Here is a 143,467-nt window from a genome sequence, read left to right as displayed (position 1 = left end):
AAAAGTTATCAAAACAAATTCTATGGGACTGAGAAATATTATTTTCTACTTTTTAGTCCATTTATAAAAGCGTTGTATATTAAAAAGTTTTTTTTTATATTATTTATTTTTAAGCTTAATCTGTTTTGTCATCTGAGGGGACTTTTTTTCAAAAAGTTCTTTAAGAAACTACTTTTATTTATAAAAAACTCCATTTTTGAAGGTATTTACAAATCGGTCCAGCTCACGTAAATCTTAATATTTTTACGATATATTTTGGTGGACGTCTTAAAATATAATACATTTTGTAATCCCGGCGGAAAAACCGCAACTTATTTTATGTGATGCAGTCTAATGTACATATGTAGTATTGGTGTATGAATTTGCAAATACGTACATTTAAAGGCTTCAATATACCTACGCCAGTCGACTTGTCACACTTTGTAAATTTGTCCACAGCAAAAAACAGTATTCCACATTTCAAAATCAAATCGTACCAAAAATTAAAACAAACATTTTTGGTCTCGTTTGTCGTTGGCGTGAAAATGAGCGACAAATCGATTTGGTTGTATATACCTTTAAAATGTTATTCGTCGCTGCTTAGAGCTGCTGTAGGTCCATGTGGCTTTGTTTGCTAAAATAAGTTTTAATTTTTGTTTGGTTTACTTCAGCTTTGCACCACCAGATGCCAGGTAGAAATAAAAAATAAAAAAATCGATTTTTGAATCGATTCGAATCGAAATAAAAATAATCGATGCAGGCAGAAATCGTCAAAAAATAAATCGGTCTCCCAAAATCGATTCATATGTATATTTTGTCAAATAACGCATTTTACTTAATTTTTATAAATAAACAAAACTCAGCGATCTGACCAAACTTTTATTGTACATAAGTAACTTTAAAACCTACATGCATACATTGTTAATACCAACATAGTGGTTACAATATTTTCATTTTATGCCTTGTGAAAACTCAAAGTTAGCCCTATTTAAAAAAAAAAATTTAAATTTTTTGAAATATTTTTTTTTAACACAAATGAGAAAAAATGTTACGTTTTACTTCAAAATCAATCACAATTTTAAGAAGTATAATGGAGCTCACGGCACTGTAAAATAATTTTGTTAAATTGTTGTGCTGAGAAAACATCAAAATAAATACAAAACAAATATATTTTTTGCAAATCGGACGTTTTTTAGTTTTTTTTTTTTGTTTTCGCCGACTCTATATTTCACTTCTTATTTTAAAAAATATATAAATAGAGTAATTAAGGGGTGAACATTTTTTATGAAAATTTGCATAAAGTTGGGAATAACAATTTTTGGAGTTTTTGTTGTATTAGTATTAGTCATAATTTTATATAGAGTTATTTTCAACAGGCTTCCCTGAAGAGCACTATAGTCGGAGGAGAAAGGTCATTGAATTCTTTGCTCTCTCATATTATTATTATTTTTTTCTTTTTTTGTATTTAAAAATTTTTTGGAGCAAACCATAATTCAATATGTATCAATTGAGCAAAAATCTAATATCGTTTCCCGATTTTTTTGAATCGATTCACGGATAGAATGGGAACTAAAAAATCAACAAAAAATCGAAAATCAATCTTCGATATAAAAACGCCATCTCTACTTTGCACTGCTTGACGTTGGTCGTACGTACATTGCCTACAGCGAAAAACGAAATTGTATTTGGCATGAATTTTTTTTTAATCGGGTTAATGAACCATTTTGAGCCTTCTGCCATATGGCTTTAGTTAGGCATCGAAATGGGTAGATATGTTAAAAACCTCGAAATTCAGATTTCCATTTTTTAATTACTTATACTTAGCTTGAAAGAATAGAGCGCCGAATATGTAGTGAAATTCAAGACTTTTTTTTTTTTAATGTTTATTTTTTAATAGTTATACATTTGTTTATCAGGGCGGAGTCATTTGTACGGAGCAAAATTTGCCAAGAAAATTTATATCAAATTCAAATTCTATGATTAATTCTAATCAAAAAATGGCGAACAAACCGAAAATGACGTTTCACCCTCCCAATTTTCAAAAGAAAAATCAGCATATTGTATGAAGAAAACACAGACTTTTGTAAAAGAAAAATTAATTTCGTTTAGAAAAAATTATATTACACTGATTTTTCTTTTAAACATTTGGAGGGTCAAACGTCGCTTTTGGTATAATATACCATACTATACATACTATATTATAGTATGTTCTTAATTTTTGCTTAGAATCAAACATAGAATTCGAATATGCCATACACGTTTGTGCAAATTCAATTACTACGCCCTAATGGTTGTATATGCATACATACATACATATTAAATTAAAATAAAATACCTTACCATGCCATACTGTCGTTAGCTGACATAATCTTAAAAATGAACTGTGCCATTTAATTGTTTTTTTTCCCCAGGGATCGTGATAACACAATGCTATAAATTTATTTTTTTCAATCGAAAATTATCATTATTTTATAATGATTTAGTAAAATCTTCTAAATACAGATTTCTTACCCGGACCTAATTATTATCTCGTGTACTTCAAAAAGATTTAAATAATTCGAATGCAGCAACTGCACGAGACTTTCCAAGTCTATTTTTTTTTTAATTTGAAACGGTCGCCATAACGCCATACATACATAAATATAATAAACAAAAAAAAATAAAATTAATTTTGTCGCATATAAATTTAAAAGGTATACACTGTAAGATTTATAAACCAAAAAACGAAAATTTTAAATTATGCAGGAGACCCAAGAGTCAGTCCCTTGAATTGTATAAATACAATAAATAATTTATCAAGTTTATAACTTTTAGCAAAGAAAATCGGCTATTTTTTACTTGGAATTTTGAATAGAAAAAAAAGCTTTTTTTGGAAATTTTTTTCCTAACGGAAATTTTTAAAACTTTTCGAATTTTTTTACAGTATCTTTCGATTTATTTCGGATTTTTTCGGAATCTCGATTTTTTTCAAAAACTCAGATTTTTAAGGAATTTTCCTGTTTTTTCAGACTGTTTTTTTTTTGGGGATCTTTCGGATTTTTTCAGTCTTTGGGAATTTTTCCGAATCTTTCGAAAGTTTTTCCCGGAAATTTTTTGTTGATGTTTTCGTAGCTACTCGAACGTTTTTTGAAGCCTTTCGAATGTTTTCGTGATCTTTTCGGAACGTTAGTATTTTCGGAATCTTTCGGCTTCTATTCGGAATTTATCGTTCTGGGAACCTTTTATATTTATTCAGAATTTTTCGGATTTTCTGAAATCTTTGGTTTTTTTTTGGAATTTCTTGGGTTTTAGGAAATAATCCAATTTTTTTTTTAATTTCTTTGAAACCTTTTTCAAACTTTTCGAAATCTTTCGGTATCTCTTCGGTACTTTTCCGAATTATCAGGCACTTTTCCTTTTTTAATCTTTCGGATTTTCCGTAATCTTTCAAATTTGTTTTCGGAAGCTCTCGTATTTATTTTTTCGGAATCTTTCGTATTTCTGCAAATCTTGCGGAACCTTTCTCCGATTTTTTTTCGGATGCTTTCGGAACTATTCGGAAATTTTTCGGAACCTTTGAAATTGTTTTATTAGGCACTTTTGGTGTTGTGTGCAGAACCACTTGGGAACGGAATAGGGTGGGTTACTACGGGAGCACCGAGAGGGTAATTTAAATTATGGAACTTATTTATATCGAAAGATTTATTTTAGTAGAAATGTGTTTTTTGTTTATATTATTTTATTTTTTTAATATTATTTTATTTTTTTAATGTTATTTTATTTTTTTAATATTATTTTATTTTTTTAATATTATTTTATTTTTTTAATATTATTTTTTTTTGTCTAGTGATGAGCGACCGATCTGTAAAAACTCGTCAAGCCAAACTTTTAGGCAATAGGTGCGTTCTTATTCGGTTTCAATTGATCTTAAGCTCGATTGCAGCCGAGAAATTGAATTTTGTCTTAACACTAAATTCGATCAAAATCATTTGTATTTGAGCTGTGCGCGTATCCTTGAATTAAGTCAGTTTTAACCCTGTTTTTTTTTGTTTACAGATTTATTTCACATTATTCATTCGTCAAATAATTCTATGGTAATTTCGAAATTACCACTCTCTTATTTGAATGACTTCTAATTCATGGTGGTTGGGAAATGGCGCAAAACTATTTTTTTTTTTGCTGCGGATACTAAGCAGCAACACTAGGTGCTGGATTACTGTTTTTTTTTCGCTTTTGAATTCTCTTAAAAGTATTGCGCCGAAGGCGGTGCATTCGCCTTTCATTGCCCATCGTGCCACATACAGTGAAGCTTATACATATGTATGTGCCTATGTATGTACATACATACACAAGTATACTTGTGCGTCTATTGCCATTGCATGTGACCTTAATTGCTGCTTTTATTGTTGCCTGGCGCATAAAACTGAAATACAGAAAATTTAATATAGTAAAATATAAAACGTTTTATTATTGTTGTTCAAATACAATATGCCGCTTACAATGCACACTTTGTATACAAACAGCGTTGCCGTTTTGATACAATTGTATCATTTTTGATACTTTTTTTTCTAAATTTTAAGATTTGGTACTTTAATACGTTTTTGTGATACTTTTAGCTGGCAAAAATGAATTTTTGAAAACTATGAATAATATTACTAGTTTAAAGGCAAATAATTTTTTCTTGTTATTTAAAGTTTTAAAATTTGATATGTAAATATTTTTAAGTTTGATTCGGTAACTCTTAAAAGCGAAATACAACCCGGAATTTCTTCGCACATGCTGCTGTTATAGGGCCCCTAAACCACACTAAAACACTGCGCAATTTTTTGTCTAGTTTTGATTTTGGAGTCCAGATCGTGCTGTAAAATATGGATAAGAGCGTAGAAAAAACATTAATTTATTTTAATAATCTTTTTTGCGTTTTAAAGCTGAAGCTATCAAAATATACGACACACATTCATATTTACTTGAACACCATTTCTCCAAAATAAGGGTTGCGCAATTTTATTGGTAAGTAATTTCCACAATATTACTTTTACAAAGCTTTGGTTGCGCAATGTTTTGCGTGGTTTAGGGGTCCTATAAGTTTGTTTTTCGTTATGCAAATAAGCATACAGATTCCCTGTTTTTTGTTAAAGCAAGTAATAGAATTTTTGTTTATAACTATGGTTTTAATTATAAAATGTAAATTATTATTTTTTTTAATAAAAGTTTAATAAATAACAGTTGTGTCTGCTTTTGATACTTTTTCTGCTTGGCAACTATTACTTTTTTTTAAAGCTCGCGGCAACACTGTATAAAAAATCTTCAAATTTACTTCGCTCTGCGTCTCTAGTCTCTAGTCTCTGGTCTCTATGCTCTTCGGCGCCAGCAATACTCAACGTTATCGTAACACTACTCTTTCAGCGCTTAACCCTCTTCTGTCAGCTTTAGCGACGTTGTTGTTTGTCCTGCTTAGCTTTCTACTTGGGCGCCCCTTTCACTTTAGCTTTTGATAATTTTTTTCTTATTGTTTTTGTTTTTGCATGCATAGTCTAGTTGCAATAATTTGCAAGCGTCTTTCCCTCCACTCTTACCCGTTCTTGCACTTACAGTACAGATGTAGAGTACGTCAACACTTCCCTTCCATTCGTTACAGCCAGCCGAGCTCGAACAATTTGCACATTTCTCTTTTTCTCTAGCGAAATATGTACTAAGAAATGCTGTTAGAATGGTGCTCAGCTCACTTTCTAAGAGTGCAGTACTCGTAGCGTGCAAGCAAGCAAGCAAGGGTAGGGGAAGGGGTGGGGTAGCGCTGCAAGTGGGTGGGTGGCGTGTGACTGCTATCCGCTGCTGCGTTCTGCTTGTATGCATTTCAATGTGCCGTTTAGATTAGACGCCGCCGCCCACGTCCCCGTTGTCACCAGCAGCGTCGCTCATCGGCTCATCTTTGTTATTGTCGGTTGACGTTTCTGGGCCTGTACTAGTTTGTCACACTCCCCTGCCGGTTCTACGCCCTCTGCCCGAGGTGTGAGCTTCTTGGTGACTAGTCTTGCTGTTTACCTAACAAACTGACTGACTGGCTGGCAGTGGCGGTTGGCGGTTGGCGGTTGGGTATGTTGGTTTGCCGGTTCGTTTGTTGCTTGATTGCTTACTACTTAAATATGTACTCGTTGCTTGGGTTGGGTTACATCAGGTCATTTTGATGTCGGTACACTTCTCGAAGGACGCACACGGCTACAAGTACGTTGCTTACGTGCGAGTTTTTTTTGTAGCATTTGCATATGTTCGTATAAAATGCAAGCCCATAAATCTAATTTTTGTAAGAACAAAATCGGTAAACAAATCAATTGTTGACAATTATAAAAAAAATATATACCATTTACGCGAAGGTATACAGCGAAAGAAATTCCAGAGCAGAATTTTAGATACAACATCGGTTTCACAACTTCAGTTCATTGCTTAGCTTTCCACTTTCTAATGAAACGTTTCAACTAAGATATTTTCATGTCCAAAACAAAGTCAATGTAAAAAAAAAATCTTCGTGAACATGCGCGACAATATGCATACATATGTAAGCAACATTTCATGCTTACAAACCACCATTCCTCTGTGGCAGCGTTTCGACTTCAACGTGGATCACTGGAGTAAGAGACTTCAGATACACACATATGTATATAGGGTTCTTGCGCCTAATTTTGAATCACCGTGTTTTCCCCCGCCGTGCTGTCGTTTCAGATCTGCGAGGAAAATAAACCTCGCGAAAAGAGTTATGTTCTTCAGATGGCTTACCCGACCCTAGCATCCAGCCTATCTAAACCGAGCATACGTCTACGATTTGATCACTAGGCCATAGCCACAGCTCATTATTTCTGTAAGTGCTGTAAGGGAGAGTTTTAATAGATTAAGCATTTCCGGTGCGAATGTCCCACACTCTGAGCCATGGCACTGGGAATCATATTTTCGAAGACTCTGACCGGAGGTCATATCTGGTTAAGCCAAAGGATAGCGATTGCTTAAGGAAAAGTATGGTTAGAGGAAAACCTTTCCTCGACAATCGACATTTGTAGTGACAAAAAATAATTTATCGTGCTTACAAATATAAACTTTTACACCTTGGTATTTGATAAAGAAAACTTCAAAACCAAATAACGGTATCATTTGATTTGTAAGTGGTCAAAGTAAAGTGAAATATTGGAATTGATTTTGTGTTCTATTTTGTGGCTATTTTTCAACGACCATATTTAAGTAAATATTTATCTGTTTTTGTTATTTTTAAAATAAATATTTATCTAAAAAAAATAACATAAATATATAAAATAAAGAAAAAAGTAAGTACTTTTAAGCAGGACTGCAAACCGGTTTTGAACCGAACCATTTTTGTTTTGAAATGCCAAAACCGAACCGTAAACCACTCAAAAAGATTGTTCGGTTCGGTTCAAAATCCACTAAAGCATAAAAAATGCTTGAAATGTATCGAATATGTATGAAAGAAAATTCGTGAAATAATTGACAAAAAGCAACTTAAAACCTAATATTCTAGAAACTATTATTAAGAAGTTTATAATGTAGATGACACTGTGAAGAGTTTTCATAATTTTTGCACAAAGTTTTAAACTTGGATTTTTTTCGGTTTTTGTTGGACGTCGAACTACTTATACTTAAAAAAGTAATCATTAAATAACCAACTAAGCAGGCAAAATTGTTAAAATTTTGCATTCCTATTTAATTTTACACCACTATACATGTGGATATTTGAGTTTGATCTAAAAAAGAAAGCATTATTTATGGCATCATACATAGATTCCCTACAGGAAATGGGACTAGTTTATAGCTAACTATTAACTAACTAGCTGTCGTCTAGTGGTAGCTATATATTAACTCTTTCCTTTGGCCATAACTAACTACTTTTGAAGGGCGATGTCAACTAACTTGTAGGCTAACTACTTTTGCACATAAACTATCAATAAAACTTTTTAAATTTTTTATATTTTTATTTATTTAACTATTTTATTTAACATTACATATTTGCTTTTTTGTCTACATGTTTTTTTGTCGATCAGACAAACCATCAAAATGATAATATAACATTTCGACCTTTATTTTATTTGTCCTGGATACGAAAAAGAATCTGCGAAGTGCAGAAAAAAAGTGTATTGAAAGTAATTTTTGTATGAGGATATTTAAATAGAACCTTGTAAAGAAAACAAACTCCCGATAACGTCTGCATGACTCCTGCACGACTTTACAACTAACTTAAAGTTAGTTTTGTCATAGCTAATTAAAGTTAGTTATTTATCGAAATCCCGCAAAAAAGCTAACTAGAAGTTGGTTATTTTAATCAATTGATATTTTTTTTCTGCAGGGTTTGTATATGTTCGTATTATCTGTATCCGTTAGCATTAAAAAAAAATCGAACCATTTGAACCGAACCGAACTGCGGTTCAGGAATACTCATGAACCGGTTCTTCAATCGGTACAAGCTTTTTCTAAGTGCTTCGAACCACTGAACCGAACCGCACCGTTTTTTGGAGTGGTTTGCAGCCCTGCTTTTAAGATCTATATGGTAGTTTTTTTTTCATGAGAAAAATACATACTTCTGACATAACATATTATAATTTTTTGTTCCTTCTTAAAAATGAGATTTGAGCAACCTTTAAAAAGAGGCCATGTTTCGATTATCAAAAACATGTGAAATGAAGTTTTGAGTTTAATTCGTCAATTTCCTGTTGCGATTTCTTAGAAAATTTAGGTATTCTGTAGGTACTCTTGATACTGCCAATAGTGAACTTATTTACCGTTTGGACGGGAGAACTCAATTAAGAGAGGAAACAAAAGGGTGTTTACAATATTGTTGTTGCAAAGTCTGCTCCTTGTAACTATTCAGCAGACAAATTGGGAAATACAGACCTTTCAGGTTCTCAATTGAAATGAATATAATTTGGCAACATTTTTCAAAAATGGCCACTGTATAAATAGTACATAGTTTGTATAACTAAGTGGCATCTTTTTAATATAAATATTTAAAAAAAAACTGCAATCGTTTTCCCAAAAGTCTTAGGAGATTTTGTATGGATACAATTTACATACATACGTACATAAATACTATTGTACATTTTTTTTTCTACTGTCATTTTGTTTAAAATGCGCTTTTAGTATTTCAGTGTCTGTTTTTTTTTTGTTGTTGTCCCATCCATTTTTCAAGCCTTGAATTGCGGCAAAGTCCATCCACCTCTTGCTCTCGAAATTGGCAAACGTAAAATTTTACAACAAAAGTTGCGTAGTTTTTTTGTTTGTTTTAATTTTATTTTATAGTTTTATTGCCAACGAGCGCACCAGCTATTGCAACGTTTGATTGAAGGCGGAGTAGGGAGCGAGTGTGTATGTATGTATGTATGTATGAGTGTGTTTCTATAGATGTAAGATATGAGTTTACCTCTTTTTCCACTTAACAGGGCATTTGTTGGTGATGTGTGTGGTGGGCGGCGGGCGGTGGGTGATGGCTGATGGCTGATAGGCATGACGGGCTGCTCATTGTACATTGACTGACGTGTTGCAATAAGCCAATGCGTATGTATGTATGCCCCGGCATAAGTGTGATTATGCGGGTGTATATACATGTGCATACATATGCATATATGTATGCGTGTGCGCGTTGCATGTGCTCGGTGGCGTGAAACGCACTACCATTGTTATTGCTTTTATTGTCGCTTTACCTAATGCTGTTGTTTTGTTGCGCATTTGTTGCCTTTTAATACAACAAGCCAAAATCATTTTGCCGTAAATCCGCGCCATTTCATTGCATTGCATTGCACTCAATTTCAAAACGACCGACCGTCAACGTTCGTTGATTTGTTGCATTTTTTTTTTTTTGAATTTTCATTTATTCTTTTTTGGCATTTTGGATGTTTTGCTTTTGGGTTAACTAATGCAAGTCATTTAAAAAAATATTAAATTTGAATTATAAAAAAATAAAAATAAAACAGATTATAATTACAAACACAATCGAGTGCATTTGTTGTTACTTTTTCTGAATTTAAATTTTTAATGAGCGCATTAGCATTTGTAATATGCGACTGTATGTATATAAAAAAACACTCGTAAAATATTTGTTGCAGTTTAGTGATCACCCTTTCCACTGTTTTAGCAGTTTGGAACTGCATTTACCCGGTCGGAACTGGTTTTTCAACTACTCATCCATATGTATGCATACTTTGGCTTGCATGCTCGCACAATTTAAATCTTGTTTTGTGTTTTTTTTTTTTTTGCTTTAAAACACTTCGCACCTGAGCCACAACAATATCTATCCCGCAGCGCAATGTTTAACGACTGCAACTAAATGTGAAAGCGTGCTTCAGAATAAAATTTCACCTTTATATGGACTCCTACACATTTTTCTCTTTTTTTTTTTTTGTTTGCTCCATTCACTTTTACACGCTTGTGATTGTGTTGTCCTTTCCACTTTAACGCAACCAACCGAATTGTCAATTGTTTGTCGACGGTTGGCTATTAAGGCAGGTACATACATAAATACAATACATACAAGGGTAGGAATGTTTTCCCGATGCAATAGGGAGCACTACAAAAAAAGTTTCCGCTAACCGAATCGATTCCCGATCTTAAATCGATATCGTGCGAGCTGGGCCGCATTAAAAAAAATATTAATAATTTCAAAAACCGCATTTTTTTTTAAATTTCATATCGATGTTGTGCAAGCTGTTCCGCATTGAAAAAAGAAAATAAACTTTCAAAACGCGCATCTTTTTTTAAATTTCAAAATCATCTCAATCAAAGTTTATGGCAATTTTTCATGCAAATTTGAATAATTCAACGTGTCAGTCGTGGCAATGCAATATATTTCAAAGTTTCAAACTTTCTACAGAGAATGTTTATTAAAATTTAAAACTTTGTTGTCTGAATTTTTAGAAAACTTTCGGATATGCAGTCTTATAACTTATTAAATTCTAGTTTAACTAAAAAATCGCGTTGATTTTTAATATATATTTTTTTTTGCTGACGGTGTCACGCATTTTCTTCTATAAAAAGGTATTTCTTATATGGGAAAAAGTGCATAACACCGTCAGAAAAAAAAAATGTTCAAAATTCGATGCAATTTTTTAGTAACTTCAAACTGTTGTACTAGATTTTAATATAGGCTATAAAACTGCATACCAAAAATTTAGAAATTCTAATTAAAATACTTTGAATTGGTATGAAAAATTTGTGTGATTTTCATTTTTACAAAGTCTGAAATTTGAATTTACATGTGTATATGGTATTTGTTGGATAGATAAAGAGCTATAATTTTAAATAAACTTTAAAAATAATAAACATTAGACAAACACAAATTTTGAAGTGCTATCGTTTTGTTGCGGGCTGTATGTATGTATGTAACGACAATATTGTAAAGACATGCATTCTGCGTGTGGAGGTTCGTTCATCAATGTCTACAACCAAAAGTTGGAATTTTCCACCTTTGACGAACTAATATTTAAATTGCGCATCGAATTCAAGCGATTTACATATACATACACATTAACCCATGTGAATTTATAAATTTTTGCAAAAAAGAAAAGTTCTACATATATACCAGTTCAAAGATATATATAGCACACCTATTTGAATGCCATTATTTACTAAAAATAAAAGACTACTTAGCTTATCAATCATTCAAATTATAATGATATTTTTGTATTTTACAACACCATATACATACGTCTTATTTGTTTTTATTATGGCAAACGCCTTGTGCTTCAACAATTTACATTAACTTGTTTGACACAATGCTGTTCATGAACGTTGTCAAAGTCGTGCCATAGAATTTTACAAGCGATGTATGTATGTATTTATGGCTATTTATAAACTTTTCCAGCCGAGTAGAGATATAAACAATGCCATTTAACATTAACGAATTCTTCGAAACGACTAGCGGTAATTACCGGGTATAATCTATCTATATTGCACAGCAATATAGTATCCACAGATTTTATGTACGTAAATAAATTACATATTTAGAGAAGAATATTCTCTGAAAAATTGCTTATTTTAGTGCAATAGTTCCCAAAGTGATCCACGGGAGACTCGACGGTGGTCTAGGTTGGCGTGGAAAAATGGCGGCTCACAAAGACCTTGGCTTTATCTAACAATGTAGGCAGATAATACACTGCTCAAAAAAATTGAGAAGGCAGGAAACAAATTCCAAAATTTTCGGTGATTTTTGACAGGCTGTATTTCGGCAAAAAATAGTAGTGTTAAGAATTCAAAAAAAAAAAAAAATCATTTTAGGGCAAATTTTGCAATTTTTGCTTTTTTTGTCCATGGGCTTGAAAAAAATTTCTTAAATTAGGAAGTCATACGGATTAGATAGCCTGCTCCTTCAGGTTTAATTTCCGTTTTTAAAACCTCGCTTAATTTTTTTGAGTGGTGTATTTTAGGACAGAGGACACTGTCAAATTTGGTCCACGGTAAGTCCATCTCCAAGTTCTCAAAGAGCAAAGGGTTAGTGATACGCGATGAGGGAGCAAAACAGCTCTGTTTATTGTAGCGTTATAAATGGCGTCAATCATTTCCGCAAAACCATGAATAGACATTCCATCAGTTAAAGTGATTAATTTTTTACTCCACTCGCAAGCTTTTAAAAATTTAATTTGTACAAAATAGGCTCCAGTATATAGGTACATAGAACGTTGTAGAAAAAGGCACATCAGAATGCAGTTACATCCTCCCAGCTAGCCAAGCTTTCACTTGTTGCCATCTTCCGGCTATGTGTTCATCACATACATACATACATATGTTGTATAAAGTCATCGGATATCATCGACTCTTGCAATTTTTAATGCCTCGCTCTTTGTCATTATAAATTTCCCCCTTTTATTAAGTGATTTGTATATCCGCAAGTATAAATAGCTAGAAGTTATTGACTCCTCTACTCATTCTTTATCAACTTCTCCACATTAATATCTCTGAACGCTATCAACATCTCCGCCACTTCAAAGTGTATAGGTACAAAAAATATACTTGCATACATACACATAGGCACATAAGTATGTACATAGGTAGGTAGATATGTAAGTTGGCTTTCCAATCACGCCTCAAACTAACTCACATTTACTATATTTCCTCTTCCGCTTGTTAGCGACCAACCTGCTTGGTCAGCAAGCCAATCAGTTAACCCGAACTGAATGCTACAAATCATCTAGCCCTGATCGTCGCTTAATACCAACAATAGCGGTGTTTCAGTTAAGTGAAGTGGCCCCGATAGGAAATTTTTGCCTACATATAGACATGAGCGCAAAAATTGATAATTAAAAATTACTTGTATTCAATCAACTGAAGTCGTGGCTCTTTCTGAATATTATCTTTGTTTTTTGTCACATTTGATATTTAATGGCGAAATTGCGAGATCTCAATAATGCAAAGTGTGCTGATATCATCTCAGTGAGCCTTTTCAACTTAACCTAACTCTAGGTTCAAGCTTCGATTAGCTTTTAAGTAACAAACTAAAGGTATCATTCGGACCGTAAATTAAATATTCATTTTTAAAAAGAAACTGTTGGTTCATTTGAAGAAAGTTGCTTGACATAACTTCTGTGTAATTTTTGCTTTAAATTGAACTAGTTCATTAGTTCGTTCATTAAAGTAAAGTAAACTTCTCTTTGGCAACACTCTAATAAAAATGGAAAGGTAATTTTACTATACATATGAGGCCATGAGTGCCAGAGGAGCGTATCTACAATTTTTTTTTTTGCTCTAGTAATATGAGAAAGGAGCTAAAAAATAAATGCGGCCTTCTACGGTTGCGTCATTGTCGAAATATTTCGGTCTCCTTTTGATGTTTATCAAGAGTTTTTCGAACATTTTCAGGTGTTTTTCGGAATCTACCTGGAATTTTTTGGAATGTTTCGGAATCATTTCGGCCTTTATTTAGAATGCATCGGGACTTTTTCGAAATCTTTTGGGACTATTTCGGAACCTTTAGGGACTTTCGGAACCTTTTGGGACTTTTTCGGAATCTTTTGGGGCTTTTTCGGAATCTTTTGGGACTTTTTCGGAATCTTTTGGGACTTTTTCGGAATCTTTTGGGACTTTCGGAATCTTGGGACTTTTTCGGAATCTTTTGGGACTTTTTCGGAATCTTTTGGGACTTTTTCGGAATCTTTTCGGCCTTTTTCGGAATCTTTTGGGACTTTTTCGAAATCTTTTGGAACCTTTTCGGAATATTTTGGGACTTTTTCGGAATCTTTTGGGACTTTTTCGGATTTTTTTCGAGAATTTTTCGAAACCTTTCGGAAATTTTTCAATTTCTTTCAGGGGTATCTGTTCGTTATTTCTATGCGTATATGCCTGTATGTACATACACATGTATGTATTTATGTGCGTAATTGTGTTCGCTAACTTCCTTGCAGGCATAACTCGTAACTTTGTTATGTGCACACCACAGTGTTGCCTTGCATTTAATTGAATTTTAAACTTGTGGCGGCGTTTAGTTCACTTATGGTTTAGGTGTTTTTGCCTTGTAAACTTTGTTATTTCGAGACGAACAAGCGCACCTAAATACATATCTACCGCATGGGCATGCGTTGAACTAACCACATTTATAGCTAATGTTGCTGGTGCTTCCGCTACTCTCGCTGCAACAGCTCTGCATAAATAAAAATTTCATCATTTTTCAGTTAAAAGCCAAGCCTCTATAGTCGCTACTCTACAAACTATTTACAAACTGCTAATTCAATGGCATACATACATATTTACATATGTAGGTAGCAGATACATGTTTACATGCATTTGTTTTATGCACGAATCCATTCGATTTAGCTACTCGCATATTACCATTGGAGTGTGGCTATAACCACCCACCTGTTTGGAAATTGTTTTAATTTAACGCTTGCATTTGCTAGTTACAAGACTATTTCCGGTCCAGAAATACTATGTACCAATAAAAAAAAACCAACTTAGCACTTTCCTCTCTTGTTTGAAGTGCTGTGTACTTTTTATAATTTATTTTTTTTTTTTTTGTGAAATTTAAGACTTGTATTATTTGCTGAATAGTATTTACATTGAACTAGATTATGTTGGCTAGTAAAATAAAGTACGATGTTCGTTTTATCGATCTGGAAAATCTTTGGTTTGCTGTGTTGAATTTCAATCTGCTATTTTACCATCGCTTTGGGCGATGATTCATCAGCTGTCATCAGGTCAGTTACGCTTGCGCGGGTTTTTGCTAGGAGTCGGACCAGATGCTTTCACACTTTCACTCAAGTCCATAATACGCTCTTGAAAAGGAAGTTTACTTAAGGTCAGCATGTAAGCTTTTAATTCCATCGACATTGGAATTCGCGAGCCAGATTATTGTCACCGCGAAAAAGATTTTTGTCACCCAAGCCATCAATTCCTTTATCCATTTCCTAATCGCCCCGCACATAACAATTAAAGAAAATACTGCTCAGAATGACACCACCTTAAAAATTCGAATACATATACAACTTTGTTACTCCAAATTAGCTATCTGGCAACCTTGGTTAGGTAGTATCAGCTGATATCACAAGCATTACAACACACGCGTTATTTGGTCCCTTTATAACAGGGTTTGTTTTGTAGAAATGACTGATAATTTATAACAGACTAGCAGGTCCAGCAGACGTTGCCCTGTCTAAAATGAATTACCTACCTGATAACGCATTCGAAAAAATATGAAAAGTTTTAATTGGAGTATAGTCATGTGTCGTTTACAGCTTTTTAAATACTTTATGTGCCGCTTAATTACGTACGTAATGCAGAATATTTTCAATGCTGTTTTATTTGTATATGAAAAACTGCTTTCATATGTTTTTGATGCTTTTAAAATTTTAAGTGATTTAGAACTTAAGTACTATCCACAAACCTTCTTCCCATCATGCCTTAGTTTGTTTTAGGGGTTTTCAGCATTTTTTTCGTTGCTTTTCTGAATATTTTCGGTATTTTGTGAGACTTTTTATTAGTGTTTTTGGGATCGTTTGTGTAATTTTCAGGGACTTTCGATTTTGATTGTCGGGACTTCACCGGTATTTAACGAGATTTTTTCTGGACCGTTTACAATTTTTTGAGGACATTTTGCAATCATATAGGATACGGTTCGGAATTTTTCTTAATTTTTTTTTTTGTTAAATATTTTTTTGGGTTTTTTTCGTGAGCATATAGCATTATTTGAAGAGTTTTTCGGAATGTTTTTTTTTTGTGATTTCTCGGGATTCTATTTATGAACTTTGGAATTTTTTTGGGACTTTTCACATATGTAGTACTTGATTATGTACTACACCATAAATACCTAAATACTTTAGTACTTAGTATTTAGTATACAGCGTGGCGACGAATAACTGTTACCCAGGCTTTTTTGCGAAATAAAAAGGTCCTGTATTGATTTTGTGAAAAAGTTATTTTATTGTTAATTTTCCACAGATTTTACTTTAGTTGTATTAATTAGTTTTTAAATTTTAATCCTTATTTACATTTGCCAGAAGTGTAAACTTTGAGAGAAAAGTTCATTTGGCACGCAGGTCTTCGTCAGTTAAATTATTCCATATCTTCTGTAACCATAGGCAAATTTTTTTCATTTTGAGTCCCTTATACACTCCCCCTTTTGTCCAACATAAGGCCTCATACTCAAAAATCGAATAGACTCGGAACTGGTGACTAGGACGGCCATTCATTCGACCAACCTTAAACTGTTTTTGTTTTCTTTTTTGTATTTTTTTATACAAAACCTAAGAAAAAATACACCTGAAAAAGACTTGCGTGCCAAATGAACTTTTCTCTCAAAGTTTAAAATACTGGCAAATGTAAATAGGGATTAAAATTTAATAACTAATTAATACAACTAAAGTAAAATCTGTGGAAAATTAATAATGAAATACTTTTTTCCCAAAATCTATAAAGGACCCTTTTATTTCTCAAAAAAACTGGGGTAACAGTTATTCGTCGCCACGCTGTATACAGTTTTTGCCCATCATTGGTATATACTATATTTAAAAAATATATATTTTTTTAACTTGTACTAAGTATATATTTTCCAACTCATCACTCATTTACGATGACCACATAATAAAGTACTTATTGCTCTTTTTTCTTTCTCTTCCAGGTAAATATCAATCCACTCCCCCCAAATACATTTTTCGTAATCAAGTGTTTATTAATAACAATTAATTTCAATGGAAAACTCGTCGCCATTGCTTAGGTAAGTAAGCAGGAAATTTGTACTAATTACGCACTTACAAGTTATGTATGTATGTCCTTCAGCGTATACCGTTATATACACATTCTTTCGTCATGTTTACTTAACCAACTTTCATAACAAATTTTGCCCTGTTGCTGCAATAAAATAGAAATTTTTTATGTTATGGGTGGTATGAATTATGGTGGGACCGACCTTAGTTAAAAAGAGAATTTACGTCGTTAAACGTTTGTTGACCGCCACCTCTATGTATTTATGTATTTTTATTTGCGTATTACACAGCCCTCACTGCGGACGCGTAGAACCAAGGTGGGTGGGTCTGAAAGTTGTTAGCTTGTGCGAAATGTCGCAATCAATTTCATTTTTACCTACTACTTCTTTTACGACTTTCGCCTTCATACTTACTTGCTGCTATACTTGCGCCAATCAATAATCTAATGGCGATTTCGTTTCTACAAAAAATGTTACCTTCTCATCGCCCGCTTCTTAGTGTTGGTGCGTAGAGGGCGAGAAAAAGGTTGCATTTTTCGGTAGAAACGAAATCGGCATAAGACTGCCTGCACTTCTCTAATGCCCTTCTACATGTGTATATAGTATGTACACATATGTATTTGTGTGAACCACTTTCTAACAATTTAGTGCTAAAAACCTTCTTAATGTCCTTGCTGGTCTAAATATATGTAGCTATATCACGCATATATATATATATACCGGCAGTGGCGCGCGCCATAACTATAAACATATTTCCTGTTCCACATTGGCTGGCTATCCGGCTGTTTAGCCTCAGCTACCTATTTGACCGAAAATAGAATTTTCATTAAACTGATTACGTGTTGCACCTTCTGTAGTTTTTATTTTTCTTTTGTCATATTTTGCACTTAAACTTTTCACCAACCTCGTTCGGGCGTTAAAAATAGCGAAAGTGTGTTACATTTACTAGTTATTATTGACGAGTGAGTGTGGTAGGTAAGGTAGATGGCTTCTATTGCGAAAAAAATAACCCTAAACTTCGGCCGCAGGAATAGGAGGTGTGTTTTTATTTTTTTGCGCGCGCGCCTGCAATAAAATTCCACTTTCTTTTGCGCATTTCATTTCCAGCTTTCATCCGTTTCCTTTTTTTGATTAGCGGTTCTAGTTTTTATTTAATTTCCTCGTTGTTGACGCAACATTTTTGTGGCTGTGAGGCTAAGTGCGGCCCAACTATCAGTTCTAGGAGTGCAATTTTTATGTGGTTGTAACACGTGATTGCCCATAAGCAATCATCGGTGGGGTTTGGGCTTGACGGCCTAATTTGAAATTACTGACCAAAGTTACCTTGCATGAGTATTAGGGTGGAGCGGAAACAAAAAATTTTGCGTTTCGAATTCCGAATAGCGTGGAATGGTTGTCGTTGGAAGTCAAAATAATACTCGTCCCAGGGATCTAACTCGGAACGTGGGGAGTGGTAGTACGCACCACTAACTACACAGCCACAGCGGCTGGCTCGTTTTTGCCGGCGATCGTTGCGGTCTTTTTCAAGCTAATCGATGTGAATGGCATGTCATGCATCAAAAAAAATATATATATATATATTGGGGCCCGTGATCTTGTTGACGGACGTACTCGTTTTGCCCGTTCGTTTTTTTGGTAAGAACTCACCCGGTTTAATGCAGTGCTTTGACTGTTTATTGGCCTCTAATCTATTGTAATGGGCCCACGTTTCGTCCGTAAGAAACGGCGCAAGCACTCGTCTGGATTGTGGTTGAATATCGCCAAACGCTACCCTGAGACGATTGAGCTTGTGATCGATTGCGAGTAACCGCGGCACCCATTGGTTTCATGGCCAAAAATTCATATAAACTGTAGAATGTATATAGCTCAGTTGAGATACCAACAGCTTCAACCAGCTCACCCGCTGTCATTCTCCAAACACCCTATATAATTCTATCTGCGCTTTCTAGATTGACGACGCACAGTAGGCCGTCCCCATATAACCGGTTGCCAAAAGTAGTAACTGTACTACAAATTCGCTGAAAATTTTCAAGTTTTTAAAAGCGGGAGTTATCCCAAACTGTTCCCGAACTTGTCCCCAACTAGTCCCGAATTTTGGCCGCTGAATTAAAACCAAATCCTATGGTCTGTGGAAATTTTTTGTTTTTGTTGCACCAGTATTGTCTATATATTTGTGAAAAGAATTTATGGTTTACCGCGAGGCTACACTGAGAAAAGAGTCAGATGGAATATATTTCTCTCCACACAAGATTTGATAACTAAGTACATATAAGTAAGAATCATGTGTGGAGAAATTTCAAAATTTTAAGGTGGATTCATCTTTTTAGCTCAGAGCTTTTCTTACATGTGGTTGTTGTTGGGTTTCTCTCCCAGAGAAAAGTCCTCCCAGAGAGAGAAACACAACAACAAGCACATCTACCTTTAAGAGTGCTAAAAATTTGCTGATTTATTAACTACAGCATTTAAATTTTTTCCGCAAACCGCGCGTGACATTTCTCAAATCGTTAAATTAAAATTTTCCGAGGTAGATTCCTAGAATTTTAATCTTGCATAAACGTATGAATATTTCAATCTTTTGCCAATACCACACACTGTTTTTGACAATTTTGTGCTTCATGTTTGCGAGTTTCATAACAAAAAATAAATAAAAATAAAAAGTAAACTAAAATGAATTAAATTATTGCTACCCGTCAGCAACAGAAACCAATAGCAAAACGTGCGAACAATGATTGACGTAAAAGTTAAAGTTTTTTATTGTAAAGGATGTGTTCTTTGTTTTGTTTTTCTTTCGTCGTCTCCACTTTTTCAGTGTCAGTGTAGTTAAATTCGAATTAGCAAAACAAAAGATATGTATGTATGTATGTATGTAGATTGGCATCAATGTTAAATTTTGTTGGTGATGGATGTAACGCGTTCCCGGTGGCAGCTTAGTTTTTTATTGTTTTGTTTTTTATTAATGTTGTTGTCAAACGAGAGGTTTGTGTGCTGCGTGCGTGCGTTGGAACGTGCTGAGTCGATGTGGTTTTGTTATGTAAAATATGATTTTGTGGAAATTGCTAACAACGCTCGACACAACGTGCTTAACGCCCTATTTGCTAACCTAACATCGTTATGCTCGTTTTCTTTTTTTTTTCTCTGCAATTTAACTGCAATGCCGCTAAAAAGTGTAGGTTAAAAATGGAATGAACTGTAAGCTAACTTTGTTGCCAACAACGTTCAGTTTTGCGGGTGAAAATCCACAAAGTTAGTTTATTAAAATTATTTCACTCAATTACTAAGCTTTTCACTTTGCTAATATGCAAAAATTGCTTAATAATATTAAAATGTGAGTACATATCCATGCTATGGTTTAAGAGTGAATTGATAGAAAAAGACTCTGTTTTAGAATGAGTTACTTACTATAGCAAGGATTAGGCATGAATTGGAAGCATGAGCCACTTAACGGTGGTAAGGGATTTTTTCGAGTTTCGGTATGTAGTATCTATATAGATATCTAGTATTATATGAATGTACATATGTAGTTCAATATCAAATATGTAAATGCAGTTGTATGTACCCGAAATCACCCAAAAGTATTTAAAATATATGGTTTTTCTTTCATATTTTCGAACTTCATATAAAATGAGAACTGTAAACTTTGAGGTGGCAAAAAATGAAAAAAAAAAAACTGATATGTGTCAATATTTGGTAAAACTACATGTCTTGTTATTTTCCAGGGATTAAAAATTCTTCTAAGTTTTTGCAATGTGTAATAATTTGTATTATTATGAAAAAAATATTAGACATTAAATAAAAAATAAATAAAAATACTTAGGCAAAATTGGTCAAAATGGCGTGTCCCTACTAAAACGGACGGGGTGGGGTTCACACTTCATGTGTTTGATTTGTTTAAAATTTTTATGTTAGATGGAAAAACATAAATAATAAATAAATCTGAAATTTGAGCTTGATTAATACATTTTTAAAAACCTTACAGCACCAAAAAAAAAACAAATCGATTTAATAATTTTTCACATATCCCGAGAACGGGACGAGGAAAAAATTTGAAACACATCGAAATTCTGTATGAAAAAAAAAATATTTTTAAAATATTTTTCTATTTACATATACACATAATTTGATTTTGATGAAATTGAAAATGTGTTCTGCATATATGAGCAAATCTCACGAGTGTTTTTTTAGTGTCACTGCCTTCTCTCGCCTAAAAAAAAAAATGTAAAGCATTCCTCTTGCATTTATTTGAATCAATGGAGTTCCAGAAACAAGTACAACCAGCAAGTTGAATTAAGATGTGTTGTATTTAAAAAAAAATTGGGACGTGAATGAGTTTTTCTTTGCACAGAAATAAAAAGAGTGGAAAAATACCTTTCTGCTGATACCCAATAAGTCTCAACCAACCAGATTAGTTTAGGCCCACTTATTCAAGTTTTCGTAAATCAATATTTGAAAAAAGTTGAAAAAAAAACAGCATCGAAATCTCATTATAGCGATTCTTTTGAAATGATTTTTAAATATTTTTATGCAGATTTTTAAAGCTTAATCTGTTTTGTCATCTGAGGAGATTTTTTGCAAAAAATCCTTTAAGAAACTATTTTTATTCATAAAAAACTTAATTTTTGGAGATATTTTCAAATCGGTCCAGCTCACGTAAATCTTAATATTTTTCCGAAATATTTTGGTGGACATCTTCAAATATAATAAATTTTGTAATCCCGGCGGAAAAACCGCAACATTTCTTGGTGATGCAGTCTTATGTACATGAGTGGTTATTTTTATTTTTTTTTAGTATATTTTTTTACATTTCATTTAAACACAATTTCGCGATCGAATCTTGCTATTTATGCAAAACTAAAAAAAAAAAATGCATTGTGTAAGGTAAGTGTGCACCGTTTTGGATAAAAAAAAACGTGTTTGCCGAAAAATGATGAGAAATGCACTTACCAAAAATAAATCTATTAGATCACTATGTAGTTGAGAACTCACAAATCGATTAGCAACCCACAAATGTTAATCGAAATTATGCAATTACTAGAAAAACAATAAACAAATTATTAATTGCTTAGTCATATGATCTTTGAAAGAAAATAGATAGTCCATTCACTCACAGTTTAATTCGTGGTTTTTATTTAACACATTTGGCGCACCTAAACTACGACACACTTGAAAAAATCAAACATTACAAAATCGACAACATTTCACCTCGTGTTACAAAAATGTCAACAACATTTAATTGCTTGCAATTTTTTTTTCGTTCGTTCACCTGATTTGGCACACTTGTGCATACACTAAAAACGACTGCATACATACATATGTACGTGCACTGCAAACACACTCACATTGGTAAAAATGCTGCTAGAATTAAACGAAAATTGCAATAAAAGAATATGTTTGTTCACAAGTACGTACATACATACAGTCAGTGTTACATGTACTCGTACACCTTGTTCTAATATAGTATTTACAATTATTTTCATGAAATATTTTTTTCATTAATTATATATTAAAATATTGTTCATTCTATAACATAAACCATATAAATCAAGAAATTTGTATGAAAATCGTTTGAATTTTTGTGAACCTTATAAGAAGTGTGAAACTTGGTTTATGTTATAGATTGAATTATATTTTCATAAATAATTAAATAAAAAAAAATTTTGTTCAAGAAAATAATTGCGAGTATTATATTAGAACAAGGTGTACACTTACATTTGACACTGACTGTAGGTACTATGTAAATGTTTATTTGCTAGCAAAATTAGTGGGTAAAGTTTCGCCTACCTTAGAATTACGTACTTGCCTAACATAAAATTTGCAAAATTTATTACCCTTAAAAGTTGTGACAAAAAAATATTGGCTGTTGTGAAATTTTGTGGCCGATTTCTATTTCTGACGTTGCGTAATTTTTTTTTTTTTTTTTTTTTTTGCAAATTTCTGTATGTTTTCTAACCAAGTTAGTTACATTTAAATTTTTCGAACCTCCTACAAAAAAAAAATTAAAAATTCTTGTTGCGCTACTACCACCTAATTCCAATTGCCATGAAGCAACATAAATATAGCAATTAGCTACAGCGGGGAAAAATAGGACAAACAAATTACGAAGGTATTGAAAAGCTAATAACAATTTCGAAAAAAAAAGAAATTGAAGTCAAGAAAAAAGAAATTGAAGCAACAAATGCAATCAGTTGAGTTGGCGTTCGTGTTGAACCTGAGTTGGGCGCCAGCGTCTGCTCAGCGATATCAGGACAGAGTATTCACTCTACAGACAAGTGAAAAATATTAAAAAAAACAAATGCAATTTCTCATTGGCTTGTGCCACGTTGTGATTTCGCAAAAGTGCCAAATGCCAATACAAGCTTTGTATGTTTGTACCTACCTACATATGTACGTTAATATTCATACATATAACCCGTCAAAAGCCAGACTTTCATAAGCATTTGCCGGTCGTGAAAACCACGTCTTAGATACGTGAACTCAATCTACATACATACATACACACATGTGTACTATATACAAACATACATAGACATCTACATTAGACTGTACCAGAAAAAGAGTTCCCCACACACCTCTGAGTCAAAAATATTGTTGAAAGCAACAGAAACAATAATTTTTTTTTGTCGCCTTAGATTTTTTGTTATATCTTCAGCATCTACATGCAGCCGTATCTGGAAATATGATACATCGATGTTTTTATCTCGAGAAGACAATTTTTTTTGTACCAAAATTCATTAACCAGATCTAAAGTCAGTAAATTAAAGCTTGCCAAAAATCATTAAACTTTTGCTAAGGAAATCTTTCGATTTGAGGATTCGTAGGCAATTTCGATTTTTCTTTTTTTTTCTTTTAACATTTAAGAATATCATACATTGATGCGTTTGGTTTCCCGAAGAATATTTTTTTTTTTGTAATTAAATTCATTGACAATTGAAATCAAGTACCCCGTTCTAGTACTTAGAAATCAGTTTTCAGTTCATACGAAAAATTCATATAAAATGCCACACAAGAAATTAAAAAGAAATTTTCTTCTATCAAATTTTCTTAAAACAGTATGCGACTCTCAAGAAAAAATGTTGGTATATGTACGTATTTATTTCTTCAAGAAAATTTACAGCAACAGCAACCTACTTTTTAAGGCAACAAAAATAATGAAAAATATTTCTTCTGATTTTCCTTGAGAAATTTTCTTGCAAAAAAATTCACGACTCATTGGTGTATGGTGAACTTTTTTTTTGCATGTTAGATGGTACGGTCTAATGTAAATGCATACTGACTGGTATAAAAGAGCACATACAAATATGTATGTATGTATGTAGCTGGTGAATTGATTAGCAATTGCCGGCTGAAATGTTGGCGTGCACTCTCTTGCATTTAGAGAAAAATTAAACGTGTGCACACGTATGTATGTATGTATGTCGTTATGTGCATAGGCCATTTACACCAATTCGAGATCGAATATCTACCTGCATCGCGCCAATTTACGTAGTTTTCTTGATTAACTGATCTTTTGATTTGCACGTACTGGCTGATGTCGACATACCAATTACAAATGTACGTATGTACATATGTACATTCATGCATTCTTATAACTATGCTCATATACATAGATGTGTGTGGACTGGTAACCGTTTCTAATTTCGTATACATATTTTCTTATCTATATATATAATCTATTTATATAATGTGCGAAAGGATTTTTTGTCCAGGATAAAAGATCAGTACCGTTCGCCCGATTTTTAAAAATGAGATGACAAAATTAAAGCGCTTGATCTGTAGATGTACAAACTGGTTTTAGTTTTTCGAAAAGAGTTGCCACCTGTGAAAAAATAAAATGTTCATTATTTATAGTAATCAATGCCATCAAATCCGCGCCGTTCGTTGGATTTCTCAATATGAGGCGTCAAACTAAAAGCTTTGGACTGTTTCACTTTTTTGAAACGAGTTGCCACCTTTTAAAAAAATTTATTTTTATTATTTAAAAAATAAATGAATTACTACAAAGTGGCTAGGTACCAATCGAAATGGCTTTGAAAAGCTTTGGTTTTAGTTGATTTATAGGAGGGTTGCCACCCATTTAAAAAATCATATTAGGTAAGAGAAATATGTATCACCATATGAGTGATAGAAGATATGAGTGCGAAACGAAAGGGATTTCTAGGAGTAGTAGTTTGAAAATATTTTGAAGAGGGTTGTCATCTGCTTGAAATATCGAATTTAGTTTACTTATACACGAATACGAAATATAAAAATATGGATGTCAAACGCAAGATTGTTAGGAAATCTTTACTTTGAACGCTACGAATATTTTTGAGGTGTTGAAACAGGCTTGCAACCTGTTTAAAAAGTTACAATCAAATTATTTTATAAGTTAAATAAATTATTCAAAAAGAAGTAAGTTTGGTAAATTTTTGTTGAATTTGGTAACTTCTTCTCGTGATTTTGGATAAAAAATAAAAAAAATTTGGCAACACTGAACACATGTAAGCAAAATATAAGGTTCTTTCCCTAACAATCCGGAGCGGATCCGGTAATTAGAGAATAAGCGAAAAGTTTGCTCTCAAAAATGGAACAGAATCCAGAAGTACGGGAACGCAAAATCCCACATTTCGTGCCCAGAATTTGAGAAACAGCTTATTCGCGTTGTTTTTGTTTTTGACACCTAAATGCAAACTCTTGGAAATTGAATTTTTGTATTACAAATTTGATTTTAAGAATATAAAGATTGAAAATACATTCACTATTCCTTAAAAGCCCCAAGTAAATGCAGGCAACATGTAAACACAAAACAGCTGATATGCACTTTGACGCTTTATCCATTTTTACCTGGAGAAAAAGTCCGGGCTGTTTCGGACAGGAAGGAGACACTTACGATCCAATACGTTCCAATTTTCGCTCTCTATTGCCCATTTGTTGAGTACGGGAATGATTTCTGGGCTATTTTGGGCACTCGCGGGATCCCGCGTTGCGTACGGGAAAGAACCTATTGCCACCTAAAAGTCTACACTACGTTGCTTATGCATTTGGCAGACTTTTCGTTAATTTTCTGACAGTCAGTTACGGCAGCTTATTCATATTATACTCAGGCCTTTATGGGGCTTTCGCGCGAGGCGATTTTGCAGGCAACTTTTGCATTCAACTCACGCAGGGTTGCACGAAAAAAAAAATTGAATGGCTAAAAATATCAAAATTAAAAAAAAAATCAAAATATTCGACATAAAAAGGCGTTTGCATTGTTCAACTTTGCATTCTAATTTTGGTTGAACGGCCTTTCAACTAATCGCTTTCAACAAAGCTGGTCCATTTAGCCATTCAACTTTTTTTTCGTGCAACCCTGCGTGAGTTGAACGCAAAATCGCCTCGTGCGACACATGTGGGCTCGGCCTCAGGGCTGCCAACTTGGCTCAAACCGTGCCATTTTTAGCCCTATTTTACATAAAATGGCACTTAATTTTTCAATTTGACAGTTAATGCCAAAATGGCACTTTTCAAAAATAGTAATATTTCAATACATTTTTGTGAAATCCTTTGTGTGTACTTCTTTTTCTAAACTAAAATTTTCTAATTTCTAGGGACTATTCAACTGGTTTATCTTATTTTGGCATTGCACTTTTGTTTTAGAAATGTGGTTCTTATTTTATTGCTGAATGGAAAGGATTAAAAAGGATAGCACCATTTGTTGCTCTTTTATTTTTCTATTTGGCACATTTTGGCACTTTTTTATTCTCAATATGGCACCTCATAGCTGAGGTTGGCAGCCCTGCTCGGCACCCTATATTCAGTTTGTCAACCACTTCACAGTTACCTAGAATATCCGTACGACTCGGCAGCCAAATAAATTTCGTTGTGTGCGTCCGTTTTCCTCCAACAAGCTTCCAACATTGTTTAAGTCGTTTTGTACAAGTCCAAATAAAACTTTAGCGTGTTTGCCAATAACAGTTGGAGCTAGGTGATCCGCATACGATGTGGCTTGGCAGTCCGAGGTTTGTAGGCGCAACTGCAAATTATTTGTGGAGTTGGCGAGAAAATCCCGTCTTGCGGTGTGCCTCTTGCCGCTTATCTGGTGACTGATGCTTGTTATATCCTGTTACCAATAAGAAGACTAATGAATGCCGCACGTTGTAATCCAACCCCGGAAGTTTGCATGGTTCGAAAGACTTAACAGCCCATTCCGTTGGATATCACATTCAAAGATTGGATGCAGATTCTACTAAGTTTGGTGGTGTTTTGCACACTGAAAAGTGCGTGGTCGTAAGTACGCAGGGCGACTGGGCTTTTAGACACAATTTTTCTATATATTTGAGACACAACTTATTGCTTCGCCATTTTTATTCGATGACTTTTAATTCGTCGAGATAAGCGATTAGGACATTCGATCATTGGTTGTAGACGGGTAGCACCAGCATTCCGCGAAAAGCGTAATTTGCATTGAGACTCGGCGAGTACCTCGTTTTGTTTAATGAAGTCGACAACCCTTGCGGTGTTGGATATAACATCTTTACCTTACGCCTAGAGATACATATATATGTACTTACGTGGAAAGCGCCGCAGAAAAAGAACGCTGTGAGAATAATGGCGTCTGGCATGATGTGAACAACTGACTGGAGCTATGCTTCCATTTTGGTTAAAGTCGAAATTCCTTTACCGGCAGATGTGACTGGGAACTTCTTTCATTCTAAACGATAATTAGCTGCCCAACTTCACAGATTGCTCCTAACTAGACATACGAAACTGTCTTTGAAAGAGGTCTTTAGACTCCCAGATTGTGCAAGGAAGCTAGTAAAGCTTATCAACTTAGCTCCATCTAAACTGGCCTTCGTTATGGAAAGTGAAGCTGCTCGCCCTTGTGTCGATAACAACTAACTCTATATCCATTTAAGAAGGCCGAAGATTCCTACAATCTCTTCGACAGAAAAACGTCAATTTCTACTAAGTTTCGGACACTTATATTCCGGGAAATGAGGAAGCCGACAAGTGAGCAAGAAATGGATTTGATAGAGTTAGGGGATGTGGCTCCAAATGAGACTGCTATTCTCTCACGAGTCGAGGATTTGGCTTGAGCAGCCGAGGCACTCAAACGGCACGTTCAGGTCCTCAATGGAATGCTAATGGAACACCGAGCCACGTTTAACGAATTTTGTAGATGCCTTAGAGTTGAGTTGCGATAAAATTCTTTCGCCACCTCCTTCCACTGGATTCAAAATTTACCTTCATCTTTTAAAAAGGTTGTTGTTGTTGTAGCGGCTTTTAAAAAGGTATTACCTATCGGTTAGAATGAAACATCAACTTACGTATATATATCTAAAATTTCTTAAATTTTCACCTATTTTTGATGGTCCTCTTCAAGTCAAAACTTCCTTTCGAAGAAGAAATAATTTTTTGAATTTGCCATCTAAAGTTTCTAGGAAATTCCTTTAGGATATTTGCGCAGCAATTTCTGAGCTATTAAACGTTGTATGTATCTATGTATGTATATACATACATACATATGTATGCATCTATTCAAATGCTTTACTATGTTTTATCTGCATTAAGAACTGTTCAGACGCAGATAAGCTGGTCAAGTGATTGGATGAACGCAATACAAAATAAAACAAAGCAGCATCGTACAACAAAGGGGCATTGGCGCTTTTGTGTCAACATAGAAGAGAAATAAATGCAGTATCAACCGCTTTGGGTTAAAATCTACATATCAGCTTCTACTAGGCGACAAATTTATATACATATATCTACATTTTCATGCATTTTACCACAGCAACAGTAATGGTAATTTGTAAGAAGATAAACAATATCTTACAACGAATCGTCGCAATTTTTATTAGTTGAAATATCTTTGTTTTTGCTGACATGTATTGTATTTATTTGTACAGCTATATACAGTGACTCACAGAAGTATTTTGCTTTGATTTTTTTTTACGATGTTCAAAATGTTTTTCATGGTATATTTTTTTCATTCATTTTTTATAAAAATATACGCAACTCAGTCTACAACAAAAACCATTTAAATCAAAATTTCAAACTTTCCGCAAATTTTCTTTAAAATTTTAAACTTGGTTTACACAATTTTTTTTCGTGAAACTTCATATAAGAATATAAGAATATAGCTCGAGTCTACAACAACCATGCAAATAAAAATTTCAAGTTTTAGAGAAAATTCAGCAAATTTTCCTCAAAATTCAGCAAATTTTCCTCAAAATTCAGCAAATTTAAACTTTTTAATCAGATTTTAAAAAAAAATCGAGTTTACATTTTCGTTATGAATTTTTTTATGGAAGAAATTACCTATTATCAAAAGTTAACGTAATTTTTATGCGACCCAATCTTATTAAACTGTTGGATATTTTGATAAAAATTTGCTGAATTTTTCTTAATTTTCACTAAAAAATTAAATTTGGATTTACGTGTTTTTTGTTATAAAAAGTTTAAAATTTTGATGAACATTTGCTGCACTTTTTTTTATAGTTTGCAATTTTTTATTTACGAACGAAAAAGATTTAGTATGAAAAACATTTTGAATTTCGTCAAAAAAAAAAAAAACAGTGCAAAATACTTCTGTGCATCACTGTATGTACTACATATATCGTGAAAATGCTAGCATACAAAAATTTCCACTATTTTCCATATCTACAGTTCTTGTTGTCCGTCCGCCTGCATTTGTCGCTGTTCCTTGCCTCAATTGTTGCCGGAAATTATGTGACGACACTTTTTGTTTTATTCGAATTTCGCACAATTTAATTAATTTTGCATCGGAGTAAGACGTACTTGCATATAAATATGTATACATTTACTTACATAAATACATACATACATATGTACAATATCTACAGTGGTGGGAGAAATATTAAAAACTTTTTATTTTGACCATATTACTTTTGTTTATTTGAAGTTTATTATTTTTTATAAAAGTCTACCGCATTATATAACATGCACTATGTAAATCCAAATTTTGAAACTTTGTATAAAAATTATAAGAACTGCAAACTTTTGAATAAAATATTTTTGAAAAATTTTTGGTATGCAATTTTATATTATAGCCCATTAAATTTTAGTCGGGTAAGTGAAATTTTCAAGCGGCTAGAAAATCGCGTTGATTTTTGATAATTTTTTTGCTGACGCTGCTAGGCATTTTCTGCCATATAAAAGAAATTTTGAGCATGCACAACAGCCGTCAGCCAAACAAATTATTAAAAATTAAAGTGATTTTCTACCGCCTTGAAATTTGCACTTTCACGTACTAAAATTTAATGGGTTATAATANGAACTGGCTGCCGAGATAGGTCGATCTTCCACTCAGCCATCGATATCTACCCAAAATTATTTTAAAAATTCCGAATAAATAGTTTGAAAACGTTTGGGGGATTTTGGTAAAATTTGTTGAATTTTAAAAATTTTTGTACGAAGTTTGAAGTGTGGTTTTATATGGTGCGTGTTATATGTATAACGCGCTACATTTTTATAAAAAAATATGAAGCATCAAATAAACAAGAGAAAAATATCTAAAACTGGTCAAAATAAAAAGTTTCTATTATTTCTCCCAGCACTATATACATATGTATGTGTCTCCTATATACTTGCAAGTCTTGAGTGCAATAGTGCCGCATCTCTAAATGCTCGCGCGTCTAGCATCATATCAGCAGCCGCTGTTGTGCCGTTCGTACGCATAGAGAGCCGGCTGTGCTGGCCGTCCAATCTGCGAGTTGAAAGAAATTTTCTGTTTTCTAGTGCCAGCTAATTTTCAATTTTTCAAAGTAAATTTTTCTGCAAGAAAAGTAATACATTCTTATTAATTGTTTATTTCCATTTCTTTCCTTTCTTTCAGAGTGTAATTGCGGTTGCCTTGATTCATATACATCGTCCTCCTCGTACATTGCCTCAAGCTCTACGACTCGTTGTCAAAGCACTAGTAACGAAGCTGCCGGAGTTGGTGTTATAAGTAGTACAACCGCAGTAGCAGCGTCAGCAGCATCTGCTTCAGCGCAAACGGCATCCACCAATTCGGCAGCGGTGGCGGCGACGGCGACAGCGACGACGACAACGAATAACAACAGCCTCAAGACGGCGCACACTAAAGTCGCCACGTCTGGGGGGCACGCCAATACGCAGCCCCCCAGCAAACGTTCGAGCAGCGGTGCCGATGGCGATTATCAGCTGGTGCAACATGAAGTTCTCTATTCGCTCTCCGCTGAGTATGAGGTGAGTTATTGGCGTTTCTTTTTGAATTCTTGAATTGTTTTAATTGAATACTTTTCCTAGGTACTGGAGTTTCTGGGACGCGGCACGTTCGGTCAAGTGGTTAAGTGCTGGAAGCGTGGCACCTCAGAAATTGTGGCTATTAAGATTTTAAAGAATCATCCGTCATATGCTCGTCAAGGTCAAATTGAAGTGTCGATTTTGTCGCGACTCAGTCAGGAAAATGCAGACGAATTCAATTTTGTACGCGCCTTCGAGTGTTTTCAACATAAAAACCACACATGTTTGGTATTTGAGATGCTTGAGCAGAATCTTTATGATTTCCTGAAGCAAAACAAATTTTCACCTCTACCTTTGAAATATATCCGGCCCATATTGGAGCAGGTTCGTGATATTATTATTTCTTTAACTTTAAATCGATATACATACATATACTTATTTTTGATTTCTATTTCGAAACATTTATTTGGAATGCTCATACATATACATATTTCGATTTTAGAAAAACAAAAATTGGTTTAAAAAAAATTGAACTTGGCCATTGAAAATTATCGGTTTCACTTAACCCTTACAAAAGTTAAAAAAAAAACCTTACAAAAAGCATATGAAACAGAATTGTTTTTTTTTTTTTTCATTGAAATAATGCGACTTAACTAGCTAGGTTGGTTAAATTAAATTTAACACAAACACATTTATGCCTACATCAATCAAATGTGAGGTGAATCCACTGAATTTTCTTCAAAGTCGTTACGAGTATCTCTTCTAAAATAGTTCGTTAAAATACCAGTGAAAAGGATTTTCAAAACTACTACTGTAAAGATTTTGTGTCGAAGTGAATTTTTTCGCCTATCATTTAATGATTCCCTTAAACCTTGAAATATTTCTTACTAATTTTGAGAGTTGAAAAAAAGTTTCGATACTTTCGAATTATTCGACACATATCCCATTTAAGCGAATACCAATATTATGTTTGAATTCTTATATTATTATTGTCAACGATGACTTCTAAAACCCATTTTCCTCGCCAGGTTTTAACGGCGTTGCTGAAGCTAAAGCAACTTGGTTTGATTCATGCTGACTTGAAGCCGGAAAATATAATGTTGGTAGATCCTGTCAGACAGCCCTATAGGTAAGTTATCGTCAAGCCTTTGGTTTATATGTATATGTATAAAAAATTTAACGCAATTTCACTAATTTTTTTTAGGGTGAAGGTGATTGACTTTGGCAGCGCATCGCACGTTAGCAAAACAGTTTGCAACACCTACTTGCAATCGCGCTACTATCGTGCGCCGGAAATAATTTTGGGTCTGCCATTTTGTGAGGCAATCGATATGTGGTCGTTGGGCTGTGTAGTGGCAGAACTGTTCCTGGGTTGGCCCTTATATCCGGGCTCGTCTGAGTTCGATCAAATAAGGTGAGTTTATTCTTTTAATTTCTAGGATATTTGCCTACAGATTATTGTTAATGAACAAATAACCCTATTGCTAAATAATTAACCCACAGGTACATATCACAGACACAGGGTCTGCCCACGGAACATATGTTGAACAGCGCCTCGAAGACATCGAAATTTTTCTATCGCGACGTCGATTCGACCTATCCTTTTTGGCGCTTGAAAACCACAGAAGAACATGAAGCAGAGACGAATACGAAGAGCAAAGAGGCGCGCAAATATATATTTAATTGTTTGGATGACATCGGTCAGGTAAATGTGCCTACCGATTTGGAAGGTGGCCAATTGTTGGCCGAGAAAACCGATCGGCGTGAGTTCATTGACCTGCTAAAGCGTATGCTGACAATTGACCAAGAGCGCCGTCTTACACCTGCTGAGGCGTTGAATCATTCCTTTGTACGCCTCACTCACCTAGTTGACTATGTTTATTGTAACAATGTAAAGGCATCGGTGCAAATGATGGAAGTGTGCCGTCGTGGCGATTTTCATACGTGAGTACCTACACATTATCTTTTATTGCATTAAAAATTATTGCAAAATGTCGCATGTTTTCATTAATAATGTTTCGTGCATTTTTTTATTTGTTTTCATTGCCAATTGCGCAGCGTACAACCAGCCTCTACTTTGGTTACCAATTTTGTACCCAGCACTACCGAGAATATGACGTTTACCATCAACAATCAGCTGACCAGTCAAGTGCAGCGTTTGGTGCGTGAACGTCCGCTAGCCTATGAAGGACTCTACCAAATCTATGGCGGTCGTAATGTCGGACGGCAGTACACTCAACGGCCTGCCGATGCCTTCCAACATCAGCTGAATATATTGTGTCCGCCCTCTTATCAAGCTATGCCCAGTCCCACCAAGCATGTTGTTGTTGGTAGCGCTACAATGCAACCACCATTGCAAGTACGTACATAAGCGGATTTTAATCCTTTTTAAAAGTAACGAAAATAAACATTTCAAAGGTTCCTCCACAGCAGTATGTGAATGTGCCTGTACCAGTGTCAATGGTGGAACCGGCTTCCGGCCAACGTATGTTGCTGACTAATCGTGTGCAAGCAAGCGGTGTGGCATGGCCACAAAATGGACGGCAGATGGCTTTGGTGCCTTCATGGCAGCAAGCACCAGCGCATTCGTTGATTGTTGATTCAGCGCCATTTTTGAACGTTGAGGAAATTTATCCGAAACACCATTTGAATATACCAAGAAATGATCTCAAGAAGGAGTCGCCAGTGCAGCATTTAGTGTAAGTAATCATGTCTCATAAGCACCGAATGGTTTTAAATTATATAATTTTTCATTCAATTCAATTTACAGTACGAAGAGCAACTCGTATCGTGTGCCGCGCCATGACAAAAAGGAGAACAATCAACTGTCGCCTGTTAAGAAGCGTGTAAAGGAGAGCTCTCCACCACATCAGCAGCGTTATAATCGCGCTTCGCATGTTTCTCCGCAATACCATAGCCATCATAATTGCAACTATGGTAGCAGTTATAATAGTAACGCTGGACCGGTTATCACTTCAGCTTCGTCCAGTAGTAAGGAAGAGATCATCTTTCAAATACCAATCTCCCCTTTCTACTTGCATTCTAACTCATCTACCTTACTTCTTTTCCTCAGATATTGTCAGTCAGAGCAACAGCAATGGTGGTGGGCACCATCATCATAGCAGCAACTCGGCCAATCAACAACATGTTATTAGCAGCAGCAGCGGCAGTAATGGCGGGGGTAATGGTGGCGGCTACAGCAATAGCAATCATCACATTATCAACAATTGTAGCAGCAACAATAGCGTTAGTGGTGGCAATTATCATCATCAAACTCACCACTCGCAACAACATCAGCCGGTACAGCCATCGGTGCCACACTCGCATCAGCATCATGGTGCTATTGTAAAGCAACAGACGATTACTATTCACGATACGCCATCGCCCTCGGCTGTCATAACGATTTCCGATAGCGAAGATGAGGGGAATGAGCCACCGGCTCCAGCACCCGTTGCGCCCGTAATGAAGCAACGCGCACATGCTCAGTCGCAGACCAATCCGGCTTTATTGCAACATTCTTCATCGTCTTCGTCTTGCCGCGCCAATGGTCATCAGCACCAGGTGCAATCGCAGCAACAACAGCCGCAGCATGTACACCACCATCACCATCAGCCCCAACCACAACCACAAGCGCAGCAACAGCAACAGCCGCCGCATCCGCATCAGCCACAACAGCCACATCACCAGCACCAGCATCAAGCTGTTAACATCTATGGTAATGCATCAACATCCACTTCAACGTCTACTAGTAGCATCACTAATCATTCAAAGGCAAAGTTGTCGCATGAGTCACAATCACAGTCACAATCGCATACGAATTCGTATTCGCATTCAAATCTAACCCATAGCTCTGATGTCAGCATCAAATGTTCAAGTAGTTCGAACAGTAGCAATAGCCATAGCCATAGCAATATCAATAACAGTAATATTAATAGCAATAGTCAAGGCGGTGGCGTACATAACAATAACAATCATAATAATAATAACAGCAACAACAATAGTAACAATAGCAGTAGTAACAGTAATCAATATGCCACCGCCGCCCGAAGTACGGCATCAAATGCTGTGCAGGGCGGAAGCGGAAGTGGAACTGGATTTGGTGCAGGAGCCGGAGCAGATATTGCCGCTGGCGCCGCCGCGGTCGCCGCATGCTCGGCACAGCAACATGTGGTGCAACACGCACACTCGCTTCCACATACGCACTCGCATTCACATCATCAAAATTCTCACCATCATCACCAGACTCCGACACAGACGCTAATGCAGCCGCAATATATTGCAAGCAATCACCATCATCAACCAATGCAGCCACAACCGCAGCCACAGCAGCAGCAACATGCGGCTAGCAATTGCGGCAGCATCTCTCACAATTCCGCCTCCACTTCCGCAACCAACACCAATTCCAATTCTACTTCTACTTCCACCCACCACCATTACAATAGCAACAATAGCAGCAACAATCATCACCATCATGTTGCTAGCAACACTTCCTCCATATCCTCAAACACCAACAATTCTTCCTCACATTCAACATCTTCCCTATCCACTGTCAATCCCTATCCACCCGTACTATCTTCTTCCTCCTCATCCTCAGCCACCACTAGCATCGCTCATCGTCACAGCAAACACGTTCAGTTAGTAATCCCATGCGTAACCGTAGGTGACAACGATACAGAGGAGGTGCGTCGTCGTAACAGTCATGTACACAGTGGCGGTAATAGTCCCAGGCAACAGCAGCAGCAACAACAACACCAGCATCAGCATCAGCAAATACAAGCTTCATCCTCCTCACATCATCACCACCAACAACAGCAGCAACAACAGCCACATCAGCAACAGCATCAACATCAGCAACAAGTTGTACAGCCGCAGCCACAGCAACAGCAGCAGCAGCAGCAGCATCAATACCAACAGCCTGCTCAACAGCAACAGCCGAACATAAAATATGAACCGGGCCAATCGCAAAAGAAGCGCATTTTGGCCATGGCACAGAATGAGTGTTACAACAATGGCGGTAACGCAGCTGGCTGCAGTGGCAGCGGCAGCAGCTTAGGCAACCAAACAGCTAGTTTGCCACATTTGCCAACCAAGCAGGAGCCAGCCGAATTTTACGAGTATCCGCCACAGCAGGCTCCTACAGTCGTAGTCGATAACAAGCGCTCCTCATGGGCAGCCGCAGCCACACAGGCACAACCGGCACATCACAAGCGCGAGGTCATCTCCACGGCACCATCTGGATCGGCATACGTACAGCATGCACCGTCCTCGTCAGCAGCTGCTGCTGCACCGCCATTGGCGCATTCGAAGAGCTCATCGTCGGCAGTTGGCGGTGTTGTGGCAGTAGGTGCTGTCTCAGGTGCCGCTGCAGGTCCGCCATCGTGGGGTGCACCGCAAGTGTATCATCGCCAACAGCAAACTCATACAGCCGTACAAGTTGTTGCACCATCAGCGCAGCAGCAACAATCACAACCACAGCATCAACATCATCAACATCAAGCGAATACACCGATTGGTGGTTCGCCAGCTGCTGCTACAGCAGTAATGTTGCAGCCGGATATATATGCACAGGGTGACATGTACCGACGTCCAACGGTGTTTGTATCGCAAGCGACTCCAACATATGCGTACAATCGGGCTGCAGTTGCACCGCCGCCAGCACACAACAGTTCGAGTCGTCAGGTGAGTGGGGTACTTTATGATTATAACAGCTGCAGGCTCTGGGGGTCTATTTGCTTGAGCCGCTTTCGATTCGCCTACACCAACAGTTGAGATGAATGCTTAAAATCACTGGATTCTTTCGATGACAATGTGTATGAATGGCGACCGAACAACATATCCTTTTAATGCTCATATCTGCTTAAGCTAACAAAGAGCTTAAGCAAGAAAGATCGAAAGCGGCTTTTCTCAATTTCGGGGAAAATTTGCTAAACCATTTCTAACTGCTGGCTTTCGTTCACAGGTAATACCATCGCATCCACTGCCCGCTCATATACATTTTCCCACACAGTATAGCCAATTTGGTCCTCTGAGCCCAGCACAAGTTGCCGCCAGCAAGCATGCGCATTATGCTCCGGCGAATATATGGTACGGTGGAGAATAAACTGGTTTAAAACACTCGAGTGAGTCCAACGAAACGAATAAATTAATTTATTATCTTTATTGTGCACCGCATTCATATGTATTACATTTGCTAAATAAATATTTTTCTATCTTTCATGCTTGTATCAAACTTTAATATACAATTTACCGCCTGAACGTTTCATGCAGATCTTTTCTAACTGATTGTGTTGGCAGCAACAGCAGATTTAAGAAAACCAAATGCAGTAAAAAGAATTACAACCACAACAACAACAACAATAAAAACTATATTTTAGACGACTTGCAACAAGAGTTGCTGCAAACGTCGCAAGAACAGCAGCAGCAGCAGCACCAACATCAGCAAATGCATAACGATTTAAAAAAATTGCTTACGTCCGCAAATGTGACGATGGCGACTACGGAAGCAGAAACTCAAGCAACAGAAGCCAACACAACAACATCAATTGAGGATAATCAAAATTTATGTTTTACACGATGGTGGTTTATGCTGATGCAACAAACTATAAACTACAATTACAACAATATATTACAACAAACGAACGCTGCAGCAACAACTACGTTACCAGCAGCATTTTTTGACGAGCTTCTAGGAAATGTAACAAATATTTTTCCAAACGAACAATTACAGCCGTAAAAGGGCGGGCCGGTAAGTCTACTATGGTTGGTGTAGTGCTAGTAAGCTGTATTGAATTCAGCAAATGTTTTACGCCCACGTAACGGACTGTAAGAATTGCAAGGAGTGTTGGTGGCAAGTGAAAATGCCTTCAACACGTAATTTGTATTGTATATATGTATGTAAGTAGAATTGAAAACGTATAATCAAACTTTCTTAAATGAAGAAATGATGTGACTATATAATAGTATATGTATATCTACATAAATTGGAAAATATTAACGATTCCTTCAAATGCATAACAACAATTAGACAGTTACTTTAACTTATTAAACACACATCCACGCACTAATACAATTTTATAACAACAATGTACGAATACTTGGTGATAGGTGTTTTATAGATGAACAACAGTGTATAGCAAAAATTTTGCCCAGTAATTTTTGTACACAGCAAATAAGCTGCAATCATTTTGAAATATAGCCGGCGTATGTATGTATTTAGTAGAGCTACCAAAAAAGAAGCTTAACTAATGCATATTCAATTATGGAGATAAGTCAACACTATTGCAACATTATGTTGATTTTTTTTTTAAAGAAGGTAGCAACAGATTCAGCCACATACATATTTATATGTCTCGCTATCACTAGAGCATGTATGTGTGTATAATCAAATGAATAGAAAAAAAGTTGCAAAATTGCTAAAATAAATTTATTCTTATTCTTATGGTTATTATTATAAAAATGTATTATATACTATAATACTTAAATGTATGCATTAAACCTATTGATATTTTGTTATATCTCATAAGTTTACAACGTCATAATTTTGTAAGAAAAAAAAAATCAATACATATTTGTATATGATTATTGAAACCTATGGATGTACTTTAAAGAAATTGTAAAAAACATTCAAACTATGCATTCATAGATATGCTAGTACATATATATGTACAAAAAGCATACAAAAAGGCACATATTGACCAACCCCTGCGATTGATAACACACACACACCCATACTACCTACAAAAATTAGTTTTAAAAAATTAAATTTAGTATACATACCTTAAATAAGAGAGGGTATAATTTGAAATTGCAAGCTCAATGCCTCTAATAAATGTGGCTAAATCATTTAAGTTATTAAATTTAGCTTGTAAATATGTTGAGAGAGAAAGGCGGCACATGTTTTCTGCATATTAAATAGCGCTAAACGCAACGTAGCGAATTTTTCAATTTTAAATACTTAGCTTCAAAATTTTTAAAGTAATGTTTAAAGCACGCGTACAAACTCACCAAGATTTCAAATTTGATATAAAGTTAGTAAGCGATAGTTTTTTTGTAAATAAAATGCATACATTTTTGACTTACATTATTATTCTTTAAAGAGACCGTTTTCACTATGGAATTAACTCACATACAGCACTAGTAACTACCGATTTTCAGTACAATAATATAAAGTTTACCGCTGAACGAAAACGGCGCCAACTTGATCCGAGTGTGCACATAATTTTCTCTTACGAAAACCTAAAATGTTTTATTGTGTTAGTATCATGAAATTTTAATTTTGCAAATATTGCAAAAGGGCGCTATGCCTACTATTCTAGTATGTAGTAGTTTTTAATGAGAAAAAAAAAAAAACTAAATAAGCAGACTTAACTGAATTTTCTTGCAAATCGCGCAGCATTAACAAATTAGGCTTAAAGCGAACGTGTAAATTATTTGATTTTCAAAGTATATTAAAGATATTAAACTTTTTCGTTTTGATTGACTTAGCAAATTTGCATAATTTTAAGATTTAAATAAGTACTACAATTCAAAATGCATTAATTGTCTAATGAACTTTTCAAATAATTAAACACAATTACTTTGTTATAATTACATTTAAACAAGTTCTCATAGTTACTTGATTGATATTGCATGGTAGTCACATAAAAAATTAATGTATTAGTATAAAATAAAATGTTTTAGTCACATTTAATAACTTAAATTGCTTTTGAATATTACAGAAGAAGTTAATTAAAACTATATATGCGATCCAGTTGCTTTTGAAGGGCATGCAAGAATTCGCTCAACTGGATTAATTGCTAGGCATGAACTAGCCAAACTGCTTTGATTAATTTTCAACAAAAAAAAAATATTATTTTGATTTAAGTTAAGCTGTTCCGTAATTATTGTAATTTTTTTTTAACTTTCTACATGCTTTTAATTATTTTTTAGTGTAGTAGAGCGCTTTTAATTAATTTCTGTTGCTTAGAAAAACTATTGCGAATTGCCTTTTAATTGCAAAATTCCTATGCTTAGTGAGGCATTATGCACTTTGAATGAAATGAAAAATACATGATTTTTAGAAGTACAAAATAATGCATTATTCTATTACACCGTGTGAAAGCGTATCAAACACATGAGAAAATCGGAGCGTGCGCGGTATCAAAACTCATTAGGATTAGATTTGCTTTTTAGTTATGCTGGTCGCACGTTAGTATTGTTTTTAAAAAGCACTTCAAAGTTGCAGATAGCACCCAGCACAAAAAGTCGTCATAAATCTATATATATTTATTAGAGGCGAAAGGCCTGCACTTTATGCTTTAGCCATTCAATTTAAAAGCAAACAAAAAAATCGATTAAAAGGATGACATAGACTTATGAGTTTTGTAATGCTGTGACCTAATTAAAACTTAGCAATCCTTTAAAAAAAATCTGAATGAGAAAATATTTGGAATTTCATCGCACTGTTTAATGAGGCCAACAATTTTAAGCATACGTTTTTTGCGCCGTAAAAAGACACCCCTTGAATAGTTTAATACCTTGCGATACCGAAAACAAAACATTACTCTAATTTTGCTAATTATCAACGAATATTTTATTTTTCAAAATAAGTTATACATATACATACATATGTCCATGCGACATACATATGTATGTATGTATTATAAATTAATTTTTGGATATAAAACTTGTACATAAATACATGTACATATGTATAGTTCTTAATTGCATTAATATGCAAGCTTTATCTGCCCGATCGATTTGAAAAAAAAAACTTTATTACTGGCATGGAGTTTGTTTATATGTTTTAGCTCAACTTTTTATGTACATAGATGTGAAGAAATTAGTTTTTAAGAAAAGATGGTATGAAAGACAAGAATAAAAAATACGAGCGATTAATTAATTATAAAATAAAAAATGGTTTAACCTTGAGGATAAAACGTACATCACATTTCTTCTTGTTATTGTAAACAGCGAGTGAGACTTTATATTGTGTAGAGAAGAGAGAGAGAGAGAGTGGCCGTCGAGTCTCCGAGTACCCAGCTTTGGTGACAAATTTAAAAACTTTAACTCTATTTTTTAATTGTTTACCTACGTATTTTGTTCACTAAACCAAATTATCCAAAATAAATGTGAACCTAGTTGTAAGTAGTAACACTTACAATAGCCAACCACATCAATTTAAGACCTTTTAAAATAGACTAACGAGGATGAGTACACTGCAATTGCTACGACAGTCGGGGCTACGCAACCGCAACGACACGGATTTCTATCAGGCCAATAACTGTAACTTCAACAACAGTCGCCAAGAATGTTTGCAAATTTGAATATTAAAAAAAAAAGCGAAAGCTCTTGCTAAAAAATGAAATACACAGAGTTATAATTTTTATGCCTGACATCACAGTTACATATATTTGTATGTTTTGTAATATTTGTGTATGATTGTGCAAGGCACGAAAGAAGGCAACTTATTGTATGTATAAATCAGTTGTCATCTGCATACATATGCATGTACATAAGTATGTCAATAACTGCGTGTGGTAATATAGTTTTTATGTTATTCTAAATAGATATCTGTATGTAAATAGTTCATTTAGATTGTTTCATTCTCGTGTCAACTATAAATTTTGCTTTATTTTTAAGCAAAAAATACTTAAAACTTTAATGTTTTGTGCGCGCGCCAATAGCGGGTGGTTGGTTTTCGCAACTATGCAACTGTATACAATATAAGTCTACATAACTACAAATTATTACATATATTTAGACAAGCGTTTCGGTATGAATGTGCTATATAATTTTATATTAAAGTTTAATTAATATCTAATTGAGTTGGATTTATTCACCACTTAAAGCACATTATCGTATGATATGATGACTAATAATCAGTGTAATTTTTATTTCAATCAAGCCTTTATCATGCACTTTACGCCACGATACGTATACTTGTACGCAATAAATGTAGTATAAAACGAAACAACTTTTATATTAAATAACACGTAAATTAACAGTAAATTTAAATTGTGTTTTAGCTGAAAACTATGATGGAACATAAAAATAGTTTAAGTTTGTAGCATTTGCAAGAAAGAAAACAGAACAGCAAGAGTTATGTATTGCATGCTCTGTGATGATGCAGTAAAAATAGCAGCGTTTTTTCCACGTTAAATTTACTATACTCGTACATACATATGTAGATAATAATAAAGTGTGTGTTAAGGCCACTGGCCTAAACCAAACTTTGAAAGGGTGAAACCACCCTAATGTGTAATGACGCATATATTCAAAAGTTCTTTGGTTTTAATTTGAATGTATATGTAACAATATTGCCTTTACGGTGTTCTGAAGGGTGGTGGTGGCTGATAGGCGTCCGTGCTCGCTCGGTGGAGATCAAAAAGGAATGACCGCGCTATTTTTTAACGGATTTAACCGAACCCTCAAAACAGCGAATTGTATTGAGGGGAAATTCGGCCAATAAGTTATGTATATATTGGCGGGAAAACATATACATATGTAAGTATATGTACATATGTGTGGTTGCGCTTACACATTAGGGTGGTTCACCCTTTCAAAGTTTGGTTTAGGCCAGTATCCTAAACAGTGTGTCTGTACATTTTAGTGTAGATGTATGTAAATGTGCATGTTCAACTAGTGCGTGCGTTTCCTTTCTTAACTTTTTACATTCACATCTGTAGGCTGGTGTGCAAGTGAAGTAAAAGCAAATGTCAGTTTATGCTGTTAACCTAAAAGTGCATTGGGTTGATTGTACATACAAGCGGGTTAAACGTCCCGTTGCTAAGCTGCTAACATCCGATTTTGACAGTCTGATCTGTGTGACTGTAACAGTACTCAGCGCAAGGAAAACGTTATCCGTTCAAAAATAAAGATAAATACCAATTTATTTCAGATTTTTTTTTGTGCTAGTTGTATAGCTATGCTCTCAATTGCAGTATAGGCAAACAAATTAAAAGCTAGAGGAAAAAACTAAAATTTAACTTCTCATTAAATTTTTATTCAATTTAACACTTAATGTGTACAATGTAAATCACTATACTTATATGATTGTGTCAATTTAATGTTTTTTCTGCAATCCGCACTAAATGGTATTGGTTTAAAACACAAAAACCAAAAAAGGTGAAATAGATTTTCTCTTTTCGTATATATTCGCAATTTAAAAAGTATGTAGCACATTATCTAATATATAGTAATTTAAAGCGTGGAAAAGTATCTAAGAACAAATGGGCAAACAAAGTTAAACAATAAATTATATATATAGTGCTAAGGTAGCGTGCTGCGCTTATGCGTCTAAAAGCACGAAAAAAAAACTTCAAAAAAATATGTAAAAAATCCAACTAGTGAAACACTAAAATGTGGTATCTAGAAAAAAACACACACATACACACACATAACACAACAATAATAAAAATGAAAACACACATTTAGCTTATAATTATTGTGATGTAGTTTTTAAATGGTTATACATACAAACAAACAAACAAACATATGCATATAAATACAAATTATGTTAAAATTACAAATAACAAATAAATATTAAATACAATACAAACGAGTAACAAACTTATATATATTAGACATATACTTACATACATAGATAAAGGAAAACAAAAAACAACTTTATATACATTTTTAACGAAAAACAAATAGTATTAGTGCAACTCTTATACAAGAATATAAAATAATAAAAACAAAAAAACAAAAAATTTACACCTAAACCAATGTAACAAAAAAAATATATAGCATATAAAAAATACTTACAAACTCACTACGAAATGAATAAATTAAACTTCGAAAATTAAACATTTACATATGTATGTATAAAAATCAAATATACGAAAACTAATCGTGTTTAAAAATTTAATTGTACTAATTTTTATTTCTATCTATTACTATTAAACTTACGCGCATGTGCAACTCTGTGGGCAGTTCAAATGTGAAATTGAAAGCTGACCAGTGGTAGAGGTAATCGATGCTTGAATCATAAGACTAGTAATGGTGTATTTCTATACATAGATTTGACGTAGTACCCGCAGTTTATATCAATTTACGTATTCAAATATATTTGCCGAGCTACCGTTTTCACCTACTTTTGCGATTTACGATTGGGTTTTATTCCACCGTCCCATCTGCAGCTGATATGAAAATTTTATATTTTATTGAGCACAAAAAATTGTTAGTTGAAAAAGAAATTCAAAACTTTTTTGTACTCCGAAAATGTGAGCTCGCCAGTATCTAAATTACAATTAGAACTCTTCATAGGCAATAGAACCCCTAAGGAACGCGAATTTGAATCGTGATTGCCAAGTTTCAGTAAGCGCATACAAATTCTGGGTCGTTCCGGTTACGTAGACCCGACTGTCGTGGGAACGACAAATACAAATTCACAAATCTTTTAGCCTGACTCCATTTCCACTGTCCACAGTTGCACGCGGTTATAATGAAATCCTTAAAAATCATTCACGTTTATTATGTATAAAAAAAAATATGGACTTACAAAAAAACTAAAACACTAAAATGCAAATTTAATAGGGAATCATTACAAATGTAATAAATTTTGAATTTACTTGTAGCTATAATTATTTAAAAAGTAGACATACACATACATATTGAAAAAACGGAAAATCAAGAAAATAAAACCAAAAAGAGTTTAAATTAAATTTATGTAATTAAGTGTGTTGTGAATGACCTTTAACATAAAATAATGCTCTACTTGTGTAAACCATGTAAATGCGCCATAGCCAATTGGCGGCGACACATACAGTTTTCTAGGCTGTCATAGCGGTATGACTAATAAATGATGGAGCCATTGATCATCCTAAATAGCTAAAAATATATGGGAAAATTATATATGTATAGTTAAAAACAAATGTGTATTTGACTTCACAAAGTCGATTAATTTTGATTTTACACATACTAGTACATGCTAAGTATTTTTAGGCGCCTAGAGTGAGTTATGTGGCAAAAGCCCAGAAAATATATATATATATTTTTTTTTTTAATTTTCAAACTTCGAAAATATCGTAAAACCTAATATAACCTAAATATTTGTTTCTTGCAAGCTGGCGATTAAAAATAGAAAAAAAAACTCATTTTTTTCTACTGAAAATTCCGTTCATTTAATATAATAGAGTTTTCTTGAAATAAAAGTAAAAAGTAATAGACATTTTCAAAAAGCTGTGGGATTTAGTTAAAAGTTTTGATATCTTAGCTTCATTGCAGCTGCTTGCCACACACTAGATTCATAAGCAGAGTACTTCAACTTGCAGCAGTTAGATTTCAAAGATCGTTACCTCAAATTTCTACCCGCGAGTCAGGCATGCAAATTAAGTGGCGAAAAACAATAATGGCTTATTTGATTTTTATTCGCAAAGGTTAAAAAAGCATACAAGATTCAAAAAGTCTTATTTCCCTGCCCTGAGTTGGGTAAAGTATGCAAAATTTAGTGGCATTAGCTGCTTGAACTTTCGGATTCATATCCACACGACATATTCGGGCCCTATGTCGGATTTCCACTGGACGTTAAATGACAATAAAAAAAATATTATGCCGCATTACAGCATTAAAAACCCGGTGTCACATTTCATTTGTTTAATGGTAGAAAATTTTTCGTCGTTTTTGTCATTACAATGAATGGCTAGTGGAAATTCGGCATTACCCTTAAGATCGTTAAACCACCACAAACGCTTATAAAGTCTAAATTCTAAACTGAAGATACACTACACAATACACACCAGCAGACGACACTCGTATGTAAACAATTAAAAACAAAAAAATAAAGTTTTGGTCAACACATTTTAAATATTACTTTTTTATATACATACATACATACATATTGAATAAAAAATATACCATATATATAAATACACTATTATTTTCCAATTATGCTTGCTAGGTTTTAGGTAAAACATTTTTATAGGGTCTAACACAAATACATATGTACGTTTTAAAACAATTTAAATACAATAATGGAATTATTTTCATGATTCGCTAAAAATTTAATTACTACCTATATTCAACAAATTGCAACTAAGCCAATATTAATTATTATTCATTGTATGTAGTATGTAGAGTGCGCTTTTGATATTTAAGTATATGTATACTACTATGTTTATATTATTAATTATATTAATTACCTATTATTGCTTATGTATGTACTATATTCTATAACTACAGCTAAATATTCATGATAACGATATACATACATACATACATACATACATACATATATTACGAATATGTATGTATGTATGCAATTAGTATGTTTTACAAAATATTTTATACTTTTTAATCCAACCACTATCACTCATATATGTTAAATACAAAAACAAAAAATATTATCTTTACACAAGCTATTGGAATATGTTTAATTTATATTAAAGTTTATTGCTTATGCATTCATACATACAAACTATACATACATACATATGTAAACACCTATATAATAAACTAAACACTATTTGTATTGTCCTATTACTGAAAAAAAAAATATATAAAAAACAAACGAAAAAAAAAACAAAACAAAAGATTATTCAACTAAAATATTAAATATACATATGATTTAAATGCAGCAAATTAAAGATTTTGTGTTTCTTTTATTTTCTATAATTTTTATTTGGAGTAGCAGTGTTTTATGATTTGCCTCTTTATTTGTAAACGTCATCCAACAATGAAGACGTTTTTGATTCCCTTGCTGGTACAGTTTTTTTTTGGTTCTACATGTTTTTTACGGTGTTAGGACTGTATATGGTGCCGTTGCGATTCAAATTGACAACATCATTTTGACGAAATCGTTCGAAACTTCTTCGTCTTGTCTAAAATCTCGTTTGGTCTCCAATGGTGCAACGGCGGATTTTTATAATTGCCGTGAGCCCCTGTGGGCTTACAAATTACGAAACTGAGTGTTTCGGTACGCTTAGCCAGAGTCGTTTGCATGGGGGCTGACGACACACTCTCCTGTTAGGACAGTGCGAATCCTATTAGATCCGTCGGATACCACCATAGGCATGAATGTATTTGCCAGGTCTGAAGCTGTTAAGGTCCAATCAGTTCGTTCATGCAGAACAAAATCCTCGATACGATGCGCTTTAAGTATGCAATCGGGGGCCTATTCCGTTGGCATTGTCGTTTGAAAACGAAATAAGGGCCCCTATTATGAGTTGCATTCGATCTTCGACTGTGGTCGAAAGTGCTGATCGAACGAATTTTCATTTGGTATTATGGCGCTTATTCGATGAAGAATTGCGCTATTGTGAATTTCGCTCGTCTAGGTTGTTCACAATAGTATATTTTTCACCGTTGAGAAGCTTTGTTTAGAGATCGAGCAAACTAAATAGTGTGCTTATACATATGTACATATGTAAATTTGTGCCAATTAAAATGAAATAAAAAAGAAAGCGAGTTTATAAAAGCGTGGTAAAAAAAATTTTAATTAGCACAACGGAGTTCTGGTTGAACGATTCGTCAGAGGATGAGGGCTTAAAAAACTGGCCAGGAGCAGAAAACGTGAGAGTTTAAGTGCAGTCCTTCGAATATATTTTGACATACAATATATTTAAGAAATTTTGTGATCCAAATCTATTTAAAATATATTAAAACTGTAAACAGCTCCATGATTTTGTTTTCAGAGATCGTGCCAACGGAGTATAGGGATTTTCATTCATATGTAAAACCAGACTTTCGAGCTTGTGTTTACTATTCACGACGTTAGAACTGCTTGAAATTAATACAAATCGTTTAAAATTAGTGTCCAGCCGCCAAAAAGTAAGAAAACAAATACAAAATCATACATTTTAAAAACTTTCTAGCATTTCGCTACACCAAGGAAAGCAAAATTCTGTTCGACAGAAAATTCGATACTCAACGAAAATTTCGACACGCTTGCATAGCTCATAATACGAATTTCACTTTAGATCTTTGATGTTCGATAGCCAGCGAATATCGAGAATCGAATGCAACTCATAATAGGGGCCAAGAAATACCATTTGGCATTACCGTTGGCGTTATGAACATTTATCGAAAATATACATATCAGTCGGCCCTATGCTGAATATCGTCATCGTTATCGTTATCGTCGACGATCGTCAGCGTATCAGTAACATGGCTAACGATTGCCGTATCGTCACTTTTACTGACGATGACGATATTTATACTAACAACAACAACAGGGGTAAACGCCAACGCCAACGGAAATTGGCGCAAATAGCGGTGATCACAATTGCGGTTAACATCTGATATACATACATATCGACGGTACATTGGCAAAAACTCGTATTTCAAAACACTCTCAAACAAAAAAAAAACTTTATTAATAACATAAAATAATTTTTAATACCTTTTAACTGAATATCGAAGATTAAGTACTTTTTATTTAATTAAGAATAAATAGTATAATGAATCGTAGTATTTTAAGGCCTATTATTTATGCGGCCTCATTGCGAGAGTCGTATCGAATGCAAGTCGTTTTTCGGGAGTCGAATCCTATCGAAAATTTCATGTCATTGCCCAAAATCTCGACTCGACTGGTCTATTAAAATGGAAAAATTTGGCAGCACTGCATAGTTTTCGACGATTTTCGTCGTTTACTTATTTCAGCATGACAGTAGACAAAGGCAATGTTGTCGAGTCGTACAATTTAGCCTAATTTTCAAATTACGCAATGAGGCTGATTAATTAATTTTACGAGATACGAAGTAAATATTCTTTTTTTCTGAGATACATAGTTATGAGGTTTTGTCAAAGTACTGTCGATATATGTATACCTCCATCAGTTTACAACACAGCCGGTATTCTATCGGTGAGCGCATACAACTGGCCAATGTTTAACAGAAGATGCTTTCACTATTCACGTTATCAATTCCTTATTTACGTTATTATCTTAAAATTATCGATATTGCTATTGATGGAAGGAAGCGCACATCGACTTACAACAAAAAGAAATACTTCATAAAAATATAGAGTTAGCTTTTGAAATTAGGAAAGTGTTGCTAACAAAAACCACACAAGTCAAAATTTCAAACTTTGTGCAAGATTTATAAAAATTCAAAGAATTTCAACAAATGTTCATCAAAATTTCAAACTTTTTATTCAGAATTTGTAAGCAAAAATTCTAGGATGCTGTTTTGTAGCCATTTCAAGTTTGAAGTGTCTACAAAATACAGTTAAGTTTTAGTAGTTGTGTTTTTTTTTTTTTGTTGACGGGTTACGCATTTTTTCTCATACTAACCTTCAACAAAAACAATTGCCAAAAATCAACGGTAACTCCACTACTTCAAGCTTACACTTTATTATACTAAAATGTAATGTAAGAAATCTAATTAAAAAATTTCTAAATTTTGGCACAAAGTTTGAAATTCGGACTTAATAGAGATGGGAAGATAACGAGCTATACTTTCAAAAAAAAAAAAACATAATAATAATACTAAACATTAAATAAGCAAAAGAAAATAGCCAAAGGGTGCTAAAATTGGACTCCGCTATTTATATTTTGGCCACGGTATGTTCAACATGGGCGTATGATTAATTTTTTCTGACAGCTAACTATTTTCGGTTTTTAAAGGCTTTCAAGCAGTGTTGCCGTTTTCACTACGATCGAAGTTTTTCACTTCACTTTACTTCGATTTTAAGCGACTAGAATTCACCAACAAATTTTCTGATTTTATTTTTACATATTTTTAAGAGATATGTACATACGTCTCAAGACGGTATCAAACTTTGTGTTGAACAATTAATTTTTTCAGAAATTCTTGCTTTCTCTAGTGGTTTATCGTTTCTCTATTATTGGTTAACAACCCCAATTTAGTACCTAAATTTTTTAAAACCCGTATATGCACAGTGGTGGCTATATAATTAGGGCAACTATTTCTTTATGACTTTTGTTCATTTATTTTTTCTTTATTTATTTTTACAGAAATTACAGAATTTATTTATTTACAGAATTTCTAGAAAAAACTCGAGTATACACTTTTATAACCCATTCAATTTTAGTATCGTGATCGCGTTGATTTTTGAGATGTTTTGTTTAGGAAGTGGTGCTCATTTTCTTCCATATGTGTTAAAAAAAAATTCAAACATACTTTATATGTAAGAAAATGTGTAATATCGTCAGAAATTTAGGCACATTTGACTTCGAATTCGAAGCGGCAACACTGCTTTCAAGCTGTTAAAGCAGTCCAACTAAAAGCTAGAAATAGGATGGTAATTTTGTGTAGCATCGATAGCCAGCAAGTGATATTTGACAAAATACTTCAAAAAATTGCTTACAAACTTAATATTCTAAAAATTTTTTAATACTTACATATGTATATATGTAGTTACATGCATATACATATGTACATAGGTACACTCGTATCACTTTTCATTTTATTAAAAAATTTTCTGCGAATTTTTCCCTTAAAATTTGTTGAATTAAATTTTCCTAACAAATATTAGCTCTTAACGTAGCTTTTTATAAAGCAAAGACTTATTGAAAAAAGTTCGATTTTATATAATTAGAAGAGGTAATGTGTTGCATAAATAGCTTTGTAAGAGAAAAGAACAAAAATCTTATCTATTTAGTGCTTATATGGTCGTACATTCATAAGTGGTAAAAAATCGATATAAATAGCATTTCACTAAGTGTTTATCCCACCAAGCAACAGCAACCAAAATGAACAAATTAAAAAATGATATCACTTAACAAAAAATAAAATAAATAAATAAAAGACCAGTAGGTGAAAAAGTAGCAAAACACCGTTGGAAACCGTTGCAATCCCCAGCTTTACTAAAATTAAAAAATTTAGGAATATGTATGTACATACATACATATAAAAATACGAATACACTACATCAAATTAGTTATTGAACACAAGCCTGAATTATTTTTAGCAAAAGCGTATTGATTTCGAAACGCTAGCAAACAATAATTATAATTAAATACAAACATACAGCCAAACGACACAAATTTATGAGCTTCAAAATGATTAATTTCATAGCTTCGAATGTGTTTCATTGTGCAATTTTCAGCATTTAACGATAAATATTGCAATGTTAAATGTTAAACCAGAAAACTATAAAAACAATAGCTAATGCTGCATATACATACATACATATGCAGTTGTATGTATGTATGTAAATATAAAATGGATATTTGATTAAAATAAAATTTTTTAAAAGAAGCAAACACCAAATATTTTATATAATCGCTTAGAAATTTTGAATACAAAACAGTGACACAAATCAAAAACTTTAGCCGTTTTTAGTAAAGTAAATGCAGTAAAAAAAGGTGGAGTATTAAAGTGAAAAATTTCTACAACATTTAAAACAAAAATAAATAAATAATTAAATGCAAAAAACGGCAATGTAATGTACTACATAGAAATAGCACATAACGCAAGTTAATAAAACTAAAACCAGCAAAAATACACAAAACAATTCTAAAAACAGTAAAATTTAGAAACTTAATTATAAAAAGATTTGAAATTTCAATGGCACTAACGTAATAATTAATTATATGTAGTTAGATACAGTTACAAACAAGATTGATGTAATACCCGTCCAAAAAAAAAATAAAATTTGATTTTAATAAATAAAAATTTCCGCTGGAATAAAAATTAAGAGTAAAAAAAAACACAAATTAACATAGGAAATATTTCAAGTAAAAAATTCAGAATTTAATGCACTGAAATTTCGATGTTTATGGCGACTGCTACTAAGAGCCACATAAAAATGTGGTACATACAAACATACATAACTGAGAATGCTTATACTATAAAACTAGTGCATTACATGAAATCTATTCATGATGAACAATGCAAAAAATAAGAAACTCAATATAGTGTATGGAACATACATACATACATACATATGAGGGTGGCAAAAACTTTACAATATCACTAAAATTTTTAACACTTATTTGATTTCAGTTGCTCTTGCTTAAATGTTGAACCAAAGTCGGGTTTAGTAGTTAAAGTATGTATGTTTTTCTGATTGCTAATAAATAAAATTTTTCAATCAAGTGGCAACCCACTACAAAAATATTTTCGGCAGTAAACTTTCTTAAACCTCTTTAGTTTGATTGCCGTAGGTATTGTAATATTTCATAATATCAATGTGATAATTGAAGCAATTTTTTCAAACAGGTGCAACCCTTCTCAACAATATTTTTTGGCAGTAAACTTTCGCATATTGCAATACTCAATTTATTTTATCATTTAAATCAAATTAATTTTTCAAACAGGTGGCAACCTTTCACAAACATATTTTTGGCTGTATAGGCTGCATTGACTTTTATTTAATGTTATTGTTTTAAGAAAATAAATTCAGAAGGACGAAATTGTAGAATGTGCTCGTGTGTAAGTTAGTCACTAACATATACTTTTTTAAAAAATAAATATTACAAATTTCCAAGTACATAAATTTAAGGATAAAATTTTATAAGGACATTTTCAATATTTAAAATTTTGTATCAGAATTTTCTCTTCCATTTGATACAAAAAAACTAGTTTTACTAGTTCCGCGAATGTATTGAATTTTTTGTGAGTTAAAAAGTTAGTTTAATAAAATTCTATTTAATAGAATGTTGAATGCGATTAATCGCAAAATTTCTTAAAGTTTTATGAGTTCTTATTTTTTCGATGCCCATCCTAATGCTTCTTTTTAACCGACTTCCAAAAAAGGGTTCGTCGGAATATTTTTATTTTAATTTTAAAAAAAAATTTTTTTTCTTTTTTATTTTGTATGGTTACATATACAAACTTATTATATGTTAAATATTTAAATTGTTTAATTATCTTTAACTTGTAGCATAAACACCATCCTTTAAACAATCCACTTAGAATTATAAATTTAAGTATTAAACATAAATACATACATATATACGCATCACTGACTTACATACAAAATACATACATATACTTACATAAATGTTTAACTGCATAATTGACAACTTTTTTTTATTGAAACTTAATAGGTTGATAAGCTTACAAATACTCAGATAATAACACATTTATTACATGCTAGACACTTTGTAGCTGTTAACTAAGTACATATGTATATGTATGTACATAAATAAAGCCTTATAAAAGTTGAACAAAGGCAAACAAATGCATAAAATGTTGATGTGTGAAATTCATAAGACTAGTATCTCTCCTACCTATTAATTAATAAAATCAAACAAAAAATAAAAATAAAAAATTTAGTATATAAAAAAGCAGAAAAATTTAACGTACAATAAATGCATAAACAATATACAAATAGTGTTGAATAAGCGATCGAAAACGTGCATAACAAACAAAAAAAAAACTCAATTATGGTACCTTTTTTCGAAAATAAATATGTATGTATATGTAGATTCCAAAAGCGTCAAAAGGCAAACACCATTAAATGACAAAAAAAAAAAAGCAAAATATTATTGGATGTGGGCTAATGCATTCGTTTGTATTAGAAGTGTGTAAACACATGTGTAGTTACGTACGTACATATTTACATACATGCATAGGCACAAGGATATGTGTTTTATATATAGACATACATACATACATATATATGAACAAATGCATGTAGTGATAGCAAACGTAAATGGTTACAATATTAATGATTTATGAATAAAATAATTACGTGTAATAAATTAGGCACTATTAAGGTAATATTCATTGGCGTCAAATGATACATAAATATATAGACACATACATACATACATACGTATGTAAGTACATACATATATGAATTTTGAATTTAATAAAATTTTATTACAACTTATTGCAAAATTATATAAATAAATAATTTACTTATGAATATAAAGTAAACCATAACTAAGCGCTTGTGTATATAAATCTAATGAGTGTAGCAAAAAAAAAAAAACAAAAAAAAAATTAAATTAAACAAAATTAAAAATGTATATGAAGTCACAAAGAAAGAAAATTATTTTTGTATGTCAACAGATATTTCGATATTTCTTAGGTTATACTTGTACTATATGTAGCAACTTATGTATGTATGTACAAAAAAAAAAAATAAAGATACAACTAATAACACTTAGTATATGTACACTTAGCACTTACATACACACACATACATATATGTATGCAATTAATTGACATAATAAAATATTATTTGTGTTGCTTTACCGAAAAAGTGATGGAATTTCTAAATAAACTTACTTTAAGAATACATTTAGTAAAAACAAAAGAAAATCAATACATACTTAAACGTAATATATTAAATAAATACGTATATAGCTTTAGCGCAAAGTGAGCAAAAATTATATTGAAAAAAAAAATTAAAATAAAATAAATATCGCAACACACAAATTTTCTTAGTAATGCAGTCGATGTTGATGGAATCTGATAAATTAATAGAGGTCTACACTTATAAAAAAAAAAATTAGATAAACATTTTAAAGCGCGTTCGAATCTCGAAAATGGTTCAATATTTGCTTGGAATAATTCAATCTATCCAGTTTGTCTTTTAAGTTCAATTACATGCATGCATACATACATCTATGTAGCCCATTAAACCGATTGCAGCGAGCCCTGCTTCAACAGGTAATTGGGGTTAACACGAACTCATGCCAATGCTGCGATGTAGGGAAAACTGAGAACGTATAGCACTGTCTACGGTATTACGTTGTCACAATGCGCGTTGATGAATTTTAGTATATCACAGAGAGAGCGAGAGACCAAGTGACTTCATTCTCAAATTTGAAAAGGCCGGGGTACTCGCAGATAATTTTTTAAACTGTCTCCCTGAGCCCAGATCATTGCAGCCGGAATGTCAGTCATTTTGACATCCACACATACCAGCCGGTGTGCTGTGCATTCAGCTGTAAGTTAACAGGTAGTTTCCTTGCTCAAGCCTGAGAGTAGAACAAGCTTTTCCGGCGATAAGGCTTTCAGCACTCAAGCTCTAATGTTAAACTTATAGCTGAATAGAGAGCTGAAAGCATGAAAAGCGCTGAACGCCTGAAAAGCTTTTTTATGGAGTTGTACTCTCAGGACTGCATTTCTCTATGTCACATTTTGACAAAAAAAATTGTTGACATACATACATATTTTGACACAACTTTATCGCCATTGTCCATACCTTTACCGATTATACTATGAACCAAATATGGACAGATAGTCGATTTAGCAGCTCATATCTACGACGGAAGACCTATTCTAATCTACATCAATCTACATACCTCTTTTTGTCCCATTTGACAAATGCTACTGAATTTGACATAATGAAAACCAGCCTGGTTTAAAGGTGGTCTTAGGTATTACACATCCATCTGTCTGGTAATCCTATACGATCCTGTACAGCTTCACCTCTGCCTCGCTCGAAATTAGGCGATGGGTAACTTCGTCCATTTTTCCTCATTGAATTAAACTATAAAGGGTTTGTTTTCACATTGACAAATTTAATTTCATCTGCCGTCAAATAAACACATTCCCAAATGGCACTAAATGAATACAAAAAAGGGCAAAACACTATTTTTAAAATTGCAGAAAATAACGCAAATTAAACTGGATAACTTTTTTACGAGCATAATCTGTGCTAACAAAGAGAACTGTTCCATGAATTTTTGTGCAAGATGCGTCATGGGCCGTTGTTTTTTTTTTCACGGCAGATCTCGATAAATATTGTCGTCAATATATGATATAGTTAAAACTAGCCTTATAGATATGAAAAGGCGATTTTGAACATAAAAAATATAACGTTAAAATACAGAATACACCTTCAAATACAATAGCCGAACAATTCGAACAATTTTTAATAGACGCATTTTCCTTACTCTTTATTTTTTAAATATGGTAACACAATGTTTGGTTACCATCTGAGAGTTTTTACATATATAGGTTTTTATATTTGTAGTTTTTCGAATTGTTACTGAATAAAAATAACACAAATATACATACATATGTCGTTTTTTTTTAATTCCCGAACAGATAAACCGAACCGAAACCCCGGCTCAAACACAAAAGAAAACCGTTTTGGCTAGCCAATCCAAAGGTGCAAAATTGGTTTTAACCGCTGAACTGAACCAACAAATTTTTTTCATCCGGTTCAAGTCCCTGACGTAAACCCAGCCATCACTTGGAAGATTATTGAGCCATTTAAGATATTCTCCAGACGTTTTACAGACACTAAACAGCATAAATCTTGTCCACGTTGAAGAGCGAATCTTTTTTACTTTTTCCAAGCAATTATATAAACTTAGTATCTAAGCAGCAAAATATTTTTCGTCGACGTTCTATTAGACTTCTGCTAAAGTACAAAAGCAAAAATTACCATTTGACTCCATTTAACAAGCTATAAAGGCTGATTGATTCACATACAACTTTCTTCGCTTTGCTTTGACATATAAGATCGATGTAGGCATATGCATGAGTATGCTCACATAAAAAACGTTTGAAGCAGAGCAAAGCAAAACGAAGCAAAATCTTGGGCAACTCTCAACTTTTGCCCGCTTTGGCAATCAGCTGTCTACATGTATCTTTTCTCGTGCGCTTGCATTTGCATTTAATGGCAAAAATAGGGTAAATAGGAATTTTTGTTGCTATTATTAATGCATATTATTATATTGCTATCTATTTTATAGATAAAAAATATTGAGGAAAAGGAGAACGCAAAAGCAGTCAAAGCGTTTATTGTAGCATACCTTCTGCGTTTCACGCTTTGTTGTCAAAATTTGAACTGTCAAGCAAAGCGAGGAAAGTTGTATGTGAATGGCCCTTAAGAGTCGTTTTCTAAGCGCCGCTGCGACTTGCTTTAGATTTGTCATAGGGTACTTTTTGCTTCCCAGGTGAGTCACATATAACTTGCAAGCGCGATTATCTGCTATTATTCGGTTGTGCTCCATGAAGGCCTTATTTCTATAGACTTGTGATTGGAAATTCTGTTTTAGTCAGGTCGTCTGGAGAGACTGTATATGTACATATGTATGTACTTATTTTCGGGTATAGTGAAGGCGTAATGATGTTATGGTTAACTTATTTTGATAACTAGAGGGGAATCTTTGTACGCAGTAAAAGAGTATCTTAGCATGTACAGTCTTCAGTTAGCCAAATTATTTTTTCTGAAACCTATTTAGTTACTACATGTAATCAAGGTTGCTTTCTAGCCAGCCATGCTAAAGAGTAGAGTAATTTCGTACTTGAATTATTTAACATCTATTTCTTTTTATAGCTATAATAACATATCGAGCCCTAACCGCCAAAATAACGTAAGCGACATTTTTTTCAAAACTTTCTTTTTGATGCAGAAATGTATCTAGATGCTCTAGGAATATTTCTGCATCAAAAAGAAAAATTTGAAAAAAATGTCGCTTACGTTATTTTGGCGGTTAGGGCTCGATATGTAAGTATATGTATGTATATAGTATCTATCCCAGTTTATCGAGATTCGAGCGCGTGCTTGAAGAGTCGTTTAATAAAATTGCCACAATTTTCTAAGAAAATTAAATTTTATTTCTGCCAATCAGTCGTGTTGCAATTTAAAAATATGGACACCAAGAAAAAAAATATCAGCCGTAAAATTGCAAATACAAATACAGCATCACACTTGAACCATTTTTAAATCGCTAAACTAAAATCTACTGGTTTCTCCCCACACTCAAAAACCACCAAACATGTTTTAAAAGACGAACAGAATATGAAGAGAGAATCACGTAAAATACAACAAATTGCACGCATATTAAATGAAGAATGAAAAGAATAAACAAAAAAGTAGTAGTACTCTTACGATTTCTTTTACTGCGAAATGAAATCCTTAGGTAAAACAACGAAATTAAAAATAAAAATAATTACCAAAAAAAAAAAAATCGAATATAGTACGGGAACATTGGAGATTTTGTACATTGCCTAGTATCCCTGGTGTCCCAACTAAAAATCTATAATCAATTGTTATTGATCTGCAAGTGCAGTGCATGTCAAACAACAACTAAAAACCATACCAATGCGCCGCAAAGTATGCCTCTTTAAATATTCACCAAGATCTTGCAGAATCCTATTCGTAAACATATATTTATTATGCTGTATTCATTTGATGTATTGTTGTTTAACGAGCGAAATGAGCAGAACCTGTGACTTTTTATGAGTAAATTTTCTATACATACATATGTACATAGACTAGTTCCACATAACATAACGTACTATGTATATGGTGACCATCCGTTCTGTTTTTTGCAGGACCGTACTGTTATTTAAAGGTCTGTCCTGCGTAGTTTTTCAAAACAGTAAACCCCCAAAATGTACTGATTCTTTCCAAGTGTCCTGCCTTTGTCCCGCATTTTCTTCGATATTTTAAAATTAACTTTTCCTAATCTAAATAAAAGCAGCGTCGATAGCTAATTGATAACTTAATAAGGGTAAGCTGGTTTTGAAGGTTCAACCAGTCAATGCCTTCTAAATTTTGTACGGTTATGGGCAATGGATGACGAGAAAATGAAGACCAGCGTCAAATATACTAATAACACTGTTCTACAAATTTTGTGGTAATCGCTTAAGAAAAAAATGTTTTCCAAGCCAATTTTCTTTTCAAACAAGCTTTTTCGTAATTGTTTCGAAAAACGTGTTTTTGGTACAAAAAATTAAAATGCTAAAAATTATCCAATCAACATAAGCGACCTACAGTCCTCTTACAAAAATATATTACTTTGCCGATTTTGATGAAAATTAGCCGAAAAGCTCCTTAAACTACCCTATAGAAAATTATTAGTGTTACAAGCGACCAAAATCGAAAAAAGTGAAATTTCAATCATTTTCTTTTTACAGTAAATGAAAATCAGATGAGAAATGTAAATGTTACAGAACAAAATCTGCACAAATTATATACTTTTGCAAAGGGTCCATGAATACCTTTCGAGCTGTAGGTCGTTTCATGTGATATTGACGATTAACCGAAAAAAGTACTAAAAATTCGTTTTTTGAACAAATCTCGAAAACACTTCTTTGAAACCATGGGTATTTTTTTCTTGTTCAACGACCCAAAGTTTGCATTAAAAAATTTGCTTTATAGAGGTCCTTTTTTCGTGTAAAGTTATATGTAATATGCCTTATTATAAATAGTTTTGTATATATGCATTACAAAAAATGTAATGTAAATGTAAAAATTTTGTCAAGCATACTTTGTATGGAAGAAAAGGGTGCGCTATTCAAATGACGAGGAATGTATATATGTAGTATATTTTGGTTATTTTTATACTACGCAATTATATGTAGGTAAATTTTTTGAAAAATTGTCCTGCATTTTCAAAATATATTTGTGGTCACCGTAACTATGTATGAAAAGTTTTCATTTATTTGCCTGCTTTGATTTCTCGCGATATCCATGGATTTACTACCGCTTCGGATTCTGAGTACAACTTTTGTTTGAAACTTTTTCCTTGGAAGTGCCTTTTTCAACCCCTAAATGGCCTTCGAAATTCAACTCGTCCTGGCCTTCTAAAATGGACGAAAATTTTTTTATATGAAAACTTAAAAATATGAATCGCCAAGTCAGGGATGCACCGGTCGGAATTTTCGAGCTGAAGTGGGTTAAACAGACCGGAAGTGCATTATTTTAACCGGAAGTCCATTCCAGAAAAACGTTTCCGACAAAAGTTATATATTTTTGTACGCAGAATCTGAATCTGTGGTAAAAATATGTAGGTCTTATTAAAAAAAATGGACTTCCGGTCAGTTTAAGCCAATTCCGGTCAAAACCGGAAGACGGTAATACCATAAAAAGATAGAGCATCCCCGGAAGCAGACCACCCGTTAAACCCTGTATAAGATATAAATTATATTTGTTCACAGGAGGGTCCCCTTGTGCTACGAGTATCCTCTTTTGAAGATATAGCACCTAAAAACTTTTCTCAGACTTTTACTATTTAGGCCTAAAGCCTGAGCCATGCGATGCCGGAGGATAACACACATTATACGGAGCCTCGAACATGACGGCCATTGGTATTCCTACTTCCTCATTTTTCGTTTTGGCTGTTCCGAAGTCATAATCGCCCTTTTTGATTCGGTTATCTGCAACACTTATTACATTAAAGTTATTGGCTATTTTTTTAAGCTTTCGTCACAAAATGCACAAATTAATGTCCCAAATGCTTGGTGTCCAATTGATGTGAAATTACTTACTTGGAAGGGAAAACTTCAATACTTACTTGGAAATGATAAAAAGTAACTATTGGTAACTTTAGCTTAAAACAAAAAGTAAGCTATGTAATTTTGAAAAAACTTAACTTTAAACTTAACTGGTAAAAAACTAAATAAGAAATGCACACCTTAAAGTGTTTATGTATAGTATGCACATTAGGGTGGTCCTTAAAAATATCAAATGAACGATATTTTTTCAGCCTCACGCCCTCAATCGGTAATACCACGGTCACAGATATCACATATAAATTTTGGAGTCGGTTAAGGCGAGTCGCACAGGGCGTAAAGTCATATTCCTCTATGGAGACTCAAAAAATTTTAAATATTTTTTTCCTTTAATACCCAAAATCGATACTACTGCAGTCGAGGATATCATATATAAATTTTGGTCCCCATTGGAGTTGGTTAAGGCGTCTTCATAGGGTAATCTGAACTTTGACTCCTGTACGACACGCAAAATAATTATTTTTTCAAGCTTAAAAGTTGATTGAAGACTTACAGTCCTTATTCCCACGCCATTAGCAAACTTATTCCATGACTATTGGCATAACTTTTTATTATTATTAACTATTATTATTATTATTATTATTATTATTATTATTATTATTATTATTACTATTATTACTATTATTATTATTATTATTATTAAAACAATGACGCAGAATATAAACATTATTTTGTGGTTTTCACGTATTCAATAAGTCACAACTAGGGATGGTAGCGATTAATCATTTGATTAAATTATATGATTATTTTTGTAAAATTTGCTATTTAATTGTAACGTAGTTTTGTGTTGCATAAATAGATTAATTATCGATTCATTGTAAATTAATCGTAAAAATATTTTCAAGAAATATGAATTCTATAGTTGTCTAAAATTGGAAACAGCCGAAAGAATTGTTCACGTTGAGCTCATACAATGGTGTGAAGCTACACAACTAAGTGGAGACGGATTGGCGGCATATCATCGACGCTTGGGAGGAAATGAAAACTGTTTACCCAAAACTTCGCTTTGCGTGACAGTTCCGCTTTGACAGATAAGATGAATTGTATGAAAATGCCACCGATAAACGCAACCGCTTGACAACAAAACGCTTATCAAAACTTTTGTTTTTGCAAACTTGGTTAAATAATAAATAATTACTGCTGCTAAAAATACTTGTTTTATTTTATTTAATGCTAATTAATAAGAGAATTTTAAATTTTTTATGGAAAAGTGTTTTGGTGAATACTCACTGTAAAAAAGTGCCTTCAAAAATTCGATTAATCAATTATTTCTCAATAATTGTAATAAATTTGTTTTTGCTTGTGTTTAATCATACGATTACTTAATCGATTACATTATTTGTTTTTGCCATATCTAGGCCCAATGACGAAACCGGCTTGTCTCTAAAACCAAAATTTACAATAAATGATGGAAATTCGTTCCACAATATTTACAGCACAGTTGTCAGCATTAGAACACTTCAAATCAAGTTTTTGTTGCATAGTTTTAGGCGCAGTAGTTATGACAATAGTCGTACGTTGAGTTGAGTTTTGTCATTGGCGTGGGAATAGAGCTGTTAACTTAAATGCTTTTTAGTATATAACGGACTAATGCAAATAGTTACTGTTTATAATTACATACATACACACATGCAGTTAACTCAGAGATGATATTCCACTCGTACTAGTACTCGTGCCGTTGTTTTTTAGTAACAAACAAATAATTAAAAGTAAAATAAATTTAAGATTTGCTGATTGAAAAGATGAAAATAAATTTATGAACAAAAGCAGTGCACCACTTTAAGCTTAAAAAAGTACTAAAACACTACTAAACACTCTAATGTGTAATATATTTGCATAAATATGTATGTGTATATCAGCGTACGTTTTTAGCAATTATCGTAACATAAAAAAAATGGATTTTTGTGTGAAAACAAATTAAATTTTTAAGCAAAGCTCTGCAGCTGGCTAAACAGCGAAGAAATTTGTGCATTCATAAGAGCATACCCACGTACCGAACATTTTGTATTGTATGTATGTATACTTAAGTTAACTATGCTTAAGACCTGACAACTAAAGTCTATGTATTACATAAATGTATTTTTACCAAAGCATTCGCACTCAATTCGCCCATTTCGCATATGAAAACGTATGTAGTACATCTATGCATACACACACACACACACATTCTTACAAATTCTAAAAAGAATTCTCGAACTCAAAACAAGTAACATTTTTAACTACTCGTTGTCTTTAAATCAATCGTGTGAGATATATCCATATTCGTGTATACATATACATACATATAATAAATAACAGCACAAATCAATTAGGATGCACGAAAAGTGTTGAAAAAAAAACCGTATTAACCAGAGAAAATTGCAAACAAATTTAACTTTATGGCTGTTCATACTATTGTATATTGCAAAAAAATTTCGTAAAAATGTAGAAAGTGAACCAAATACTTGCATGCATACCTGTATGTATGTACTTTGAACAAAAAAATAAAAAATAAATAAATAAATAAAAATAACAGTGAATATGAAAATATTAAAAAAATAGTAAAATTGTAAAAAAAATACAAAACTTCTTAATAAATAAGCCCAACTTTACAAAATTATATACCACATACAAACATATACAAATAACATAAATAAATAGGCATAGCAAGCAAGAACATAAGGAAGTAAAAAATATGCAAAAAATAAAAAAGCGAAGTCCCACATAGAAACACAAAAAATAAGTAAACTAGTTGCAAAACAGGCATTTTTCAATTTTTACTAAACAACAAGCATAAAATAGAAAAAAATACAAACAAAACAACAAATTTGCCCAACACTCATAAAAAGCAAAAGTAAAAAATAAAAGCAGCAAAACAACAGCCGGAAAGAAATCTTTACGCTACGACTAGAGCGATTTTTTTCTTTTGCAATAAAATATTTAAGGCCCTTAACTGGCACATAGCAAAGAAAGATGGTCAAAAGCATTTTCAGCATCTTTAATACTTTAACACAAAAAATAAAAAATTTTACGTGAGAAAAAAAAAAACAAAAGTTAATACAAATAACTACATAGATAAGCAAACTTACAAATTAAATTCGACAAGATTTTGTGAAATTTAGTGTCTTTACACTTTGAAGTCCTCGTAAGAATTAGCAAACCTACAAAGTAAATATATAAAAAAAAATAAAAATTAATGCAAGCAAACAAGCACTCGAATTACATAGATATGTATGTGTGTATAGTAAATGTATTTCATACATACATGTAACTACAAAAAATCTTTAATCTTACTGCATAGAGCGCAAAAAATTTTCAAAGTTTTGAAATTTCAAAAACATTGCTAAAAAAAAAAATTAAATGAAAATTAATTGCATAATACATAAATACTTAGTGATTACAAAGTAAAAAAAAAAACGAAATATCTAGAAACTTAAACAAAAATCTACTGAAATATTTCCATGTGTCATATATGTATGTATACATGTACTTATGCATGAAAAAACAAAAAACAAGAAAAAAACAATATATTTAATTGCAGAAAAACGCAACTCAAAAGCTGTTATTTGCGTTAAATACAAACTCATGATTGAGTCAGATAATTGCAAATATAAAAAAGAGGAATGTAGAAGGGAAGAAAAAAAAACAAAACAAAAAAATATTTAATGCAAGCAAAATAAATAAAAACAAGCAACAAAAAATATGATAAACAAAATATTTGTGTGTTTTTATTCATCAATGCCATGATGTAGGGAGACAGAGGTGGCGCAATCAGCAGTACCGCTACTTTATCTTGACGTCATCACCCGCAGGAATGCGCCATCTTGTATTCTATCATTATTGCACAATGCTATGCATCCTTTCTCATTCGCTACACAGAAATTTTTCCGAGAACCTGGAATGTTTCGACTCTGTTTCACCAAAAATTTGAAATGGTTTAAGGATATTTGAGAATGTGGTTTGAGGGTCCCTAAAACCGAAACCGAAGTCCATTTCACACCGCATTCGATTTGTTAGATAACCTCACTAAATCTTCGCCGACCCAAATGGGGGCACACTTGGTAGCCACTACTCAACCGATGAAATGACCCGATCAAACCCCGAGAGCTTCGAGCTAAGATCCTACAACCTTCCACCACCCCCAAATTATCCTTCAAGCAACTGTGGCAGTAAAGATCCCATGTATATTTTAGCTGACATGAGATGGGTCATCTGTCCAGATGCGAACTACAGGTGGTCAGTGGCGCTCCTACTCGCTCTCAGACCGTTGTTATCATTCCATGGGTATCTTAGAGAGGCACATGAGGCTCCTGACGACGTAGCAAGGGAGAGTCTCATTTAAGGGCGTTTTTCTTCGCATTCTTCATAAGTCCGGTTATCGGTGACGCATTGCGTTATCCTGCAGTTTAGTCAAACTCAAGCGGTGTTGGAAGAACTCACAACTTATTGGACCATACCTGATATTGTGCGATTATTTAGTGGCGTTTCTTAATTGACATTGGTCGGTTGGCACACACACCGCAGGAACACCAAAATAGGAGCAACATTGTTCACATCATTGCAGGTTTTTCTGACATAAGCCTCCACAACTTACTAAATTTTATCATCTACGAGGTTTAAGGTACCAAAAAATCCCTAAAATACTACCTACTTGTGCGTTTAAGTTTTTCACATCAGAGTAGAAGCTTACCTGCGTAATTGACGTCACACCACTAAGCTATGTGTCTATTGCTTATTTGATGGCAAACACTGCTACCTGAAAACGCTACAGCCTAAGCTTGAGGTTGGTGGATTCCTTATGACAGAAGACCCTTCCACCAACCCTTTCATAACTGAATTCAACTTCAAGCCGCTTGTAATTAACCTTTAACTATCGAATGAAACCTTTATTAGTTAAAAGTTAGGCACTTGCGACTTTCTTTGGGCTACGGTGTTAGATACATACATACATATGTGAAAAGGCCCTACACGATGGCATTAAATACATTCCGCATTTAGTTTTGATCCTAAAAACATAATTTATCGTATATCAGAGCGCTCTTCCTGACCTAAATATTACTACATATCCTTAAACCAATCAGGGCTTTAACGAATACATATAGCTTCAATACAGTCAAAATGGGCATACACTTTGTAGGTCGTTTAATTGTCGTTGTAAATCCGAAGCGCATTTCTCGGAGTGTTGTATAATTTTTATGTAAATATATATCCATGATCTTTACAGCTTCTAATTATATCCAACTTAGTGCAGATTCGTGCTGTGAGAAATCAAATACATGCGTGTTTGCTTGGAAACGATTGATTCCTGAAGTCCTGCCTCAGACTTTTGGCTTGAGCAGTTTTCTGTTTCCTCTTCTATGTGCCGAAATAAAGAGAAACTTGTCCCCGGTATGCCCCTGCGGACTTTTTAAGTCCATTTCTGCATTGAGGGGCAACCATTATAAGAAAAAAAAAACACTTTTTGGATGTGGGTTGGGCCGGTTACGCTCCGGTAACCACTTAGAAAAGGCAGCTTATTATTAAGAGCTGAGTACTGAACTTTTAATAAAACTACAATGTGGTGTTAAAAGACAACAGTTACATTTATTACAAAGTTATCAATAATTAACATTTTAGCAATTAGGTTTTATTAACAGTTTTTCTGTGGCAGTGTATTAATTAGTATGTATATTTGAAAAATAACCTATGTACAGCGGGTGCCATAAATAAGTAAACAAAGTCAGCACGTTAGCGTTTCTGGTAATAACTGTAAACGTAGTAGTCCATTTTCCAAAATTTTATTTTCACAAANGCACAAAACCTACTCTTAAGTCCGGCGATAAAGGCTTGATGGTTTGGGGATGCATTTCTGCTTATGGAGTAGGCAAAATAGTGGTACTCGAAGGCAAAACTAATTCCCAAGTTTACCTTAACTTGCTGAAAGACGTGATTATTCCTGAAGGTAAGCGTCTAATAGGAGAGGATTTCGTTCTACAACAGGACAACGCACCTATTCACAAGGCCAAAATTGTTACAAAATATATAGCTGATGCTAATGTTAATGCTTTGGAGTGGCCTCCGCAAAGCCCTGACCTGTCACCAATTGAAAACGCGTGGGCGTGGCTGAAAGCTCAAGTAAGTGAAAGGGGTCCTCGAAATCTGGCTGAACTGAAGGATTTAATTTTGGAGATCTGGCCGTCTTTTACCCCAGAAATGTGTAGAAAATATGTACTTTCCATGCCGACTCGTTTAGCAAGAATGTCGCGAAATAATGGCGGTCACTGCGGCCATTAACTTAAGTGTTTACTTATTTTTCACACACTGAATTCTTGTATTTTTTATTCAAACCGCCATCAGTTAGTGGAAGAAACTTTTTAATTTTAACTTATGCAGCTCTTATTGTAGCTAAAATCCCGTATTTTCAAATATATAAGTGACTTTTATGTTTATCTAAATAAAACTTGAAAAATATGGACTTGAGTTCAAAATATTAGTCTGTTTACTTATTTATGGCAGCCGCTGTATTTCGAAATTGGCCTTGAGATGATCAAAAAGCCTTTTCCAACGTTTTACTGCTCGACATACAAATATTCATCTTAAGTAAGTAAGTTTTAATGTTACGTTCTGTTAGGACTTTAAAAATACATTCGAGTTAAGCTATGGCTTATCTTTACGACTAAGTTATGTATTACTGATATGGAAAATAATGATTTTTCTTTAATCTAACATTTTCCATTTGTTGGCGCCTTGGGACGACAGATTTTACTGCGACCATTCGCACCGTACACTATGTTGCAGGAAAATGTAAAATACCCACAGGTCGATGACTTTGTATAGTAAGTCGATTGGAAATTTTTATTTTCCTGTGGTGGATTCTTTGTATTATCCATGCTACCCGTAATCGACTTGGTCACGGTGACATAGCTATCCGGCGTGCGTTGCTTATTTGTGCTCTGCTCCTCGACGCTGTCGAGGTCATTGTCAGTGGGTTGTGATTTTACAGCCTTAGGGTGGAATTTTTTCTCAACATTAACGGTACCACGGAAACCGCGAGGCACCATTTCAGTGGTCGATCGGAAGGGATATTTCTGAACACGTCCATTTTGATTTTGTACCAATAGATATTTATCCGATGAACTTGGCACAGCGGCTTGCTGGCTCTGTGAGGGTGAATTTTGTGAGTAAGTTCGGTAAGGTGTTTGAGAATCGGATCCGGATTTGCTATCAGATTTGGTGTCCAGCTTTCCGTTTGAGTTTTCATTGTAGTACTCATCCTCATCGTCGTATTCATCGTATGGCTCCTCCTCCTCGTCTTCGTTGATTGTAGAATCGTCATCGGTAACTTTGTTGGCGTTGACGACTGGAAAAAGTGCAATTAGTAGTTTCGACAGTTGACGAAGTATGTATTGAATGTGTTTTAATGTTTCATTTCCGCAAACTTACTTTCTTTGACACTCTTCGAAGATTTTAAGTCTAGATCAGGTAAAGCACCGCCATCAGCTGATAAAGCTGATACGCCAGGCCCGCTATACACGGCGTCTACGCGATCAGTCACCCTAAAATTAGTTGGAGTATTTAGTCGTTAGAAAAGCGTTGAGTTAGTGCCATTTACTTACCCATCAGAGTTTCCAAATTGGCTTATACTGTGGAATAATTCACGATTCTGTTCGCGATAACTTGCCACTTGCTCTTTAGTGCCCGAAGCAGACTGCGCGGCACCATGATAGGAAACGCCAAACCTGAAAAGAGCGATTTTCAATTAAAATGAAATTTTTTCCAATAGTGGAAAGTGGTGGATTTACTTCGATGTGCCCTGAATTTGCGACTGACTTTGGCCTGAATGGCTGCCAGATTGCGCAGACGCTTGGCCTCCACCGCTAGTCGGTGGTGCAGCGCTACCCTCTTGATTAGGCCGAAAACCGATTTGAGCTTGCGACGAAGTTTGTCCCGGTCCACTAGACTGTGAATCGGCCAAACCTCCTTTGTCATTTGCTTGCACCTAGAGAAATCGTAAAATGTATTGCGTCAATATAAAGTTAACTTCAACATTCATTGTATGGAAGTAGTAGGCTACCTACCTCGCTCTGGCTCTGATGTATTATGCCGCCACTCTGTGAAGAAGCTTTAGTACCGCCATTCTTCGAGTTGACTTGAACCTGAGATTGCGACTGTGCCGCGCCACCCTGTCCTTGCGATTGACTCATCGCTCCATCACTATTTCCACTCACTTGAGCATTCGCTGAACGGTCGCTATCAGAAGTTGAAGCGCTAGCACTGAATGTTCCAGTTGAACTGTATGTTCCGGATACTTGAGTTTTGGCAGTGCCACCATTCTTTTTGCCCTGTGCACTGGCCGCTGCTTGGCCATCGCTAATGGAAGATTCAGCTTGTGAGAATGCATCATCTGCTCCTCCCGCTCCAGCTGCCGTTATCAAGCTGCTTGGACCTTACGAAATAAATTTTTATATTTTAGTACTTATACCGAGTTATTTTAAATTTTAAATTTACCTTCCTCCTTATACTCACCCAATGCTCCCCCTCCAGAGGCAGCAGCACCGGGATAGCCTATCGCTCCGGGTTCTGCTGACACACCACCGGGCAGAACACCAGTACCACCAACACCACCTACACCAGTTCCTGCTGCTTCGATTGGTGCAAATGTTCCGGATCCTGGTGCTGCACCTTGTCCATACGCTTCACCAGCTGGTGCACCTGCACCTATGCCAACGCCTGGACCATAAGTCGATACTGCTTGTGGAAGTGATGGGTATGTTCCAGATGGCACTCCACCCACGCCAGCGCTATATATATCACCAGCACCTGGGCTGTAACCTGTGCCAGGTTGTACGCCGAGTTCTGGCTGTCCAGCAGCTTGGGCACCGAATCCGGGAGCGTAACCTGCGCCCGGCTGCAGTCTTGCGTCTGGTTGAAGACCGCCGCTTGGTTGATAACCGGCTCCTGGTTGAAGACCTGCGCCAGGTTGATAAACAGCTCCTGGTTGCTGACCTGCGCCAGACTGTACACCGGCTCCGGGTTGTAGACCTGCACCCGGTTGGTAGCCAGCTCCTGGTTGTGGACCTGCGCCAAGTTGATAGCCGCCTCCTGGTTGTATGCCCGCGCCTGGTTGTAGACCTGCACCTCGTTGAAGACCTGCGCCGGGTTGTAGACCTGCGCCAGGTTGATAACCGGCTCCTGGTTGTAGACCTGCACCTGGTTGATAACCGACTCCTGGATGTACGCCTGCGCCAGGTTGTAGACCAGCACCTGGTTGTACACCTGCACCTGGTTGATAACCAGCTCCTGGATACACGCCTGCGCCAGGTTGTAGACCAGCACCTGGTTGTAGACCTGCACCTGGTTGTAGACCAGCACCTGGTTGATAACCAGCTCCTGGATACACGCCTGCGCCTGGTTGTAGACCAGCACCTGGTTGAAGACCTGCGCCGGGTTGTAGACCCGCGCCAGGTTGGTAACCGGCTCCTGGTTGTAGACCTGCACCTGGTTGATAACCAGCTCCTGGATGTACGCCTGCGCCCGGTTGATAGCCAGGTCCAGGATATACGCCTGGGCCTGGTTGTAGACCTGCACCTGGTTGATAACTGGCTCCCGGATGTACGCCTGAGCCCGGTTGTAGACCAGCACCTGGTTGTAGACCTGCACCTGGTTGATAACCAGCTCCTGGATATACGCCTGCGCCCGGTTGTAGACCAGCACCTGGTTGTAGACCTGCACCTGGTTGATAACCAGCTCCTGGATATACGCCTGCGCCCGGTTGTAGACCAGCACCTGGTTGTAGACCTGCGCCAGGTTGATAACCGGCCCCGGGATGTACGCCTGCGCCCGGTTGAAGACCAGGACCTGGTTGCAGACCAGCGTCAGGTTGATAACCGGCTCCGGGATGTACGCCTGCGCCCGGTTGAAGACCAGCACCTGGTTGCAGACCAGCGCCAGGTTGATAACCGGCTCCGGGATGTACGCCTGCGCCCGGTTGAAGACCAGCACCTGGTTGCAGACCAGCGCCAGGTTGATAACCGGCTCTAGGATGTACGCCTGCGCCCTGTTGAAGACCAGCACCTGGTTGCAGACCCGCGCCAGGGTGATAGCCGGCTCCTGGTTGTACGCCTGCGCCTGGTTGTAGTCCTGCGCCAGGTTGATAACCGACTCCTGGATGAGCACCTGCGCCTGGTTGTAGACCTGCACCTGGTTGAAAGCCAGCACCGGGTTGGGCACCGAATCCTGGATGAACGCCTGCGCCCGCTTGTATACCAGCACCTGGATGACCATATCCATATCTACCCCCAGGTCCAGTGGGAGCACCAGCTTCACCTGGCCCATAAACACCACTGGGAGCATAAGCATGGCCGGGATATGCACCGACGCCTGGTCCAGCTTGCTGTCCAATTGTACCGGGTCCATACGCTTGAGTTCCAGGTTGACCACCCGCACGCTCAGAAGGTCTATAAATTCCACTAGTATCAACTGCTCCGGCCGCAACTGGTCTGTATACTCCGTCATATCCGGGTTGAACGCCAGCAGCTTCGTAACCTTGACCGGGCCTTAAGCGCGCACCTGGTTGGAAACCTCCACCAGGGCCGTATCCACCTGGCTGTACACCACCACCGCCTACCGCACCGGGTCCAGTAGGTTGGCGACTTGTATGTGGCCCATAAGTTATCTCAGGTTGAGCCCCAACTCCAGGTCGAAAACCGGAACTTGGTTGTGGAACTCCGGAGGCACCTGGTTGTCCACTTAGTTGCGGGCCGGCTTGTATAAGTGCCCCTGGTCTGAGATCAGCACCGGCTCCGCCCACTCCTCTACCATCTGTTCCCGTAGGATAACCTGCCGTTGGTCCATAAGCACCACCAGGCTGAAATCCAGCACCAGTTCTTATATCACCTCCTGCTGGAACATCTCCACCTGCCAGTCCTCCTGGTCCAATAGGCTGGCCACCAGCTTCTTGCCTATACACACCACCGGGTCTTAAACCACCGCTGGGTTGCGCAGCAACACCATCAGCACCAAGAGGCTGTCGGCCAACACCTGGCCCATAACCGCCACCAGCTGGGGCAGCACCAGCTTCTCCAGGCCGTAAAGCTCCACCTGTTCCTACTGCACCCGGTCCGCCAATTTGTCCAAGTCCATATCCACCACCTGGTTGACCGACTGTTCCGGGTTGTAATCCAGCGCTGGGTCGTAACGCTCCCACTCCTATACCACCTGGACCAGTTTGTTGGCCAGCAGCAGGTCCGTAAGCTGTGCCAGGTTGTAGTCCAGCGCCAGGTCTCAAAGCAGCACCGGGCTGAATACCACCTCCAATGCCTGCACCTCCGGGTCCAGAAATTTGCGAACCATAGCCGGGCACATAACCACCTCCTGGTTGCACGCCAGCGCTAGGCCTTAACGGTCCGCCTGGCTGAACACCGTCTCTTCCTGGTAAGCCACCGGGTCCGGTAGGTTGACCTCCAATACCTGGCGCATATCCTGCTCCAGGCTGGAGTCCTGCACTAGGTCTTAACGCACCATCAAGCCGACCACCACCTCTTCCACCAGGATATACACCACCAGGTCCCACAACTCCACCAGGTCTTAATGCTCCAGCAGCTCCAGGACCACCAGCTGCACTAGTTCCACTCGGGCCATATATACCGCCAGGTTGTTGACTACCAGCGCCAGTACCTGGTGCACTTATTAAAGCATCTGGCCTACCACTTATTAAAGTCAATGGATCGGGGGAGCCTGCGGGATATTCTAAATGCAGAAGATAGTTGCAAATAAGAAAATCGTTACGAATAGGAAATATCATACGAGTACTCACCGTAAATTGGGGGTGTTGCACACTCGGTACAATCTCCCATTGAAAATTGACTCTGTGCCTGTCCCATGCCGTGGCTTCCAGCTAAGATATAAAGTAACAAAATTGTGAATTTGAATTAAATTATTTGTATAGTTTCGTACAAACTGTGGTTCTGGAACCATGTTCATTAGCCTCTGCTTCCGCTTTGCCGTCCTGTTCTGGTTTACCAAAATTCAGATACTGAGATTGCGTTTGTCCACGCATACTTAAAGTAACACAAATTAAGTAAAGGCAATAAAAACCTGCACTAAGAAAACAAACTTACTAGCCTCTTCCGCTTCGTTTTGATCTATCCAAATCAAATTGTTCATTCGTAACATCATAGTTTGATTCTGCCTCATTTCCATCTGCTGAAGTCTGAAAATATAGAACATAATTATGTACACACATATAAGCGGCGAAAGTACCCAGCTAGCATATTTGCCAAACAATTTCTGATATCTGATATTTAGACAAGTCTTACAGGTTTCGTACAGATTTCTGAGCGAAGTGTCTGGAGAATTTTACTTATTTCTTTATCCGATATATCTGATCGAATTATGTTCGATTTCGGGCATAGACGTCGGATAATTCTTATTTTCCAAGATTATTTGGTCAGACATCTGTTAGAAATCCGTCAGCATCGTCGGTAATTAAGTTTCCCACGTCGTGTCGGTTAGACTTCCTGGTCAACCTCTCCACACGCTTCTCTGACCGATATCGGCCAAAATCATAAAGATTTCTGACTTTTTTGCCAACGAGTCTGACGGATGTCTAACAGATTTCTGGCAATTTTGCTAGCTGGGTAGATGAATATAAAACAATTATTTATAAGACTCAATCACAAAAAATGATGTTTATGCTTCTTTTCTTTTCGGTTATATTCAACTCGGGTAAAGCCAACAAACATAAACGGGCATTTTTCAACTCAAGTTAAGTATAAAACCCAATGCAACCCTGGCTAATACTAGGTTCACATATAAGTAGATTATCCTCATTTTCGAGCTTAACTTCCTAATCTGTAATTAGAAAAAGAGATTAGCCGTATAAAATTCCTCCCTTGTTAATCTGTAATTATAAAATAATCTCAGATTTAACCGATAACTTTTCGGTGTCCATCCTAGTTTTATCGATTGTGTTTGCGAAGAAGAGGAGAAATGGCAAATGTAAAAGTAAACAAAAATGGACGCTAGCAAGGAAAGGAGGGTTTTAAAAGTATTTTTTAATAAAATGTTAAGTTAAAAGATATTTATATTGCTTAATATAGCAGAAAAACTTGATCACGGTAGCACAGAGAAGAAACATAACTTTTCCTTGAGATATGAGAATAACAAGCACATCAAATTTGACGGCTAATAATCTGAGATTTGCCTGTGTAAACGGGGTGATTAAAAAACGAGCTTTGATTGAGATAATATTGATATGTGAACATAGTTTAACACTTCTCAAATCGTTTATGTACAAATTTCAACCCGTGTTAAAATTTCTACTGGGGTAGAAAAAATGTGTATATTCTACTCGATTAGACTTGTTAACTCGTTTAAAAAGGTGTTTATGCATGTGGGTTGAATTTACCCGAGTGGAATATAACCGAGTAGGAAAGAAGCATAAACATATATAGTATATAAACATAGCCCCACCTAGTTTGAAGACCTACTTGAAGATGATTTTAGCGTTATAAAAATTATCATTCCCGATAAACCCTAAAGACCGCCGAATTCGGGATATAAATAAAATGTTTTGTCGAGAAAATCGATTGTTCGTGAATTTTTTCTTGGATACAGAGTGACCACATTTTTGTTTCTAATATTTTGAACTCCTTATCACCATACCGACTGCTGAGTGGAAGATCGTCCTAGCCCAGTAGCCGCTTCGAAAACGCCCTATCTCAGAAAATGGCTCAAAAAATCCTACTTCAGAATTTTGTTGGAGAACGCCCTATCTCAGAATTGGCTTCAAAAAAACGTTCTATCTCAATTTAAAATGTATTAAAAATATGTTGAAACGCTTAGATAGGGCATTCTTGCAAATTTTTCTGAGATAAGATGTTTTCGAACCGGCTGCCAAGATAGGTGTATCTTCCACTCAGCCGTCGATATCCTCCTATATAAACAAGGTACAAAAAGGACTTAAGCACTAAACTAGTAGGAATTTTTATAAGCTTTAAAACAATAACACTGATCACTTATTTTGACTGGGCCAAATTCCTTGCAATTTTGTGTGCTGGATCACAGATTTTAATTTTTATTTTGTTCTCCAGACGCCACTATCCAATTTGTATGTAGAATCGCTCGCTGATTCCGAAAATCGAATAAATTTATTTTTGTATGGTTACGTGTTCGAGATATTTGCAATTTACCGTTATTCAGCTTAAAAAAGAGAGAGGTTCTACTTAATCAAGTATATCTTACGAACCAATTAAATAATCGTAATACGGGGTACAGTAAATGAAAGAAAATAAAATTTTCTACAAATCGTATATGTACATCACTTTTCGATAGCCCTTATAGTTCCTCAGAAATTAATTAATCATTCCAGATTTTTTGTTTTTTTGATGGAAAAATGCAAAAAGTTCAAACTTTAACAGGGAAAAGAGTCAAAAAATTACAGTTTCTGTGTAAATATTTTGCTACCAATGAAAAAAATCGATAGATAAATAAGAAAATAGTGATTGGTCAAATGAAAATGCGCAACGATTTTTTGTATGAAATATCAGCAGAAAGGAGTGTTACTAATACGCCACGTACACCTGAGTAGGTAGAGGTAGAGTGTTTGCATCGAAAACAAAAGGCGTCAGAAATGATTAATTAATTTCTCAGAAACTATCAGGGCTGTCGAAAAGTGATGTATATACGATTTGTAGAGAATTTTACGTATTACGATTATTTATTTGGTTCGCAAGATATACTTGATTAAGTGAAACCACTATTTTTTAAAGCTGAACAACGGTAAATTGCAAATATCTCGGAAACTTATCCATAGAAAACAAAATTATCTCGATTTTCGGAATTACCGAGGAATTCTACATGGGAATTGGATAGTGGCATCCATAGAACATTTTTTCTGTAAACCAGTGTAATTAGTATAATCAGAATAAAAAGAATGGTGTTCATGATAAAAATCAGCAAAAAAAGGTTTCGCGCCTTTTCGAGTTTGATATAAATTTAGTATGTAGAAATACCAATAAAATAAACGAAACGCGTTCAAGGGGAGAAAAAAATTTGCAAAAGTTATAAAACGACCAAAATATTAAGTATCCCGACGTAAGCCATTGTTCATCAGTTAGTGCTGTACATACGAGCTTGTATTGGTTACATTTACTCATAGTTTAAAGTGGACAAAAAAATTAATATTAACAAATATTTTTTAAGCAAAAATACAACCGACTTCAATTCTCATATAAAAGTTTAGGAGCACCGTTAATTTCTTCATGATCCAACGATCGGATCCACACTAGTATTAACTAGATGAGGTATCATCTTTCCGATGAAAGAATAATTATCGCGATCGATCCATGTTGTCTAAAGTTGTGCTGTAGTATACATAAATATATAGGAGACATTCTTTTTCATATCGGACACCAAATTTGGTGTCACACTTTCGATTGGCTTCAAATTTTTTTTATGGGTTCTATACATGAATTAAGATAGAACGTGTTCAAAGATTTTTTCCTTCGGGGATATGATCTGTCAAAGTTTTGGATTTTTTCGTGATTCTGACTAATCATGTACTACTTCAAATCTTTATATCTTGAGTTCTGCGCATCGAAGAGACTTCATCTTCACGACGTTTTAAAGCTAAAGTCAAACATTTTTTGTAATTTGTTTTCGAAAACTTATGTTGAGATATACATATTTTGCAAGATGTTAAACACCGGCTTTTTGCAAAAAGTAAAATTTTATCGCGGATTCCGATAGAATACCTATCCAGATATAATATTTGTACGGCAAGAATTTTCTTTATGGCGACAAACCCTAGTAATGGGCGTGGAAATTGCAGGACTAAAGTTAGCGAGCTGTCGGAGACATGACATAATTTTTTTTTACGAAATCCGTCCGACTTAAAAAAGAATGGCTCATAGATATACACCTCGTGAAACAGATAAATTTCTCCTCTTATGCTGCGTGTTTCCATTTTTTCCCCTGATAATAAAATCTATTCCCCAGAACGAAAAACTGAGCCGGAAGAAAAGGTTTGGGTTAATTAAGAAGTCGAATGATTTAGAATTATGCGATTACTGCATGCATACATGAGCAAATGAAGTTTAGGTACAGTGATTATTTTGCAATACCGGAAATTTTTTATTGATTATTTTATTTTTGGCATTTTTTTTTTGTATATGGTTAGTTCTGTAACATAAACCCCAAAAATCAGAGCTCCAAACAGAGTCGATACATCTACCATTTCCTAAATAATTTTAATGTCTTTAGTAAACCGGTTTTAAATAATCGGATTGACGAAGTATGAACTTATACAAACGAGTATTTACATACATTGAAGTAGAAACTCCCGTTTTGTTCACAAGTGAAGGCGTTTACCCTTATCTTTAAATTCGAAATCTTTAGATTAAATTGTGTGTGATTGCGACAAATACTTAACATACTTAACTGACCTTGGTTAAATTTGACTAGTTCATCAATCAACAATCATTGTAATGAAAAATTATGTAATACATAAGTGTTACACTTCAGATTCTCATGTTATTTCGAGAGTTTCATGCGTTTATGTACAACAACAAAATTATAAAAAATATTTCCACAACTTTCTTTTTGCCTAACTTTGCAAATTAGCTTATACTATATTTTATAAATATAAGTATCGAATCGAATACTTAGCTGCTCGCTATGTTTGAGTTCCGCTCGCTGAACGAAAAATTTTGTATGTGGAAGCAACAGCAAAGTTAGCTAGCTTAGCTGGACATTGGCATGAATTTCGTTCGTGTCTCCACTCGCTAAGTGTTGGCGAATCGATGGCGGCTTTAGTGGTTATGGTTTTTTATACCTACGTGCACTTGTGCGAAAAGATGATATAACTTTGCTATAACATACTAACGGAATGTTCAGATTGAAGTGTCGTCGAAGAAATAAAACTAATTAAACTGATAAACAGTGAGTATACGTTACATCAAATGCTGTATAACTAGGTGTAATATTATTTATATTTTCAAAGCAAAAGCTTAAATTCGAATTCAATTTTCACATTAGTCTGGGTCGCGATAAAAAGTTTATTACTACCCCGCCTATTTAGTTAGAAAGCTTACATACTTCGGGAGAATTTGGGGTTCAAAATTTTCGTCTTTGCAGCTAAAACTGAGTTATGTTCTTAATTTTTATATTTAAACTCGATTTTATGTTTGTTTTGTTTTATGTCAATAAATATATGTTTTTATGCTGCTACAGGGTGTCCGATACTATCCTCCCACCGCTCCTAAAATGGAGGAAAATGTTTTCTATTGGAAAATTTAAATTAAGTTAAAAAAAGTAACACAAAATCGGGTGGTTTCGGAGAGTTTCCTATTTACATACATATGAACAAATCTCATTTTGTTTTTTTAGTGTCACTCCCTTCTCTCGTCAGAAAAAAGCGCTAAAGCATTATTCTTGCGTTTACTATTTCAATCAATGGAGTTCCAGTAAAAACTAAATCGAGTGTTTGAACAATTTTAGCCTTAAAACGTTTATTTTGTACGAAAAAGTACCGAAATTACTAATTTTTTCCAGGGACCGACAGGTCCACGAAAAAGAAGAATACGAGATTATTTTGACCAGACTAGGTGTAAATGTTTTTGGGGTCGCTAAACACGAATCTGAAGTCCGTTTTGCTCCATTACTTCAGAATTTTGTCTAACCTTAAAACATGTGGCTGACTTTACGTGGCAGAAAAACTTTTTTAAATTTTTATGATATTTTTTTTTTGACCCTTTATAAGATTTGGCACCTTTGCCCACCATATTGGATGCACCATTTTAAATTTTGAAAATCACATCTGTCACATAAAATTCGCCATATTTTTGAGGTAAGAAAAAAATTCTGATGTGAGGGATCAAAAAGGACTGCAGAGTCGTATTCAGCGACCCTAGAAACATATTGAACACCTTTTGTGGTCAAAAAAACGTTTCAATTTTTTTTTGTAGTCCTGTGTTATTTACTATTTATTTCGTTTTTTAACCGACTTCCAAAAAAGGAGCAGGTTATCAGTTCGTCGGAATATTTTTTTTTTTATGTATGTAACCGCATAAATTTGGACCGCGCCAACCTATTTCGAAAATTTTGCATCGAAATGGTAGTGTCTCAGAGGTAGTCCCATACTAATTTGGTTTACATCCGATCATTGGATCATGAAATATATATATATATTTTTTTTTTTCGGTTTTTTTTGCTAAAAATTACTTGTTATTATTCTTTTTTTATATTACCGAGCTTGAAAACCGAGTTTCCCTTTTTTTACTTATGTTTCAAAGATCAAATAATCTTTTTTTTCAAATGTCGAGAATCAAAAGGTCTATTGATATGCCCATACATGTACACAAGTGCTTAAAGCTCTGGTCAGCATTAAATTTTCACGGACAAAAAAAAAAAGCGAGGTTCACAAAACTTTGCGTTTGAAATTTTAAATATTTTTGCAAAAATGAAACTTTAAAATAGTTTCAATTTCTCGCCTGAACATTTTCAGAAAAATAACAAATCGCTTTCCATCTTTGGTTAGCAATATCCGAAATTCAGTCTTTGATTTGTCAGTTTTTGAATTTTTAGAATCCGCAAACACTAAGAAACAATTATTTGTTGTGTTTTTAGGGTAGTTTAAGCCGAATGCAGAGCTCATTACGCGAGCCAGCTTAGTATATACTAACTGATCAAAGATACTGACATCCAGGAGCCACAAAAATAGCTGTGTATAATCAAGTATTTAAATTATATAGTTATAGTCACTCGCATTTGGACTCCATTTTTATTTGCGAATTATAGAAAAAAATGCAAGCATTTCATAATCCATTTTCCACCGGTAAATTTACTTTTTTTAATTTACTTCACATAGTGTTTGCCTTTAACCGTTTTTATTTTTTTTAAGGAAATTATGATTTATGATGGTTCTATTTTGATGTAAAGTTCTCGCATGTGTTTCTCAAAGGGTAATGCAAATATTTGGACAGTGGATAAAACTCTTGAGTTGTCGATATTTAGGAATATAACAAGACGTATACTACACATTGGTTACGAGCTAGGAGTCACCAAGTATTCTGAAGGATTGCGTTGTTAGCCAAACCTGGTAAAAATGTCGTTTCCCTTTTATTTTTCACATGACTGTAGATACATAAATGATTTTAAAGTCCTATTTTTCGTTCGGTGAACTCATTTAAAATGTTTAGGAAGATAGTAAACAGTTTTCGCCACATTTTATAATTCATTGTTAATTTACATACATATCACTTTGAACACTTCCTGTTTGTTTGAAATTCATGTAAGGATGTTGCGATTTGAGTTTGTATGAGTCACTTTCAATTAACACTTACTATAACTGCTCCATTTGTAGCTGCAATCAACAGCGCGATGCCGATGAAAGCCCAACGAAAGGGCAACATAATTATCCTTAGCACACGCACAAAATCGCCAATTTAATTATCTTCTATACCTATACACTCCACTATTGTTTCGGCAAGAAACGGGTTTTCGATCTGTAATTAGTTTTCATTATTTATAATTGGTTATCACATTATGTTACATATATGTAAATATGTATGTAGGTGTGCGTTATATAATATCTATGTATTTTTTTAACACAAATTAATATGCACAATTAATATTTGTATGCGCTCATTGCTCAAGGATACGTGCATGTATGTATTTCTTTTCAAGAAACAATCTCTTCATCTACAAAAGCACAGGCCTCTCTTTATCACTGACTTTTTATTTCGTATCTTTACACTTTTTATAAGTATGCATGTATGTATGTATATATAATATTTACATCCTTTGAGCGATATACATATATTTCAAAACATATTTTACTTGACTATATTTATTTTCCTTACGAGGAGTTATTCCGATTTTAGGGCTTCCGATCGCGACAACTGCTGGATTGCGAATAACAGCAATGCCGAACGATGGCCCCACAATTGGAGAGCTCCAATTGAAATCAACGAATAAGTTCATTCCGAAATTGTCGATGTCTATGTAAAGAATAAGAACAAGAATTTATAAAAAAAAAGAGTTCTATAGATTTACATTAATTTCAATACGATTGCAAAGACAGGCTACGAATACTTGTGCTTACTTGTAGTTTTATTTGTGCTGCGTGTATTTACATATGTATGTATTTATGTAGGACTACCGGCACATCTATGTATACGCACTCGCAAAGGCATAATCAATCTACATACATACATATGTACATACATACTTACATACATAGTATGAATGTTGTTGGCAGAAAAATTTTCAAACACCCTATCAACATTGCTGATCGCCTTAATCGATCATTTTACTTCAATTCAATGCTGCTTTAGTTCAGCAACGAAACGCAGCTCTTCCCCTCAGTAGATTTCCTCTCAAGCCGAAAGGGGCATTTGTTGCGCGATTGTCTCCAAGCTAAATTACTATAGCGACACTATTTTTTTTATTTCATTTTTCAATGTCTCTTCTTCGTTCAACTGAATCGTATTTGGAATGCTATTTACTGTGTAGCATATTGCGTCAAGTGGTCTGGGAGTGTGCTGAAGACTATCCGCACATGCACATATATGTGCATACATACATACATATGTGGATCAATAAAAAATTGTCGGAGACTTTTGACCCATTTCGAGGATATAAGCATATGGATTTGCTTTGACAATAAACAGTATGATCAACAACATCAAAAGAAAACCATTTACATAAACTTGTATGTATGTATGTATATACCAAATCGATATCCAGTAGACATCCATCAGATGAGGGCCGGGAATCAGTATCTTCATATCAACACCTGAGTGGAAGATCGACCTACATATCTCGGCAGCCAGTTCGCAAACGCCCTATCTCAGAAAAATTTTCAAGAATGCCCTACTTCAGAATTTTATTGAAGAACGCCCTATCTCAGAAATCGGTAAATAGTCGCACAGACCGAGAAGCAACATAAAAAGTTCACACCGTTAAAGGGTCTGGTATTGTGCAAACCAAGTACGATCATAAAACAGCTCACTGCTTCAGGGTAGTTTTCTAGTTATAGTCTTATAACTTATACAAATTCGTTGGAGCCCAAGCGGAGTTCATCCTAAAAGCGACTCCGGATCCGATATCAAACAATTTCTTACTGATCTGGTGATCGGGAGCAAGGGCAATCATTGCATTAAGCGGGCGAAGAGTCTTGCGTTTAATTCACTCTATTAAATTTGAGTTCCAACCCTACATCCGAGCAAAACTCTTCTACAATCCCACCTGTCTCGAGTAACTACGAGCCCAATTTAGTTAGCAGATTCATTTAAGCTTTTAATCGTGGGAATTTTTATATTACTATAATGACGAGGTTTGCGTATTCAACAGCATCTCAACCACGTTCTTGCCTTTAATTAGGAGATCGTCTACGGTGTGTAAACGAAGGGATTGACTAAGGAAAATGACTTGCTATAACGTTCACATAGCTAATTATAATGTAACTATACAACAGCAGAGAGATATATGCCTTTTTAACCGACTTAAAAAGCAGGAGCTTATAAATTCTTCGGAATATTTTTTTTTAGGTATGTTACCACATAACTTTGAGCCACGTTAACCGATTTCTATAATTCTTTTTTTATAGGAAAGGTGGTACCTCAGATATGCTCCCTTACTGATTTTTTTTTAGATCCGATCACTGGATCATGAAGAAATTAGCGGTACTCTTAAATTTTTATATGAGAGTTGAAGTCGGTTTTGTTTTTTGCTTTGAAATTATTAGTTGGACTATGCTGTCGAGGTGTCTCCGTAGGCAGTATAATCAAAAGCTCCTTCGATGACCAAGAAGTCACACACAATGACCTACTACATAAGACTAAACTAAAATAGATTCGTTAAGAATAAAAAATCGGAAGCACCAACAGCGAAAATGAGAATAAAAAATCATTAGTTAGGAAGGTTCTTACTGCAGTTTCTTTGGCTTTCTATTCCAGAACGTTTTTACTGACGGTTACAAAATTACCGGTAACGTACTGAATATACCTGTTTATCGACAAATACAGAGTCGGAAATTTGAGGAGCGCTTCTAAATAAACGCTATGAAGAAGGGCTTTTTCAATATGTCCTTTTCTTTAGAAGCTGTATTAGACAGCTGTATTAAACAGACTGCCATTCTTAGGCAAGTCAAATAAAAGAGAAAAAGAAATGCAGTAGACATATTAGTGCATGTCTGACGCCAAGTTAAATTTGAGTTGTGTCGTTATGATTTCATGTAAATTTTTCCTACCTTTTTCAGACGGCCTATAAAATCGAGCTAGAAAGGCCCTTCGCTTCGAAATATCCGAAATAAGACCACCCGGATGGCCTTTTATTTTCTAATTTTGCCGATATGTTTATATAAACTCAAGTTTATGGAAGTTATAAGTATATACATACATACAAACAGAAGTATGTATATATTTTGACCGCTGCATTGCCAGACACACAGAGAACTGTCGACTGTATCTCTTTCCACTTGACGAAATTTTGCTGTTACTCATCCACCATTTGGCGATCAGCGAACCAATGTCCCTATACATATTGATGTTTCACTAAAAGCTTTTGCGATTATTCCATCGATCGTTGCGATAGGGTCTAGAAATTACATACATACATACATATCTATAATACCTATGTATATAGAGATATGTTACAATTATACATATGTATGTATGTATGTGTCTATACATATTTATTTTTTCATTGTCCATCGTCATTCGCTGGCTGTGCGAAGATGTCTATTTAGGAGTTGAGAGTACATACAAATGCACTGCATACATATTTTATGTGCAATATTTTCAATTTGTAAGCACATGTTGGCAAGCGTTTTCTTACTTTGCATCCACGCTTTCCATTCAAGTAATTCCCATCAAGTCAATATGCGTGTAATTTCAATTAAATCCATTTATGTTCACATACATACATAAACATACTTACCCTGCAAGGAAATCCGTTGACACAAAACCATGACCAGCTCATACATAGTATGTATGTATGTATGTATATTAGACCGTACCTGAAAAAAGGTTCGCCATACACCTTTAATCTAAAGTCTTTTTGGAAGGCAATTTAGAAAAAATTGTTCTTTTATTAATGAATGAAAGAAAGAAGTAAAATAAGTTCCTAAAAACTAAATTAAATTAAAAATATTTTTATTCTTAAAACAAATAAATCTAGAAATTTAGAGAAAATTAAATTAAACTCAAAAAATTGCTAAAATAAGTTTCTAAAAACTAAATGAATTTAAAAACTGTATATATTTTTTATTTTTAAAACAATAAAATCTAACAGTAATTTTTAAGCAAAAAACAAAACAGACTTCAATTCTCATATAAATAATGTTAACCTTATGGGGAAACCAAAATATCGTCGGTGATGATGCAAAACGGTCTATGTACATAAACATATGTATCTGCAAATCATCACACCCTAATAAACGAATATAAAAATAAAAATAAATATAAAAAATAATAATAGTTGATAACGTCATTTTTTAATCGGTTATTTCATTCACATGGTGGCGAAAAAATTACGTCACTGCAAAAAAAAAATAACTTTTTTCTCGCATGCCGTCCTGGGTGATCTTTATTCGTTCGTTCACGGACCTAAATCGTTTTGCAGTATCACCGACGATATGTTCGTCTATAACTTTTTAAATGTTCGTCTAGCTGGCGAAATGGGGATTTCACATACACATGAAAGTTGGCAGGGGAGTTTTTTTTTTTGTAGGACTTTCGGTAATTTCAGTCGGTAATTAAGTCTAAGCGGTAGAAGTTATACATAGCTGCTTTCGAAGATCACCACATCTTTTCATCAGACTTTTTTCTAGACTTCAGTAGCCAGCAACGCTAACCACCTAAGCTAAGCACACCCCGTAAACTCTTGTTGCTAATCAATTTATCCTAAACAACAATATCGTGGTACAAAGCTCAAGAACACTATTGAAATAAATATTAATGCGTCACAATAAAATGGACAAGTAAAATTTTTTTGGTTGCTTGAAAGCTTGTACGATCTAATGTACCTACACACATTTGTATATCTAAGCGCCATTTGTAACAAGTACAGAGAGTCGAATTCTAAAGTATGCGCCTGGCATTAATCTTGCTTGTGGTGGAATTGAAAAATGCTTAAATTACATATTATTATGAATGGCGACATTGCTATGCTACATAATACTGAGCTAAGTTATGAGAAGTAATTGTTGTCATTCTATAGATATTGCTTTGCTGAGAAGCAAATGTACATTCATACATATATATTTATATGTTGCAAGTTCGCTATAAAGATATCTATTCACTGGAGCCTAGTTCTTAATTAAGACGTAAATGGGGTAGAACTAGCAAGAAAAATGTATTCCTTACAATTGTCTACAAGTGAACAATCTCGACTAAGGTGAGATAAGAACAGTAATAATAAGGCTTAAAAGCAACAAGGCACCTAGAACTGAACTGTCCAATTTGATGGCGAAGAGCTGGTCGGGCCTATATACCAGCTGTTAAGCAGAATTTGCTCTGATAAATACATTTCCCGAAGATTTTTTTACCAGTGTCCTTTGCTGGACCCTATAGGCTTGGCTTAAGGCCTGGCAAATTCACTATTGGCCGCGTAATTGCTTTTCGGATCTCATTCTGATTATCTTTTGGAGATTTTTGGCGATCAAAATAGCCGACAGAGAATGTTGTAACTCGGCTGCAGTTCGCCCTATAACTCGCTTAACTTTCTGGTAAAATTTTCGGGCGCTTTTTCTATCGACCAGCTTTGGAAGATCTTCGCACTCCCGTATTTCGGCCTCCGGAGGATGGTTCCGTATGCTGAAGTCTACGCATGTTAGGAAAGTTGTTAATCACCATTCACCAGGGATTTCGGCTCAAGCACCTCACAACTTCCGGTATTCACACCAAGTATGCTCTGGGTTTGGGATCTGCCACATTAAATCAAGCTCCAATGAAAGGCAAACTATAAGTACGATTATTAAAAACTATGATTTCAGAGTCTGATCATACCTAAGTATTAATGCGGATTTCGGCAGATAATATTACTGTACTTACCCTTATGTAAACATGTAGATATATGTACATATGTACGTGTGTATATATTATATTTTTGATTCGTTTATAAATTTTATGCTTATAATAAATACACGATTATGTCATCACTTTGACCTAAATTCGATTCGCCAAACACTTTTCATTTCATTGTTCTCTTTAGTAAAAATCAATTTATTTTCTTGATGTTTGAAATAGATTTGCATACGAGTACATATTTATGTATGTATGTATGTGAAACCACCCATTTTAATTAATATTCATTCAGTGGAAGATTGAGTTGATATAATCAATCTGGGTTTCAACACTGTACATCAATTAGCATTAGCGCTACACACAAATGGACGCATATGAGCGTACTCAAAAATTTCTAGTGCAATAGTGTAGATATGTACATATGTCCGTATGTCGATCACTTACACACCCCACATTGGTTGTTCAGACATTTACATTTGAGCTGTGTATATTTATGTAAAACGTGAAGATTACAAATTAAAGTGATAGCCTTGAATCAAATTGCTTGAACGATTTTTTTAGAACAATTTATTTATTGGCGCCAATGGAGCGTTCATACATACATACATACATACATACATACTCACGCATACACCACACGCATTTGTCCGTGCGTGCAAACACGCCTGTATGCTATGTACAGACATACATACATACTAGTTGGAGATGTTGGAGGTTAGCTTCCTGATAAGCTTAGTTTTGTACTAAATTCAAGGGTTAAAGTGCTTTCAATGATTCTTTGTTTTTAAAATGAATAATATGTAAATACATACTTAGTTTGAATTGGAACAACAATGCTGAAGACAATAAAATAAAATTTTGGCAAATGTAGTAGGTACTCGTACATATACACACATCTGTGAATTAAACGTCCATAGAAAAGCTTCCTAGCATAATGAGAATGAAGCAATGCTTTATAAATAAAATTTGCAACTTAAATTCAATCAAAGGTTATCGGTAAAAAAATAGTGAATGCGAGCAGAATAACGATGGTGATATGCAGCAAACTATCGGCTCCGGAAGTCGACACACGTACATATGTATTTCAGACACTTTTTGCTGGGTTTGAAAAATAAAAAAATAAAATAAACAGCAATACCCGCAAGTAAGGATTCAGCTTTTATGATTAGGTATTTTAGAATTCATATAAAATACTACATACTGCTATAAAATATTTACTACATAATCAGGTTGATTATGTAGTATTTTATATGAATTAGCCCATCCTACGTCCTTCGGTGTATATTCTAAAATACCTAACCATAAAAGCTGAATTCTTACTTGCTAGTATTGCGGTTTATTTAATTTTTTATTTTTAAAACTCAGCAAAAAGGGTCTCGCATTAAAGAGTTCAGCGCGTTTTCCACCACTATACATAATCATTTAGAAGAGAAGATATAGTCGGGTATTTAAAAAAAAATTGTATGCGCCTTGGCCACACTGGAGAATTGAAACTTACATTACATATCTATTTTGTCTCATATCCAATGTACATTCCCAGCAAACATTTGGAGTCATAAATGAGTCTTTAAGGAGTCCCATTTCGGAGCCTTTGTGATCATAATGAGCTCATTTAAGAGTCCGAAATGAGGGTGTTTCCCTTCCTGCGAAGGTCGACCTATATGAGCTCAAATTCATACATCAAATGAGCCTCATATACGGCTCATTTTGGACTCTTTTTGAATCTCTTAAATGACTCGTATTGGCCTCATAAATGCCTACTTTCGGACTCTCATTGTATGCTGTTTTGTGACTCTTATTGGCTTTATTCTTCAACTCTCTTAATGAACTTACTTTAGAGCCATGTTAGCAAGGAATTCATTTCAAATACTGTTGCATATTTATATACAAACCTCTGCGCATACATATATATGTACATATATTGCAGCATTCATGTAATAGCAGTTGCTGCAGCTAAATTTTGTTTATTTTTCCTTCCTAATTATTTTTCATATCTGTATAAACAAGTTTAGATATAAATTTCTAGTCGTTATTGTTTTTATACTGGCACAAAGTGCTGGCTCATAACTTGGATCATATATGACTCCTAAAAGATTCATATAAGAGTAAAAAAATGTTTGTTTTTGAAACTCATATTTCTTACTTACCTAGGACTCCTTTCCGACTCATATATTTAGCAGCTTCATGTAATAGCCCCGCAAACATATTCTGAGCGTTCAGAATATATGAGTCCGAAAGGAGTCCTAGGTGGGTAAGAAATATGAGTTTCAAAAACAAAAAATTGTTTACTATATGAATCTTTTAGGATTCATATATGATCCAAGTTATGAGCCAGCACCTTGTGCGAATATAAAAACAATAAAGATTTGAAATTTATATCTAAACTTGTTCATACAGAAATTGAAAATAATTAGAAAACAAAAAATGAACAAAATTTAGCTGCAGCTGCTGCTATTGAATGCATGTTGGAATGTGTATATGCACGTAAGTATATATGTATGTTATTTGAAAGGAATTTTTGCTGAATGCCTTTGCAAATATAGTGAGTTCCATAAGACTCAAAGAATAACGTAAAATAAGAGTCCGATTGTAGTAATTTATGAGGCCGGTAAGTCTTAAAAAGAGTCTGAAATGATTCCTATATGAGGCCAAAAATTGTTTTAAAAGAGTCCAAAATGAGCCGTATATGAGGCCAATAAGAGTCCAATATGGCTCATATTGAGGCTCATTTGATATATGAATTTAAGCTCATATAAGTCGACATTCGGAGGAAGGGATACACCCTCATATCGGACTCTTAAATGATCTCATTATGAGCGTAATGGCTCCGAAATAGGACTCCTTAAAGACTCATTTATGACTCCAAATGTTTGCTGGGATGTTTGCGGGGTTATGTATGTATGTACATACATCTGCTTTTGCTTAAAGTTATATTTTTTGTCTTTTTTCTATTTAGATCCCTACCTGCACCCCTGTTCGTTCTAATTACATTTACATATGTTATTCTGTTTTCCATTATCTTCATTTTTATCTTTATACTCTATCGATAACAAAATCGATAGTAACATCGATATAAATTTCTATGGCAAAATCGATAATATTGGTAGCAATATCGATTAGAGAATCGATAAAAATATCGATAACAAAACCGATAAATAATCGACAACACAAATCTATTAGATAATCGATAAAAATTTCGATAACAAAATCGACAAAAATATGGATAACAAAATCGATAACACAAATCCATTAGAAAATCGATAACAAAATCGACAAATAATCCATAACAAAATCCATAAATAATCGATAACAAAATCCATAAAAAATCGATTACAAAATCGATAAATCATCGATAACAAAATTGAGGACAAGTTCGATAAAATTTTGAATAGCAAAATCGATATTAATATTGGTCACAAAATCGATTGAAAAATCAATAAAAATATCGATAGCAAAATCGATAAATAATTCATAACAAAATCGATGACAAAAATCGCTAAGTAGTCGATAAAAAAATCGATACATAATCGATAACAAAATCGATAAATATATCGATAAAATATTCGATAAAAGTATCGTTTACAAAATCGATAAAAATATCGATAACAATACCAATAAAAATATCGATAACAAAATCGACCCCATTAAGCTGGCAGGGTACTATTTTATATATATATAAGGAAAATTTGAAAGTTAGGGTGCTCGAACACCCCCCTTCCCCTACCTGACTACGCCCATGAGTATAAGTATTTATTGATTTTGAATACGAATTCATAATCAACTTTAATGCCATTTACTTTCTGATCGGAAATTGGAATTTCGTTATACACTTCCTTTTTGGAAAAGTTAAATACCTTGAACTATTGATAACTACATTGGTTATGCTCCATTTAATCGGCCATTCAAGAAAATTAAAACAACACCTTTTATTTTTGTTTCTTTTTTTTATTTGGCATTTGCTCGTTTTTATTCACGAGCGCTTAATGCAAAACTAAACATAATCTTTGGCATAATTAGCTTTTTGTATATTTGTTGGTATGTACATTCTTAAAAAATAAAAAGACGAATAAATGTGTATAAAATGAGTATATTACTACAAATATAACTTTAAAAAAATCAAAAAATATAAAAAGCTATACAAATGCGTTGTTTTCTACGTTTATAATGCTTGAATTAAATAATTAAAACCTACTTGGATTGAGTAAAATGAGTATGCATTCTTAGCTAAAAGTTTTCAAATGTACTTAAGTACACGTTTACATACATATACATATGTATTTATGTACAAAAATTGATGTACAAAAATTTATGTTTATGTAGTTAGCAGATTAAGCAAAATTATACTTTGGTTCCATCGTCATACACACTAACTATTCTAACAATTTTCTTTTTTTTTCTTCTTCAAATATTGCACTCTACACGGCCTACAAGCTAATACATATTTAATTACAAAAATAAGTATTTTACGTTAAGTATTTATAGATGAAACTTAACAAAGTTCAACTTTTAAAATTAAAGACTAGACAATCTCGTCCGTTTTTTTGTGATTGGATATAAATATACAAATTATGTGCGTATTTTTAAACAGTACAAATTTCTTATATTTCTAAGGCAATTAATTTCAATGAGTGCAAGAACACGTGCTACAACTACATATAATAACATACATACATACATACATACATACAAACATATTTATAAAGGCAAGCTAAGATCACTAATTAAATATTGTATTTGTGCAAAAAGCTGTCTAAAATGTGAAATATGTACCTACATATGTAGGCTTCTGCATACATAATTTTTATACAAATATGTAACTGTATTTATTTGAGCATTATCAAATATTATGGAAAGCAAATAATTCAACGTGTACGTTGCGAAAAATACTGTCTGTTGCTTTTAAACTATTTGAACAAAAGTCCATTAAGAATTGCCATATTCAAAAAGCAGTGAATCCTAATAGAATTTAGTTCGATAAATACATACAAACGTACCTTTTTTACAATGTTGAATTTTTTTTTTATTCTTATGTTTTTACATACCCTAGTAAAAAGCAAAGAAAAAAGACATATCTTTGGTTTATTTTTTTTTTACCAATGTTTCCATAAGTTTAGTGAGAGATTCAATGCATGAAAATGAGAGTGAAACTAGCTTATTTCTACGATTGAATCCTCGTTGGCAGAGATTTATTTAAAAAAAAATAGTGCATTTTTGAGTACACGCACTGTCATAATTATAAGCGCACCACATTTTGACAAGTTTTAACCATTAATTTTTTGATATTTTGTTTAAGTTATTTTGTTAAAAAAAATATAGTTTATTCTTTAACAAAACACATAAAATTCCAAGCTTCAAGCTATGTGGAATATGTAAAAAAAAAAATTCAAGAAACTCGACCAAATTTCGTCCAAATTTCGAGTGTGCACTTAGTTTTCTTAGAAAGTTATTGAGTGTGCAGTTTTGTAGTCCATTCAATTTTAAGGCAATAAAGTGCAAGTTTGAAATACTAGACCTTGCCGTTAATTTTTGGCAATTTTTATTTTTTTATTATTTTATTTTTTTTTTTGAAGGAGTTGTTCATTCTCTTCCATATTAAAAAATCTTCCAACATAAATACTCAAAATCTTTCTAAGAGATGTAATTAAAAAGCCCGAAATTTTTACGAAGGTATGCTGAATTTTTTTTTTTTCTTTTTAATATTGCTCAACTCTTGAAATGGATTTAGCCTGTTTTCATTAAAGACTTAACTTTATTTTTATATAAAAATAGCTAAAATCAAGTAACAAAACATAAATGGTCAATAAGGTGCCACAGGGTGTATGTCTACATTTTGTTAAATCTCACAATTTTGTTTTTGTATAAAAATAGCCACTATGTATTACCTTATGGCACATTTAGTAATTAACTACATCTAACTTTTTTTTCATATTTGTTTATCACAATCAGTTGTCTACTCAACTAACAGCGCAAACTTTTTGGCGCAACTTTTTTTTAAATTATTTTGGTTTTGATAATGATTTAGTGCAATGAAATAAAACACTTCATTAAGTTTAATGAACCTGTTTTGGGCGAAGGGAAATACGAAGTTTCCCCTAGCTATTGCCTTGGAAAAGGCTGACGATATTGCGCAGTTTAAATTTTTTTATTGAGCTTATACAAGTAAAAGATTAAGTACTTTCGTGTGACGATATTCTAGCCTTTCCAGGTCATCTATGTATATATGTATTTAACATATTTTGCAGAAGTATATATTTTTTTACCAGTCCCAAGCATTGAGGAATTCTAATTATAGTAAATAGTATATATTAAGGATATTTGAATATCAATTCGGAGAAAAATCCGAAACAAATTAGTTTTTTTCAAACCGGTTCTTCTAAAACGTGGCTATAGCATCATTGATATCCTACGAAGGGGTAATTTTTTTTGTAGATCCTTGATCACCGTCAGCCATAACTTTGCTAATTTCATTATTTTGGGATAACTCAAGAAAACAATCAGCTACGATTTCAAGGAATGTAACTATGCAAACAATTTCGTGACACATTTTCGTCGAACCTCTAGTTCATAACATACCTATGTAACTTACTAAAAAAAGTATAGTTGGTAGAATCGATACTGAGACACTAAACTGAAATGGATGTATTCGGTACTTTGAGGATATCAAATAAATCACATAAACTGATAATTTAATTTATGCGAAATAAGATTAGACAATTTCGGATTTTTCTAGGCTACTTCGGGAGGTGTCTTTCATACAACGCATTACGCTGGTTTAGCACAGATCACCATAGGAAAGGCCAGGATAAGTCTTTATAATCGGGTCAAATTTATCATTTTCGCTTTAAACATTTTAAGCATTTAATTTAAGTAGTGCCTATCATTCGCGTCTTTTCCAAGTACATGTATGTATGTACCTTTCTTAAGTGAGTCACAATTTACAGCACCACATCTTTTCAGGCTTTCAAACATACCAACAGTCTAAATTTTTCAAAATTTTTCTTTGTCTTTTTGAACTATCCAACGTGTGCCCAAAGCTTTAGGCCAAAATCGCATAATTACTGGTCAACTCAAAGGGGCTCGTCTTTGTCGAATGTGTAAAATTATTTTTTGGCGAAAAGTCCACCGGTTGATCTTGCATTTGATCTTGAATCTCATTTCGTATGCTGCACAGCTGTAACGGCATATGCGCCACTGTATCCACGAATCCTTGCGTGCCAACATGGTGCTCACGATAAAGTAGATCACTCGGCGTCGTCGCCGTTTGTATGACGCTGATGCGCTTGAAACGTTCATACTCCTCCTGAGACATGGGACTTGTAAGCATGGTGTAGGATTTCTCTTGCGCCATATATGGTTTTGTTATGCCATCGTTGTCTGACAACGGCGAAACGGTTTGGACCTCTAAGGGACTTTGCGTTGATTGCGGTGTATATTCAGTGTGACCATACGTAGCTTGACGACGATCTTTCTCCTTCTGCAAAAGTTTGTTCGCCAAAGTGGACTTGGCCGAATCCGTCGCCGGTTGAGTGTTCACAGAGTGTTTGGCATTGGACGCGTTTGCGGAATTAGTAGAAGTGCGATTTGAACGCGACTCACTGCGTTCACCGACACGATGGTGATTCTTCATGCACGAAGACTCTTCATGCTTGTACAGATATGATTTGAGTGCAAAAGCTTTGCCGCAACGGCCGCATGTGTGTGGCTTGGTGTTCGAATGGGTTTGTATGTGTGCGCGTAGATTGGATTTATCCGCAAAGGCTTTGTTGCAAACGCTGCACTTGAAGGGTTTCTCACCTGGGTGAATAAAAGTGAAGAAAGAAAAACGGTCAGTTTGAAAGCGATGAACAGTATTTCGTTTTTTCTTTTTTTATTATTTTTTCTTAGCTTACCTGTGTGCGTGCGTATGTGTCCCTGCAGTAGCCATGGTCGAGAGAAGCATTTGCCGCAGTATTGACACTCACAGCCCTGATTGTGGGTGCGCACATGCATGCTGAAGGCGGGCATCGAGACGTAGACTTTCTCACAGTATGGACATCGTCGCGCTTTCTTATCCATTATTGACCTATTTCGGGGAGGGGAGTTATTGGTGAATTAGTGAACGTACTCAAACTAAGGAAAATTCACTTCGTTACCTGTGTGTTTGTCGATGTCTCGCCAAATTTGACGATGTCGAATACTTCTTGCCGCATTCCGGACAGACGTGCTCATCTTCCAGCAAATTACCGCCGTTAGCGCTACCCTCAGTGCCATTGCTCAGCTTGCTCATCTCCGAGTTGCTGGAATGGCTTGAGATGCCTGTAAATTGATCCTCACTGCTGCAGCTGGGTAAACTGCTGCATGAATGCTCATCGTAACGCGAGTGGTCCGAGATTGTGGAACGTCGCAATTTTTTGCGATCAAATACTTTGTGACTGTAGTAGTTGGAGTCATCATCGGAGGATGAGTAGAATGTTGTACGCGCTACCGCTACCGCTGTAGTGGAATTGTGGTTGTGGTGTTCTGTTTGGATGTTCTGATAATCCCGTGTCCCATAGAGTGTCGTACTGCTGCTGTTTATCTGGTTGTTGTGCCACATTTCAGTTGAAAAGTCATTGTTTAAAGGCGCTTTGTGAGATATAGGTACAAAGCTTTGTTGTTCTGTCATGCGAACATCTGGTGCAGTGGCAGGAGCTGGACTCTCATCAGTGAGATACTCCAATTCTTTGTGCCGTTTGATGTAGTCTTTAATTTCTGTTATGTTGGTTGTGCTGAGGTGGCCGGCAGCCAATGTAACCTCAGCCAGTTGTGTAAGGTTATACAGCTCTTCGGGGATTACGGTCGGCTGTTCCTTCGTCATTTTGGCTTATCTGGGTTTTTGTTAATGCTTAACTGTTAACGAAAAGAATAAAAGTAATTTTTATTACATCGTTTGTCATGTTTAATAAGTTGAAGAAAGACATAAAAAGAGGGCATGCTTTACGACTATCCACTGCCAGTTGATGATCAGGCGGGAATGAATGCAAGGAGCGACCTCATTGGAGTCACTACTAGAGATGGAAAGGCCAATGCGCTCTCCTCGTAATTCTTGACTGTAACGATTCGAGCCCTGATATCCGTAGAGATTAGAAAGCTCTCAATATTTTTCTACTTAACAACCAAGAGGTATCACAAAGGACCTTGCGTTTAAATCGGTGGCTTGAGGAATTGTCACCACTCCTAACCTAACTCATAGATCGAACAGCCTACCTACAGAAACATTTATCAGAAATGCCAAAAATTCCCCTGGAGCAGTATTTGGCCGATGTCTGCCTTTATAGTTCGACCTTGTGAGTCTGAGGTCATTAAGAGCAAAAAGGGAGGGACAGAAAAACTTTAGTGCGAACATCTTGATCTGCCGGCGGGTAGAGTAGGTCGCGAAAATTTTATCAGAAAATAAGAAATAATGCTAAAGTTTTTTTTTAGTTCCGATTCCATCCGTGATTCGATCAAGAAATTCCTCATTTTATGCATAATAATCTACGGTTTGCCTAAGAAAATCTATAAAATTTTAAAAAAATTTGAATTTGAGGCTGCTATAAAAAATTAATGGGTCTTGGCAAAGCGTAATTTCATATATTTACGAAACGATCTTGGGAGGTCGATTTATTTTTTGATCGATTTTTTTTTTTATTTCAGTTTTTTCATACTTTGAAAAACTGAAGACCTTCTTAAGCAGGCCTGCCAATTAGGCTCGAACCGTATAATTTGTCGCCCAATTTTTTTTACTTCAATTGACAACTCATTTTTCAATTTGGCCCAAGGACAATGGATGATCTGGCAAAAAAGTGGAAGGTCAAATGAATAATAAGTGATAAAACATGACAAAATTTCACGTGGCTTGCAAGTTGCAACATTTCTAATAAATCGTGAAACTTTTTCATTTCAGTTAAAGTTAATAATTTTTGTTTTGTACGGTGGTGGAAATTTTAAGTGTTCCATGATTGTACTTTAAAACCACGCTGTATGGGTTTTCAAATTTCCAAAGTGCTAAAGTATTTTCATTTCCAATAAGTACTGCGACATATATATGTATATCAGTATGCATAAATACATATGTACATTGCATATTTTTTATTAGACCTACATAGCTTATCTTAAATGGATTTGCCTATTTATTATTGTCTGCGGAAGTGCTTATGAGCGAACACATCAATTTAATCTTGGAAATATTCATTTGCCTTAAATATTTCTATCACCAACGATTGCACATTATTTTCAAGGAAAACATGCACGCCACATGGGGCACTCAATGTTGGCGCACAAAAATCAAAACCAAGCCAACCAGCAAAGCGCAAAGAATTTCACAACGTAACCAACTCGTTGATCCCGAACCACTTGCAGTGATGGACCGCCCTAAAGTCGGTCGGCGAGATTTTCTATGACCAAATAAACATCTCACAGCTGAAAACCCCGACCACAGTCACACCATCGACCGACCAGCTGAGTGTAAAAGCGGCCGCTGACCATTAGTGATCACCACTTGCCACTTTGCCACTTGTCTAATGCCACACGACCGATTCACACTGCTCTCGGTACTCGCATTTTCCAAACCTCCCAACGGCCAAATTGCTATACAATTTATAGTATACGTACATACATACATACAAACTTTTTTTTTGTGCGCAATCAGATTTTTCAAATCGTAAACCTACATACATACATACATATATATACACATAGATACATACATATACATATATGCAGCGCATGACGCGGTCAGCCAGCGAGCCAAGAAGCCACTAGGCAGTCAGTTCAGCTGTTCGATGTTCGATGCTTAACTTGTTGCTTTTCGAGGGAAAGGTGAAACAACCTGCTAAATACGAAATGTGCGTCATTTTCCTTTTAGACGCTCATAATTTAATGAGTTGAATTGAGGCCAAATCGGCGGGTACCAACTAAGAAAATTCGTGTCCGCGTGCGACAATATGCCAATATATAGGAGAAACATATGAGGTGGGAAGGCGGCTAACCTTTTTGATGAGTTTGGCGAAAAAAAAAACCAAAACAATATCCCTCTGTGCACCTAAACACATACACATATGTATATATAGTACTATGTACATTAGTGTGCCTCACCAAAAAAGTGGCGAGTTTTTCCACCGGAATCGAAAAATGTAGGTATTATTTTGTTTAAAGACTTCCGCTAAAATATTAGGGAAAAATGTTATGATTTACGTGAGCTGGGCTGATTTTAGAAGACCTAAAAAAATTAAGTTTTTTATAAACGAAATTGGTTTCTAAAAATTTTTTTTTTTTTCAAAATATCACCGCAGTGCGGAATCAAAATAATGAAATTTTTGAAGATCTTTTCAAAACGGCCAAGCATACATATTACGGCGAAGGTTTAAAAATATAATAAATTGCATAATTCCAATGGAAAAATACTACCAATTTTTTGGTTTTTTTATATTGAGAGTGATGCACCCTAATGTACATACATACATCCATACATACATACAATTGTATACACTTAAGTACTCTATATATTCAACATTCTCGCTTAAGCCGTTTTGATGCTAATAAAGAAATAACAATTAAATACAAAGATTTGTGGTCAATTATTTGGTGATAGCAACAAATGTCTCTTCGTGGAAATTTTACTTCCGCCAACGTTGGTTGAGTTTGCATAAATTTTGCTAAAAATACTTTGGTAATAAAAATTAAATGCGCTATTTTTGACCAAGTGGTACCATATGTGTGAATTGACTATAAAAAAAGGATCGAGGTTAAGGGCCAAGAAGTTAGACGCAAGTTGTTTAAAGTCTAAGCTCGTTAAGACAGCAAAAGAGTGGATGCTGGAATGGTTCCACCTTACCGTCTTCTATGCACCTGTTTCAATAAGGGCTGATGTTGAGCCTTACCGAATGGGGTTCAGTTGGAAAATGGCTTCTAAGACCTCTTGCGATTTGACCTGTCATTGCAATTTTTCGGCCAGCACCCTCAGCACCAACGAGACGCCCAACATTCGTACAACAGTTTAATTGTTACCATTGATGAGCTTGATAGTGAAGTAGGGTTGTCAAGCACACCCCGACAATTTTCCGGGCATTTCATCAAAGACGCAACGGCCTTAATTGCCACATTCTTGACTGCAATTGCTGGAGCTCCCTCATATCCTTGTCCATATATGTACATAGATACAAAACAAACTATACCTAGTTCCGAAAGATACTTTTTAATAGCTCTTGATAACTATCTCAAACCCAGATGGGTGATAAAATAAAAATTCGCAAACCCTCTCATAGTAAAATGCTAAATCCGCCACTGGACATAGTCATTCATCACTTTCATATTTTTTAATAATAGCACTGCGAGCTGATCGCTATACGTTTTTTTTCGTATTCCAATAATCAGAAATTAATTAATCCTTAAATTATTTAGTTCAAAAACGAGGCAAAGTGGATTTTTCGAATCCTTGAACATTTTGAAGATATATGTATGTATGTACATGCGAATCTACAGCTCAAGCTTGTACACCCCTGGTATATCATATATGTATGTACGTTATTGTATGAATATTTAATAATTCGCATAGAAAGACTTTATTTTGAATTTCTATTCCTCATTTGCTGCTGATAATGTTCCTATACAATTTGAATAAGTGTGTATGTATGTATGTATGTATGTAAAAATTCTCGAATATATTTATTATATAAATATTTTTGCGCAGCTTTCCATACCTGCCCGATCGACTTGGCTACAAAATTTGGAAAATATTATGTGTATGTATGTTTGTATTTTCCTAATTCTTATTTTAAGTTTATTATTATTTTTGTTCGTATTTCTTTTTTTTTCTTTTTTGCTTAAGACGCAAACTGGGAAACGCACGCGGTACATCTGCTGTCACATTTTTGCTAAACCCCCTGCCCCCGCCCCCTCTCACACACGCGCATATTTCTGACGCCTCGACTGGTGGCAACAGCTGACATCTGGGAAATTTCTAAGATGCGATCAAACATCCATACACAGTGCCGGCCACTTAAATAGCGCTCTCTTTTGATCCTTAGCCAATTTTTTTGAATAGACGTTTTTTTTTTAAATCTACTTTTTCGAATGCCGAGTAAGCCGAATTTTCACCATCGAATAAATAGGCTTTTCACATAGTTAATTTACGAGTATATACCAGAATCTAAAAGCTCTAAATATTTATTTTATTGAACATTTAACTAGAGAACTTTTTTTTATTTTATATCTGAAAACTGCATACCCAAAAACATTATAAAAAATTATTTTTAAAAGTTTTAAATTGTTATGAAAATTTGTTCAATTATTATAAATTTCGAATAAAGTTGAAAATCGGATTTAAAGGTTTTTATTATAGAATATTTGTGGTATACTTTTTATGGAAAATTAATGAATGGTAAATAAATAAAAGTGGCCCACTGTATCTATGTACATTTGTACGTATGCACATTAGGGTGGTCCAAAAATGCATGTGGGGGGGAGTAAAAATTATTTATATGGGGAAAAAACAAATTTTCGCAGAAATGGTATAGAATTCTTGGAAACCAATATTTTTCGATCGGAAAACTCAGTTCTCTTCAGCAGATTCCCAATAATGATACCGTATTATTTATTTAACCATTTTCTACGAAAAGTTGTTTTTTCCATATATAATACATGGAAAATTTGAGCGCTTTGAGCGACCTCGAAATATTTTTTTGATTTCCAAATAAAAAATAGGGGTATATTTTTTCATATAGAACAATCCGAGGGGGTTAGAGCATTAAAATTCCGACTTTACTTATTTTGGACCACCCTAATGTGCATACGTCCATTGTGATCGTATCCATGCGTCTACGTGTAAAAATATGCTTTTTGACGCGAGTCTAATTGTTGTAGCTTGTTTGGTTTTTGTTGGAGTTTTGGTAATCTATTTGATGTCTGCTAGAAATTCACATGTTTCTCTGACAGCAAAATTATTAATTAGATTTGTCATGAAGGCGAGTTATTAAGTGGAGATGGCACATACAAGAAACAGAAACGTTTGCATATACATATGTATGTGTATGCATGTATATACATATGTATGTAAGTACATTGTGTAAAGATACATATGTATGTACATATGCATGCATTTAAGAAATCGTATATAGGAAAATTACTTTTGCCAGCTCTTAACTGACACGCTTGATTGGAATGTACAATGCGCCGTATGTAGGAAATGTCATTTGAAAATCTGCACCTAAATAATTCCAATATTATAACTTAGTTGCAAAGAGATTTATATGTGTTTATGTATTTTAATAAATTTTCACACTTCTGGGAAATTACTCTTTGTTTCGCTTGCATTTGGCATGATTACTTATGCATTGTATTGTATTTTATATTATTTTATATTATTTTATTTTATTTTATTTTATTTACATGCAATTGGTGCTTCTTGGAAAGTCGACAACAAAGATTTCATGCTTTTTATTGTTTACACCGCTACTCGAAATACCTTTACCGTTAATGCAACTAATTATTTGTTTTTTTATTGCAGCACTTTCCTCGAAGAAATAAAAAAGTAAAGAAAAAATAGAGTGACAAAAGTTCAAAATCCTTTTAATGAGTATAAACAAAATGCAAACAAAGTGCAGGCCACCAGCGACTAAGAAATCGAGAACCGTGCTGTTATACAATTATGACTGTATGTGTATGTATAGGTATATACATGGCTGGTGGTGCTGTTGGTGTTAATCTCCGATCAATGGCTTCGTTGTTAACTATTTTTAGTCGTTTTTTAATTTACATTTTAGTTCAAACTTGAAAAACATTGCAATCGAATAGAATTATGTGTTTTAATGTGCGCGTCTATATATATATACAAGTGGATTTGAGAACCCGTCAAGAAAATTTACTACATACATACCCTGTAGTCAAATGAACTAGTTGTAAACTACCCCACAACTAGTATGAATCGCATGCCCAACTAGTCAGCCAACTATCTTTTTTCCATGCAATCAACTGGTATTTTTAACATGGGGATGTCCTACGAAATGGCAATTGTCAGATTTCGGTCAGAAATATACCAGTCTCATACTAGTTCAGAATAGACAGAAAAATACTAGCCTAATTATGGACCAAAATCACTAATTTGGGAGTCAAAAAATAAAATGAATTCGTGAATATACAATAAAAAACATTTAAGTACACTTTTTTATTTTACATATTTTTATTTAGAAGCCTTAGATTTGCCAATAATTATTGTTAATTTTTTTGAGTATTTCAGCACGTCAAAGACCTTCGGAAAAGTATAGTCCGATTCTTGGTTAAAAAACCTTGTTGGCCTGTGTAATTCAAGCAGTTATTAAATATTCTTCATTTTTGTCCATAGTTTGGCTTATTGATTGATAATAGAAATTAATCAAATAATTATATTAATCGTGTAATAAACAAAATAAAAAATAATTGAAAATGATCAAAAATAACAAAATAACAGGTCTGGTATAATTGAATACGTACTCAATTTAACGGTTTACGATATACCCAAAAAAAAGTTATATTATTTTGTGTACTTTATTGTATTAAACTGTCGAAGTCAAATAATACAGGGTATGAATAAATCGTTTGTACTTGGTACAACTCTGGTCATTTTCGAATTAGTTCGGTTTCTGTTAGGAAATTCTACTTGTAAACTAGTATTTTTCCTGACTAGTTTGGGATTTCACTGCAGGGTAGTTGCAGATAAGTGAATGCTAACCAATATCATGACTAACTCGCATTCGACCTAGTTTTCCTACTTGCCGAGAGGCGACCGCTATTAGAAAAAACTTTTTCTTTTCTTTTGCTTTGATGTCAGTCAGAAACTCGATGCTAACCCAGGTTCATATTTATTCAGAATGGCGAAGTGACTCTAATAGGAAACTTTCCCTACAGGGTATCCAACGATACGCACATACGATCGCTCTACTTGCCGCCATACATACATTTGTGTATGTGTATGAAATGCACCGACAACGCGCACAAGTAGTGAAGCATTTGTAGCCGACATAAGCAACATTGCCACCGCAGCCAATATGACCACCTTGGGCGCTGCAATCGCCTGGCGCGTTTAAAGTAAATACATACATACAACAAAAAGGCGTAAAAGTGCATAAAATATTGCTCTGCTTCAATGGAATGGTTCAGTTTCATGATTGAACCCTAAACGATTTGTTTACACAAATGCAATTGTAAACAGAAGTCAATGCAACCACACTACTGTACATACATATCTATAATAATGTGAGTGTGAGAAGAAGTCTTTTGACTTACACGCACATAATTATCCTTTGAAAGATTTTCCAACATTGACCTCTCAACACGGTTAAGGTCTTAACGCTGCTAAGTATGCAGATGAGCACAATGTATTTATGCACATCTGTATGTATGTATGTATGAAAGTATGTGCAGTGATGAAAGGCCTAGCCTGAAGAATCTGTTTTATTACAATTTACAATGAAGTAAGCGAAATGATACATTGGGCCTAAAAACTAAGCAATTGCTTTTTCTTAAAATTCCCTACCTTTCACTTAAATTTATTTGAAGGAATTGAGTGCAAGGTTTGAGATTTCAAGAAAAAGACATTTGCTTAGGTTTTACGCATACGGCGTACGAAAGTTTGTTGATTTTTTTTTTTAATTTTGCACAAATTTTAATTCATTGTCAAACGATTGGTACCTTTGTACAGATTTGTACATGTGGGCTAAAAAACATTGGGACGACAATTTTTTTTTTAGTCACACGATTGGTACAATACAGCTAACTTCTATGAAGAGATAAATATTAAAAAGGCAAAACATGCAGAAAAGGCAATATAGTCAAAAAAGGCAAAATTAAAATTTTAATTTTAATAAAGGAAGACATGAAACGTGTGATTCTTTAATTTGTTTACAGATACGGCAAAGCGGACAAAATAGGCAAATGCCTTAAAATCCGTACCCTAATTAATATTAATTGAACTCATCGCCTTTTTCTTCAAATCGTTATGTATGGCTTTCAACTAAATAAGGTTTATGCGCCCTGAAATATGCAACACATTCGACATTTGGTCTATTATCTTAGATGTCGATCCATAAAAATAGACCAAACTCAGCTGTATTAATCTCTATTTAAAATTGCACTCAATCTACTTATTGTGCCAATAATTTACCGTTTTATTATTTGAACAACTGTTTGCACAATTATAGCAGATACTATGTATCTCACAAAGCACTGCGAATGCATAAAATAAAAGCATTTGCTTTGTCATTAAGAAGCATTTATTAGCTCATATTAGGATGCATACATATTTACGTAGGCATGTATGAATATACATATGTAGAAGAAAAACTAAGTATTTAATACGCAAATGCATGCATATTTACGTACTGAAGATATTTCTTTTACAGAAATCACTTTTCAACGCATTTGGTTTATTCTTATGGGTAAAATAATTTACAGACGCAATCACATTTATTACACATGACATTGATTGCAGCAACGTAAATAAAGTTGGCCCATAACTGAAAATACTGCATATGTATGTATGTATTTATCTTATACATTAGGGTGTCCTTTATTTAATGCTTTGCTAATCCCATTTCATGTACCATAACAAGTATATTCCGAGAAGGAAAATAGCCAAACTAAATTTTAAAAATTTTTTTGTAAAAAAAAAGTTATTTTTCTTGATTTTTTATTTTAATTATTAGAGACATTTTCGTTGGTGGCATGAAGATTTTGCCCCTAGTAAAATTTTCCGAAGAATAATTTTCTAGCATATATCAATCCTGTAACGACCTTCCAAATTCGCTTTTAGCGGGGTTTGTTGAATTAAGGATCAAATTAGCCCTTTTGGGCGGGAGCTAATGGGTTAAAGTGTTATACGAAAATATTTCCCATGAAATTTTACATTATATGTCTTAACCTTTAATTTCAATGACATTTATTTTAACCATTTTTTCCTTGTTTTTTTTTTTTTTGAAAAGTACCTAGGCCAGTACATAAAATAAAAAAAAACGAGCTAACTTTTGCAAATTATAAAATTGCCGCACAGTGTAATATGACGAAGATTTTTCTCTCAGCTCCACTATGTAATAACATTTGCTACAAATTTTAGACCGAAATTTATAGGTATATGCATATGTATAACCAAACAGACTAAAAACTCTATTCTTGTAAAATTCCATATTATTAATTTTAGTATTTTAAAATGTCAAAAAGACAGCTAAAATATGCCAACAAACAAATGAACCTATGAATACCTATGAACAGGTTCATATACACATATTTACATGTGTTAAGTGTGTTGTTGTATGTACATATGTACTTGCATACAATATTTAAGATATTATTGCACATACTTATGTAGGTGCATATGTATATTCATAATTTTCTAAACAACTGTTGCTGTCGCACAGTGCTTCCCTTCCATATAAAAAGTGGACAAAAATAGAATTATGAACGAATTTAAATAAAAATTTGTTTCTTAGTGAATTTGAGGGCGCTAAATTCAAAAATGCATTTTATTTTTTGATAGCTTTCATTCTTTCAATGTAAATGCAGTATAAAGTTACAAATTTTGTGTTCTCTTAGCATTTAGGTATGCACATCTGGGTCATTCGATTTTCGAAAATAAGGCGTTAAATTAAAGGGATTGACCTGTAGATGGGAAAGGGGTTGCCGCCTTTTAAGAACTTTACTTAATTCAAACAATTTAATAATTTAAATTAATTATTACAATATGGGTATCAATCGAAATGGGTTTGAAAAGGGTTTACTTCTAAGGATAACCACCTGTTTAAAAATTTAAATTCAACTTGAATTAGGAGAATCACGTAATTCAAATACATACATATGTAGGTATGTATAACAATATGGGTGTCAGACGAAAGAGGTTTAAGAAGGTTTTAGCTTGAAAATATTTTGAAGAAGGCTGCCGTCAGATTATAAAGTCAAATTTTATATTTATATTTTTTATGCATTCCATTAAAAGTTCCAATTTTTTAAATTTTTATATATTTTTTTTGAATACCGTAGGAACACTTTTTTTAATATCATTCCAAATTTTGTATTCGTATAGTTCCCTATCAGATATATATGAAAATAAAGAAACGTCAAACCAACATTTGATTTCAAAAAATGTATTTTTGGCTTTTTTCTCTGATCAAAATTCTTACACACCTATTCTGCTTGTTATCGAATATTTTGTAACCGGGAAATTTTGTTTTCAAACATTAACACCATCTTTGTAACCGGGATTCTAGGCACCTTCAACTTATTCAGCAATTTATAGAAATTCTGGTGTTGCATATTTCACGGACCAATATTTTTTTTACCTGCTTATGAGATGGTAACAAAATTTACCGGTCACAAGAATGCGTAGAATATGATAGGGGTAAAAATTTACTGGAGATTTATTTACCGGTAACATAATTTTTGTTAGCGACGCAGAACAGGTCTGTTAATATCAATTTTTTTAACTTAAGTGCCTTCCTGACAGATATATAATTCATATTGTATGGAGAATTTTCAGTTTACTCCTTTAAATTATCTTTAAAAAAAATCCCAAACACGTTCATATTTCAGAAACGAATTTTTCGATTTTTACTCACTGTGCGCCGTCGCTGGCTGCAATTAGGACACAGTTATACCTCGATATTCTTAAACAAATTGAACATATGTACGTACCCTTACGAAACCATTTGCTGCATTGGCATTGATAAAATAATTAAATACATACATATCTATGTGTTTTCGCATTTTCAACGGCACATGACAATTTTGAAGGCATCTGCCGATAATTTATCTGATAAACGATGATTGCGCTGAAGCCATTTAGAGAGCAGTATTGCTGTAAGGCAAAAATATATATAGTATGGTTTGTGTTTATGGGGACGGCTATTAAGGTTTATACTTTTTATGTGAATATTTACGAATGTTTAGTAAATTCAATGAGCGTATGCCTATATATTATGCATACATACATGTGTGTATTCTTTACTGAAGAAGCGGTGTAACTGCCAAGCTCTTTCCCCTGCTGGGCACCCATGACTAGGCAAGATCTTCATACTTTCCAGGACACTAAGATGAAAGGGGTGAAAATATGAAAATCGCAAGTTCCAAATTAAGTCAATTGACCAAAGGAATTTTCTATGGAAAATGATAAAGACCCACTGTACATTAGAGTGGCCCAAAAAAATTAAGTTGGAATATTAATGCCGGCACCCCCTAGGATTGTTCTATATCGAAAAAAATGTACCTCTATTTTTTTATTTTGAAATCAAAAAATATTTAGGGGGTGCTCAAAGCACTCAAGGTTTTCCATGTATTTTATATGGAGAAAAAACCATTTTTCGTAGAAATGGTATAAAACTCTTAAAAATCGATATTTTTCAATCGGGAAACTGTGGTTCTCTTCAGGAGACTTCAAATATTGATATCCAATTGTTTATTTAACCATTTTTTATGATTCAAGATTTTACCATTGCATTTTCTAGGGGTTTTGGAGGACCTATAAAATATAGTTACTATGAAAAAATGGTTAAAGAGACAATTGCGTATTATAACTGGGAATCTCCTGAAGATAAGAAAAGTTTTCCGATCGAAAACTGTAGATTTTCAAGAATTCTACACTATTTCTACGAAAAGTTGTTTTTCCCCCATATAAAATACATGGAAAACTTTGAGCACTCCCTATTTTTTTTTTCAAAATAAAAAAATAGGGTTATATTTTTTTCGATATAGAACAATTCTAGGGGGTGCCGGCATAAAAATTCCGACCATATTTTTTTACATACATTTTTGGACCACTTTACTGTACATAGATCTGTGGTTTCTGAGTCTTAGTCAAAATGGCCTATGAACTCTAACTCTTAGTAGTGGTCTTTTGACAGTGGGGAGTTAACTCGAATTCGGCAGTTAACTTCCAAATTTGCATTAATTTAACTCCCACTGTGAAAACGGCACTTATGTATGTAGTTGCTGAAAGGACATTGTACAATGATACTTGCCAAAGAGAACTAATGACTGAATCCGAAGTGACGATATACCTAAAGCATTGCCAGGCACTGATTTAAAGAGATTGATTAAACGAAAAATGTAAAATTAAATTTTTGATTGATTATGAGGAAATTTTGTTAGTTACGGTATTTTCCATTTCAGGAGACGAAACTCGTATGTATTATCCCTATTGCATATAATGATATGTAGAATGGTACTTTTATCCGGAAAACACTGTAATGCGAATTTTATTTTGGCGAAAACACGCGGAAGTTTCCAATTAATTAATGTCATGTGATTCAGTCATTATCGAATAAGAACTGCTAAAATCTTAAATAGTTTATGAATGAGCGCCGCTATTGATTGGTTAGAAGTGCATACTACTCCCGCCCAGAAGGGCCACGGTTTTATCCCTGGGCCAAGCAACATAAAAAGTGTTTTTCTAATAGTGGTCTTCCTGACTTTTTCAAATTTTTTTTTTTTTTTTTTTTTGAGGCACAAATCAAACATGCGATTTTTCGGACTTCACAGGATTTTTTTTTTGGAGTTTTTCTGGGCTTTGCTTTATGTATATTCAAATCTTAACTTTTATCATTGCAAAAGATATCAAGTTTTACGCACTTTTTTTACTTATGAATTTTTTTAGGATACTTCATGCTATATTTTTTTGGGCCTTTCGAGATTTTGTCGAGGTTTTAAGGGACTTTTCGGAATTTTCTATATGTATTTTTAGGTACTTTCAAGATTTTTTCGGGGTTTTCCCATTTTCTCGGGATCTTTGTTTAAGAACATTTAAATCCTAACTTTTATTAATGCAGGTTTTCCGGGTTTTTTTTAGTATTTTTTGCGTTTTTTTTTCTTTTTTTAAAGGGCTTTTGGAAATATTTTCAGAATACTTCATACTATCTAGATTTTCTTGAACCCAACGGGACTTTTTATTTCCCCGGAATCCTTAGGTGACTTGTCGGAATTCCTCGTATTTTTTCAGGACTTTTTATTTTTTTGCACTGACACAATTTTTCGACTTTTTCCCAAACTCCTCGGGATTTTTCGAATAATTTTTGGGAAATTTTCTATATTTTTCGTAACTTTTCAGGATCTTTATCGATCTACATTTAAATCTTAACTTACATGAATGCAGAAAATGGAAGTTTACTAAAAACGCATACTTGACACGATCTCTGCCAAAACCTACAGTAATGATAATAATAATAATAATAAAAACACCATTTTATCGTCATTCGGATATCCGTTGAGATTGCATTAGGACAACAGCTACTCCTCGGTACATGCAAAAAACTGTAGTGTATGTATGCATGTAAGTACTTGTATATATCAAACATTTAAAAATGTACCAAAATTTATGTATATATATGAAGAGGTTTTTTTATGACTATAGCACTTTAAAAATAATCAGTTTTATGATCTCTTCATTCTGCAAAGTGGTCACTAATTTCACAAGAATTCGCGTAAATTGTTGCGCCAGCCAACTCTGTCCATTCCCGTGAAATCAGCACACAAAAATTAAAATATTTCACTAACACATATACATACATGGATAGATACTAGAGGTGGGCCGGGCCACCTCAGTGTGGAAATTTCAACAAAATATCTGTGATAAATATTTACCTACTATTTCTGTTTTGCAAAACAAATTCTTGTTGCCATTTCGGCGAAGCGATTAACCGAGTATTTAAGTATGTAAATAAATGGAAAAAATAAGAACGAACATTTGCTTAAAAAAAAAAATTAAATTAAATTAAACACTTACCTAAGAAATGGGTTCTTCCACCGAACGCGATTTTTTAAATTATCTACGATTTGCGTTTTTTGTTCAATTTTTTTTTCGAAGAAAAAGTATTCGTAATAGTCAATATTAGTTGAATGATTCAGCGACGTTGACAAGCTGAGTTGACCAACGCGGCGAATGAGTGGAGCCGCCGCGTGCCCACGCGCGCTCTAACTGCGAAACACCACCAGCAAATGTCTCCAAAAAACGCGCTTAAAGTTCAATTATATACCGTTAGGAAGTGAATTTTTTAGTTACAACAATAGTTTTCTTTATTGCTCTATTTCACACAATTTCCTGCAATTCGCTGCAAAATCGTTCTGTGTTCTATTGAATTGCTTGCTGTAGGTCGAGAAGTTCCACTGAATTATGAAAATCTAAAATCACCACACACGCGCATTGCCAAAAAAAAATTTGCAATGCAAATATACACTTGTATTTGTTGTAGTTTTTCTTCTGTGGAAAATATTTTCAATGTTCACTAATTCTGCACCAAAAACAAAAAAACGATTATTTTATATACGGTCCATTTTCCTTTGACTTATTCGCTGAGAGGACTTCGGGTTTTTATGCACACGTTTGATCACTTGGAAATCTCGAAAAGTACTGAAATGATTTTCAAAATACCACTTACATTTTTACATCTCGAAAATGTTTCCGACGCTATGGCGCAGGCTGCAGGGCGGCGCACGGTGATCGATAATCGGTTGAGCAGGGAGCAAACTGGCGTTGATGGCGTTGGTGTTGACGCTTAACTATGCCACGTATGACGCTGGTCGTTGCCGTGCTGGTGGCAATTCTCGGCGGTGGTGGTGGTGGTGGTGGTGGTGTTGGCTTTGTTGGTGATGCCTGCGAAGATGACGGCAACGCCACCGACCATAGCGAACAACGGTATGGTAGCAGCTGCGCAGTACACTTATGAGGATACGCAAAACGGTCTCCCTCGTTCAACTTGCTGCGGGAGACAGCTGAGAGGATCGTGTGCTGCCAAACAAGTGCGATATGGTTAAAAATAAATCCGAGTCGATTTTTCTCGAGAGCAACGAATTTTTGAAAACACATTGAAGAGTCTACGATATATGTATGTATGCACTTTGGGTGTGTTTGCACTAACAGGAATAAGGTAAGGCTGAAGAAAAGGTGGTATAAGCGAGGACAATTTCAAAGAAGTCAAAGCAAAACAAAGAAACATCATGGAAAACACAAAGTTTGTATGTATGTACACACATCTCTGGGGTGATCTTTTAGACAAGTTGCAATTTCACCACTAAGGCACTCACTCATATCACTAGCCGGGCCCAACGCAGCCCACAATGTGCCGTTTGTAATGGCATAGGCGTTATTGTGTATAATAGACACAGCTTCCTTCCCCTTTCCAGTTTCCTGTTGTCGTATGGCCGTGTGCTCGTGCTGACTGTGGGGTGATCGCCTCTTAGCTGTCTGTCAGTCACTCCCTGCCATGGTACGTGCCATGTCAGCGTCTGCTCTGAGCAGAAATCTAGAAATCTCAAAGGAGTAGTGCGCAGAATCCAATGCAAGCAATGATGGGCTGGTGAGATGAGACGCAGATGTTTCGCAGCGTTCGTTGGCGTCCGATTCAGCTAGGGCGCAATGCGCTTACGGAGCGTCAAAAGTCGGTGTCAAAAAACTCACAAAACCACTTCAAACACGCTGCCAAAAGGTGAAAATTTTTGCCGGTCTCTGGCGTTCAAACCAAATTTTGTGCGAGTGTGTGTGTGTGTGTTTTGTTTTTTATTTGTTTACCTCGCATCTCCGTGCGCTTTCGACCAAAGGTGTTTTGTTTGGCATTTCTGATTAATTTCCTTTTTTTTTAATATTTTCTTAAGCTTTTTCACAATTTCCCATTATAAGTTCGAGTTTTTTTGTTTGTTTTAGTTGCTTTGTTAGAGAACCATGTGGAAGATCGTTCTACCCCACCCGACTGTTGTGTGATTATTTCGTCAAGAAATATGCGCAGCACGCGTTTTTTGGCAATTTCCACGTTAACGGGTTTTTGATAGGTTGGCGCAAAGCAAATAGGTGCATATACATACATAAATATGCGGAGCCAAATTCAATTTTAAGTTCTTTCATATCTACACTTTAAACATTTTCTTCGCAGGTGTGCGCTGAAAAGCTAGAACATAAAGCATTTTGAGCTTTTTGTAGTATAATGAACTTTATGTAATTTTTTTGTCAGGTGCGAAAAATATATTTAAATTAGGGTGATTCAGAAATTTTTTTCACCTCGGAACCATGCTCAAAAGTTTTGTTTAGACGCCAAAATAAATCTCAGAAAATATGTGCCCTTTATATTCATATTTAGAATATCCGCATCGCACTTTTCGTTTTCCCATAAGAATAACACAGGAAAAACCGTTTTTTTTTTCTTCTGATTTTTATATTTAACGAACGATATGGTGTACAGTAAAGGTCTTGGAGTATTTTTGTAGAGAATTGAACGCTCAAAAAAAAAAGGTGTAAAGTCATTTTTCGATAAGTCAACTCGGTCAAAAGTTATTCGAGGTCAAAGTTGAAAGAATGGTGACCTCGAATAACATTTTTTTGTAGAGCTTTCGATTCTCTACAAAAATACTCCAATACCTTTACAATATAACTCATCGTTCTTTAAATATAAAAATCAGAATAAAAAAAAAATAATAATTTCCCTGTGTTATTCTTATGGGAAATCGAAAAGTGCGATGCGGATATTCTAAATATTAATATAAGGCGCTCATATTTTCGGAAACTTATTTTGGCATCTAAACAGAACTTTTGAGCATAGTTCCGAAGCAAAAAATACAAAAAATTTTTGTTTGGATCACCCTAACGTACATGCATATACCTACATATGTGTGTATAGACGAATGGCTTTCCACACTTTGTTCTAAATATAAATAAATAATTTGTTTAGCGGCGACTTAGTTTGGTTAATCAATAAGGCGATCTCTGCGCATTTCATGGGCTCATTTGAAAATTTTTCTATGCAGACATTGACGCACATACTGGCATATAGTTATATCGTATATACCCGTATACATATACATACATACATACACATCTACATGTACATACATACATATGTAAATGTGAACTTATTGAACAAAGAGTCTAAAGAAAGGCAAAATAGGACATCATACACAAATAATAGTTTTGGCAATGGTTATTAAAGATACACATACATACATACATATGTATAAGGTTTGAAAAATTTAACAACAATTTTCTTATACATATGTATGCACATTAGACCGAACCAGAAAGAAAGAAAGCCGTGCCTTAGTCTAAAGTACGTACATACATATATTTGAAAAGCAATTTCGACAAATTTTTTTTTTTTTTGGTATTTTGACCGACGGTTCTCAAATGCAATTTCAATCATTTTCAAAAAGTTATCAAAACAAATTCTATGGGACTGCGAAATATTATTTCCTACTTCTTTTTAGTCCATTTATAAAAGCGTGCTATCTTAAAAAGCTTTTTATTTTATTTTTTTGTTATATCTTCGGCATTTGCCGTCGCATCTTAAAGTATGATATATCAAAGTTCTTGAGCAAAAATTCATTCAGCTCAATTTCCTCGTTCCAGTATTACACGCCAAATCTCAGTTCCTACCACACTAACGCGCCACCCTAATGTCAGTGAATTGAAATTTTTCAATAATTATTAAACTTTTTGCTAAGAAAGTATTTTAATTATGCTAGTAGAATATAAAAAAAAATTGTTTATTGCTGAATGTAAGTGTCAGCGCAAAATGTAAAAGGTCGAAAGATCGAAAGATCGAAAAAATCGAAAGTCTTTTGCAAAAATACTTTAGAATCAGCGGTGTACGGCGAACTTTTTCTTTTTGCTTGTCAGGTGGTACGGTCTAATGTTACATATACAAGCAATTATGTAAGAAATATGTACAATAAAAATTAAATTGTTTTCTTTCAACGGTATCACCTGTTGGTGGTGATAATGACCACTAATTGCGGTGTAAAACTCAAGGAGTATTACAACAGTACTACAACAAAAAAACACAAAAATTGTATACCAAAATATAATTGTTTAAGAACAGCATTGTTTTGGGAAATCAAAAATAAATTTAGCAAGCATAGACGAGCATAAGCGCGTATAGTTATGTATGGCTGTTTAGCTCTTAAGTGATTATTTAAGTGAATGCTCCAAATGTTTACCAGTACCTTCGCTTTTCTGCTATAACTGTAACCTCAACTTTATTCCTACTTCTTTCATTGTTAACAATGTTTAAACTCATTCAGCCTTCACTTTTCCCTTCCGTGTATTCACTACGGGCGGATGAATTTGCTTTCACTTATTTTCTATTGGAAATTTTTCCAGGTATTTTACAAAAATTATTATTATTTTTTTTTATACATATTGACACCTGAGTGGAAGATCAACCTATTTCGACAGCCAGTTCGAAAACGCCCTATCTCAGAAAACTTTTCAAGAACGCCCTACTTCAGAATTTTGTTGAAGAACACCCGTTAAACATCCAAACCCTTTGTTGGGGACATGGTTGTCATTTCGGTATGCTGACGAATCCATGTTGATTTTGGTGCCAGTGGAGGTGCTGGCAGGCTCTCTGTGTTCTGTCAAAAGCATACACAACAGAGCTGCTAAGAAGGTTGTGGCATCTCAAGTTACCACGCAGTGACGAGTAGGAAGTGGGGGAAGGCAATCTACGTGGTGAAAAGAGTTTAGTCAAGTCAACTAAATACATATATATATTATCCTCAACACATGACTTGCTTATAGTTACATTATTTGGTTATAGTTACCAAATCATGAGACAGATATATTTGGCTGACTTTTTTCTGAGTGTAAGAGATTCATAACTTCCCTAAACTGAGTCTCTGAACGACTTCGGAACCTTAGCCGGTGAGACCTGAAGACTCGCACTGGCTACCTGACAGTTAAGTACGTTGGTAAGATATGATTTTCTGCACAGACAGACTTTAGGTTCTGCGGGCTGGCGGTTATGCGTTTACCCACGTACAACATACGTATGTACATATATGTACATATCGCAGACCGTCTTCAAAAGAGTCACAACTCAAAATAATACGTTCGTCTGAAAATGCAAAAAACTATTTCGTAGCACATGCTAATCATATGGGCAAGGGCGACTTTACTTTAGGTTTCTGTAACAAATTATATCAAAAATTTGCTCCAGCTTTTGCTGAAAGATAAATAAAAGCTCTGTGTCCTTAGCAGTTAGTTTGGGGCTTTAATCCACTAAACCTCCAACGACCATCCCCTCTTAGTACTACCGTGAAGTATTTCGATGGCTCGGTGGTGCAACTAGAAGTTCGTTACACTCCCAGAGGCGGTCCGTAACGTAACATCGACTGGGAACCATCCTTTGTTTGTATGCTGTACAACCATTCATCCCAGTAGGGAGCTTCCGTCCCCAGCCAATATACAGTCAAGTCCGCCTATTTCGTAACGCATCATAAGTGCGTTTATATTTAGAAGGAGATGCTGTTTGTAACGGCGCTAAGACCCTAGGTTCCAAGCTTGGTCAAATATTGCTACAGTACCTCATGCCATTTGTCAACGATTTTGTGTTGTCACCCATGGACCATGAAGGAGTAACGACTACGTTTCGTGGAGTTGTGCTTGTGAAATTTAGATCAGCAAGTTCCATTCTTATGGCGTTCAATAGTGAGGAGTCGTTGCCAAGCCATTGCAAGTAGCTGCGGTAGACACCGCGGACTTTTGAGTACATATGTACGTATTAGGGATGTTAATTTTCCAGCTTTTTCAGATCCCGGGATTTTCGGGATGTCGTTATCACAATCCCGGGATCCCGGAATTAGTCCCGGAATTTAGATATTCGTTAATTTTCAACAACTTAAACCGAAAAAAATTGCTTTCGTATTGTTTGAGAAGCTCTCCTACCATAAAATAAATATTTAATAAATAAATGGGTTTAAAACCTACTTTTTTATTTAAAGTGGCATTTTTATTTGTTCTCTCTGGCGTCAGGATTTGTTTTAAAGGACTCTGTAGTTTCAAAGATTTGATTAATTCCAAAAATTATTTAAAAAATTCAATGCAATGTAGAATAAAAATATGCGTACCAAATGCAAGAGGAAATTTCTTTAAAATTAAAAAAAAAAAAAAATTTGTTGTATTCACAAGGACGAATAGGTAATTTTTTAAGCTGATAAAATTAGAAGGTCGAAATTCGAAGTATATTATAAGTCCTTAACAAATAATTTTTTCAAAAACAAATATTGAAAAATTTCAAGGATAAAATTTTAAAAATGCATTTTCAGTACTTACCAGTCCTTCTGTACCAAAAACTTGAATCTGCTTAAATTGTACAGGATTTTCTCTTCAATTTGACACCCATACTTCTTCTCTAAGCATATTTCTCTGAATGTTTTAAATCATTTTTGAATTACCGACGTCAGAGTGAAAAACTAAAAACGCAATTTTACTAGATTTAAAATTTACTATCGCGCGGTGTTATATGTATAATGAGCTAGACATTTATAAAAAAATATTGATTATTAAATAAAAAATAAAAACTATAGCCAATACTGGTCAACAAAAGGAGTTTTTATTATTGCCACCATTGCAAATTACAAATCCCGAAAATCCCGGGACTATTTGCCAAGAACCCCGGGATTTTTGGGACCTTAAAAAGACCGGTATGCCGGGATTAACATTCCTAGTACGTATGTATGTATACTTATTCATGGTCATCTACTAGATCAAATGCATAAAGATATCCTTTCTTTGTGCGAAAAAAAAGTGGGATATTGTAAATAAATAGCACTTTAAACGCCAACAACGCAAAAGACAAGAAATTTCAATTTAAAAGAAAGGTCAAAACATTTCACAGCCTCGCAAGACACTTCATTGGAACTATATACACAAAGCACAAAGCCTACCATACATAGTAAAAGAACACCAATTGCAGAGCGCACATAGAACAAAGAAAGTAACGCGCCAAACGGTGATGGGGCGGGGGCAGTCAAGTGACTTCGATGTTGATGGTAAAATTTATTGCCTTGTGGCGGCTGATGGCGGATGGCTCATGGCCGTTTATGGGGCTGGTTAAATGGCTAGTGGACGCAGAACGCAGAAGTTGTTGGCTGCCAACTGGCGTCTGACTTAAAGGCATGCGTGACACATGTGTGTGAAAGTATTTAGGCGGCATATTTGCGATATCAACATGCCAACAAGCCAACACCAACAACCACTTCCGTTTCCGCGCTAAATCCACCTTCAATTCACTGCAATTCCAAATGAAACGCGCCGTGCCAAAGTGTGGAACATTTTTTTAATTGCAAATAATTAATATTATAGCGAAAAAGAGTGGCGACCACGACGAGGCACAAAAAAACAAAAATAAAAAAAATGAAATAGTGTCGAGCGTGATGTCAGGGGCGGTCATTGAGCACGCATACTAGCTGGCGGCGTAGCGGGTTTTGGCGGGAGGGCGCTGTAATGCTGCAGCACTGGAGTGTGAATGGTGTGCTGGCGTGTAAAGCGCAGCAACAATCACCTTATACCGAAGCAGCAACTGTCGCTTGCTTCGTATGTATGTGTATGTGTTTGTGTGTGAGTTCGTCTGCATTTGATTTAAAAATAGCCATTGGCATCTGTTGAGCTGCTGCTCTGGCCAAAGTGCAGACAGTCACTGCAAAACAGCCGCTAGGCATAGGGGATAACGGTGCAATGCAGATGTACATACATACATACATACATATACACCGTTACTGCGCTGGAATGCAGCTCCAGCGAAAGCGAACAGTACACGTTGCACGCCACAAATTGAGTGCTCTTCCCGATTGGGGTTGATGCTGCTTGTTTCGCTGACGCGCCTGGAGTACAACATTCATTGCCACATAAAAGTGCCGGTAATAAATCTATTTTCGTCCTGGATTCCTGCCTTACAACAAGCAAATATGCAACACATGCAGAGGGCAATACTAAGACTAAACCTAAGACACAACGCGACGCACCGCGCCGCCACGGCTTTGAGGCTTTGTTTTTGTTTGTTTTTTTTTTGTTGCATACACATTAATCGCCGTTGGCAGCAGCCACATTGGCTTCTGCTGGCGCTGTTGCGCTAATGCGCAATGCAGTTCTTGTTGTTGCTATTGCTACTTTTTGGCTGCCATTGCAATGCCACTGCACCCCAACCAGCGTGCAGTGACACGTCGCATTCGTCGTATTCGAGGTGGCAGCAACTAGTGGTGCCGTCGATGGCGGTGGTGGTGGCAGTGTGGTGGCAATGGCGTTCTTGTTTTCATGCGCCGGTCATGCGGGGGGGTGCAAAGCGAGTTTATTTTGAGTTTCATAATTTCATGAACAACTTTGCGTAGGTATATATGTTTTTCTTGCTGTTACATACATATGTATGTATGTAGATATGCATTCAGAGATTTATTTTCTTTTTTGTTTACACATTCAGACATTGTACCTATGCACAATTGGCCATACATACATACTTACATATAAGTTCAGTTTATACATACACATTATTTTTCGATTTATTTACAATATTTGGTTCAATGATCAAAAATGTGCTCGCCCTGCTGTGATCCATGCATATGTACATATGTACGTATGTAGGTATGTAAAATGCATACAAGACTCTGTACCGCTGTGTGTGTGACTTCGCTTTTTTGGCTATGTGGGCTGTGTGCAAGAGTGCAATGCCACAAATTTTTAGCAGCCAATTCCGCAAAATGTATGTACTCATATACAGGTCAGCAAGCAAATTGCATAAAAATAAATGAAGAACTGTTAAAATCATCGCACTTGCCAAAAGATAATCGCAACGTAAACATACATATTTAATTTTTGATTCATTAAGAAGCTTACTTCATATTTATAAACACGCATTCATAAATAAGTACATATATGGGTATGTATGTGCGTATGTATGCACATATGGCATTACGATTATGGAGGTGCCATCGAATTTGGGAGCCAACTCTGAAATAGCACATTCGAAAAAAAGAAAACATAACAGTCACCCTGTACTCCACATACTTATATTGAAGAACTTTTTGTAACATTAAAAAAGTAGCAAAATCGAAACTAGAACGAAAACCTCAAAAAATCTTTTTATACCGGAGCGCACTTGTGCACAAGGGTATATTAATTTTGTTCACATAACGGTTGTTTGTAACAGCCAAAACGAATCGAGATAGATATAGACAAATGTATACATAAATGATCAGGATGAAAAAAGAAATCGATTAAGCCATGTCTGTCTGTCCGTCCGTCTGTCCGTCTGTCCGTCTGTCCGTCTGTCCGTGTACACGATAACTCGAGCAAAAATTGAGATATCTCAACGAAATTTGGTATGTAGGTTTCCCTTAATCCAAGGTAGGTTGGTATTGAAAATGGGCGAAATCGGACTTTAACCACGCCCACTTCCCATATAACGGTAATTTCCAGAAATACGAAAACTACGATATTTTAGTAACTATTGAAGATCATTCACTCAAAATTGATATTTACAATAATTTTTAGACGAAAAATAAGAATATTATAAATTTTTGGAAAATGGGCGTAGCCACGCCCACTTATGGTTACATGTGTATATCTTGGTAACCGCTGCACCAATTTCTTCCAAACTTGGCACAGTTGTTGGCCTTGGTACAGCATAAAAAACCGCCGAAACTTTTTAAAATCGGACAATAACCACGCCCACATCCCATATAAGGGTAATTTAGAGAAATACGAAATCTTCGATAAATCAGTAAATATTAAAGCTAACTTATTCAAAATTGATGCTCGCAACAATTCTTTATCAAGAAATATGTTTATGGTTAAATTTTGGAAAATGGGTGTGGCACCGCCCACTTATGACCACATATATGTATATCGGTAACCGTTCTACCAATTTGTACCAAACTCGGTATGGTTATTGTACTTGCCACGTGTAAGCAAAACGTTGAAAATTATTGAAATCGGACTAAAATAACGGCCGCTTCTCATATAACGGTAAATTTCAGAAATGATTGAAACTTCAATATTTCGAAATTTAAGGACGCTAATTTACTCAAAATTGATACACCCCGGCTTACCATCTAGCGGTAGCTTTCGGAAAGGTGAAAAACATATATTTAATACGTGCGCCGGGTATTTAACGTTCGGCTCCGCCCGAACTTAGACTTTCTTACTTGTTTTTTTTTAGGTTAGTCTCGATGAATTTAGGACCCCTTACGAAAGATCGGGAATCAACTATGGATGTATGTACCTCGGCTCTGCTCTATTCTCTGATGGAAATTGCAGACAACAAGACTAACAATTTTTTTTTAACTCGCTTAAAAGTACGTTATTAGTTTAACTTAAACTTAGTTCTCCGTTTTCTAATAATCTATGAGAGATCTGAGGGATAAGTCACCGTGCGAACGAAGATCGTTATCTGATACTTAATATTAATGCATTTAAGAAGACAGCCAAGGCGTTGAGATGATTCCAACTCTTACCGCGTGAGTACCAATTGGACAGCGTACTGTCGATTCACTCACCAGAATGGAGAGCTTTGACTTTGTGTAACCCAGTTGATGCCTTGATTGCCTCCGATCCAGCTTCCACCAGAAAGACTTTGCAATTGTACATATCCAATTATTAGTCCAGCGTTCCCTGAGCTGAAGCGATGCCCGTTTGTATAATTGTAGTACAAATGTAGTCACAAATACTAGTACTCTGTATGTTCATAATGAGATCGGCTCGGGGGAACCTATCCCGCCCAACTCATCCTCAACTTAGTTTTCTGTATGGCCAAGAACCGATATACATACATATGTTTAATTAAGAATAAAAAAACGTCTGTCCAAAGTCCTAGTTATCGCTTGGCTAGCGCAGAGTAGGTGTATAACTCTCTTGTAGATGTCACATAAGAGGCCTTATGATTCCTTTTCGTAACAAAGACTTCTTTTATAGACTCGTTACCCATTTCATCAGACCCATAATCAGCTATGCGTCAATGGTATGGTGGAGACGACCCTAAACGCATAGCGTGGGAAATCTGCTTGCTAAACTTCAAAGAACAATCGCCAGGTGTAGTACAGGACCTTGCACTACAACTCCTGGCGTTTCTCTTTATGCACTGTTGCATTTACCGTCGCCTTATGTCTTCATATTGAATTGACTACAGACTAAAAATAAGCGGATGTTGGTATAACACTGAGTGGAGCTAGTCGGAAATTGCTGGTGGCAGAGATCTGAGCACTTGTGTCTTTGCAATGCCTACCTTGTGCCAGCATTACCTTTGTTGAAGAGATTCTATAATGTTGAGTTCCCTGAAGACTGCATGCTAGTTTAATTCCAACCCTGAGCCTGGACTCACACATTTTCGTATCGATCTGGGTGAGTACTTCGCTCAGCAATGACTGAGAGCATTGAGGTGCTGCAGGTGGCCAAAACTCATGTTTCCTTCAATCTCAGAAGGTCTGAGGAAGGACAAACTTCGACACCATACAGCATTGTATTTTGATCCACCCCTTCTGCGCATTTCGGATCATGGGTAGGTCAAGCCCCCGTTTAATCGATTAGGGCGAAATCGACACATCCTCTGTCCCGCAGAGCGACTTCTGTGACAGATGTACGTCAGTACCAGTATGTAGGAAATCCAGAACTGCCCTACAATCAGTTATACTTCTCGAAAAAGTGCTGTGTGACAGTAGGGCCAGCCTCCGACCTCTATAGTGGCACATCCGGGATCTTGTAGACAATCCGTTCGTTGTATCCGATATAGTATTGCGTACGTACGACCACACATAAACTGCTCCGTGTGAAAACCAGGACAAGCCGGTTAATTTTCAGAGCACTTCTCGAAAACATTTAGGCTGCATTTCTATATTCATTCTGAACATTTGGAATAAACTTTTTTGTTTACTTATTCTTTAGAATATTCCTGATGATATGCTAACGTATCTTTCAAACGTATTCTGTTTGTTCCGGCTGTGAAATGGGATTATCCGGAATGTATAAAGAAACGCAGCCTTATTATTTATTGAAAAAGCTTTTATAGTAACAACTGAAATTTTTGCTTCGGCCTTACAAATGCGTATAACCTTAGGAAATGTTCATATGTTTACAGATATATATCGTCAAATGAAATGCAAATAGCCACAACTAACTAATTTTTTTCCATAAAATAATGTAGGGACTTATAGTTCGATGAAATGCGCCATAATCCGTCAATAAGAAAATTTCTGATTTTTTGTTAGTTACGGCCTTTTGCATTTCAGGTGATGATATGTAGACAGTCAGACAATAAAGTATAGGTACAGCGAATTTTTTACAATACGGGCAACTATTTTATAAATATTTTATCTAAAAAAAAAAATATGGTTAATTCTACAACAAACATCAGAGTTCCAAACCTTGTGCAAAATTAAAGCCAATTCTGCAAAATTTCATTCAAATATTGCATTTTTTACTTACGCTCTCTAGAAAAAAGTTGAGTATGCAGTTTTTTAGCCCATTCAATTTTAGTATAACAAGGGCAAAGTATGAGGAAGCTAGGACGTACCATTGACTTTTGGTACATTTTTTTGTTGAAGGTATCGCACATTTTTTTCATATAAAAAAATTATCGAACATTATTTTTGGGTTTTTGTTTTGGATTTTTATTGTATAATTAACCATATTTTAATAAAAAATTATCGACAAATAAAACCTTTTTAAATGTTTTGTCAAAAATTTGCAGTACCTAAACTTTATTGACTGACTGTATGTATGTATGTGAGTAGCTATGACTGTATTTATGCCTGTTTACATTAATATAAAATAAACCTATTTTACCAGATTTGTTTAAAATAAATTTTGTTTGGAAATTTTTCACGCCTCGCACTTGAAAATAATCATCGGTTGTTTGTCTCAACTGCAGTGTCATTGCACCTGAGTCTGCGTTAACAAATGAGTTCAATACTTTGTTGTTAATAGGCAGATAAAAAAAGAGATCCAGCGTTACAATGGTTAACGAATGATTCAAATGTATTTCAAGAATCCAACGTTCGCCTTTTTACCAACTTCCTTTGACTTGCGGCAAACATAAACACATCCACACATATATTTCTGTGTATGAGTGCAACAAGTGCACATTTTTACTTGAAACACTTTTTAGCTTGAACGGATATGGTGGTGATTTCTCTCAGATCATTTCAAAGAAAATAGCACCATAAAAGTCTATTTAAAATAAAAAGTTTTTCGAATACTCCTATTTAAAATGCAATGCAAGAGTTGCATGGTGCACAAGAAGCGCCTACATCGGATGTGCATGTGCGTCTTCTTCTGCATATACCGCCGCTTCTATGCCAATAGTCGAGAGTGTCTAATACATAGAGCCGCACATCAAACATACACGAACTTCACAAGTGAACTTAAAATGACGAGTTGCCATAAGACTTGGGGGGCGAGGTATTTGAACTGAGAAACACTAAACATTTCTGCTTTATTTTTATTTTTTTTTTTTAACCAATTCCCATTTCTTTAAATGTTCCTAGTTTTTTTTTTTAATTTGGCTAACAAGATGGACAAGTACCGCTTAGGAAAGATCTAGCATCGTTGTGATTATTGTTCAGCAAACATCGACCAGTTAGCTAGCTGTCCATCACTTTGGGTGGCAATACATTTTCCATATATCCAACTAAACTACATTGTACATACAACACGCATACTTATGTACATATGTACTTATTTACATGCATACATATGTACATATGTCCGTATGTTTTTAGATATAGAACAGAAGACATCCTCAGTGACTTGTCAATTGGAAGAAAATCGAAAATAGCTCATAAATTAAAAAGAACATGGTCCGTACCAGAATCTGTGAATGTGAATATAACCGAATACAGGGTGATTCGTTTGGTAAGGACATATTGAAAATGAAAAGAAATCTATGTAGTAATATTGATTATTTACGGTGACCAGATTTCTGTGGACAAAAATCGGAACATTTCTAAAGCATCGAATCCGAACATATAATTTTGTTTTTATAATAAAAAGGCATAGCATCCTTTAATATACATAGTTTTATTTTTGAGACAAAACAAAGAGAAAAAACTTGAAGAATTATCGCGAAAATGTATACACAAAAAATATACGGTGGCGAGGATATAAATGGAGAAAAAACATTTTAGCAAATTTTGGCTACTTTACCTTGTTTAAAAAAAGTTTATTAATTTTTTATGAAAATATAGCTTAGTATCTAAAAATAAACATCTAAAACGAATTTTCAAACTTTGTAGAACATTTACAAAAAAAAAATTTTAACAAAATTTGATCTAAATTCTAAACTTTTTAATCAGATTTTTAGAATGTTTTTGAGCATGCAGTTTTGTAGCCCATTAAAGTTTAGTACAACAAAGTGCAAGCTCGAAGTAGCTTGGACTTACCGTTGATTTTTGGCATTTTCTTCCATACAAAGTATATGTTCGACAATTTTTTTTAAGCAAAAAAATTACCAACACCTTCCACAAAACAATTTACCAAAAATCACTTAAATTTGCACTTCGTTTCATTAAAATTGAATGGCCTACAAAACTGCATACTCAGAATGTTTCTAAAAAATCGAATTAAAAAGCTCAACATTTTGTTGAAACTTTGTCGAATTTTGCTAATTTTTACACAAAGTTTGGTTTTTTTATATATAACGAGCTACACATTTATAAAAAAAAATAATAAACATTAAATAAATGATAAATAAAATAAACAAAAGAAAGGGGAATAGCCAAGGAATGCTAAATATTTCTCTTCCCTATTTCTATTTTCGCCATATTATTTTTTTTTTATTTCACTAAATTCAAGTTAGAACACTAAACAAATAATTATGAAAACCTTACCAGTTTGACAAAATAAAACATAACTAAAGATAATAGAAAATAAGTTCTTTGTGATAACAAATGTGCACAATCGGCACAGTCCCACCAAAATCGGTACGAATGGTCACCGTAATTATAGTGCATATAAATCTTTCCAATAGCTGCTCTGCCTGGCACTGCTGTACTCTTCTCCTGGTGGTGTGTAATCGTAATTTTTGGCGTTTTGGAATGCACCCATACAATATGTATCTAGTTCCACGCTTCATGGAAGTAGTCAGTAATATAAAATACTTTATTAAACAAAACAAAAAACTTTTTGCATCACCCTTTATAAGCAGATGAAAAACCATTTCCATACATATGTACTTATCCCACAATGGCTGACAAATCGAAAAAAAGCAACAACGCAATAAGCACAAGCAATCGAATCAAAGACCGCAAACTTCTTGAAAAAGCGGAAACGCTGAGAGCTGTGGCACGAACGGCGGGGGCGGTAAGTATGTAGGTAGGTAGGAAAATATTTCTGCGTTTCACTCGAACGTGGCCATTGAACTTTTCACGACGCACACACTTTGCATTCAAAACATTTTTTATTTTACGTTTTTGATTTGTTGCTTTCGGCGCCCGCCTCCCCTTTCGTGCCGCCTCCACATCATTGCGCCTGCCTAATCTGCTTCGTTTAACTCGTGCAGTCTGTGGTAATTTTGGCGGCGTTGGCGCAAAGTATCGCGCACAACAACAACCATAATAACAAACAAATATGGAAAATCAGGAAAAGTCGACAGAGTCGCGTGGTTGAGAGGAGGTTGTTGGAAGCAGGTGCTGAAATGTGTACGTACACTAAGGAGAGGCGAATGAAAAATATGCATTTACTTTGCTGAAAAAGCTCCATGTTTGATGTTTATTTATCGAAATTCTTTGTTTTGAGTTGGTAGGTTGTTGTTTTTTTTTTTTTAATTTTGAAGCTGTTTGGCAGCAAAATAGCCTAAATATTTATTTTGGACTTAAGTTTTGCAATGTCCGATATCTTTTTTTCTGTTAACGTCTTTCTTTGTCCATCGATTTTACATGAACTTACCTACTTAAATACTAATCGTTTCTTAAAGACTATAGCACTGTAGTATGTTTGTCGGCCCTTTCATTGCGGAATCTATAGTTTCACCGTCTACCAATGAATTCCGAGCCAAAGGAACATTTTCTAGAGCATCATCTTCTATACGTACAAAGGGCCTTTCCTTTTTCCACGTTGTTGGAAAGAACGTTCACTTCGACATTCTACCATCTTTGGCAACTGCCGCCCACGAAAACCGGACTATAGAGCCTACGTAAGCATTTCCCCCTTCCTAAACCTTCTCGCATTTATTCCATATTGTCCTAATTTGTTCGCCATATGAATGGAAGCGCATGCCGAGAGCTTCTTGTTCTTGTTTGAGGGAGTGCAATGGGATTTAATTTTGGGTATACATTTCTAGTTGCGCGACCCTACTAATTTTCGGGTTTTTCCCCCTTTCCTGCACTCTACACAAAGTGGAATCTGGTATCTAGTATCAAAATCTGGCATCACTGCAGTATAGGAAATGCAACATACGTCTTCTTCTCTAGAGAATGATGGTATGGTACTTATTTGGTTGGTCGGTCACTTCAGAAAAATGGCAAAATTAACACGCCACAACGAAGGAGACAAAACATTACCAAACACCAGTGCGAAACATCCACAAACCACTTTGATCATCACCGTGAGGATATAAATAAGCTATGGAACATTGAACAGAGACATCGGTGGCATATTTAAAGAAGGAGAAGAGGTGACTTTGCCAAAAATGCATATAAAGTCCTGTCGATAATATTGTATAGCTGAAGCTCTTCGTGAACCAATAGATTAACTCTCATCAGTGTGACTTCAGATCTAACAGATGCTATCATTGGCCAGATGGCAATGGGATCTCTGGCCTAAGAACCAGAGTAGTTCGCACGCCATTTCTAGTTAAGATAAGAAAGGAAAAGAGATGGTTCTGGCAGCAATTAAGGACAAGGCAAAAGACCCCCACAGCTTTAGCATATTGGAACACACATCACTGTTGGCAGTAAAAGTTTTAAAGCAATGAAGGAATTTTTATACCTGGGATCCAGCATTAACGCCAAAATTAATTTCATCCTTCCGAAGGTAACTCCGAGGATTCTCGAGTTATTCACCGTCGAAATTGGTTCGCCATCGACGTGAATACTTAGCTGCAGTCTGACCTCCTTCGTCCAGGTGGTGAAAAGGATTGCTGAGGATTTTGTAAAGGAGAGCGTTAAACTCCTTGCAGTGAAATTTACTTTCGAACACAAGTCATCAAATCCATTTCCAGGCGCTATTATCGAGCAGTCGTCAGTATAAGGGACTATCGAGACTCCTTGTGGTGGTTGAGGGAGTTTCGATTTATAAAAACTATCAGCAACGGAGAAAGGGCATCACCCTGTTGGACCCCCAGTTTAATCTTCCTCGGTTTGCTAGTTTTGTCTCTGAAAATGACTGGCGAATGTCGACCACTCAGATAATTCGCCAACCACCGTTTGAGTAGCTGTGGGAGAGAGGAAGCCTCAATGCCTTGTCTAGTAGGGTGGAGTCGGTGTCAAACGCCTTTGACAGATCCAACGCTACTAGGATTGTTCTCTCACAGGAGCGGTTTTGGTTAAGACTACGAGTTATCTGGGTGTTTATGGCGTTACGATCTGCTGTTTTTGGGCTGTACACTTTACTGAACCCATGCTGATGCCTCGCTGGTGAGGTGGTTTATGTAGTGCGGGAGTAGAAGAGCTCAAGCGTCTTCGCTGCCGGGGAAAGGAGGGTTATCGAGTGATATGACCCTCCTTTCGGGGCTGGTTTCCCAAGTTTAAGCAGTGGTTCCACTCTCCCTCTCTTCCAGGTGTCCGGAATGATGAGGGTGGCCATGGACAAGTTGAGGACCTTGGTTAAATAATCTATTCCCGCAGGACCCAATTTTCGACTTCTCGTTGCCTACCTGAACCTCACCGCTGGTGAAAACAAGTGGCGCACTGGGTGTCGACTGTTTGTACAGCCTTCTGGCCACTCGATGTTTAGCCTTGTCCGCCGGAGGATACAGTGTGAATTATCAGCTAAAATAGCTCTCGCATCGCGAGGCGTGGTCGCCAAAAGAGATTTCGACTCTGTCGTCACGCTTCGTCGGGTTGGACAACGACCTCACGGTTGACCAAAACTTTCTCCCACCAGAGGCCAAATTGCATGTCTTCAAATGCTCGCCCACTTCTTCCGCTTATGTTCGTTCACAAGTTGCCGAATCTCCGTATTGAGATCCCTGATGCGGGGATTTCCGGGATCGACCTGACGAAGGTTGTCACGTTCAATGGTTAGAACAGCCGCCTGAGCTGGAACGGCATCCGTCTGGACCGAAGCGGGCTACAGCGGCAGTGGAACCATGCGGAACTTACGCTCAGCTACGTGAACGTCGGTTGATGTAGGAAGGGCAGGGAAGGTACTTTCAATAACTTCCGCGAAGCCGTTCCAACCAGCTTTAGAAAAGTTAATGTAGGTTCAGTGTTACGCGGTGATGAAGCAAATGTTGCACATAGTAAATTTTTACACCCAAATTTATAAAAACTAAAGAAAACTTTAACTGCATTATAAATTGAAAATTTTTAAGAAAATGTCACTTTATAAAGCTCTTTAAATCTAAAGTAATTTCATAAATAAGGCCATTAGTTTATATTATTTTCATATTTTCTGTTTTACGCTTTTGTATGTAAACCAAATTTCGATCAGCTGAACTTAAAACCTGGAAGTTTTTGCTAATTTGGCGTTCGCGCTTTTTTAACATTTTCCAATTTGAGGGAGCATCTTTCGTTTCTCTGCAGCAAGTCGCTGCTGGATATTTTGTACGGGAAATGTATTCGAACAGACTAAATACTTTACGCTACGTTGCGTCAACTGCTGTCAAATTCGACACAGCTTATTTCTAGTGTTGCCGTATTAACCTAATTTAAGCTGAAATTAGTCAAGAACGTAAACCTACCGGGACGTAAACCCGAGTCAGCTGACACGATCTGTCTTACCAAAGCGCCATGTAAATGAAAACTAAACACCGCAGAATTTTTCTGTAGTTGTAGCCCGTAGCGCAGAAATCTGCGGAATTTAGATTTTTCCGTGTCAGCTGATTTCTCCTTCTTTAGATGGTTGCCACTTCGTCAGTTTTGCAGATGGTAAAAAAGTTATAAGTTCCTATTCGAAATATGTTTAAAATATTTGAAATTTACTATTAAATAAGGTTTTTGTTGAAAACTAAGTAGTTTATATTTAGTTACAATCTATTATACCACGAAAAATTGTGGTTGAAAGGGTAAGTTTATGAAAAGGCACTGAAGAGTGGCAACACTGTAGTAAGCAACACTGAGGGCTCCAGTAATCGACAAAATTCTGCGTATACAGACTGCGTTTAAGTATACGTTCTGCGTTCTCGACTAATTTCAGCTTTACGTTCTCTGAATTCATATGACGCCGCCGTCATTGACGCGTAAACATGGAAGAGAAAGCAGTGAAAGATTTGCGAAAACATAATTAAATAAACAAATACTTGTAAAATATGCATTTAACGATAGCTTAAGTAGAAATGGAGCAGTCGGACGTGAAAATGGAAATTCTAATTGGCACTGAGCCGCCTAAAAACACGGTAAGTGATGAAGGCACTGCCAGTGAAAAATCTGTTGCACGGGATGAAGTGGGAGAAAATCTCCAAAACGAAGAGACCCCAATAGACGTGGCTAAATCAAAGGTCGAATTGCCAATGCGGGAATTAGCAGAATCTTTTTCACAGCATAAATCGATGCCATCGCTGCAACCTGCGGCAACAGCTGTTTCAAATGAGCAAACGCTAACCGAGCAGACGATACCCGTGGAGGAAGAGGTAGCTGTAGAGGCAACTGACGACTCCTTTGAAGGCAACAATGTTCCTACTACAACATCTACTGGCGGAACACCCAGCTCGCCGAGCACGCCAAGGTTGCAAATCACTGATACTATAGCGCATATTGAATGCTTAGCCCAAATTGAACGACAGCGGCAGAGTTATGAACAACAACTGGAACAATTACAGACTGCCCTGACGCAAAAAGAAAACATGATAACATTATATCAGCGCGAAAATGCCATACTTGATAAGGAAAAGAATGCTGTAAGTGGTAAGTTTAAAACAAATTTCACACATAACTAATTTTTCACCTTTCATAGTTTCGCAAAGAAAAAGAGTTGGCTAATAAAGAAAAGGAGTCAACTGTTATTAAGTTTGCAATGAAAGAAAAATTACTACTGGATGCTAAGAAAGAAAAAGAAGCCGTGGAGAAGCAGCTAGCAGATGCAAAAAAAGAAGTGAAAAATGTGAGCATACGCTTTCAGGCGCTGAATGAAGAGAAATCACGCATGGCATATGTTATAGACGAAAAGGTTTGGAATGTTATTCGAAATTTAACACAAATGATATTTTAAAGAATTACGCTCTTTTTAGTGCAACGAAGTTCGCAGGTATCAACGTGAATGTGAAAAACTAAAAACTGATTACACTCATCTAGAGTCCAAGCTAAAGTATCATGCGAACAAATTGAATATGGAAATAGAAACGCGAATGGTGAGAGTTCAGGCTCTAATGTTTTCTTAATTTATACTTGTTATTATTTTTTTACTTTCAGGCTTTGGAAAAGAAGCTGGAGGAAGAACGAAATGCGCCTAATAAACTTGAAGAAAAGGCCAATGGTGAGTAAAACGAAAATTTACGCAGTATGATACATTTTTTACTGTTTTTTATTTCCAGAAAACTTAAAAATGGAGTATGAAGCTAACACGATTTTATTAAAGCATGAAATTAAAAGCAAAACAGATCAGTTGGAGCACTTAAGCAAAGAGTACAATAAATCAAAAGAGGAAGTCAAGCAGCTGCAAGAACAACTGGGCAAAGAAATTTTGGAAGTAATCTTTTGGCATGTATTTACTACAAAAGTATTTATTAACAATTTCTCCAATTCCTAGAAAACTGAGTTCTCCACTGCTTTAGCGCACTTACAGGACGAACACAATTCGCTCCAAAATGCCTATAGCGAAGAGATGTTGAACTCTGCAAAATTACGTGGTCAATTGGATGAGCTACAGGTGCTGAAAACCCAAAACACACTGTAAGTTAATTAAAATTAACTAATGCATGTGTCACCACAAATCTGATATACAATGTATTTTTTTAGAAATGAAGAGAAAATCACAACGCTTTCTGAAGCCGCGCAAGAAATGAGGGAAAAACTACATGATAATGAACAAGATTTATACCAGTTGCGTGAAAGAGAAAATGAACTGTTGAGTATCAACAAAGAGATGAGTGAATCGATTGTTGGCCTGCAAAATGAGATTTGTTTGTTAAAGTCGAAGGTAATAATAAATTATATACTTTATATGTACTGCATTAATTAACAATCACCACAGTTGCATAAATATGAATTTTTGTACGCGTTAAACGCTTATACTTTCTTATAATACGTTTTAAATAGTTTCGAGTTAAAATTTGCTATTTACACGCTAAAAAAAAAATAGTTGTAAAAAATTATGCCCCGGGTGAGGCTCGAACTCACGACCTTAAGATTATGAGACTTACGCGCTGCCTACTGCGCCACCGAGGCTATGTCCGGTTGCTGTCAAATGCTCATATTCAAATGCACGTGATTTTATAATAAAGCAGAAACTCATTTGAGGTTAAACTTGCAATTAACAAAAATGATTTTTTGCTTTTCGTTTTTCAGGTGCAAGGCATTGGCGCGGAAAATGATATTTTAAGAAAAGAAAAGTTAGATTACGACAACAAGTATGAAAAGTTGTTAGCGGATTTGAAAAATGAGGCAGAAAAAAAGCGGGAGGAAAGACAATTATTTGCCAAGCATCTTTCAGAGAAAACCAAATTGTACGAGGTAACAAAAACTAAATTAGAAAATGTTGAAGGTGATTTCGAGGCGACTAAGCATAAGCATGCCACAGTAATAAAGGTAAAGCAATACATATTTCCACATATTACAAATATTTACATATTATATAGTATATTTATATTTATATTAATTTGTTGCTACAAAAAAAAAAAAACATTTTGCTGGTCAGGAACTTCAACGTGAATTGCAAAAGTACAAAAAGTCCATAGAGCGCGGAGCAATTTCCGAATCTTCATCTACACGTCTATATTGTTCACAGTGCAGAAATGGAATTAAAAATACCGTGGAAAATAGCGAAGCTATCGCACCTGCTATCAATGGATTTGGGGAGAGTGGAACTGCTTTAACAACAAAACATCGCACGCATAGTCGTACGAGTAGTCAAAGTAGCCAGCCCAGCACAAGTCGGCGTCCAAGCGAGACTTCGGAGTCAGAAACAATGGCCAGCAGCGTCACAACGGTACAGCAAGATTTACAGGTACCTAGTAGTTTTATTTTAGAATACACATACATCTATTAATAATTACGTAAATATTTCCATTGAAATAAGGGACCATCGAAAAAACATTTGGTTGAACGCATATTGCGTTTGCAGCAGGCCTCGGCGCGGCAAACGGAAAAGATAGATTTTCTTGAAAATCATACACTCTCATTGGTGGCAGAGTTGCAGAAAAAATCCAAAGTTGTCCAGTATTATATGCTGCGCGATCAAGCAGGTGCACTTACCTCCACCAGAAGTGATCAAAATAAATCCGAGTTAGCCAAATATGGCAATGGTGTAATGTCGGCTATATACAATGGCATAAAAGGTGATACGAAAAGTATGACATTGGAGTTATCTCTGGAAATAAATAAGAAACTGCAGGCAGTGTTAGAGGATACGTTGCTCAAAAATATAACATTAAAGGTAAGTTGAAACAGCATCTAATACATTTTTATTTGTGTAAATAAAATATTCTGTTTTCAAAGGAAAATCTGGATGTTTTGGGGCTGGAAGTAGATAACCTGACTAGAAAATTAAGGCTCATGGAGTCCAGGGAATGACACAGACCCATGTTTTAAAAAAGCAAGTCTGTGACATATACGAGCCACAAATGCATTAACAGCAAAAATTTAGTATTAGTGTAAGTAAATTAGAAAAATTCCAGCTAAGGGGTATAAAATATTTAATGAAAATGAAAATATTCCATTTTGTACCCTAGTTTTATATACTTACTCAAAATTAATATTTTAGCGAAATATGTGAACAAAATTATGTGAAACAAATTTCTTAAAAGAATTTAATAAGATAGAATAAAAACATATATTTATGGAAAAAATAATGTAAAAAAAATAACATTGAAACGATACTGTGCGACTTTTCTTAAAACCAAATTATTTTTAATGACCCAGTTTCGATGCCTCTGACGCATTTCCTATGTAAACTCTACAGTCTCGATCCGATCTTCACTTTGATTAATTCCCACAAGAGCGATTTAGATTGTTTTTATTGGAGTTGGAAGCACTGGCTATTTAATGGCACGAAGAAACTAAAGAAAGATTATTCCAGTAAAGAAAATTAAGCTTACCTAAATATACCTCCATTAGGTGAATATTTGGCATTGAAACGGAATCAAAATTTCAGATTCCGATCATTGACGACCGGAAACCTGCTTATGACTACGCACAAATGGAATCAACCCTGTTGAAAGTTTTGTCAGGTGGCAGCATTTTCTCTACTATGCAAGGCGAATTTAGATTTTCGCCGCGGTACTTCGTAATGTCAAAATGATGTGTTTGTTGTAATCGAGGCGAATTCATATTGTAACACAAGGCCAAGGCGAATTTATACAAGGTGGTGTTACTGGCGGATTTAGATTTTCGCCGCGGGACTTATTAATGTCAAAATAGTGTGTTTGTTGTACACACATCATTTTGACATTAATAAGTACCGTGGCGAAAATCTAAATTCGCCATTAACACCATCTTGTATAAATTCGCCTTGTTATAACAAACACGATCATTTTGACATTCAGAAGAATCGCGCCGAAAATCTAAAATGGCCAGTAACACCACCTTGTATATCAATTATTTTTTGCCTCCTTCCCATTTCAATTCACTTTTTTTACTTTTTAGATTATTCTCAATTTTTGAGTGTTCTTTAATTTCCGTTAGCTTAAATTCAGTTGAGTTTGACACTTTTCAAGATTTTGCCAGCAAAAATTCGTCTGACTAAATCTGACTACTTCGGACTTTTTCTGACTATTTCTGGGAGATAAGGAACGCAACTATTAAAGACAAAAATATTGTGAAGTATCGAGTTCTCGATACTACTCAGTACTCATTAGAAGTATCGATATTTTGTAATCGGTACTCGTACCGTTTTACCTCTTCTCAAAAGAAAAACAGCAGGTATTTTCACATTTTCCTCGCAGATATTTTCGTTTATATCACATAAATAATTGAAATCAAAATTAAAATCGAATTCCTCAGCAATGAGCGTAGTTAAATATATTGGTCGTACAACTGATTTTCGCGGTAAGACACTGTGGGAGATTGTGGGAAATCTGCGGGACTTTGGTGTTGGCCGGCTCGTAATACGTAACAAATTCCAACGATATGAAGAGCCCTGCTATATGCGTATACTTAAGGTGGAAGTTACTCCACATGATGTAAGTCTGCGATAATCTCTTTAATTTATCAATTACCCAATTTATTTTTCTTAACAGCCTGCCAAGGACCCTATTCGTAAAGTAGCTGTTACGGTGGAAAAAACATGGCGTGGTATAGTAAATCCAAACCCAGTCACCATATACAGAACTAGTTATAAACCCGACTATGAGTTAGTTCCAAAAGAAGATGAAACAAAATACCTTAACAACACAAACAAAATATCTGAACAAATATTAGCCAACAAAATTGAGTTTCCACCACTCTTTCGCGAATATATTCGAGAAGAGACGGGCATTCAAGAACCCACTATGAAAGTTCATCATAAACAAACACATAATAAGCAAACACGGTTGGCAAAAGAAGGAGAGAAACCGACTATTGAATGCACGATGGGACTGGGTACACCAGCAAGTCCCAAACTCTATGAAGGCGTGTTATAAACATCCGTTGATACATACATTGCATGTCAACTGTTGCCGACAAATATAAAAATAAATATCCATTAAGAGCTTATTTGATTACCATTTTTTATAAAAAATTTCCTTCTACTTTGACTCAACTAAGGATAGAGATTTTTTACACATAATTTCGAGCTTTGCGAACTTTCATACGGAACCCATTATTTAATATAAATGGTTATAGATATTACAATTATAGGTACTGCTTATTCTAAAGAGCTCCGATATACACAATTGAAAATAACATTTAAATTAAAGAAAAGTTTCTGCGTTGAAACATGATGCAAACCATGGCGCAATATACGTATGTATTTATGAACATAATACTCGTCGATTTATTGGTCGACAGACTGGGGCCATTTATCAGGACCTTACCTCTTTGTTCTGATAGCCAACTCCCTCTCCCATTCTATTTGTTTGGCCGTGTCAGCATTCATGCCCTTTTCTATCATATTATTAATTCTTTGCATTTGATCGTCCTTAAAATTACCAAACTTTTCTTCCTTGCAATTCTTTCTTATTTTGGCCCGATCTGATTGAGATCTCACATAATTTCTTTGCCGTCTCTTACTTTGCGAATAATCCCTGCTTATTCTTTTTTCTTTGTCAACATTTCTTTTGTGACTAACTTCTTTAGAATTAAGTTTTTCTGCATCTTTAGAGCGGCTTTCATCTTCATCATCCTCTTCCATGTCCTCTTCTTCACTTTCCCAATGCTGAGAATTGGAAAGGATCAAATTTTTTTCAGCTGCGCTCGCAGTATTATCCAAGTATTTATGTTCGTCCTCTTTTCTTACTACCGTAAAATCTGGATAATATGATATATAACGCAAATCCTTAGACTCAGGTAGAATTACACCACGAAAAACTTTTTGTGCTTTCACTGAAATAGTAACCTTTTTCTTTTTTGTCTGAAATGTTGATTCGAGATAAATTAAAAATGTATTATTATGTTTAATAAGCTTTGTTTACACTTACTATTATTGGTGTCAAATCGGCTTCCAAAATGCGGTAGTAAGTCGGTTCGCCTTCGACCTGCTTCTCTGAACCTCTTATTATCAAATGGCCAACCCCATTATCCTTAAGACTCCTCAAAACAATTCTAAGTGGTTTACCTATAAAACGCCTTTTACTGGCTCTAAAACCCATTTCGAGGTGTTCAGGCTGTGCTCAAAATATTAAAGCGAATGTGACTTTCTTCAATTTTTTTCTTGGAATTGGCTGATATGGCTGAAGTTTAGAGCGTTTTCGGATTTTTTTGCGGTCTTGCCTTTTGTTCAATGTCCAATATTATCGTATAGCAGAAACGAGTGCAATCAATTGTTTATTAAAATTAAAAATAAAACTACTGTACACACCGCTAGGTAGGGATGCGAGATACCAATAAAATATTCAATATATCGATATCACTAGTCGATATATCGGTTAATTTATGCGTTCTAGTAACGATCAAAAAATCACACCAACACCCTCGATAGAATCAAAAGCTGCGATCCCGTACGACACCGGACTAGTCAGAATCAGTCAGATTTTACTTGAAATCGATCCCGTACTCGGTTCTCTGACTATTGAGAGCACAAAAAAGAGAGTAAATACGGTTCTCTCTCTGTCAGAAGTTACCAGTTTTAGTCTGAGAATTTTTTGCTGGTAAATGTGTTGAACGATCAGCTGTAGTGCGTTTGGCAACCAAATTGTAAAGAAAAGAAAAGTGCACTCTGCTAATTAATGTTGAAAAGTATTTTTTATTTACTTGTTTAAGTGGATTCTAATGAATTTGAAAGTACTTTTGGTTATTTACATGTGTGAGCTGAGTGTGTTTACATATAAAATAAGTAAAAATTTACAACCAAAATTTGGAGGTTTTGTCGAAATTGACAGAAGTTATCATTTTTTACTAGAAAGCGATCCCTTACTTTTCAATGTTACTCTCTCGCTCTGAGCGAATTTTTATTTTTTGACAGTTTTATGAGTTTTAGTGCGAGGCATACGGGATTTCACCTAAAATGTATTCAACAAAGTGTGATTGAGTTTGACATTAGGTTTGTTCGTCGAAAATCCAGCAAGAATTATCCAACACTCAAAATATCAGAGAGTAAGAAAAAATTCTCTCAAATTCTCTCTCATGTTGAGAACCTTGCAAATTTCTGCACGAACGCAAATTTGCAGGAATTTGCAAGTTTCGCTGCCAGCTGGCGTCCACGGTTGCATTTCAAACATAAAAAATTTTTATAGAATTTTTAAAATTCTTTCGGATGTCCAAAAACGGGATATACATGTATATTTCTTGTTGTTTTGACTTTCTTTAACATACATTTCAATTTCTTCATCGTACTAGCTGTCGGGTTTCTTAAATCGACTCTGGTTGCAATTGCATTCCGATTGCGAATACCATTTTTTTCAGCCGAATTAAGTTCAAATCATTGGAATTAACTAAATTAATTATATCAACAATTATTTACTTCCTTTTTTCATAAAAAAATCGCTCGTGTTTATAAATTTTTAAATTTAACGAACTAATTTATTCAAATTATTGTAGACAAAAATGCAACCATGCGCCACAACCACATGTTTTTCGTGTTTGCAAATTCTTGCTGGCAAAATTTTTTCCAGCAAGAATTTGCAACTTCTCTCCAAGAGAACTGTCACTTTGCTCTCACAATTTTTGAGTGTTGGATAATTTTTTGGTCTGCACGAACGCGATTTGGCAAAAATCGTGATAATTCGTACAAATTCGTAAAAATTTTTTGCTCGACGAACAAACCTATTGCTTTCATAAGAACCGTGCTATAAAGTCAAATTGAAAAAAAATTATATTTTTTGAGATTTGCTTCTATCGCCTTACTGGTCGATAACAGCTGTACGTGCCAAATGCGGCCGTATTTCCTTTGTGCTTTCAAAGTTTTAGAAGAGAGAGAACAACATAAACACGAATTATTTTTGTAGTTTGTTTGTAGATTTGTTAAATCTGGCTTGCAATATAATAATTTATATTAATCTCTCTTTGTGTAGAATGCAGCCTACGTTTGGCTGAGCAATGCTTACCAGCTTTTTAAATATTAATTAATAACTTATAAAATGCCATAAATGCTATAATCACCCTTATCGCTTACTCCATGTGAATAAATCGTTCCCATAGTTTAACATGCAAAACATAAACAAATTGGGAAAAATAGTTTTTGTTTTGCTTTATAATTTTTGGGAATATTTGTTCACATAAGGCCGAATAATTAACAATAAATACTCAGCCGATGACAACATACTAGCACACGAATGCTTCATATCTCAACAATACAAAGTGGAGCAAGCATTCACTCATATATATGGGTATGTTCAGAAATGCATCAAGCCAAAGCACCAGACGCATTTATTTCTAAACCATAATTGATGGAAATGTCCAACCACTATTAAATGCCTAATTGGAACNTATGACGAAATTGTATTAAGTCTCTGTGTGCATACACAAAACACATTCCAGGAAAAGAAAAGAAGAGATATTACTGGAAAATTACGTCTAGAAATGTTGCAGCACAGTCTATATTTAAAAAATTGCAGGTTTTTGTAAATATTTCGCGAAAATATCAACCAAAAAAAACAGAAAATACCTGCTCCAAGTGAATTTTGAGACGGCAAATGAATTGAAATATCACGACCAAGTGTGCAGAAGTGTAATCGTTGCTTCATGACGATAACTATGACTCAACTATGATTGGACGACCAATGAGCAGAAATCCTAAGCCATTTCCATCAATTATAGTTTAGAAGTAAAAGAGACTGATGCATTGGCTTGATGCATTTCACCCTATGTACATATATTTTTTGGTCATCACCAGAGCGCGTTATATCGATAACAGGAGCTGCGATACGATATCTGAAATATCGGAAGCTTTAATAGGGGTCTCCATCTATAGTGATAAAAGGATAAATTGCTTAAATTTATCAGTTTATCCATAAAGTAAAATTTCAATTATTTTTCCCCCCAAGGAGGAAGAGGGGAAGAAACCAGTCGAATTTATATAAGGTGGTAGGGGTAGTACAAAAACAAAAACATGTATTTTGTGTTCGCTTTCGGGACACAGATGTCAAATTATAGCTATTTTTCGCTCAAAGACGAAAAGGGAAAGAAAATGCCAACACTTACTTTCGCACTCAGTCAAGGAGTCTTGACATTAGTCTGTTCCTTTGAACTTCGGACTAAAACCTGTGGAACTGTCAAACTAAAATTTTACGCTCTCAAATGAGAGTAAAAGGAGAACAGATGCAGAAGTGCATAGGAACGCAAAAAGCACTATTTCCTGTAAAAACGTCAGACGGTTTGTTTACATGTCATTGGCACTACACTGATTTGGCTGAAATATCACTAAATAATTAATAAAATCTATACATATTTAAATATTTCGTTGTTTACTTCCATTTTATAACAAATATAAGGTTCTTTGCTTTCACCGCTTTCTGTTTTTGTTTGCACATGTAAATCAGCTGATCGTTTGACACTTTTCATGAACTTACAGGAAAAAAATCTCCGGACTAAATCCTGTAACTTCTGACTAGGAACAGTTGCTCAGTTACTCTCTCAAATGTGTTCCCACTTACAGGTTTTACGTCAATAGAAACGACTTCCTGTAAGTTCTGACTAAATCCTGTAAACCGGACTGCTATTGGAACAGACTACATATGTGTACCGAGGCGAACCTTTATTGAAAATTTTCAAATATTCCGACAGGTTCTGCAATTCACTGCCGAGTGATTTTCAACCCCTGCCGGATAATACCATGCTTTCAAAACAAAAAAAAAATTCATATTTATATATATACTATGTAGTACTAATTTAAGCAATTTTAGCGACTTTTGCACTGCCAACTGCACATTCATTATTTGTTTCGTTCATGGAATCTTTTTAAACCGCAGCTACGACCAGATCCAGCTTCATTTAATCCGCTATAAGCAGCTGCTTCCAAAGCTGTTTTCTTTTCCCATTCCAATTGTTTGGCTATATCAGGATCCATGCCATTTTTAACCATTCTTTCTATTCTTTCCTTTTGTTGTGCTGAAAATTCTCCGAAATCCTCTTGAATAGTTTCTTTCCTATGGCGTTTTTGGCGCTGAGCTTGTGCAGCTCGTTCTCGGTCTATCCTTTCTTTTTCCCTTCGCTCAGCTTCCTCTTTTGCCATACCCCCTGCAACCAGTTCCTTTATATGTCTCCTTTGAGCAGAGTTCCAGTGAAAATTACTCACTTCACTTTTGGTTCTCTCTATTCTTTCCTTTTCCTGTTCCGAAAGTTCTTTCCTGGGGAATTGTACGCGCCGACCTTGTACAGCTCGTTCTCGGACTATCCTTTCTTTTTCCCTTCGCTCAGCTTCCTCTTTTGACATACCCCCTTCAACCATTTCCTTTATATGTCTCCTTTGAGCAGAATTCCAATGGAAATAACCCACTTCCTTTGCTGTTTTGGTATTTCTTAAAAACTTTTCTTCTTCGTCTTCTGCTACCAAAACGAAATCATGCAAATAGCTGTACCTGCTGATATTAACTGGTTTTGGGAAAATGATGCCGTTCCGAACGTCTTCTACCTTCACTGGTATCTTTATTACATCAATTTTTTGACCGCCTTTCTTTACCCTCCTCCCCGTTAGAACCTATGCAAGATGCACATGAGAATTAATTTTATAAACATGTAACCTCTAAAGGAGTAATAAACTCACCGTTTGCGAGCTCATATCTACTTCCAAAATGCGCATATAGGTGGGTGCTTCAAGATTTACCTTACCGGAGGCACGAATAATTAGTCGGCCGACGCCATGATTTGGCAGATTATCCAAAAGTTCCGTAAGCGGTTTACCTTTTTCCTTTCTCATTTTCAAAAAAAAAAAAAATTTATTTACGGAAATATGTATCCGATTAAATAGTGGTAGAGAAATCCAAGCGTTCCAAACACGAAGTTTTTCTCAATTTTGCTTCGTTTGATAATTTATGTTGTTTCTTTTTTTTGAAGCACTTGGCCCGGCTTCTAATCAAGCTACTTATAACGCCCCTAGTTCGGTTTATGATCAATCTGATTTTGTATAGGCTTGTGTGGCAAATTGGTGTAAATTTATGAAGTTGACATTTTAGTTTGAGATAGGGATGAAACGATATGAATAACTACAACTAGTGATGAGCGATATTTCACTACCGGGAATAATGAAAAAATCGTTCATAGTGACTGCTACTGCTAGGCGACAATATCAGTGATTGGTGATTTTTCTACTAGCNAAATTCGATTGTCTCTTGCTGGCCGCTCTTAAAATGCGCTTCGCCAGTTTTGTTGGTATTTGACAGTTTCCACGCTGATCCGTTCTTGGTCCTTCTCTATAAATATACGTTCTCTGTATGTATATTGCGATTTTGCATTACCGTTCAACGGTTGTTTAAATGAACATTTTCAAATACACGCACTCCAATTACCCTTCGAATTACGTAAATCACCATACAAAATTTTGGGAAAGAATTACCTCATTTGTTAGTAATTCAGGTCCAATTACCATGGGAATTACGAATAAATCGGTGCCGTTTCTAATTTTTATCGGAAATTTATCGAAACCAGCTCAAAAATCAAAACTTGCATTTTAATACGGAAACTAATTTAATACGGAAGATTATAAATTTTTAGGAAGAACCTACATTTTGCATAAATTTTGCAGCGAAGAAAAAAAAAAAACATTTTTAAAAAACTATTTTTATTCATAAAAAACTCCATTTTTGGAGGTATTTTCAAATCGATCCAGCTCGCCTAAATCTTAATATTTTTTCCCGAAATATTTTGGTAGACGTCTTAAGATATAATAGATTTTAAAATTCCAATGGAAAAAAGTACCGACTTTTTTTTTGTATGGGGAGTGATGCAGTCTAATGTTCATATATATGTGTGAAATTGAAAATTTAAAAACCTTTTTGTGATGTTAGCAAACTTCAAAAATATTCGGGAGGTCTACTCTGTAATGCCATGCGAAAGAAGCTGCATCTCAGCAGTGTAACCTTTAAATTTTTGTCATGACTACCTGTTTGATATGCATTTGTAGCAGTATATTAACATATTAGGGCTGCTCGGGATCTTGTGCATATGATATTACATTTGAATATTTCGGTGGATATGTAAATTCACAACAATCAGATACAAATGATGATGAAGAAAAAATTGGTATGGAGCTTGGATCCTATTAAATTCTCACAAAATAAAGAGCAAGTTTGAAGTAGCCGGGACTTAGCGTTGATCTTGGAAATTTGTTTTGTTGACGGTGTTACGTATTTTTTTACCCACGAAGTATATTCGATAATTTTTTATACAGAAGAAAACGAGCAGCACCTTTAACAAAAAAAAGGGGAAAATTATACCTACAAATTTTCATAATTTTTGAACAAAGTCTGAATATTGCATTCATATAGTTTTTGTTAGGTAATGAGCTATACTTTTATTTAAAAAAAAATAAAATAAATATATTTTACGGTGAAATTATTTTTATTTATGTATGTATATGAATTGGACTATACTTGGTTAATTAAAATCAAATTAAGAAAACGTTTGTACATACATATGTATGTATGAACATTAGTGATTTTAATCGAAAACTCAGAACGTAATACGTTTGCAACCGCTTAATATAAACGTGTAAATTGGGTATACATATTTATTATGTATTCATCTACATGCATACAAATATTATGTCTCAGGTTGCTTAAAAACTCATTCAATTCATTCAAAATTAATAAATCTGCGAAATGTTTTCAAATTGTAAAAATTTTCTCAGATATTGTTATAATCCAAAGTTGTATAAATTTAACCAATTTTAGCTACTTTTTCCTTTCCACGATCATACTCATTTGATGCTTCCGGCATAGATCTTTTTAAGCTGCTGCTAGGACCTGCTTCAGCTTCATTTAACCCGCTATCAGCATTTGCCTCCAAAGCTGTTTGTCTCTCCCATTCTAATTGCTTAGCTGTATCCGGATCCATGCCATTTTTAACCATTCTTTCTATTCTTTCTTTTTGCAGCGCTGAGAATTCTCCGAAATCTTCTTGCACATTTTCATTTCTGTGGAATTCTTCGCGGGGCCTTCTATGTTTTTCCTGATATTGATTATATCTTTTTACTTTATTACGAGACATTTCATAATCGCTGCCTTTTGGTGTTATACCACGAGTTTGATCATTATTCGTATTTTTCTTTTTTGGCTCTTTCTTTTCTTCGGGTTGATAATCGGAGTCAAAAGAACCGCTAGTTTCTCCTTCGTCATCCTCATCAAAATTATCAATGAAGTCAGTTTGGTTTAATTGCATAACCGGCGCTGTGCTTGGTGCTCTACCTTCGCGTTCAGCTTGTTCAGCTTCCTCACGGGCTATCCTTTCCTTTTCCCTTTGTTTTGCTTCAGCCGGTGCCAAACCCCCTGCTATCATATCACGTATATGTCTCTTTTGGGCTGCATTCCAGTAGACATAGCCCACTTGATTCGGTGTCTTGGCATTTTTTAAATACTTTTCTTCTTCGTCTTTTGCTACCAAAATGAAATCACTCAAATAGCTCGTACTGGCAATATTAACCGGTCGGGGAAAAATAACGCCGCGCCAAACCCTTTCTACCTTCACTGGTATCCTTATTTTATCGCCTTTCTTTCCTTTTCCCCTTTTAACCTAAGCATATATGTATGTATTAGTTGTATATATGTATGTATGTACATATGTAGGTATAACCTTTACAGAATTAATAAAGCAACTCACCATTTTCGAGCTCATATCTACTTCCAGAATTCGCATAAAGCTGGGTGCATCCATATCTTGCCTAAAGGAGCCACGAACAAGTAGCCGGCCGACGCCATGATTGGGCAGATTATCCAAAAGTTGCCAAAGGGGTTTGCCACGATAGTGCGGTCTATGACCCCTACGCCTACCTTTTTTCTTTCCCCTTCCCATGTTTAAAAAACCCTTCAATATTTTAACAATATTATTTATTTGATCAAATAGGGCAGGAAACCCTCAAGCGGCACAGAAAATTACAAAAACCGATAGTTCAATAAATTTGGCATGTGTATACCCAGTTTATCGATAATTTGTATAAATCTGGGAATATACGGCTCAGTCCGAACTGCTCAAGTCTGTATTAATCGATATTCAGGTAGTTCATACGCTTGAACCAAGTAGAAGTTATGACCGGTTGACAAGCGGCCTGTACAATAGTTTAGGTTTATAATAATTTAGTTATTTTAAAATATTTGCACAAATTTTAATTATAAATAAAATTAACAAATGAACTTTATTGGATAAAAATCGTTCACCGAATGAAAATTATAAATTTTCTATGAATAAGCATTAAAAATCTATAAGCCATTTGCAATAGCATTTGGGGAAAAATTGTATGACTATCGCATTCATTTGTTTTCTTTATGTGTATTTTGGCGGTGGTTTATTTCACTGATTTTCAATAATTTTTTTTGTTCAAATACAATTAAAATGAAGTGTGTGGTAATCGGTTGCAAAAACACGTATGTGCATAAATAATAAATTGGTTTGCACAAACTTGCGCTCAAAAATTGCTTTAATTTTTTTCTTTATGCTTTGTGTTCATATTCTTTGTTTACTTCTGGGTAATTTTGAAGTAAACGAAATGGTTTCGAGATTACAAACGACAGCCAGAAAACTACTTTTTTTGTGCTTTATCTTGTCAAACCTTAGCTGTGTTTTATTGGGCAATGGTCGAGATCCGTATAAAAAAAATTGCACACAAATGCAACAACAATGATTTATGATCCGCTCTGTTTGGTTTGTGTCACTGATAATTTGGCAGTACGGTTTGGTAGCACTGACAAATGAATGTATACACAAAAAGATATTCTGCCATTTCTTGTTCTTTCACACTTGCCGCATCAAAATCAGTGTTGCCCTGTGTTGTTATAGTGGCAAAGAATCTCGAAATTTGTTTACACTGGCAATGAAGTATCTTTGCGAACCACCTTCTTCAGTGAACTCAAAAATAGTGTTTAGCAAGAATGATTGAATACAAGATTGTGCCGATTGCAGCAGAATTCGTGAGAGTAATTTTGGCGTGACGTCACCGTAGATTTGACAACTGAGAGCGGAAAATAAAACTGGTGTCTAGTGTTGTGCTGAATTGTCGGTACCCACTACTTAAAAAAGGTTTCGGTACCCAATACTTCCTTATCGGTACCCGATACTGATTATTTACATTAAACCTTCGCCATTATATGCATTTCAAGTTTAGAAAAAACTTTCATTACTAATTTATATGATATCGGCTAAAATACTTGAACTTATCGCAACAGAGAAATATTATTTTATAAGTTTTAACCCTAGTCGATGCAAGGTTCAAGAAAAATACTTTGATGGATGAAGAAGCCTTTTAAGGTCGGGCGGGGGGTGAACGACAGGGG

At 35.0% G+C, this 143,467-nt stretch overlaps 9 protein-coding genes and 1 non-coding gene across 16 annotated transcripts in view; 3 read left to right on the top strand and 7 right to left on the bottom strand.

Annotated features, from left to right (window-relative positions):
- Positions 1-37,680, top strand: part of Hipk (Homeodomain interacting protein kinase) — a 109,586-nt gene extending 71,906 nt beyond the window's left edge. For 3 of the 7 annotated variants that reach the window (XM_017611177.1, XM_017611178.1, XM_017611176.1), the window contains exons 3-13: positions 30,948-31,321; positions 31,382-31,702; positions 32,347-32,447; positions 32,523-32,732; positions 32,822-33,262; positions 33,377-33,677; positions 33,737-34,017; positions 34,089-34,309; positions 34,392-36,997; positions 37,278-37,437; positions 37,586-37,680. In XM_017611177.1, the coding sequence (XP_017466666.1) occupies positions 30,948-31,321; positions 31,382-31,702; positions 32,347-32,447; positions 32,523-32,732; positions 32,822-33,262; positions 33,377-33,677; positions 33,737-34,017; positions 34,089-34,309; positions 34,392-36,997; positions 37,278-37,418 (4,997 nt within the window). In that variant the 3' untranslated portion in view covers positions 37,419-37,437; positions 37,586-37,680. Of the gene's footprint in view, positions 1-17,655; positions 17,661-30,947; positions 31,322-31,381; positions 31,703-32,346; positions 32,448-32,522; positions 32,733-32,821; positions 33,263-33,376; positions 33,678-33,736; positions 34,018-34,088; positions 34,310-34,391; positions 36,998-37,277; positions 37,438-37,585 lie in introns of those variants that run through there. The other 4 variants (XM_017611182.1, XM_017611183.1, XM_017611180.1 and 1 more) reach the window with 4 other exon arrangements.
- Positions 37,681-65,951: 28,271 nt separating this feature from the next.
- Positions 65,952-80,324, bottom strand: prc (collagen IV-like protein pericardin). The gene is made up of 12 exons (XM_017611175.1): positions 80,235-80,324; positions 79,716-79,877; positions 72,492-72,583; positions 72,328-72,431; positions 72,188-72,268; positions 68,881-72,120; positions 68,451-68,818; positions 68,175-68,371; positions 67,989-68,111; positions 67,816-67,928; positions 66,893-67,732; positions 65,952-66,079 (listed from the first exon to the last, which is right to left on the bottom strand). Exons 2-11 carry the CDS (start codon positions 79,782-79,784, stop codon positions 67,095-67,097), a joined length of 5,025 nt encoding a protein of 1,674 aa, XP_017466664.1. The 5' UTR covers positions 79,785-79,877; positions 80,235-80,324; the 3' UTR covers positions 65,952-66,079; positions 66,893-67,094.
- Positions 80,325-91,681: 11,357 nt separating this feature from the next.
- Kah (Kahuli) lies at positions 91,682-108,938 on the bottom strand. Its single transcript, XM_017611187.1, has 5 exons — positions 108,677-108,938; positions 108,136-108,515; positions 93,533-94,268; positions 93,290-93,462; positions 91,682-93,194 (listed from the first exon to the last, which is right to left on the bottom strand). Exons 3-5 carry the CDS (start codon positions 94,234-94,236, stop codon positions 92,437-92,439), a joined length of 1,635 nt encoding a protein of 544 aa, XP_017466676.1. The 5' UTR covers positions 94,237-94,268; positions 108,136-108,515; positions 108,677-108,938; the 3' UTR covers positions 91,682-92,436.
- An 18,525-nt stretch (positions 108,939-127,463) lies between these two features.
- Golgin104 (coiled-coil domain-containing protein 186) lies at positions 127,464-131,007 on the top strand. Its single transcript, XM_017611172.1, has 11 exons — positions 127,464-128,155; positions 128,212-128,424; positions 128,486-128,605; positions 128,667-128,730; positions 128,789-128,943; positions 129,004-129,146; positions 129,213-129,393; positions 129,762-130,001; positions 130,111-130,419; positions 130,492-130,848; positions 130,911-131,007. Exons 1-11 carry the CDS (start codon positions 127,595-127,597, stop codon positions 130,983-130,985), a joined length of 2,418 nt encoding a protein of 805 aa, XP_017466661.1. The 5' UTR covers positions 127,464-127,594; the 3' UTR covers positions 130,986-131,007.
- TRNAM-CAU (transfer RNA methionine (anticodon CAU)) lies at positions 129,569-129,641 on the bottom strand. Its single transcript has one exon. It is a non-coding gene; the product is annotated as a tRNA-Met (tRNA).
- A 1,278-nt stretch (positions 131,008-132,285) lies between the features above and the next one.
- LOC108359346 (uncharacterized) lies at positions 132,286-133,375 on the top strand. The gene is made up of 2 exons (XM_017611174.1): positions 132,286-132,592; positions 132,650-133,375. The coding sequence occupies exons 1-2, from the start codon at positions 132,416-132,418 to the stop codon at positions 133,031-133,033; spliced, it is 561 nt and encodes a 186-aa protein (XP_017466663.1). The 5' UTR covers positions 132,286-132,415; the 3' UTR covers positions 133,034-133,375.
- On the bottom strand, positions 133,177-134,443 carry LOC108359345 (uncharacterized). The gene is made up of 2 exons (XM_017611173.1): positions 134,030-134,443; positions 133,177-133,962 (listed from the first exon to the last, which is right to left on the bottom strand). Exons 1-2 carry the CDS (start codon positions 134,198-134,200, stop codon positions 133,423-133,425), a joined length of 711 nt encoding a protein of 236 aa, XP_017466662.1. The 5' UTR covers positions 134,201-134,443; the 3' UTR covers positions 133,177-133,422.
- Positions 134,444-137,724: 3,281 nt separating this feature from the next.
- Positions 137,725-139,225, bottom strand: LOC108359352 (histone-lysine N-methyltransferase, H3 lysine-79 specific-like). Its single transcript, XM_017611186.1, has 2 exons — positions 138,751-139,225; positions 137,725-138,684 (listed from the first exon to the last, which is right to left on the bottom strand). The coding sequence occupies exons 1-2, from the start codon at positions 138,901-138,903 to the stop codon at positions 137,920-137,922; spliced, it is 918 nt and encodes a 305-aa protein (XP_017466675.1). The 5' UTR covers positions 138,904-139,225; the 3' UTR covers positions 137,725-137,919.
- A 1,388-nt stretch (positions 139,226-140,613) lies between these two features.
- Positions 140,614-142,135, bottom strand: LOC108359351 (uncharacterized). The gene is made up of 2 exons (XM_017611185.1): positions 141,801-142,135; positions 140,614-141,713 (listed from the first exon to the last, which is right to left on the bottom strand). Exons 1-2 carry the CDS (start codon positions 141,990-141,992, stop codon positions 140,862-140,864), a joined length of 1,044 nt encoding a protein of 347 aa, XP_017466674.1. The 5' UTR covers positions 141,993-142,135; the 3' UTR covers positions 140,614-140,861.
- A 44-nt stretch (positions 142,136-142,179) lies between these two features.
- The window catches only part of LOC108359339 (glycine, alanine and asparagine-rich protein), a 3,977-nt gene continuing 2,689 nt past the window's right edge, over positions 142,180-143,467 (bottom strand). The window contains exon 3 of the mRNA XM_017611165.1: positions 142,180-142,245. Coding sequence (XP_017466654.1) covers positions 142,180-142,245 — 66 coding nt within the window. The remainder of the gene's footprint in view (positions 142,246-143,467) is intronic.

This window comes from Rhagoletis zephyria, unplaced genomic scaffold (genome assembly GCF_001687245.7).
Source record: "Rhagoletis zephyria isolate East Lansing unplaced genomic scaffold, Rhagoletis_zephyria_1.1 Rzeph_scaffold_00376, whole genome shotgun sequence".
Lineage (NCBI taxonomy): Eukaryota > Metazoa > Arthropoda > Insecta > Diptera > Tephritidae > Rhagoletis > Rhagoletis zephyria.
The sequence above is the reverse complement of the archived record's forward strand: the minus strand, read 5'-3'. Positions and strand labels throughout refer to the sequence as shown.

Coding starts and splice junctions, on each gene's coding strand:
- Kah (XM_017611187.1), bottom strand. CDS start 94,236: ATGACGAAGGAACAGCCGACCGTAATCCCCGAAGAGCTGTATAACCTT. Junction 93,463..93,532: donor AGACATCGACAAACACACAG/GTAACGAAGTGA, acceptor TCCCCGAAATAG/GTCAATAATGGATAAGAAAG. Junction 93,195..93,289: donor ACACATACGCACGCACACAG/GTAAGCTAAGAA, acceptor TTATTCACCCAG/GTGAGAAACCCTTCAAGTGC.
- LOC108359352 (XM_017611186.1), bottom strand. CDS start 138,903: ATGAGAAAGGAAAAAGGTAAACCGCTTACGGAACTTTTGGATAATCTG. Junction 138,685..138,750: donor TAGATATGAGCTCGCAAACG/GTGAGTTTATTA, acceptor CATCTTGCATAG/GTTCTAACGGGGAGGAGGGT.
- prc (XM_017611175.1), bottom strand. CDS start 79,784: ATGTTGCCCTTTCGTTGGGCTTTCATCGGCATCGCGCTGTTGATTGCA. Junction 72,584..79,715: donor CTACAAATGGAGCAGTTATA/GTAAGTGTTAAT, acceptor CTATATTTTCAG/ACTTCAGCAGATGGAAATGA. Junction 67,929..67,988: donor CAATTTGGAAACTCTGATGG/GTAAGTAAATGG, acceptor AACTAATTTTAG/GGTGACTGATCGCGTAGACG.
- LOC108359346 (XM_017611174.1), top strand. CDS start 132,416: ATGAGCGTAGTTAAATATATTGGTCGTACAACTGATTTTCGCGGTAAG. Junction 132,593..132,649: donor TGGAAGTTACTCCACATGAT/GTAAGTCTGCGA, acceptor TTTTCTTAACAG/CCTGCCAAGGACCCTATTCG.
- LOC108359345 (XM_017611173.1), bottom strand. CDS start 134,200: ATGGGTTTTAGAGCCAGTAAAAGGCGTTTTATAGGTAAACCACTTAGA. Junction 133,963..134,029: donor CCGATTTGACACCAATAATA/GTAAGTGTAAAC, acceptor TCAACATTTCAG/ACAAAAAAGAAAAAGGTTAC.
- LOC108359351 (XM_017611185.1), bottom strand. CDS start 141,992: ATGGGAAGGGGAAAGAAAAAAGGTAGGCGTAGGGGTCATAGACCGCAC. Junction 141,714..141,800: donor TAGATATGAGCTCGAAAATG/GTGAGTTGCTTT, acceptor ATATATGCTTAG/GTTAAAAGGGGAAAAGGAAA.
- Golgin104 (XM_017611172.1), top strand. CDS start 127,595: ATGGAGCAGTCGGACGTGAAAATGGAAATTCTAATTGGCACTGAGCCG. Junction 128,425..128,485: donor CATATGTTATAGACGAAAAG/GTTTGGAATGTT, acceptor CGCTCTTTTTAG/TGCAACGAAGTTCGCAGGTA. Junction 130,420..130,491: donor CGGTACAGCAAGATTTACAG/GTACCTAGTAGT, acceptor CATTGAAATAAG/GGACCATCGAAAAAACATTT.